This window comes from Gopherus flavomarginatus, chromosome 2, assembly GCF_025201925.1.
Source record: "Gopherus flavomarginatus isolate rGopFla2 chromosome 2, rGopFla2.mat.asm, whole genome shotgun sequence".
In the NCBI taxonomy this organism is placed as follows: domain Eukaryota; kingdom Metazoa; phylum Chordata; order Testudines; family Testudinidae; genus Gopherus; species Gopherus flavomarginatus.
Genome location: NC_066618.1, coordinates 58,768,983 through 58,913,161, shown reverse-complemented (window position 1 = coordinate 58,913,161; position 144,179 = coordinate 58,768,983). Strand labels below are relative to the sequence as shown.

General features: G+C 40.2%; 1 protein-coding gene and 1 long non-coding RNA gene across 3 annotated transcripts; one reads left to right on the top strand and one right to left on the bottom strand.

The window, feature by feature from the left end:
• Window positions 1–32,416: 32,416 nt before the first annotated feature.
• Window positions 32,417–124,645, bottom strand: AHR (aryl hydrocarbon receptor). The gene is made up of 11 exons (XM_050938605.1): window positions 124,206–124,645; window positions 113,985–114,172; window positions 68,273–68,388; window positions 58,365–58,454; window positions 56,234–56,357; window positions 51,444–51,574; window positions 50,826–51,028; window positions 48,461–48,570; window positions 45,518–45,659; window positions 43,431–44,697; window positions 32,417–35,405 (listed from the first exon to the last, which is right to left on the bottom strand). The coding sequence occupies exons 1-11, from the start codon at window positions 124,259–124,261 to the stop codon at window positions 35,247–35,249; spliced, it is 2,586 nt and encodes an 861-aa protein (XP_050794562.1). The 5' UTR covers window positions 124,262–124,645; the 3' UTR covers window positions 32,417–35,246.
• Window positions 124,646–124,731: 86 nt separating this feature from the next.
• Window positions 124,732–132,790, top strand: LOC127044213 (uncharacterized). 2 transcript variants are annotated; one of them, XR_007772420.1, is made up of 2 exons: window positions 124,732–124,813; window positions 131,897–132,790. It is a non-coding gene; the product is annotated as an uncharacterized LOC127044213 (long non-coding RNA). The 2 variants fall into 2 exon arrangements; XR_007772419.1 differs by lacking the exon at window positions 124,732–124,813 and adding an exon at window positions 128,627–128,779.
• The last annotated feature ends 11,389 nt before the right edge of the window (window positions 132,791–144,179 follow it).

Below are 144,179 nucleotides of genomic sequence, written 5' to 3'. Positions count from 1 at the left end.
CAATCATGGATCAGGATCCCATTGCGCTACACAATGTACAAATACAGAACAAGCAGATGGACCCAGCCGCAAGGAACATGCAGTATAAGATGAAGGTTCCAGTAGACGCTAAGATATATAGCAGAAAAATCACCATCTGCAACCACAATGGAATCTCCACCATCTACAGTGGAATGTAGTGCTATAGATACTGCAACACAGAGACATGTACCCAGAGCAACTGAATAATTAGACCTTCTAAAAGTCAGTTAGTGGGTGTAAGTGGATGGCTGCCAGAATATAATTGTTTGTTACTGTTTTAAGTCACACTGTATGTATGTAGAGCTGAGGTGCGATATAGATATAGTGGGTGTAACTGGAAACTACTGATGATTCTTATAAGTGGAATGTCGCATTGGGGAATACAATCAAGAAAGATGAGATAAAAAAGGAAGAAGATGTGAGGAGAATGAACCTGTATATCAAAAGTACGTACAGTGCCAGTCAGGTATAATTTGACAATCATATTAGAATAATGATGCTATCCTTTGACGCTGGATCTCTTTTTACGTTGCCACAGCCGCAGCATCTAGAGTCTAGCTCTTTCCCTCCAGCTCCAACCAAGTTGTCTCTGCCCTGATTCACCTGTTAACTCACAGCACAATTAACTGAATGGCCTGTTAGTCTGTTGATTACTCTGTTGTTTGATGAACTGCGCTGTTAGTTTACTGCTAGTTGATATTTCCTGCCATTATTTTTCCACCCGGGAAACCTCATTCACTGCCTCATAGTCCCCTCTCCTCTCCTTCTGATCAGGTCCCTTCCCCTATTCCCTATCAACTCCATCTCCCTATCCCTTTTACTATCTCCCTTTCCTACTCACACCACCTCTCCACCCTCTCACCCATATTCTCAATCCCCTTCTCATCCTAAACAAATTCTAATCTCACATCTGCATTTTCTAGCAGCACCTGCTCCAAACCCAGCTCTTCTTGTCTCCCATTCTTTCCATTTCCCCAACCTTTCTCTGACACCAGCTGAGCCCTGCTGGACCCTCCCTTGACAACCTCACACTATCTCCATCATTGCAGGCCTGATAAAAATATACTAAGGCCACCTTTTGCTTTATGGTTTCAGTTTTGATTCCACAAGGATTTGCAGGCTGCAGAACCAGTTCAGGCTCTGCTCCCCAGACTTTTGGCAGGGCCACTGGCCCCCAGCAGAAATGAGGGATGTCACATGGCAACTGCAGATTCAAAAATCCTGTGCAGCTTTTCTATGAGGTGTTTTCCTCCTGAAATGTTTAGATTTGGGGGGATCACTGTACACTATATCAAGTAATTTCATGGGGTATTATGTATTTTTTCCAATATTTCCAATAAACAAATTTAGTGTAGATCTTAACCAGTACCCAACTGTAAAATACTTTCACTACAGAGCATTCACTTTTAACATTATATGTTTTTGCAATAGTTCAAACTGCTCATAACTGACATCTGTTTTTTTAGATTTGCCATTGTTTTTCATGAATGTCGAAGCCACCATGACTAAGCTGTGTTGTAATGCTGCAACATAGTTGCTGACAGTATAAAGCACTAAAAAGAACATTTATACAAAAAGTAAATTAACTTACCACTAAACAACAGCATATTTTCTAATGAAACATGAATGTCCCTCAAGCCACTCATTTATCACCCTGAGAAATAAAATAAAAATGAACTTAATTAAAACAGGCTCAAAACAATCTACAAAATAATATGGTGACAAATTCAGAAGAATTGACCTGATTTTCTTGGGTTTTCAACTCATGTAATTCTATTTACTTCAGTTGAGTTACTCCTCATTTACATCAGTGTCTCCTAGAGGCCACACATAAAACTCTGGCCTGGGACTCTGGAAACCTGGGTTCTGTTCCCATCTCTGCTACTACCCTGCAGTGGGGACTTTGGGCAAGTCACTGCTTCTCTGTGTGCCTCAGTTTCTTCATCTGTAAAATAGCAATAATGACACTGAAGTGCTTTGAGATCTATGGATGGACTTCACTAGAGAAGAGCTGGCTATTACTATTATATTTCTCTAGTCAGTGTGGAATCATCTCAAAGACTAGCTTCTGTAAACCATATACAGATGCCTTCCCACCATATACAAAACAATGTATTTCTACAAATAAAAAGTATATTGGGGATATATGGAGAAAGGAGGGAAGGCAAATCAATTTATTAGGCTGTTAAGGATTTCCAGAAGAACTGGAAGGGCTGTGTCATTCTCATGAGACTAATAGAAAAAACGTATTTACACTATATTCTAATGAAAAAGACCAATAATATTTTTAACTATATTCACTGCTGACTTATCTGAAAAGAATGTGTATACATACCAGTAAAAGTGTAGCATAGCCAAGAGTATAACACAAACCCCTTAATTAAACCTGAGATCCTTTCAAGACAAACTTTGGAAAACAAATGGAATTTTGCTTACTCTTTGTATAATAAAATGAAACTCCACACTAGGAGCCTGACACTTTCCTAACTAAAATTGTGATGGCTTTTGTAACCTGACTTGGTATGAATTACTACAGACAGACTTCAGGCATTTGGCCTGTTTATTCACCACCTCACTAAAGCAAAAAAAATAAATAAATAAAATAAAATAAATCAAAGGATTCAACTTCTTGCCAGTCACCGAATGTTGCTCCAGTACAAGGAATAAGCACTTTCAAAATAGATTTATATGGCAATATTGAATAGTGGGTTATACAAAACAGGGCGTCTCCTGCAATGCACTAATTTAATATACACTAGTTAAAATGAAGTTAAAAGTTAAAAAGTTAGGTCAAGCAGTTTGTTGACCTGATGATACTACTTATACTTCCCACAGTTAATGCAGTATGATCTGTAACAATATTGTGATTAAATAGCATGTTTTAAATCCACAGTTGAGCAATACTGGAAGGTTCAGAGGACAGGTAATGGGAGATAGAATCTTTCATCTCTATGTAGCTGATCTGAATCAGGCAAGGTCAGTAATAATCAAAGGTTTTTATGATCTTTGACAAAGCTCTCCTGAAGTTTGTTTTCTGAGTAAGTGAAACGAGCTAGTGGTTTCAAGACAGATCCACATAACAAAATAAATCTCTCACTAACCACAGAGCGCTTCGTTGGCTGTCTCAGCAAAGGGGCTGAAGGTTCATCTTTGATGCATATATGCTTACCTCTCACTCCTAGAAATAACCCCTTGAGGACTAATTTTGCACTGGTGGTGTAGGGAAGCTTATTGTGGCAGAGTTCAGCAGTGAGAAGTTTTACGTTTCCAGCACTATCAAGTTGGGCACGTTTCACACTCAATAAATTCACTTTGAAAAGAATAAATTACTTCAGCTGAAATATTCCTTATTTTACCTAATCTGTGCTGACCCTAGATGAAATCTAGTAGAGCTAATGGGCTGAATTCAGAGGTGATAGAAAGGTTGTAAATCAGATGTTAAATGAACGTACCATGCAGAAGAGGAAGCAAACAGTGCAGGGTGTAGGAAGACTCTCCCCTGCATGTTGGTTATTTTTCTGCCAGTCGTATGCCCTAGCTTGTAAATTACACACACTTATTGATCCATATATGTCACTTACCTCTGAATTTGGTCTAGTCGGAGCAAAGGCCAGCATGATAGTTCTGAATGAAAGATACATTTTCTTCCCTCACAGAGAGGAGAGTTTTTTATGCTCTGATCTTCCTGTAAGAAGGTTTGTGGGGAAAACTCTGAGAAAGCTCTGAGAAAGCTCTGGCAGGCTTAATTTACATGAATTGTAATATTGCCCCAGTGCATTGTTGTACAGTGTTTTATGTTGTATTGTTGGGCATTTTTGTTCTGTTTTTGGAAATGCTATTATATGGTGCATGTATATAGAGTTATGAAAGTAGGGAGAAAATCATAGATTCACATATTCTAAACCCAGAAGGAACAATTATGATTGTCTAGCCTGACCTCCTGTGTAACACAGGCCATAGAACTTCCCAAAAGAGAATTCCTAGGAGCAGATCTTTTAGGAATCTCAATTTACAAATTGTCAGTGGTGAAGAATTCACTGTTGTCCCAAAGGTAATTACTCATATCACTAAATTTGAATACTTTATTTTCAGTCTGAATGTGTCTAGTCTCAACTTCCATCCATTGGATCATTTTATCTCTTTTTCTGGTAGATTGAAGAGCCTATTATTAAATATTTGTTCTCCGTGTAGCTACTTATAGACTGCCATGCAGTCAGCCTTCACTTTGTCTTTGTTACAGGGGCAGCTCCAGGCCCCAGCACACCAAGCGCATGCTTGGGGAGGCATGCTGCAAGGGGCGCTCTGCCGGTCGCCGGGAGGGCGACCAGTGGCTCGGTGGACCTCCTGCAGGTGTGCCTGCAGAGGGTCCGCTGGTCCCATGGCTCCAGTGGACCCTCCGCAGGCACGCCTGCAGGAGGTCTACTGGAGCTATGGGACTGGCAACCGGCAGAGCGCCCCCCGCAGCATGTTGGGGCAGTGAAATGGCTAGAGCCGCCCCTGCTTTGTTAAGCTAAATAAGAAATTAAGAGTTATATATCCTAGGAGAAGTGAGTAGCTCTAAGCTTAGGGTGTCAGTGGAATCTGGTTGGTTAAGAAACCCATCTGAAACAAGGGAAGTTGAAAGGCTCTCTTTAAGAGATCAGGGGTTTCTCCAGAATTCTTGTTTTGCTCTAGGTTTCCCGCTCTAAATCATGCTTAAAGTTTGCTGCTGCCATCACCACAGGATTACAATGGTGGTAGTTGGCTCAGTGGATCTGACTGGACTGCATATTTGAAAGTCATGACTCTGAACCAGTGAGTCTCCTTTGGTGGACTGTAGCAACCAGTTGAAAGAGAGCTGCCTCCTGATGCCCACTTGACCATGACTGAGTCTACTTGGATAGGTAAGTCAGGTTACAGGTAGGTGGGTGGGTGGGGATTGCCTTGTGAATAAGTGTTTTGGGGACTCAACTAGCCAGGAAATTAATTGTTGAAACTGTGGGGTTGGCCATACCCCAATGCATTGTGTTTAACCTTTCAAGTTTTAATTTTATGTAGCTATATAGTATGTATTTCCCCAGATAAAGTATTTTTGGTTTCTTAAACCCAAAGATTCCAGAGTGCTTGTGAGTAGAGAAGAAAAATGTCTGAAAAGATGACTTGAAGGCAGCGGGGGGCACACAACAAAGGAGGGAGGTTGTTGGGAGCTGGTTATAGATTCCTTTTTTCTCTACCCCAGCCCAAGCTCAGCTTGAATATGATCCTCTAGGAATTTTACACCAGTTGAGGATAGTTAGCACATAACATAACATGGTTGCTTTCCCTCTCTTTCCATGCCATGTTCCCTAAACTGGGGACTGAGGGGAGGAAAGCATATGAACCAGCTCTATGCCTGTTAGGGATGACTCCATGCTGGATGCAGTCCCCAGCAGACGACATAGGGGAGGTTTCTGCTTCTCTGAACCACCTGTGCAGTGGAAAGGGCAAGCACTGGAGCAGACAATCTGTTCATCTGCTTTCATAAGGTCCAGAGGACGATCTCAGTTCAGGATTCAGGCACTTTAGGTTTTCAGAATATGAGCAAAGCCAGCAAGGCCTTGAAAAATAAAGTAGTTTAAGAAATTAAGCCAAGTACATAAACAAGCATTTCTGGATAGCTACTGCTGAAGAAGAGGAGGAGGAGATTAAATGGTCATTCTTAAATAGAGAATAACATCAGATCACATTTACAAATGCTATTATATGATGCTATGACTCTTTAAAATGAAGGCTAGAGTCTGCAGCTACGCCCTTTGGTGTTTGTGGCTAAACTCTAAGTTTGTAAAAGAATAAATCTGATTATAACAAAGCTGACTCCAAGCTAAGCAGGGAAATTAAAAGAACACACATTAAAAGCATTATTTAGATCACCCTGAACATGAACTCCATTGTGAACTGTAATGGACTCTACTTTGGCTATGGGGTTGTGCAAGAACTCATTTGATGTTATATGTTGTACGTATCTGTAATGGTTGGTTAAAGTTACGTGTTTATGAAAAGAAGAGCTACAGGGCTTAGCCAGTATATGATCATCCTAGATAAAAACTGATTCATTTTGGCCCAAGGGCAGAATCGCTGAAATAAATCCCACTAAGCACTAAAATCAGAGAGAATCAAAGCTTCAAATCTGGCATGCAAGAGCTTTAATCTAGAAGCATTATATACAATGTATTACAGTTTGGATTTTAATGTACTCATTGCTTGGAAAAACATCTGCTTTACATTATGACTGCAGTGAAGATTACATTGATTTCATTGCATTTCTATGCAGAATAAAAATTACTGGACTCAGCCATTTTTAAAATAACTTTCGATAAAAGTAGAGCAACTGCTCTAATGTTGGTATGGTATAAGATCCTAAAACCATATTTTGAAACTATAGTTCAGAACTGTTCCAGTCAGTTTAAATTTAAGTTAGCCTGTAGTCTGACTGCTGGTTATCTGCAATGCCCACTGAATGATTATACTGGAACCTTGCTCTCCATTGTATTGACAATTCCCTAAAGTAAGAGGAAGAGAGACTGACCTTGAATAGACAGGTTTTTCAAGCTGTGGGCTATGAAGTTATTCTTCCCCTACCAGGATGTAAATTATTGAAGAATTCAGCACTGTTTTTGGATTTTCAAGAACTCTAAACAGTGAGTATTTGTGGGTTTTAGACTTATGTAAAATTAGATGTCAAACTGCTGATTTTAACAGGGCTTCTGAAGCCAACCTTAATAGAAAATGAAGCATGTAATGGGTTTAAAAACAAAATAAGAAGCAGCTTCTACCATAGAGGCAACCATAATGTGCTGGAATTTTCAGTGAGAGTGAGAAAGACTCAATGATGGTGATACTTTGATTATCAATGTTGCAGTATATTTAGTGAATGACTAAAGCACTGTAGCAAAGTGATGACTCACCACTGCAGTACCTCCTGCTGGTGGTCCTTGGAATTAGCTCAACTTCAGCCCAAAGAGCCCTCTGCAGGCTGGTGGCTCACCTGCCTCAGGCCCCATGTCCCACCGAGACCCCAGTGCCCTTTACCTCAGGATTCTACCTCTGCAGTACACCAGCTCTGCTCTGGGTCTCCCCTCCCAGGAGCCCCCAACCTTCTAAACCCACCTTGCCTCAGTGGCTACTGCCAGTCATCATCTAGCCCTGCTCACTGGGGCAGACTGCAGTCTGAAAATGATTCATCACTGGCAAGGGGGTTTTGGATCTGCTGCCTTTACCTCTGCAACCCCAGTACCTACTATGGGCCTTTAACAAGGCCTGCAGCCTGGGGAGTTGCCAGGCTGGACCTCCCCAGCTCTTTCCCCAGCACTGCTCTGCCTCAGGTCCCTGCTCAGCTCCCAGGCAGCCAGGTCCTTTTCTCTCCACAGAGAGAGAGAGTGATTTAGCTCCTGGCTGAGCTCTTATAACTGGGCTAGGTGTGGCCTGATTGGGGCATGGCCCAACTGTAGCTGCTTTCCCAATCAGCCTTTTCTTCTCGGCTTTCAGACTCAGCCTGGCTTTTAACCCTTTCACAGGAGTGGGGTTACTGCCCTGCTACAAGCACACAGTGGTGGCTCCTTCATGGGGCCATGAGCACGGGCGTGTACTTGGAGCGGTTTACCCCTGTCCCGGACACCTGCCCCTTCTGCGGCGTGAGGGAGACCCTGGCGCACGTTTACTTAGAGTGCGCCAGGTTGCAGCCCCTACACCGGCTCCTCACAGCCATCCTCTTACGTTTCTGGTTACACTTTTCCCCTCACCTCCTTTTGTATGCACTCCCTATCCATGGCCCCACGAAGTCCCGGGACCTCCTGGTCAACCTCCTCCTCGCCCTGGCGAAAAAGGCCATCCACGCGACCAGGGAGGGGAGGTTGGCCGATGGAGACTCCGGCGACTGTGGGGCTTGCTTCCGCTCCATGGTCCGATCACGCATCCGGGCGGAGTTCCTCTGGGCGGCGTCCACTGGCTCCCTTGACGCCTTCGAGGAGCAGTGGGCGCTGACCGGGGTTCTCTGCTCGGTGTCCCCGTCAGGTTCCCTTCTTATGACCCTTTGATCTCACTCCTGTCCCTGTTCTTTTATTAGTTGTCCCCCGAACTCAGTGGGTTCTGTGGTCCTGTGGGTCCTCCCCTTAGGCGGGGGGGGGATCCTTTAGCAGTGGGCGGGCTTTGCCCGCCCACTTCCCAGACACCCAATAGATACAAGCACACAGTGGTGGCTCCTTCATGGGGCCGTGAGCACGGGCGTGTATTTGGCTCGGTTTACCCCTGTCCCGGACACCTGCCCCTTCTGCCGCGTGAGGGAGACCCTGGCGCACGTTTACTTAGAGTGCGCCAGGTTGCAGCCCCTACACAGGCTCCTCATTGCCATCCTCTTACGTTTCTGGTTGCACTTTTCCCCTCACCTTCTTCTGTACGCACTCCCTATCCATGGCCCCACGAAGTCCCGGGACCTCCTGGTCAACCTCCTCCTCGCCCTGGCAAAAAAGGCCATCCACGCGACCAGGGAGAAGAGGTTGGCCGATGTAGATCCCGGTGACTGTGGGGCTTGCTTCCGCTCCATGGTCCGATCACGCATCCGGGCGGAGTTCCTCTGGGCGGCGTCCACTGGCTCCCTTGACGCCTTCGAGGAGCAGTGGGTGCTGTCCGGGGTTCTCTGCTCGGTGTCCCCGTCAGGTTCCCTCCTTTCGACCCTTTGACCTCACTCCTGTCCCTGTTCTTTTATTAGTTGTCCCCCGAACTCAGTAGGTTCTGTGGCCCTGTGGTTCCTCCCCTTAGGCTTGGGGAGGATCCTTTAGCAGTGGGCGGTCTTCGCCCGCCCACTTCCCGGACACCCAATAGATACAAGCACACAGTGGTGGCTCCTTCATGGGGCCGTGAGCACGGACGTGTATTTGGCGCGGTTTACCCGTACCAGACACCTGCCCCTTCTGCAGCGTGAGGGAGACCCTGGCGCACATTTACTTAGAGTGCACAAGGTTGCAGCCCCTATACCGGCTTCTCACAAATATACTGTTGCGTTTCTGGCTGCACTTTTCCCCTCACCTCCTTCTCTATGCACTCCCTATCTGTGGCCCCACAAAGTCATGGGACCTCTTAGTCAACCTGCGCCAAGCCCGGCTAAAACGGCCATCTGCACAACCAGGAAGAGGAGATGACTGTGGGTCTTGTTTCCGATCCTCTGTCTGCTCAGATATCCGGGCAGAGTTCCTCTGGGTGGCGTCCACCAGCTCCCTTGATGCCTTTGAGGAGCAGTGGGTGCTGTCTGGGGTTCTCTGCTCGGTGTCCTCGTTTGGCTCCCTTCTTTTGACCTTCTGATCACACTCCTGTCCTTGTTCTTTTATTAGTTGTCCCCCTAACTTGGTTGGGTTTTGAGGTCCTGTAGATCCTCCCCTTAGGCTGGGGGGTGGGATCCTTTAGCAGTGGGAGGACTTCTGCCCGCCCACTTCCCGGAACCCAATAGGTACAAGCACATAGTCCTATAACAAGTGAAGAATATTTTTTATTATGTCACTGGCCAGCACAGAGAGGGAAAGTAGCATAGGACAATTCTCCACTGCTCTGATGGAGAACAGACAAGCTGTTCTGTGGTTTAAAGTTAATGAAGCGTACAGAATAATTTGGAGGATTGAAACCTTGAAGTGCACTTAGAGTCAAAACTCAAATCTTGAACTATTTCTCCTGATAGGGGTCAATGCAGAGCAGAGGGTAGGACCCCGTCCAGCAACACTTGATAATCATTAGGCCAACAACTATCAGCACCCGATCCACCTGTTAGGAAGTCTAATATAGACATAAGCCAATTTCATGACATAAAAGCATTTATTAGCATTATCAAGTCATGGTGTCAGACAAACGTGCCACAAAGATGGTAAAAAATGGCCCAGAACAAGGCTGGAACCTTGAGCAAAGGTCATACCCAGACACCACATCACAATAGCTATACAGGTAAAAAATTGGATCTTGTGTATATTAAGTTGTTTACTGAAGAAACCATAGTTTTGATGGAGCTTTTGGCTAATACATTTGATTGTTTTAACCAGTATCTGGTATTATACCAGCTTCTGGTGGATCATGTTTAAAACAGCTGTTCAGTGTTAGCCGAACATTTTATAATACATAAAATGCATAAGTGAGCTTGTCATGGTATAATTCCCAAATTTGAACCTTAGAGTCCAAAAATATGGGGTACTAGCATGAATTTCTCTAAGCTTAATTACCAGCTTAGATCTGTTAAGCTGCCACCACCCAAAAATATATAGTGTTTTGGGGCACTTTAGTCCCCCCAAAAACCTTCCCTGGGGACCCCAAGACCCAAATTCCTTGAGTCTCACAACAAAGGGGAATAAACCATTTCCCTTCCCCCTCCTTTCTTCCTCCCAGCTCTTTCCTGCCCTGGGTACACTAGGAGATCACCGTGATTCAAATTCCTTGAATCACCACACAGAGAAATGTTACCTCCCCCCGCTCCTCTTTTCCCCTCACCCAGAGGCACTACAGATTCAAACTCTGTGAATCTAAAACAAAGGGATTCCACCCTTCTCCTTCCCTGTTAAGTACAAACTGAATTCCCTTGAGCCTTAACAAGGGAAAAAATCAGACAGGTCTTAAAAAGCAAAACTTTTAATAAAAGAAAAAAGAATAAAGAAAATCACTGTAAATTCAAGATGGAATATTAAAGGGTCTGTCAGCTTATAGACACTGGAAAGAAGCCTCCCTCCAGCAAAATACAATTTAAAATACTTCCAGCAAACTACACATTTGCAAATACAGAAACAATTAAAAGACTATAACCGCCTTTTTTACTAAAATACTCACTATTCTGCATATATAAGAGACTGTAGCAGGGAGATCGGCAAGAAAACTGGTTGCCCGTCTAGTCCCTTCCAGGACCCAGAAAGAACAAAACCAAACCCAAAAACCACAAACAAAGGCTTCCCTCCACTGAGATTTGAAAGTATCTTGTTTCCTGATTGGTCCTCTGGTTAGGTGTCCGGTTCACTGTTTGTTAACCCTTTACAAGTGAAAGAGACATTAACCATCTGTTTATGACAAAGCTTCTTTAAGAAAAGAAGTAATTGGAAAACACTTTGAAAAATGAAGTGTTCCTATCTGGAATGTAAGGAGGAGACACTTGTTGTGAGTTTACTTAAAGAGGTTTTGGATCTAAGTCCAGAGAGGAATGTACAACTAAATTAATCTTAGTAACATGACAAGAAATGTTTTTACAACTAGAAATCTCTGAGTATGGGAGACGTAATTATATTAAATGTTTTCTTATGTCTTATTGATGGAATTGGTTGTGAGACAATACTAAAAGTGAACATTTATATTAGATTGGTTGACACAGGCAAGGCTGATTCATCCACTAATCTGTAAATCATAAGGAAACTTCAGGCATTCAAAAATATTTGTCCTAGATACTAGGATCTGCAGATATCCCGTAAAAGGAATATAAAAATGATTCTTCTCCTCATTCCAGATAAAATAAAGGGTTTCTGCGGCACTTTAAGTTGGGAATGCCAGTTGCTACTTCTGGTGTTGGAGACTGGCTGAGTTGGGTGCCTGTGTGTAGTATGTTTAAGTGCTTCAACTATGAGTAACAAATATATTCAAAAAATTAGTCCATGTCCATATTATTTATTTATTTGCTTTTTATTTAGTTATAAAAAAAATTATGTGAATTTAGTGCTGTTCATTGGTAGTGAATTGACAGCATGGGAATTAAGTCTTCTAGCCACTGATCAGATTCAGTAGAAGTACAAGTTTTCCGCTTCACTACCCAGCCATTGTACTGCAACTTGATCTGAAGAATCCATGTCTAGCAGAGGAAGAGGGCAGTTCATTCCATTTTAGGCCTTTGAGTCTTTTCCCATCTGCAAGTTCTGGTGGCTGTGTTCATGATGTGGTTTTAGACTCAACCCATTTCACATGGCTCACTGAATAGCTATCTGATGATAATTACTTTCCATCACTACTGATCTGGGTTCCACAGTATTATTATTAAAATAGTAGAATTATTATCATAGCCCATTAGAGTGATCCAGCCCATACTTTCAAACATTCATGAAACATTTTTGCCTTCTCCTCAGAGTTGAAGGCCTGTAATCTGGTGAGTTCTTGCTCAGCACATATATGCAGTAGCTGGCTCCACTCTAGTAGATTTTATTTTTATGCTGGGATTGGAGATGAGGTTGACAGGTGGCTATTACATCCCTCTCACTATTTCCTCCATTTTGCAAACAAGGCACAACTCTTGCATTGCACAGGTGATAAGCCCTATTTTACTAGTCCACCTATGGACACTAGTGGAATATAATGTCAGGTGGCCTTAAGGAAGACTTCCATGCAACCAATGGACCATTCCAGTGATGGCATGATGTGACATTATGCCCATCTTTATTTGCTACAGAGGCTCCAAATGCCCATTTTTTTTTGCACTGTCTTCACAGGCCACTGTGTTATATAGGTGACCTGTGACAGATGAATCAGGATGGATGTAGGCCTGCGCACAGTGCCAGAGAGCAAAATCTGACTTCCACTAAATGTGATGAATAGCAGTAAAATGCAAAATGGAAAGGGGAGCTCTCACAGCATCCATTGAGGAGGATGGGGCATGGTTGAGAGGGACACACTGCTTACCTAAGCCAGGGAGAGGGAGGGGAAATGTTATGCCATGTCTATGTTAATAATGAAGGATGAGTCTGCTTCTACACACACCAATAGCCTCTGTTACCAGGGCTGGCTCCAGGCACCAGCCAAGCTCGTGCTTGGGGCAGCAGATTTTAAGGGGTGGCATTCTCTTGAATCCCTATTTTTTTTTTTTTTTTGCTTCACTGCTTCGGCAGCCCTGCAGGATTTTTTCTTTTTGGTTCGCTGCTCCGGCCACCCTGTAGGGGGCCGCGGTGCAGAGGAAAGGAGCGCCCTGCTGGGAGCAGGCTGCACCCTCCATCTGCCCCAGCCGGTGCCAGGTCTATCGCAAACCTGGCAGGGCAGCCCTCGTCCTTCCCTTCCCGCCGACTGGAGTAGCGCAGAGCCCTCCCTGCAGGCGGCGTGGCGGAAGCCCTGGCCATCTCCCTTCTCTCTCCCTCCCCCTCCTCCGCTGCCCGGGGCACGTCTGCAGCGCCAAGAGTCCTCCTGCACTAGCGCTCCAGTCACCTCGCAGGTGTTTTTTTTTTTTTGCTTGGGGCAGCAAAAAAGCCAGAGCTGGACCTGTCTGTCACACTCCACTCAGCATAACAGATCTGCTATGTGACCAGCCTGGGGACTATGATGTCACTGTAATGAGCAAATCATTAAGTGTAGAACTTGCAGGTAATTGTAGCATACAGTCTTAAAATAAATGAGCTTTCTGGCACATAGCACATCAGCGTTTAAAGCAAACCTTGTTTTAAATTTAAAAAAAAAATGCACCAGAACCTTTAATGAATTGTGCCTTTGTGTCAGACTTTGAGCCAGAGAAAATGCTGAACCACTGGCTTTTCAGGGAAAGAATAAAGTTATTATTCATGGGTGTGGGGCAGCTATTATACACTGCTTTGAAGTAAAACCTTTCAAAATCAGTTTAAAGCTTCAGGTAAGCCACATTTATGTTTTAATTTAAAATGTTCTCAGCCAGTAAAACTATATGTAGTGGATCAGTAGGAAACCTTTAAAAGAAACAGTTTTATTAGAGGCAGGGAGAGGTGGCTTTCCTGGGAGATTAGTGCTGTATGAAAGAGAACATTTCTTCCCATGATTGTTAGTATGGGACTATTCTTACTAGGTGCTTAGTATTTCTGTGAGGGCTTCACTTCTGTGGGAGCTGAGAGTAGCCTCATCACCTTGCAGAATCAGACTCTGTGTCTAACTTTTCTATATGTATTTGTATTTATCTAGAGTAAAATGCACCTCTAAATAGAGGGCCACCCCAAAGTCTATGCCCAGGGGCCATGGTGAAAACATGTATGAAGCTCAACATTCCATTCTAGGGATAGTATCTTTGGCCACAGAAACACGCTCCAGCAACCTTCTGAAATAAGTCTCTGTGATGATCAGATCTGTTTGTGGGGGTTGTACCTTGAACTTCCTCAGATCACAATCCTGTTGTCTTGGACATCACTGCTCCGACACTGTGGTGTCATTTTGGTCTCCTGCTGGGTGAGTAGTTGACACATTTATTAGGAGTTTTTCTACCTAGCAGCAAGTGTGACCAAGGTTGCATTGTCTAACTATACCAGGATTGGGTTGAGTTAGTTAGGTTGGCTTGAGTTATACCTGGATTGTTGAGTTACTGTCAGATGCCCTCATTTTGAGGTAGATGAACAACTATTTCTCGCTTGTTGACCATTTGCTCCGGGCCACCACCCTTCCCGGGTGGGATTCTCATTCATTCCCAGTGAGAGTGCATCCACTTTTCCTCTCAGCAGACTCAGTTAAACAGAATCCAATACATAAAGACAGAATCACCATATTTGTACTTGTGAATTTTCCCTAGAAGGCATTTTAATTATATGCATAACAGTACATTTATGGTAGTTACTCATCACAATTGCTTGACTCACTGTTTCTTTCATTTTGAAATAGAAAATCTATAATTGCCTTAATATTGTTAACAGTGCTAGTGAGTGGGTGATATATATTTGGGGGTTGGCCTAAAATAAAGATTTGTCACAAGTAGAGATGAATGAATAAGTCACAATGCATGGCTTTTGCTAACAGACTATTCATGAGCAAAATCCAAATTACCTGAATTTATTAGATGAGTATCTTAATGATTTTATACTCTGTGGACTGAGCACCAAAATTCAGGATTCATGCTGTCTTGCTTAGTTATGATTGGCCAGATGTGTCACATGGTATTTCTGTTCTCTGACTGGGCAAGCTCATTAGCCATTCTGTTGTGAATACTTACACATATAAACATAAAAATCTGGTTTCTGTGAATATTCATACAATTGACTTTGATATTCCCTCTCAAGCAAACATTTTTTCCTGGTGAAACACTATTAGTTTGCAGGAGATGACCACAGAAGGAGTGTGTGACCGGTTGGATCACAGAAACCCCCCGGGAGCTGCCAACTGATGTACCAAGACTACTTCTGCCCCCAGTTTTCCCTGCCAGCTCAGAACTCCAGCACCCTGTCTGGCTGATTCAGAAACTCCCATCTGCTCCAACAAAGATCCAGGGTCTGAATTACTTGCCCCAAAGCTGCAGGTTTACCTGAAAACAGCTCACAGAAGTGTGCTTGTCTTTAGCACTCAGATGCTCAACTCCCAATGAGGTCTAAACCCAAATAAATCTATTTTACCCTGTATAAAGCTTATGCAGGGTAAACTTATAAATTCTTCACCCTCTATAACACTGATAGAGAGATATGCACAGTTGTTTGCTCCCCCAGGTATTAATACATACTCTGAGTGAATTAATAAGTAAAAAGTGGTTTTATTAAATACAGAAAGTAGGATTTAAGTGGTTCCAAGTAGTAACAGAAAGAACAAAGTAATTCACCAAGCAAAAGAAAATAAAATATGAAAATCTATGTCTAATCAAACTGAATACAGATAATCTCACCCTCAGAGATGCTTCAGTAAGTTTTTCCCTCAGACTGGACACCTTGCAGGCCTGGGCACAATTCTTTCCCTTGGTACAGCTCTTGTTCCAGCTCAGGTGGTAGCTAGGAGATTCTTCATGATTGCTCTCTCTTTTGTTCTCTTCCATCCCTTTATATATCTTTTGCATAAGGCGCGAATCCTTTGTCTCTCTCTGGGTTTCCACCCCCCACACTGGAAAAGCACCAGGTTAAAGATGGATTCCAGTTCATGTGACATGATCACATGCAGGGCCACCTGGGGGGGAGGAGGGGCAAGTGGGGCAATTTGCCCCGGGCTCCACAGGGCCCCCCATGAGAATATAGTATTCTATGGTATTGCAACTTTTTTTTATGGAAGGGGCCCCTGAAATTGCTTTGCCCCAGGCCCCCTGAATCCTCTGGGTGTCCCTGATCACATGTCACTGTAAGACCCCAAACCTTCATTCCTCCCAGCCTGACTCACAGGAAGGCTGCTTGCAAACAGAGCCCCAGTCAATTGCCCTGGTTAATGGGAGCCATTAAGATTCCAAACCACCATTAATGGCCCATACTATGCATAATTGCAATAGGCCCTCAGAGTTATATTTCATATTTCTAGTCCCAGATACAAGAGTGGTACATTTATACAAATAGGATGACCACGCTCACTAGATTATAAGCTTTATGGTGGGGTTTTGTCCTTTTTTCCATCTCCATCTGCTTTTTCTCTTTGAAGTATATTACATATTAAGGAAGCTGCTATGTCATTCATATGGGTGGTAAAGTTACATCTACAAGTCCAGAATAAAAAGTTTATTTATGTAACTATTTGACACTTTTACCATAGTTAGTGAAATGTAGTCTTTTATCTAATACATCTGTCACAATCTATAATCTTGCTCATTTGTAAGATACAGAAGAGGGTTACATCTAGTGTTGCATCTGGTAACAGATCTTCTCTCTCTCTCTAATAGTCTTTCGAATGGTCTCTCTCCAGCCTCTGAAATGGTTGGATTGTGACCTTATCTCTCTGCAAAAGGAGTAAATAAAACACATACCAATCAGGCTTCATAAGTGGATCACTCTGCCACAGCAGAGGTTTGAAATCTCTGTTGTAGTCACCGAGTACCAACACTGGTAGTTCATTTATGCTGCCATTTTAATGGTGGAGAGAAAGCAATTGCAGGTGGCTGCTTAACTTGAAAAACAAATTGATCAGACCTCTGCCATCTTCTACAAGAAAGAATCTTCCAAATGTTGTCAGAACACAGAATGCAAAAATACTCCCCACTTTCCTAGACAAATCAAGCAACATGGCGTAACTTGTGAAGATATGTGTGTCCTTGTCATAAACAGATAGTTAAGGGTTAATGTCTCTTTCACCTGTAAAGGGTTAACAAACAGTGAACCTGGAACACCTGACCAGAGGACCAATCGGGAGACAAGATACTTTCAAATCTCGGTGGAGGGAAGTCTTTGTTTGTGTGTTCTTTTCTTTGTCCATGTTCTCTCTTGGTTCTGAGAGGGACCAGACATGTAAGCAGATTCCTCCAATCTTTCTGAAAAAATCTCTTCTGTTCTAATTTTAGTAAGTACCAGGAAAAAGGCGAGTTTACTCTTTTGATTGTTTTCTGTGTTTGCAAATGTGTATTTTGCTGGAAGTATTTTAAATTGTATTTTTGCTAGGGGGAGGCTTCTCTCTAGTGTCTATAAGCTGAAAGACCCTGTAATATACCATCTTGAATTTACAGAGATGATCTTTACTCTTTCTTTCTTTTATTAAAAGTTTTCTTTTTAAAAGACCTGATTGATTTTCCCCTTGTTAAGGCTCAAAGGAAATTGTGTCAGTACTCACCAGGGAATTGGTGGGAGAGAGGAGGGGTGGAGGTGGAATTCCTCTGTGTTTTAAAATTCAGGGAGTTTGAATCACAGTGATCTTCCAGGGTAACCCAGGGAGGGGAAGCCTGGGAGAAGCAACGGTGGGGGAAAGGGTTTACTTTCCTTGTGTCAAGATCTAGGGGATCTGGGTCTTGGGGTCTCCAGGGAAGGTTTTGGGGGGACTAGAGTGTACCAGGCACTGTAAGTCCTGGTGGGTGGCAGCCTATTAGATCTAAGCTGGTAATTAAGCTTAGGGGGATTCATGCTGGTACCCCATCTTTTGGACTCAGATTGGGGATTTATACCATGACAGTCCTCTATTGAGGGGGAGGTGAGACTATGTCCTGGTAAGGGTGGAATAAGGCAGGGAGATATATAAGTGATCTGTTATGTCCCCCACCCCGCCTTGCCATCTCAGCCACTTTGGTCTCAAAGGGTATGGCTACATTTACAGTTGAACAGTGCTGGGAGTTACAGCTGTCTTCGTACAGCGGTGTAGGGAAAGCGCTGCAGTGTGGCCACACTGACAGCTACCAGCGCTGCAGTGTGGCCACATTTGCAGCATTTGCAGCGCTGTTGGGAGTGGTGCATTATGGGCAGCTATCCCAGCATTCAAGTGGCTGCAACGTGCTTTTCAAAACAGGGGGGTGGGGTGGAGTGTGACAGGGAATGTGAGGGAGACAGAGAGAGAGGATTTTTGGAGCTGACACTGTTCTCAGATCCCTGCCTTGCAAGTTCTAAGGACTGGAAGATACACAGCACCAACCTTCAATCATTTTAAAAGTTTCGAGCTCTTCCCCCACCCCTTTCTTACTCACTAAATGCAAATTATGCACTCCTAAATAGCCTTCAGACCACATAAGCAGCTGCTCAACACGGACTCCCCTCTCTCCTCAAGCAAACAGCTGTGAACATTCCAAAGCAATTCCCCTGCCTCCATTCGCTCGCTGGAGCAAAGAGCAGATGTGTTTGTTTTTTAGATAAGTAGCTCCGGGAAGCTCGGAGTTCAGTCATTCTTCCGGTTTGTTGTGGACAGGAATTCTGGGATACCTCCTAATACCCTGGAGGCCAATAACAGCACTTTTGGTGGCCACACTTGATGAGCAGCGCTGCATCACCAGCGCTGCAATCGTTACACCCCAAGCAGACCAGGTGTACAGCCAGCGCTGCAGCCAGGGAGTGGCAGCGCTGGATGTGCCTTGCAGGTGTGGACAGTTACTAAGTTGCAGCGCTGTAAAGCCATCACCAGCGCTGCAACTCTCCAGTGTAGCCAAGCCCAAAGAGGGCCCCAGCCTAAAGCAGAAAAATAGTGTAATAAAATGATCAGTCAGTGTTTACAGGGCTTAGATAACATTTAGCTTTAAAATGAACCTAAACATCTGAGAACTTTTCTCATGTAATGGCTTTTTTTTTTTTTAGATAAATGGCAAATGCCTTCAGTCTGAAAAGTTCCAGCCACTGCCCCTGGAATGGTAGTGAGTTAGGGAGTCTTAGAGGCGAAACAGAGGGCCATTGACTGACTAGTTTATTTAGGTGCCAGTGAAGAGCTTTGGTAGTTATTTTTGTAAACTCTGGTTGCACTTTTTCTACATGGACGAGGAGAAGTGATCTCTTTCCTTAGGCTTGTACCATCTCAAGGTAAGGTAGGCCCGTTTTAAACCCACCTGCTATCTTTGACAAGCCAATTTTCTTCCTTTGCAGACTGAACTAAATCCATTGTGACTTGGCCTCTAGGGTAAGGAACAACAGCGAGGATAAGAATACAAGTAAGGGTGGAGAAGAGGACAGCAAGCCAGAAGGTAAATAAATATACCCTATTATTTATAAATATACAATTATTTTTAACACACTAAAAAGATTCCACAAAGTAATGCCAGAAATGTTTGGAAGCATTAAACAATTTATGCTGTAATTGTTAAATTCTATAAGGTGAAATATAATTTGAAGCAAATGAAGGTCTCTGGTTGTCTGTCACGAGACCCTCTTCATGATAGCAGCAAACATGCTCTGCAGCCTGAAAGTACAAACACTAGATCTCAGCTAGGGAATAAACACTCTCCCTTTCTTCCAACATTTCTGGGGAGATTTGGAAAGAGTATTTGGCTGGTGAACTTTTAAATTTTTTTGTTTGACTTTTGAAAAATGTACAGAAAATGAAATGTGGCAGGCAGAGCCAAATTCTTCAGTCTCTCTTTCTCTCTCACACACATACAGCCCCCACTCACTACATCTCAGGAGCCGTATGAACATGTGTTTCCTAATAGACTGAAAGATCCATTCATGGATTCTAAGCACATGTATCATAGGGTCATAAATTAAAGATGGGAGAAACCCATTAGGTCATCTAGTTCATCTCCAGAGTACAAGATTGTTCAGTCTTTTTTTAAATGTTCTAATCAACAGAGCCTCCTGTCAAGGTTCCTTGCCCACTCTGAACTTTAGGGTACAAATGTGGGGACCTGCATGGACAGTTCTGAACTTAATTACTAGCTTAGATCTGGTAAATCTGCCACCATCCAGAAATTTCAGTGTCTGGATCACTTCTTGTCCCCTCACCCCAAAAACCTTCCCCTCCCTGGGCAGCCTTGAGAGGCTTCACCAATTCCCTGGTGAACACAGATCCAAACCCTTTGGATCTTAAAACAAGGATAAATTAACCATCCCGCCTCCTTTCCCCCCACCAATCCCTGGTGAGTCCAGATCCAATCCTTTTGGATCTTAAAACAAGGAAAAATCAATCCAGTTCTTAAAAAGAAAGCTTTTAATTAAAGAAAGAAAAGTAAAAAAATCATCTCTGTAAAATCAGGATGGAAAATACTTTACTGGGTAATCAGATTCAAATAGCACAGAGGAACGCCCTCTAGCCTTAGGTTCAAAGTTACAGCAAACAGAGGTAAAATCCTCTCAGTAAAAAGGAACATTTACAAGTTGAGAAAACAAAAATAAGACTAACCCACCTTGCCTGGCTGTTACTTACAAGTTTGAAACATGGGAGACTGATTCAGAAAGATTTGGAGAGCCTGGATTGACGTCTTGGATTCCCAAGAGCGAACAACCCCCCAAAACAAAGAGCACAAACAAAAGACTTCCCTCCACCAAGATTTGAAAGTATCTTGTCCCCCCATTGGTCCTCCGGTCAAGTGTCTGCCAGGTTTACTGAGTTTCTTAACCCTTTACAGGTAAAAGAGACATTAACCCTTAACGATCTGTTTATGACACCTCCTTTGCAGACTCTTTCAAAACCTCACAGATTTTACTGTCAGGAAGCTTTTCCTAATACTTAGTCTACTCCTCTTTCTTAATTTCATCTAAATATTCCCAGTCAGATTATCTGGTATCAGGCTAATTCCTCCCTTATTTGGTATTTAAAGCCTTCGATGACTCACAGCCAGATGTCTCTTTAGCTGGCAGTTACTATGTCTGTTCCTACACAGAGGGGAATCATTGGAATAAGGAAGACCCGTAAGACAGCAATGGACAAAGAGAGGCTTTGGAGAGCAAATCAGATGTGAGCTTGCAATGCAATATGCTGCAAATCCAGACCAATACAAAGCCGGCATGCATGAGGAATTGTTTCCTGGAACAGGGAGATAGGGAGTGGTTCTCGTCATCCAGAAACTATTATAATGCGATGAGTACTTAGGGCTTGTCTTTACTATTGTGCCGCATCAGTGCAGCTGTGCCTGGTGAAGACGCGCTATGTCGACAGAAGAGCACTCCTCCATCGACATAATTACTCCACCTCAATGAGAGGTGGAAGCTATGTTGGTGGGAGAGTCTCTCCTACTGACATAGCACGGTGTAGACACTGCTTGAAGTTGATGTAACCTAAGTAGCTCAGAGGTGTGGTTTTTTTCACACTTCGAGCGCCATAAGTTACATCGACTTAAGTGGTAGTGTAGACCTGCCCCGTAGTCCCTCTGTCTGGAGTGACAGCACCTGAAATATCATTTTCAGTTTCAGAAAAACCTTGCCAAAGTGGAGGAGTTTAGAGAAAAACAATAAACATGAGTGGGGCGAGGAGTGAAGGGATTTATTTATGAGGAAGGATTAAATACATTTTGATGGTCACTTCTGACCTAATGGGTATTTGGGATATTAACTTTTAACTTAGCTCTTCACACACAGATTATTTTGTTGAGACGTGATGAGAAAAATTAAAAGCTACCTCTATGCTGCACTGCAGTGCAGACTACGGGGGTGTGAACTGCAGAGCACCCTAAATTGTTCTGCTCCAACTGCTCCATGTGACGGTTCATAGCATGAACTGAAAGGTCACTAGTCCTGTTTGAAAGAGGACCTAGTACCTTTCATTTTGCACAAGCAGCAGCTACACGGGGCAGTTAGAGAACAGCAAGCTAGTAGTCAAGCCCTTAGAATAAAATATGCTTAGCATGGCTAAGCAACAGCAAAGTGGGAAGGGCATGAGATCAGTTAAATATTGTGTAGTAAATATCCAGGAGAAAGAGGAAACATCTGATATAATGAACAGTGGATAAGGAAAGGTAATGGGAAGGAAAAACCTAGCCTGAACACAGGGAACTCTTCCTGCCAGGGAGATTGGGAGTGGAATGCTCTCTCAAGTGAAGTAGCGGAATCCCCATTGCTTGGCACCATTAAACTTACACTGAACAAAGCTTCAGTACAACAAGCAATTCTGCACTGGCAGCAAGATGACTTAATAGGTTTTTACCATATCTAGATTTTATAATTCATCAGTAACATCTCTGATCTTTCTTTGATCTGTCTATAGGGAGGTAAAAATCTGTAGACGTGGTTAAGAAATCCAGGGAAATCATAGTCCTTTCTGCCATGTAATCATGATGTTGGGCAACCTTATTAAAACAGGGGTATACCTGCAACACTGGTTTTGGCTTACATCCCTGATGTAGGTAACATGGCTGCCTTAATATGATTTGGACTGGTCTGCACCAATGAAAAAGAATCCATGTTATAGCACAGTTGGAGCACAACCATGTTGTTTTAACTGGGTTACACTGCCATGTAGATACTCCTTTAATTATCAAAGTGAGGCAGCTGGCAAATGGGAACTTTGATTGATGTCAGCCCTAAAATACAAATTAAGCAATGTCTTGATATTTGGCTGAAGCTGAAGTACAACCACCAAGAGCATATAAAATGGTATGACAGTCACAGATACAGCTAACTAAAATTAATCTGATAAAGCAGTTCTACTCAATACTTCACTGTGAAACCAAAAATGCAGATTGTCATGATTGTTAAGGAGAGATTTAACAGATTTTGTTGATTAAAGTCTGGAAACACTGTTGGACTGTTGGAATTTGCTCTGCAAATGTAGCTCACCTGCAGATCCTCACCTGAAATAATATGACAAAAAGAATTTAAGCAGTGCTATGCCTACTAAGCACAACGTATTTTCAATATCACAGTACTTGCGTATTTTTAGCTTACAAAAGTATGCCTAAAACACAATGCTCTGAGCCATTAAGAGAATCACAAAAATCAGAACAAGATGTAATCTATCCCACAAGGTAAAAAATGTTATTTTTAATGTAACCTTAATGGAAATGTATGTCTGGTATGAATGATTCTATTTAGGCAGATTAAAAAAATCGTAAAAGCCACTAACTGATATATGGCTACAGATGAGCATGTTCCAAAAGTCTAAAGTAAATGATTTGTTCCAAAATGCACAGGCTAGCAACATTCTCAGTCTTCAAACTAATTTCCCCTTCTGCTACTAGGCAAAATGTGCACTTGAACACCAACAAGATTAATTTATGCTGGGTTGTATAAAGAGCAGTTGTGGGACCTTTCAACTATGCTATAGTATTCTACAGCAGAACCACAGCCATTTTATTTGTAAATGAAGGAGCATATCTGGTTTCTAATATCAGCCAGCCAGGAATTTGCTTGCTAACATGGGCATAAAAGAGCATTTTATGCATGAATTAGTATGTTGAGTGCCAAGTAATTTTATCCTAAAATATACTATTAAAATACAGTATGGAGAAGCAAAGGTTTTGTTAGATCAAATTATGAATTGACTCATGATTTCAATTCCAGGGTGTTATTTTATTCTTTGTCACACAATTTTTATGTATTAGGGAATATCATGACTCAGAGAAGGAAAAATTCAAAGTTATAAAGTTCTCTTTATAAAAGAAAATAGAAATTAATGGAATTATTAATGTGAAAAATCTGTTCTCTTACAACTTCATACAACTGCAATGAATACCTTTTATATGTATGAAACCCATTTTCCATGGATTCTTCTCTGGTTAGCGGAAGTTGTTTATATCCCAAATCAATAGGTGGATTCTGTTTTCTTATCATAGATAAGCCAAACAATTTATAGCAAGATTGTCCCTCAAGAGTAAGTCCAGGGATCATATAGGTGCCAGCTTGTCTTGAGAAATTCAGTATCTGCAAGACATTCGTAAACAAGTTACTTCAAGAAGCTACTGGAAGACAATTAAAGACTATTAAAAAGAGAGGTCACTTACCTTATACAGTAACTGGAGTTCTTTGATATGTGGAGTCCCATGTGTATTCTACTTAAGGTGCACATGCACCTGGACCTGGAAGATTTTTCACCAGCAGTGTTCATTAGTCTACACCTAAGACTTCTTCATCTTGGTGTCTAAATTAAGGGTATAAAGAGCAGTGTGCTTCTCCAGTTTCTTCTCTACCATGAATAACCTTCAGAGTGAGGATCTGCAGCAAAAGGGAAGGAGAGCAGGTAATGGACTACACACTGGAACTACACATCTCAAATACCAGTTATTGTACCTGGTAAGTAAACTCTTTCTTCTTTGAGTGATGTGTATTCAGTTGAGGTGACTCTCAAGCAGTGTTTGTTGAGCAGGAGGGTGTAAGGAACCCTCCTGTGCCACAGATTGGAGAACTGTTGACCTGAACAGTGCATATACTGTAGAAGCTGGTACCAGGCTGTCATGTCTTGCTAAGGTACCCACAGAGCCCCATTTTGCTACTCTACAGCTCTCCAGAAGGGGAACATCACAGAGTGAAGCTACCAACATATCCTGGGCTCTGGTCAAGTAGGATCTCGCACCTTGTGGGGGGAGAGGTTGCAGCAGCATGCAGCCTGAGTTCCATTTAGAGAGTATCTGTGAAAAGATTGTGATTCCTCTTATTCATTCAGAAGAGACAAATAATGTGGGAGAGTGCCTGAAGGGTTTTGTCCTTTGCAGGTAGAATGCTGAAGTTCAATGCCCTTCCAAAAAGTGGAGGTTACTGTCAGTCCTGGTGACATGAGTTTTTGGATAGAAGATGGATAGGTGGATAATCTGGTTCAGATGCCATTCTGAGATTATCTTCAGAATAAATTTAGCATGTAACCTCAAGGGAACTTTATCCTTGTTGGATACTGCACAGGAAGGGTCCATCATGAGACATACTCTTCTGGCTAAGGTGATTACAACCAGAAAGGCAACTTTCACAGATAGAGGAGCAAAGGACCATGAGGCTAACAGCCTGAATGGAGGGTTTTAAATACAGAAAGAACCAGATTGAAATCCCATGATGGCATAGATTTCAGCACCAGAGGTAAGGTTCTGCCAGATCCCTTCTGAAATCTCTCAGCAGTAGGACCAGTGAAGCCCAGAGGGTGAAAGGCACTAATAGCTGCCAAGTATACTTGCAAGAAGCTAAAGGATAGCCCTGACATTTTTAGAGATAGGAGGTAGTCCAGAATAGTAGGGATTTCAGAACCATTCAATGATTCTGACACCAAATAGAAAATCTTTTCCATTTTGCTGTGCCACATTTTCTTGTGAAGTCTTTTCTCTTGTTGCTAATGATGGATTGCATAGCTTCCGTGCAAGACCTCTCAGTTTCATCATCCATCCAAACACCAAGCTGTTAGCTGGAGAGATGCTAGATCATGGCCCTTTCCTGGGTCTGGGAAGAAATGGATGGGGATGTGTGGACACAAGGACTACTGCAAATTTGACACCATCAGCTCAGGATTAAACAAAGACTGTGAATGGCTAGCCAACTACAAAAGCAGTTTCTCCTCCCTTGGTGTTCACACCTCAGCTGCTAGAAGAGGCCCTTATCCTCCCTGATTGAACTAACTTTGTTATCTCTAGACTTATTCTTGCTTGCGTATTTATACTTGCCTCTGGAAATTTCCACCACGTGCGTCTGACGAAGTGGGTATTCACCCACGAAAGCTTATGCTCCAATATGTCTGTTAGTCTATAACAGGGGTTGGCAACCTTTCAGAAGTGGTGTGCTGAGTCTTCATTTATTCACTTTAATTTAAGGTTTCATGTGCCGGTAATACCTTCTAATGTTTTTTAGAAGGTCTCTCGCTATAAGTCTATATATTATATAACTAAACTATTGTTGTATTGTAAAATAAACAAGGTTTTCAAAATGTTTAAGAAGCTTCATTTAAAATTAAATTAAATGCCCGCTCAGCCCACTGCTGTTCTGCGGTTCTGTTCACCTAGGCCAGCAGTGGGCTGAGCGGGGCCTGCGGCTGGGACCCTGGCTGGCAAGGGTTCGGCAGCCAGAACCCCAGACTGGCAGCGGGCTGTGTGGGGACGGCGGCTGCAACCCCAGAGCTGCAGTGGGCTGAACCTAGCTGCAGAACCTGCTCAGCCCGCTGCTGGTCTGGGGGTCCCGGCCCTGCCCACATACAGTGGGTACCTACCTTCTCCCTGGTTCTGGCCCATTTTCTTCCTCTCTCTGCACTGAGCTGAGGGTGGGAGGGCTGGGGATGAAGGGTCTGGCCAGGAGCTAGAATGAGGGAGGTGGCTCAGGGTTGGGGCAGGAAGTTTGGGTGTGGAGTACTTACCTGGGAAGCTCCTATTTGGTGTGAGGATGCAGGTGGGAATGCGGGAGTGGTGGCGCAGGAGCTCCCGTTTGGTGCTCAGGGTGGGGGTGGTGATGAGGGAGTTGCAAGAGCCAGGGGCATGTGAGGGGGGTGCAGGTGTCAGGGTAGGGGGGTGCCGAGTATGTGTGGGGGGTGCCAGAGTCAGGGCTGGGGTCGTGGAGGTGTGTGTGAAGGAGTTAAGTAGAGGACTGGTTGTGTATGAGGGGTACAGGGCTCAGGGGAGGGGCCTGGAGGTGCTTCAGGGCTCAGGGCAGAGGGCTGAGTGGGTGTGGGGGGGGCAGAGTTCGGGGCAGAGGGCTGGGGTGTGTGTGTGGGGGCTCAGGTCAGGACAGAGGGCTGGAGGGGATATGCCCCTATTCCATCCCCCCAAGGCCCTGCCCCTCGCTGCTTCTCTCCCTCCACCGGGAGTAGTGAGCATGCTGACTCTGCTCCTTCCCGACCCCCTCCCTCGCAAGGGTCATCAGCTGATTGGCCCGCAGGGACGGAAAGGCGGAGGAGAGGCAGGAACCCAGCACACTGCGGGAAGAGGCAGGGGAGGCAGCAGGACCAAGCTTCTGCCCCTTGCCCCCGGTGGGAGTGGAGGGCTGAGAAGAGTTGGCCGGGCTGGGCAGGATTTTTAATGGCACGCACTCAAAGGACCCATCAAAAGGACATCTGGGGAGACTGGGGATGGCAAGAGAATGAAGGGAGAACATTTTGCTTACCGAACTCCATTCTTTGGAGTGTCCTAGGAGGTTTGTAAGCCCTTTGGTAGTTAAATGACTACTCATTGTCTGTAAGGCTGACTTGGTGTATTTTCTCCATAGTACTGAGATAAAGATACCCAGAGAGCAAAGAGCCATTTTTGTGTCCTTGAGGGTGTGTAATGATTGATCTGTTTGCTCATTAAGGTTATTTCCCTTAAAAGTCAAATCCTCCATGGTAGATTGGACTTTGGGAAATCCAGAGAATTGGAGCCATGAGGGCTGCTTCATAACCATAGATGCTTCCATCAAGCAGGAAGCTGTATTTGTTGTATCTACTGATGGACGCCTGGAAGGCAGATCTGGCTATCAAATTATCATCCTTGATTGATGTCTGTGTTCTCACAGCCCTTTGTTGCTGAATTCCAAAAAACATATTTTAATTAATACCATCATCCATAACCATCAAAGCCTGGTAGTTTGCTGAGCTGAACTGTAAACTCGCTAAAGTTAAGCTCTTTCCCCTTTGTCTGTAGGTGAAGAGCTAGGTTAGTGCTGCTCATTTCTTTCAGTGAGAATGTGCATCTAAGAGTTTGGAGCAGGGTGGGAGAATGTGTATTCCACCCCTTTTAGCTGGTACAAAGTATTTTTTCTCTGTTCTTTTCAGAGTGAGTGCACAGGTGGCTGAAGTGTCAAACCATGATGGCCTATTCTAAGATGGACTCACTGATTTGCAAGTGCCACTGTACTAAAGACACACACTCTGCAAAATATTCAGGGTGGGCTGTGCTTCCTTGAGAGGGCTCTAGAGCATATACATACATCTCCTCAGGAGGTTCTGGATTTGTCTATAGTAGTCAGGTGATGGTGCCTCCTCTGGGGAGGATGATGACGATGATAACCCTGCAGGGGCAAGTGGGTCTAGCTGATCAAGTAGTTCCTGTTCAACAGCATTCCTAGGTCAGTTGAAGTTCCTCCCCCTGCCTAAATGTCATCAGGATTTGAGATGTCTCATATCTGGGTCCCAAGGCCCCTAGTAATGCCACTGGGAAGGTGTGAGACACTGTACCTCAGAATGGCACCCTGTAACCCCCATATTCATTATTCATATATGGTTTAATATTTCATACAAAGCCTGCCATGCAAGCCATCACATGAAAGGTCATCTGCTGAACTCATTTTTCTGTCCAAATATGTTCATCATTAGTGTGTATAGAGCTATGAGATTATGCTTTATGGTTGTTATTAAAACATGCTGTAAGTTTGCTAGTGGCATGCCAAGGATCACTGCCCAGATGGGTGTTGACCAGCCATTAATCAATTGTGAGACAACTAGGCAAGCCCCACATAATGGGAACTGATCCATCACTGAGACTTAGGGGCTGCTTGTTCACTGTAACTCAGCAAAGCCCACCAGGACATGCCTGGGCTAGTGGCTGCCAGGCACATGGGCCAAGGGTATAAAATAAGAAACAGTGCAACATAAGGGGGGAACTTTCTCCTCTACCACCTATGCTGGAAACAATCAGGGCACTAAGAAGATGAGAAGACTGGTCCAGACTTCAGGAGGGAAGTCTGTGCATTAAGGACTATATCATCTAGTGGGTGAGACTATTGCTTGATTCAAATCTTGTTTATAGAATATAGATTAGGCACTTATTTTTATTTTCTTCGGTGACCCTCTTGATCTTTTTATGCCTACCACTTAAAATAACATTTTTGTAGTTAATAAACCTGTTTTATAATTTTGCCTAAAACAGTGTGCTTTGCTTGGGAAACAAGGCATTCCACTGCCTGTGAGTACCGATCCTATAGGTGTACTCCAAGCTTGCAGACAGGCTCAGGTTCCCCACAAAAAACACCCGGTAAAGAGCAGGTTGGGAATTTCTGTGCACTAGGATACCCACCTTGGACAGGGGGAGTCAAGTTGAAATTCCTGCCCAGCCTTATTTTGGAGCAGGGACTTGAACTCATTCTCCACACAGTGCCCTAACTACTGGACTACCTCAGATGGGCGGGGCTGGATCTTTTGCAAATCTCTCCTGCTGAAACTGTTCTACTTTGTATAATATACTTAAATTTTAATTGGATGGTGAGAGCGCAACTCCATAATTGAGTGGCTAGTACACTCTCTTGGGGGAGACAGCTTCCAGCTGCACTTGAGTGAACACAAATATTTTATACAAAGCAGGAGAGATGATAGAGTAGGGTTGGAGGAGACTTCAGGAGGTCATCTAGGCCAATCCCCTGCTCAAAGCAGGACCAACTAAATCATCCCAGCCAGGGCTTTGTCAAGCCAGGCCTTAAAAACCTCCAAGGATAGGGACGTGGTGGAATCTCCAGGTAACCCATTGAAGTGCTTCACCACCCCCCCTAGTGAAATAGTTTTTCCTAATATCCGACCTAGACTTCCCCCACTGCAACTTGAGACCATTACTCCTTGTTCTGTCCTCTGCCACCACTGAAAACAGCTGAGCTCCATCTAGATTACGAGAGACCAATCACTCAGGGGACTAGACAAGAGGGAAAGTGATCAGTACTGGACAAGTTATTGCCAAACAGTTCCCAGTAGTTACATAATAAAGTACAGTCTAGCACCTTGTGTGTCTTCCTGCAGTGTCTGGAACAAAGGGTAAATGGGATGACTCAGGTAACCACAGACTGATTAGCTTGACATTGATATCAGATAAAACCATGGCAAGGCTAACACGGACACAATTAGTGAAGAATTAAAGGACGGTAGCACACACGATACCACTCATCATTTAATGGAAAATAGGTTTTCTGAAACTCGTGGGGTTTTTTTTTTTGTTTACGAGATTACAAGTTTGATTGACAAAGTGTATTAACATAATAGACTTCTGTAAGACATTTGACTTAGCACTATACAAAGTCAATATGTAATAAGTGGTCTAGCTGACAGCTTGCAAATCTTCAAAAGGGAATCTTCATCTTGTCAGAGAAAAACTCTGTTCTCACTTTTTGGTTGGGTGCAGCAAAGTCAGATGCTTTATTTCTCAAGCAATTGCATAGAGGGAGGGAGTGTGCTAGGACACAGGGATTCCCCCTCCTAGGCAGGTCTCTCTACAGGTAAACAATTACAGCCAGCATTTATACCTTTTGTTACATACAATAATAAGCAACAGCTGCATTTTGTTTATATATAGGTCATCTTCATATCTTATTTTTCTGACCTATTTAGACTCTAGTCTACACTCTACCTTATCGTCACAAGGTCCCAACAACTTCACGCAGTTCTTTTCCACTCGCCTTACACAATCCTCGCTTCTACAAATCTCGCATTATTAGGGTTATAGCTAGCCTGACTCTTGCTAACAAACCATCATGCATTAAAATTCCCTACAAAGCCCTGTCAGTTCTTTCTCTACTTCCACAATCTCATGAGGGTGCTTTTAGTGGGGTCTCCACAGAGATCTGTTCTTGGTCCAATGGTATTCAATATCTCTATCAGTGATCTGGAAGAAAATATCATAGCATTGCTGATAAAGTTGGGGAAGTGGACAATAATCATAAGGTCAGGGCAGTTCTGCAGAGTGATCTGGATCACATGGTAAGCTGGTGCCTACTTGAACATGTGATTATAATACAATTAAATGTAAGGTCATACTTATAGGAAGGGAGGCTCTATTTTGGATGTCAGGAACTCACAGAAGGACTTAGGGAGGACATAGTTGATAAACAGCTGAACATTAATGCAATTTGATGTGATGGCTAAGAAAGCAAATGCAATCCTTGCATGTATAAATAGAGAAATATCAAGCAAGAGGGTGTTATCACTGATGCCATTACTACAATACTGTATCCAGTTGTGTCCACACTTTAATAAGGATGTTAACAAATTGGAGAGTTTCAAAAAAGAGATATAAAAATGACTGGAGCTTTGTAAACTTACCTTACAGGAAGAGAATAAAAAAAGGGCAATCTATTTGGTTTAATAAAAAAGGTACAGAACTGACAGTGTCAGTCTATAAAGTAGTTACATTGTGTGAAGATTTCTGATACCGGACACTGAAGATAGACAAATTCAGGCTAGCAATAAGACATTTTTTAAATCAAGGTTGGATGTCTTTTTAAAATAAATGATTTAGCTCACCTTGAAGTTATGGGCTTGATGCAGGAACCATTCATTGAAATTCTCTGGCCTGTGTTAGGCAGAAGGTCAAACTGGATGGCCATAATGCTCTCTTTTGGTCTTAAAATCTAGTAACCTGATGGATGGCCTTTGAGTGTATTCTTCATTTAAAATTATTTGCCAAAAATTGTGTTAAAATACTCAGACTGTGGGTTATGTGCAAATTGTTCACTCCAACTAGACATTTTTAATCTGTGTAGTTTTGATCAGCTAAGTAACAGGGTACTGGTTCAATTTACCCACCTAATTGAAAGGAGAGCAATGTTTAGAACATCTTTGGATGAATAATCATGTGTGCTAAATTTACTGAGACATTTGAGATTCATTAACATTTTAAAATGCCCAGCAGCTATCCAGATAGTCAGACAGCCTTACTCCAGGAATATTTCAGATCACTTTCACCTTTTAACTAGTTGTAATGCTACTGAGCATGGACAGAATATTCTCCTTTTGATAACTCCCTTTAATGCTAAGGGCCATATTCCTTTATGTACTGAGGAGCAGAAGAGGGAAAGTACAAAGCTTAGGTATTGCTCCAGCCCTCCTGGGTGTGTGGAGGGAAGTGCCTTTTTCTAAATGGAGTTAGGGATGACCACATGACTCAAATGGAAAATTCATGAGTTGGTAATGCCATCTCTAACTCACCTACAGAAAGGCATATATATTCAAGGAGAATAAATGCATTTTTCCTTTTATAGCAGACTTTGCTCAGTGTTTTTTATTAAAAGAGCACAAGATCAAGATTTTTTGTTTTATATTTACTATAAGGTTCTCATTGATTTATAATCATCTCTTTGAAAGCAACTGTTTTCCTCAAACTCTTTCCTCATATGTGCATATTTCTTACTTTAAAATGACTGCTGGGCAGTTTGTATATACTCAAAAAAACCTGATTTTTTTCCCTCTCAGAGGAAATGTTAGTACATTTTCATTCATAATATGGAGCCCTATAAAATGAAGTTAATACAAAGGTGTCAAGTCAGATGTTGGGCCTATCAAACTCAGGTTTCCTGGTATCAGATCATTTGGTTAGCAAGTAGTATCTAATCCAACTCAACTGTTGAGTTAATTGTTGCTGATATTTAAAACGTTGATAAGCTGCCAGTTACCATTCTGTGTCATTGATACAGAACTACAGTTCAAATGTATGTTTTTATATACAGCACTAAAACTGTCTACATGTGCTTGTGTCTAATACTTGGGAAATTCCAAAGTCCACAGTGGTGTAATCACAAAGCTTCTGCGATAGACAAAGAATTGTTTGTAGTGAAAGAACATACATATCAGCTACATTCAAATGATTATTTTATTACCATATATTAGGTTTTACAAACATTACTGAAGGTCAGTAAGAACACTACAAAAACATACCCTAACCCAAGAAATGTATTGCATGGTATGTGCAGGCATAGCAAATCAGAAATAAGAACTTAAAGCAAAACAAGCCAAGAAAACTGGTACAAAAAATGGATAGTAATACTGATTAACAATGGGTTATATCTTACTCATAACAGAACTGGAGGGCTAATGAAAAAAATCAAAAATTCCTGTGCACTTTTGAAGCAGTTTGGTGTAGATTAATAGTTCACTAATACACAGTCATAATCATGGGTTTGTTGTATCCATAGCTACAGAAAATAAAGTGATATGTATATAACAAAACAATTGTTTATAATAAGGCAGTACACTAGTACCGCTGCTTCCTTGGCACTTAGTGGTAGAACAACAGGTTTTTGGTTTCGCTAGACTGATCAGATACATTTTTATTTATACTGATGTAAAAATGTACATTATCCCTTTGAATCTTTCAGTTTTACAGAATTTATAAGATTGTCAAATTCATACTCTTAAAAGTGATGCACTAACGAGAAATGCAAGCCATTCTAGAAATTGGTTAAAACTTACCTTAAATTAAAAATTTAAATGTTAAAATGTGAATCCAGATATTAAATCAAAACTTTGTTTTCAGTGTGAGATATCACTAAGTTTGAAACATTTAAAAATTTAATTTCATGTCCCAAGATAATTTCTTTTTAGGGCTTTCCTGAATAATGTAGAGTATTAATACAAGTTATTTTCCTGGACATTCATTTCTCCCTTGGTAACTTTATTTAAAGGAACTGGTAAAGTCATGCATCTGAAATTCTACAACTGAATCTGATATTCTGTCTTGCAGATCATATTACACTATAGAAGGAAATTAGTTCTACTCATTGAAACACACTCTCCAAGAGGAAATCAAAGAAATGAGATGAAAATCTAATACACAGTATTTAGCTTTCTAGTTATTTCAGTGCAGATTGCACAAATGGTGGAATGAAACCTCCCTCATCGCATTTTCAACAATTTTGCAAAATATTCTCTCTCAAGTTAAAAAGCTCCAGTTGTCCTTGTATTAAACAATATGAACACCAACCAGGAGGATGTTGGTTTATTTTTGTCTCCTTTTTAACAAACTGTCTACACTGTAAATTTATATTATACATAACGAACGTAAACATTTCATCTTTATATATATGATGTAACACTTTAAAATTAACTGGTTTAAAATATTTTACAAAGACGTTTTATTATATAAACTATACAGCACACAAGAGTATGCAATAATTTGAACATATACATGTTTCTGTATTTTTCTATTATGCTACTATTTTGCACCAAACATGGGTGTCTACAATTCTAACAGTTCTCTCAAATAAAAAAACACCCCAAAGCAATATTTTTAGCTTTTCTGAAAACAAAAAATACAAAAATCCTTTTCATTACAAGGAAAAATCTCTCTGAACTTGAACTAATTTTTTTTTCATTTTTATATTTTGCACATAGATCTCTTTTCAAAAAAAAATCACTTCTTTTCCTTTAGAGTGCAATTTATCAGGGATAATATTTAATAATAGCAAACTCTCTCTTCCCCCAGCAATGTTAAAAACTGCAGCCAAACTCTGACTATCAGTGAAGACAATTTTTCACAAAAAAAGTAAACCTCAATACCATTTACTATTGAGAAAGCTCTTCCCCCATAATTTAAAAGTTAACCCTTTCGATATCAATTTCAGTAAAAGTATTTGCATAGAGCAGCCTTCTACTTTTATTTCTGAAGAACATTACAAGTGTTTTAACACAAGAGAAGGCACATGTTTTTCAGCACTGAAATCTGAAACCAATCTTGAGGAATCCTCCCGTGCAAAATCTCTGTTGTTTTTACCCTGTTTTACCTGAAGAAAGCAGACATGAAGTACAGAACAAAACCCTTTACTTGAACTAAGTGTAAAACATTTACATCTCCAGATAAGTGTTACAACTCTGCAGACTCAGAAATGAGTCCAATTTGAAATGGCCACTGCTAAAAACTTCATAGAAAAAAAGAAAGCCAGTAGCACTGTATATGTTAGTTAAAAAAGTTCACACGTCAATGACTAATGGTGAATGTTTTCTAAAACAAGCTTCCTTTCAGAAATAAGGTAGCTAAATTGTGAGGCACTTAAGATTGACAGTAAAGGAGGAATGCAATGGATTTGCTTCCATAAAACCTAAAATTGCATATCAAATCCTTGTTTTAATCCACCAATTAAAGTGCTAGAATTGGAAATTAAAATAAAGAGAGCTAAAACAGGTAATTAATTAATTGAAGGAAAGAGCTTAGTATACAGTAAAAAATAAGTGCTTTTGATGCTCTTTAATTTTAGATCATTCTTTTAAAATTTTAATTTAAAAAAAAATGAAATCTGGCAATAATCCAAGAGTGAAAACATCTTCCTTTGTGCCATTACAAGTAATGTTGTCAAAGTGCCCATTTATTTTCTAAATAATAAAACCATTTGCCTTATCTTATGTTCTACAACGTGATATATGTAGTACATAATCCATATTGCAGCAACACCACGTTTTCAATCTGACTGACAACAGCGCATGCACACTTTTAGTCAAAGTATAGTTCCTATTTCCACCCCAAGAAGTAAGGTTTTGGATTACATATCCTATTGGTATATAGTGCAACTAGCCTCAACTTATCAAAATGTATTTAGGGCTTTAAAGCCCAGTGTTCATAGCCTTATCAAGTGCTCCTTCACAGGCGAAAGTGACATCCATCAAAAACCAGAGATGGGATATTGGCTCAATTACATAAATCCATTGGATGCCAAATCTGAGAAAGGTCTGGATTCTGTCGGATGATGAAGAAGAGGCTGAAGGTGTGTGGCAGTCTGTGTGTTACTGATGACATCTAACTGAGAGGGATATGCTTCATCTACGTTTATTCCACCGAAACCATTTTGGAACTGAAAAAAAATATGACAGGGGTTACTGACTGCTTTCTTTAAAAACTTCAAAAGCATTTAGTGAAATGCACAGGTAAGATTAGAGATCTCTAATTCTAAAATAGACAGGGACTCTTTCCGCATTCTCTGGCTAAGCTTCTGGTGGTATTTACCCCCACACCCCAACCCCATTCCGATTGTGAAAGTAATGCTTCTTCTATAGGAAGCAGAAACTAGTTATGATCAGCTAATCTAGTGCCCCAGGTCCACAAAGTGACTCAGGTGCCACAACCCAAGATTTAGGCACCACTGCAATCCAGAAAACCCACGCTAAGTGGCTGTCTAAACTTACTGGATGACTATATTTTTGCTGTAAAAGTCCCCAAGGTGCCTAAGTTTCTGTAGATGCCTGGATGCCTAAGACAGGACTAGATCTTAGTTCTTTGAGATAGGACTTGTCCAAATTGGCACATTAATGAAATGCCAATGTTCATCAGCATGGTACTCACAACAGCTAGAGCACAATAGGCTAGTGTAGGGTAGATTCATACCCTACCTTGCCACAAACTAAATACTCCTGGAGACCAGCCCTTTGCATTATGGCTGGGGCCAATAGAGATACACAACATATTAGAGGGTGAAGAGGGAAGTACAAAGGCACAGTAAAACAGTCATGTTTAACATAATAAGCATAAGTCACAGTACAGAAGGCAAACTCATGGTCTTGTCAACAAGCCTTAAGTCTATAAGCTACAGGCAGGGATTGTCTTTACTACAGGTGTGCACAACATCAAACACAGATGGATCTTGACCCTTGATTGAGGCCTCTAGGCACAAATGCAATACAAATAGTAAATCAAACCATCACCACAATGGGTATGTCTGATATCTAAAGGGAATGGTCTAGCTATTTCTTTATTGTTGAACTCACTAAAATATTTCAAATCATACCTTTCAATAGAAGTTTTTATGTGATACTCAAAGGATTAAAAGCTTAATACTGTATATAGAAAAATCCTATACTGTGTCTGATAGCAACTATGCGTCACCTTATGAATTGGGCATGTAAATCCATGAGAGCTAACTATGGGAAAGAAAAGAACTCACCCCCCCCGGTAATACATTTTTCATATTTCCATACATCTCAAAGATGACCCTAGTTCGGGACAAGAACTACTTTTGCTTAGGACAGAGTTTGTGGACTTATGGTTTTCCCCCACCTCTCTTCTTCCCCCAAAATTAAGATTACACAAAGATAACAGGCAATATTTTAGGATTATGAAAACTTTTCTGGCATCTAAAATTAAAAAGAAGTTGGCCATTCCAGGAATTCTGAAACTGGTTCTGTTTGGGGTACTTTTTTTAGCAAAATATTAATAAGAGTTGCTATATATAAATATATTTTGGTTCTGCACTACAAATCTGCAGTATGCCTTGAAACTTGTTCAGTTCTAACTTTTTAGTAATAAAACGGTTTTTACCCTGTTTACTAATACTGCATGGATAAATCCTGATTTCTGTGGTCACTTGCAAATAGAACACACTGGAATAGTGAGAAATGTAAAGTTAAGATCATGGGCACAATGCTACTTTTGTTGAAGTTAATGGGAGTTTTGTCACTGACTCCAATGACAGAAGGTGTAGACACCTACCGGTAGGTCTTGAAAGTTTCTCAAAGTCAGATTTTTAGTGTGATTTCACCCCCACCCCCATCCCCTCCCCACCACGCTTGTGGAAAGCATAACCTATCAACACTACCAATTTCTTCATCAAGAATGTTACAATTTCAAAATCCACTTAAGGTCATATTTTTGAGTGTGGGGTGGTCAGCTTTTATGGTTCTTCCACGAGTGCGTATTCCATGAGTGCGTATTATAAATTGGAATGTACCCCACTTAATGCAGCTGGATTTTTTGAATGAATGATGATCATCATTACCACATCTAACAAAATCAAGTGAGTGCTGAAAAGTTTTTATTAGTCTTGATATTCTGCATTTCAGCAATTCTCTTCAAAACCTACCCCCCTCCCAGTATCTCCCAGGATTATCTTAATCAACTGATTAAAAAGTGGAAGTCAAATCCTAGTGAGACAAATAGAAAGGAGCACAAACACTGTCAGCTTAAGTGCAAGAGTGTAATAAGAAAAGCCAAAGAGGAGTTTGAAGAACGGCTAGCTAAAAACTCAAAAGGTAATAACAAAATGTTTTTTAAGTACATCAGAAGCAAGAAGCCTGCTAAACAACCAGTGGGGCCCCTTGATGATCGAAATACAAAAGGAGTGATTAAAGACGATAACGTCATTGCGGAGAAACTAAATGGATTCTTTGCTTCAGTCTTCACGGCTGAGGATGTTAGGGAGATTCCCAAACCTGAACTGGCTTTTGGAGGTGACAAATCTGAGGAACTGTCACAGACTGAAGTGTCACTAGAAGAGGTTTTGGAATTAATTGATAAACTCAACATTAACAAGTCACCGGGACCCGATGGCATTTACCCAAGAGTTTTGAAAGAACTCAAATATGAAGTTGCGGAACTATTAACTAAGGTTTGTAACTTGTCTTTTAAATCGGCTTCGGTACCCAATGACTGGAAGATAGCTAATGTGACGCCAATATTTAAAAAGGGCTCTAGAGGTGATCCCGGCAATTACAGACCGGTAAGTCTAACATCGGTACCAGGCAAATTAGTCGAAACAATAGTTAAGAATAAAATTGTCAGACACATAGAAAAACAAACTGTTGAGCAATAGTTAACATGGTTTCTGTAAAGGGAAATCGTGTCTTACTAATCTATTAGAGTTCTTTGAAGGAGTCAACAAACATGTGGAAAAGGGGGATCCAGTGGACAAAGTGTACTTAGATTTCCAGAAAGCCTTTGACGAGGTCCCTCACCAAAGGCTCTTACGTAAATTAAGTTGTCATGGGATAAAAGGGAAGGTCCTTTCATGGATTGAGAACTGGCTAAAAGACAGGGAACAAAGGGTAGGAATTAATGGTAAATTCTCAGAATGGAGAGGGGTAACTGGTGGTGTTTCCCAAGGGTCAGTCCTAGGACCAATCCTATTCAATTTATTCATAAATGATCTGGAGAAAGGGGTAAACAGTGAGGTGGCAAAGTTTGCAGATGATACTAAACTACTCAAGATAGTTAAGACCAAAGCAGATTGTGAAGAACTTCAAAAAGATCTCACAAAACTAAGTGATTGGGCAACAAAATGGCAAATGAAAATCAATGTGGATAAATGTAAAGTAATGCACATTGGAAAAAATAACCCCAACTATACATACAATATGATGGGGGCTAATTTAGCTACAACGAGTCAGGAAAAAGATCTTGAAGTAATCGTGGATAGTTCTCTGAAGATGTCCACGCAATGTGCAGAGGCGGTCAAAAAAGCAAACAACATGTTAGGAATCATTAAAAAGCGGATAGAGAATAAGACTGAGAATATATTATTGCCCTTATATAAATCCATGGTACGCCCACATCTTGAATACTGTGTACAGATGTGGTCTCCTCACCTCAAAAAAGATATTCTAGCACTAGAAAAGGTTCAGAAAGGGGCAACTAAAATGATTAGGGGTTTGGAGATGGTCCCATATGAGGAAAGATTAAAGAGGCTAGGTCTCTTCAGCTTGGAAAAGAGGAGACTAAGGGGGGATATGATAGAGGTATATAAAATCATGAGTGATGTGGAGAAAGTGGATAAGGAAAAAGTTATTTACTTATTCCCATAATACAAGAACTAGGGGTCACCAAATGAAATTAATAGGTAGCAGGTTTAAAACAAATAAAAGGACATTCTTCTTCACACAGTGCACAGTCAACTTGTGAAACTCCTTACCTGAGGAGGTTGTGAAGGCTGGGACTATAACAATGTTTAAAAGGGAACTGGATAAATTCATGGTGGCTAAGTCCATAAATGGCTATTAGCCAGGAAGGGTAAAGAATGGTGTCCCTAGCCTCTGTTCATCAGAGGATGGAGATGGATGGCAGGAGAGAGATCACTTGATCATTGCCAGTTAGCTTCACTCACTCTGGGGCACCTGGCATTGGCCACTGTCGGTAGACAGATACTGGGCTAGATGGACCTTTGGTCTGACCATTCTTATGATGTAATACTTCTATCATTTTACAAAAATTATATGCACAAATATTCCATATATTTGTGGAAAATAAAGCAAAATAAAATCCTTCTGAGATAGATGCAATTCTCTTTAGAAATACTCACAGAATCGTAATCAGAGACGGGGGGAGGGATAGCTCAGTGGTTTGAGCATTGGCCTACTAAACCCAGGGTTGTGAGTTCAATCCTTGAGGTTGCCACTAAGGGATCTGGGTTTAAAAAAACAAACAAACAAACTGTCTGGGGATTTGTCCTGCTTTGAGCAGGGGATTGGACTAGATGATCTCCTGAGGTCCCTTCCAATCCTGATATTCTATGGAAATATCTACTAAGTCACTAGCTATCCCCCACCAGGACAGGATTATTTCAATGTTCTTCATTAAATCCATTTTGTGGTGAGATCACTTATTAATATGTGCATTGTCTGGTAGACTTTGCTGAGCATATAGTAGTAATAGCAGGGGGGAATAGACCCCGTTTATTAAAAGGACACTGGTCTTACAACCACTGGAAGAACTTTCCAAAAGTTGTGGTAGATTCTTAATCATTGGAAACTTTAAAATCAAGTTTGAAGAAGTCCTATGGCCTGTGTTATGCAGGAGGTTAGATTAGATATGCTCAGGGTATGTCTACACTGCGATAAAAAACCCATGGCACTGAGTCTCAGACCCCAGGTTAGCTGACTCATGCTCACAAGGCTTAGGGGACAGGGGCTACAAAACTGCAATGTAAACATTTGGGCTCAGGCTGGGACCCCAGCTCTGAGACACTCCCCACTGCAATATTATAGCCCTGAAAGCTTGAGTCAGCTGACCTGGGCTAAACACAGCTATGCCACGCATCTGCACATCTTTTATTGCAGTGTAGACATACCCACAGCCATCCCTTCTGGACATTAACTGTAAATCTAGTCATAGAGAAACTAACTAGGGATGGAAGAATCATAAAAAGGGTAACTGCATCTGTTTTTTAACTATAACCATTAATAACTTCTCCCTATCTACGGTAAACACGTCTCCAATTCATTTATATTATTTACAGTCATGGCTTTGGTTTGGAACTTATTTCATGTGATTACTACTACAAGTATACACCCATTTGTTTGGAATAACTCACTCTTCTGACAACAATAAATATAGCCATGATATAAATATATTTTAACATAGCATTATCCTGGTTGCTTGTCTCCCTTTGATGCATTAACATTACTACAAAAAGGTGAAAAATCAGAACACAGTATTCTAGTGGTTTAGCCATTTTCATGGCCTAACAACTAGATTTAATTTTAACTATATATAATGACAGTACATTTTGTTAGTACTGTGACAATCCACTAAAGTACTCTGGCATGATATTTTTGCTGAGGAATGGGAAGAGAAAAATTCTCAAAATGAATTAACAAAATGGGGAGTAATCAGAGTGGCTATGGGTATTATAGTAAGAAATTAACAACTTACATGTTAAAAAAGAAAAATTAAATTGGCTATTAAAAATAGGCATCAACATAACAATGCTCAAGCATATTTGTGTAAATGACAATCCTGTACTATTAGAAGGGGATGAAGTTGGATGATGCAGGAGATGCTTTCCAACACTATTATCTAGGACTATGAAGAATTAATAGCATTGACTAGAGTGAGACATAGTGCAGCCAAGTGTTGTGTAAGCTTCCTTGCTGAACTTTGCCAAAGCATCTTCATATTATTCCAGTCTTGGGTCTCTCAAGCAGAAGCTACTAATTGTGCAGAACTGTGCTCAATTTTAAAGGAAGTTTTATAATTCTATAATTATATTTTATTTAATTAATGAAAGATTAAGAAAGGTAACAAGTCTTCATTTTACTTCTGATATTATGTAATAGACTGTACATTTTCTGACTGTATTTTTCTTCCTTGCTCTGTGTATGTTAAATGCCAGTTAATGCTTTAATTCGGAAAATACCTATTCATGTGCACAAGCGTTTGTAGGATTATGGCCTTAGAACAAGGGCAGGCAACCTATGCCACGCATGCCGAAGGTGGCATGGGAGCTGATTTTCAGTGGCACTCACACTGCCTGGGTCCTGGCCACCAGTCTGGGGGGGCTCTGCATTTTAATTTAATTTTAAATGAAGCTTCTTAAACATTTTAAAAACCTTATTTACTTCACATATAACAATAGTTTAGTTATATATTATAGACTTATAGAAAGAGACCTTCTAAAAACGTTAACATGTATTACTGGAATGCAAAACCTTAAATTAGAGCGAATAAAAGAAGACTTGGCACACCACTTCTGAAAGGTTGCCGACCTCTGCCTTAAAATATACACTCTTTGGAAAAAGAATCATGTGTCTTTGTATTACATGTCTAGCACAACAGGGCCCCAGTCTTGATTAGTGCGCCTGGGCATTATTACAATAGAAATAAATAATACAATTTAAATGCACTGCAATGCAGATAGCTGCCATTACATTCAAAGAATTGTCTTGAAATTGGAAGTTTTTCTTCCAAAGCTGCTAATGTACTCAATTCTACCCAGGAAGAATTTTGCTGACAACATTGTCTGAAGAATGGCTACGCTATTTTAATGTGTTACATTATTTTGTTTTGCACTCTCCTGGACAAAATATGGATATGCCTACCATTTAAACAAAAAGGTAGAAAAGATCTGATTTTTTTAAAATCAGTAACTTGAGGAACAGGAAATAATTGTTCTGATTTTTTTCTGCTGCCATATTAGTCTCCTTTGACTGAGGTGCAATATAGCTAGTGACTTTGCATATTCAAAACAATTAGCACATAACTCATAGTTTAAATCAGAATTCATTCCTGGCTTTTCTTGCATGTGTCCTAAAAGATCAAACTTTTCTGTGGAATTAAGATATGCTTCTGAATAATCTTTTCACCCTTTTAACAGTTCTCTCTTTTGGAAGTTTCTTAAACTAAAAATTGTATACTCCTAAAGAAAATAAAAGTTGTGTTTTTATAGATAGGTGTATCTTAAAATAATTTATGTCCATGCTCTGCTTTGAACTTCCTGCGCTAGGGCAATTAGTCCCACCAATCAAGGCCTAACCAATATTTAATTTTTATTTCTGTGTGCACATCCTATTTATGTAACTTGTATTAATTTTTGTCATATTCTTAACATTGCAGCTTTTAGAGCAAAAGCAATACTTAAACATGTACTTTTGTAAAAATTTGAACAAAATTTGTAAGTCTTAATTCTTAAAAACGTTGTGGTATTTCAGGAGTAAAATATGTATAGGCCAGTTTCTCATCTTAACAGTGCACCACATGTTGCCACACAGTTTGACGCCTCTCTCACAATACCTGCACATTTGTAGGACAGGGATTCATATGATTCCATGCAAGTTATGTAAAACTAGAATTTGTACATTAATGTGATCTTTAAAATATATTAAATTAAGCAGCGAGATGCTTATTTAACAGAAGCTTTGTACTGTAAGAATCCAAACGATGAAAGTTTACCTCTCTTACTCTTAAAGTAAGATAGATCTATGTATGGTTAAAATGACTTGACAATGAAATGTGCCAGACAATTGTACTGTCAGCAATCTATTTACCTACAAAATAGATACAAGCATACTCCAAACTTCTGCCACTCTGCTCAGGCTTGGCCTGGAAGAACTAATTCTAGGTTTAAAAGGGAGGATGCTTACAATTGGTATCTCTGTCAGTTAAACTTGCAGAGGTTCCTGTGATATGGACACATCCCCTGGGACCTGGGCTGAGCATGGCTCATTTCAGGTTAATGAACAGAAGTTACAGTACCTCTCATTGATTACTACAACTGCATCAGTTTCAAATCCAATGACTTAGTTGATAACAGGTTCTGTATCCCATAAACCATCTATATTTCCTGCTAAAGACTATTATAACATGCAATACAATTTAACAATGACCTTTATCATACCTTATTTAACAATACTTGTTGACCCTCCATCATAGACTTATACTGCATTTGATCCATAGAGTTGGGTTGAGTTTCTGGAACACACTGGTACATAGACACAGCACCTGCATAACATGTTTGAGGAGTTACCATAAATGACTGAGAGTTTATTCCACACTCTTGATTCTCGGGGACTTCTTGTGAACAACTGAGAAAATCCTCCAAGCTTGAAGAACCAGGACAGGTTGATCTGTCAAAGCATCCTATTGGGAAATCTATTTGGGTAAAATTAGAGAGCTGTGGCACCAGGTGGGTTGTGAGCTGTTTATAAGGCATAAACTCCTCCCTACATGCATGAGGTGCAAGGTTGACTTCTGATTTGTAAGCGAACTCTTGAGTAGTGCCATGCATGTCAGAAAAAACATATTGCACAGGCTGTTGCTGTGAATAGCTAAAAGGCACACCACCACCAGAGTTCCAATTTGTGAACATCCCATTGACTTGCATATGCTTCATCTTCTGACATAACTGCTGCTGATGCTGCTCAGCCATCTGTTTTTGGTGCTGATTAAATTGCTGCTTATCCAAATGTTGCTCTATCAAACAGTCAGAGTTCTGAACCGTTGTCTGTTGCTGATGGCAACCTGAATACAAGAAGTCAGGCTTATTATTTAGGGAATCCTGAATATAGGTCAGGATTTCATCAGTTATGTCTATGTCTCCAATATCATCCACACAAGAAAATTCTGTTTTAAAAAACTCCTCATCCTGCTGAATACATTTTATATCTTCAAAGTCAATACCCAGACTTCTCATGATGTTGTACAATTCACTATTTTTATTATCTTGAAAGAGCCCTGTGCTGTCTTCGGTAAGCATTAAATTACTTTCCTGGGGGCAGTTGGTTTGCTCCTGTTTCAGGATGTTATTTTCAGTTGGTAAGAGACTATCCTGCCAGTCATTGCTAAGAACATTGCCCAATTCATCACTGGTGTCTGTAAAGAAGTTTCTCTCAAAAGAAAGTTTATCTGAAGCGGGAGGACAATGATATATAGACTCATCTTGCCTTAACATGGCACCCAGAAGTGAGTCTGGATTAACATATTCTTTATGTAGTGCAGCTTTGGCAGCAGGTCCTTTCCCAGGCGTGCTTTTAACCTTTGTCTGCAACGGATCCATTAGGCTAGGCAAAGGGAAGGTTACCTCATACAACACAGCCTCACCAGTTGCAAACATAAAAGGAATGTTCATGTTTCGCTTCCGTAAATGCTCTGACCCTTCTTCTTCTCTGAAATTGACAAAAAAATACAGTACTTTATTACAGTATTATAGTAAATTACAATAAAACAGCATAGTTCTATTTGTTTCCTAGAATTGAAGCATTAGCAAAGTGAACTATTCTATTTGCAGGCACTTAAAGTGCCAGTCACTGAGGAATCTGGCTATGAAAACTTAACTCTAGTGGGTAAAATGAGCAACAGATCATGATATAAGGGGTTTATTTACTGTAATACTTCCACACGTTTATCAATATTATGTGTGCAATTCGATAAACCTAAATGACATACTTCATATTCTACTATTCTTGACTTTCTGGGAGCATGGATCTTTCAGCACTGAATTCTCTTGGTATTTTTCATTTCTCAGTGTCAAGTAAGTATTGGGTTTGTATGGAATGCTAAATAATAAGTGGAATGGAATTCAGTATGTACTCTCCTGAAGTTAGTTCCTATGAGTAGTATATGTCGTCTCCGCAGCTGCAGTTAGATTTCTTCCAAGACAAAAAGGAGAGAAAAATAGAAGTAGGGTGGATAGAACCATCTTGTGCCTTTGTTTCATTAAATTTACTTCCTGAGAGAAACAATGGCATCTGCCATAATCAGTGTTGCATACAATTTGAGATACCAAGGGAGGGATTTACAGATGGAATTATTGCAACACTGGCAATTTTTAACTCTTAAAAAAATAAAACAAAGCTCTTTGCAGCATGTAGAGAACATTAAAAAACAGAAACATTACCCCCAAATCCCTGCATCTTAATAAGATCTATGTCAGATGGTAGGTTGGGAGTTTTCAAGCTAAACTGCTATACTGTAACAGTTACTTACGTAAGAGGTCTCTGTGTTGAAATGACATAATCAGGTCTTCCATTTTTGTAGATCAGGCGTGCATTTGCTTGAACCCAGGCCCATCGCTTTTCTTTGGTAAGGAGTCTAAACACAGTCATGCCACTCTCTCCAGTTTTTATCACTAGAATTAAAAAAGGTCAAATATACTGCTTAATATTTTTTCCAGTTAAGAAATGAACAAGAAAACTTAGCATGTTATATAAATAATTCCACTTGAAAAACAATTTAAGTCTCCAATTAACTATTAGTATAAAGGTAAGTACTTAACAGTATGCTTCCATATTACATTATGTTCTCAATAAACCCATTGACATGCAATAACCAAACCCATTTGGACCCAGAAAGTAAAATAGAAACAAAATGAATATATGATCTGCCTGCCAAGAAGCTTTACTTTGGCTATGGGTAAATACAAGAACAAAAATCACAATGAATTCTACGATATTCATGTGACACTGACAAACCAGCACAGTTTAAAATGAACTAGCCAGTCCACCTGCCTGAAACCTTTAAAGGCATGTCAAGAGGCACTGCGATGTGATCAGGTCAATTCAATTGTGTGCTAGTATCAAAGCGATGTTAAATGGGCTAGCAGACACCAGCCCATTCAATTATGTTGATAAGAGAACAAGGAAAATGTTGATGGAATTGTTTTTGTCTGTCTGTATTCTGTATGCAGTCAACCAACCGTAAGATCAAACATATGTATATACTGTATGAAACTAATGATATTACCTGCACTGTCTTCAATTATCTCTCTCTGTTAAAATAAATGGCCGGTCATTACTTTATGTAAACCAATGTAACTGGATTATTTGCATATGGATGGGAAGTAAAAGGTTAACTTCAAAGCAAGTGTCCTTCGTTTAACAATGGAGATTCACATTCCTCAGCAGGTGAAAACCCATGCTGCCTCAGTGACACTCACCAAGCAGCAGCACCGGGAACGATCCTGCCTTCTCTGATCGGTGGAACTCTAAACAGGAGGGGAGTTTTGAGGCACTGGACTGAGATCCCCAAAAAGCTAATTTTGGGAAAGCCTGACTTATGGACATTAGCAGACATTACATCTCTGCTATCAACTGGACTTATATATTCTGATACAATTGTAATGTATTTTATCTGATTTTAACTTTTTTAATAAAATAAAATGTTATTAAAAAATCTGTAGTTAGTTTACTACAGATTGGCTACCAGCGTTATTTGGTTAGATCCTGAAGTATCCAGTAACCTGGGGTGAGTGACCAAAACCTAGTGTGTGTTAGTTTTGGTTTTAATAACCTTACACCATAAAGTCCAGTTTCCCTAGGTGGTAAGTAGGGGCTAGAAGGCCAAGGGAACGTTCTGCTGAAAGTCACTCCAGGCACTGAGAAAATTCAGTACAACCCTCCCGAGTATTTAGTATTATTTCGCCAATAGAAGGGACTGCTGAATACAACAGCACATAAATGACGAAATCTGAAACTCTGTGTTCTAGCAGAAAGGAAACTGCAATTACAAAAACATGAAATAAAATGAAAAACAAGCCCACCACACAGAGGATTTGCTTTGAGTCTAGGCTGGGTCCTGGTTAGTTGTTTTATATCTCTAATATGATGAAAACAGCATAACAGTGAGTATTTCAAATACAGTTTTCAGATGCTATCGCAAAAAGTCTAGCTGCCACTGTTTCATCTTGCGATCCAACTGTCACTTTTATAGTATATACAGTGGTGAAATAATTGCATTCCTAGACACAAGTGGAACTACAAACTTTTACTTTTTTATTTTGCAAGAGTCTCTAATAGAAAAAATCTATTTTATAAGGAGGCATTTAATATACTTAGCACTAGAGTGGGAAAAACCAACAGGGAAAAATTATTCCATGTCTTCCCTGAACCTTCTCCCATTTTAAAAACCAAATCTTTTGAGATTCTGAAATGTTTGAAATAATTTTCCCTTCAGTGCCACCATTTCCAATCCTGCTCTCAGCCAGAAATTGGAAGTAATGAAGCTACCTTTGTAATATTTACATTCATTGCATGATTAGATTTGATTGAGTGTGCCATCAAATTGTTCTTAAAGGCTTCCAAGCCTGCAAGCTGATCTGAGTGGGCAGATAATGAGGCTCTGAACAGACACAAGGGTCCACTTACACATGTGAGATTGCACAGGTCAGGGAGGATTGTGTGTCTACTGGTCACCCCTTTGGGTGAAAGGATGGGGGATGGCTAACCAGTTTGCTTTAGAAATGATCAATGAAGAGCAGGGTCTAGGTGATTTACTACAGATGTCTAAGGGGATAGCAGGAAATTATTAAACATTACCTCCAATGAAGATTAAAAGAGAAGTACCCCTGGGTCACAAAGTTCTCAATTTAGCCTCTTACAGGAAAATTATCTTAAAATCCATCTCCCTAAGATAAGTTGCTGAAATAGCAGTAGTTGGGCTGTGGGGAACAGGAACTGTGAACAGCAGGATATGACAGGAACTGGGATATTTAACTAAAATGGGTCCAGATAGGAATATTAAATATTTCTTCTTCTAGTATAAACTTGTATGCAGCAAAAGGACATGTACAAAGAAAAAAGTGTTTATTTTGTAAATGACTAGATCAGTGGTTCTCAAACTTTTGGATACTGGTGATCCCTTTCACGTAGCAAGCCTTTGAGTGTGACCTCCTAATAAATTAAAAACACTTTTTAATATATTTAACACCATTATAAATGCTGAAGGCAAAGCGAGGTTTGGGGTGCAGGCTGACAGTTTGCAACCCCCCCACAGCCATGTAATAACCTCACAACCCCCTGAGGAGTACCGATCCCCAGTTTGACAACCCCTGGACGAGATTAATTTTGGTTATGTTTCATAACATTCTTTAGTATAAATGTAACCTTTGCTTTGTTTTAGCAGCCTGCCTCACAGATGGCAAATTACACTTACTTCGGGTATGATTCTCAGCACAATGAAGCATATCAGCTGCATGAATAAACTGATATCCTGTTCCTCTCATACACAGCTCTGCTTCAGTGTATCCCAGCACAATTCTTCCTCTGTAAGACAAGAAGGAAAACAAATTGTAGCACTACTGGTGTATCAATGTACAGTATGAACACAGGAATTAATCAGTTAGGGCTAAACATTTCTGCTACAGCAGAGTATGTCATCAGCATTTACAATAAAGATTTTATGCAAGATTTTATGTGATCCTTCTTACAAAATTTAGCAAATACATCATGAGCCATACAGCCTTTATTATTTACCTAAGCTGACTTCAGAATACAGAAATGCTGCCACAAAATGAAACTGGATTTCCAAAAATAGATATTTAAAGTTACGCTCCTAATTCTGTATTTTGTTATGTATCAGCAAATAAGTGGGGTAATTTTCAGAATTACTGTGCAAGCAGTAGCTCCCATTTACTGTAACGGGACCCCCTGGTCTGCTTGGCACTTCTTTTTGTGTGCGTTCAATCATGGCATGTTTTACTAGTAGGTGCTAAATATGGCATTAAACTTCCCCCCTAACATTTCCTTACTAGTTAGATAAGTTTTCTGGGCAATTTTCTCCACCTGTTCTAGCCAAGGGTGTATTCAAGAATATGCCACTTATGTTACTGAAGTGTCTGCAGATGCTCATAGTGTAATTAGGTGGTCTGTGAAGACATGCTTCCCATTGAATCAGAGTCAGCAAAAGGAGGCTGGCACTGTGTGCTCTAGTTCTGCAGCACAGATGCCCATAATGTCTCTGAACCCCCCTTCCCTTAAAAAAAAAAATAATTTAAGCATCTCCTTCCTCCTGGTATTGAAGACTTCTTCCATCTTCTGCATTTCATGCCAGCTGCCACTCACTTGAGCTGCTAGTGTGAGTGCACACGAACGCCACTGTACTAAATGGAACACAAGAGTTGTGCTGGCAGTAGCACCATGCTCCATAGAAGTCAACAGGAGTCTGTAAGAGCCCTTGGTGGATCAACAGGATATTATCAGGAATGGGGAGGAAGAATGGAAGAGGCAATAATTTTGAAGGAGCTGGGGGTATCTCCCAGAGAGTTAGACAGTGGAATGCTCAGTGGAAGGAAAGACTGGGAAGGAAGACATCTGGGGCGCAAATGGAAGATGCAAATAAAATGGGGAATCCAAAGAAAGGAAGATGCAGTAGAAAGAAAAAGGGAAGAGATGTGGGTAACAAAAGGATGAGAGAAAATAAAGAAGGAAAGGAAAGGAAACAGACAAAATAAAGAAACCGTTTGTGAATAAAAAAGACAAGAGAAATGGGAGATGGAAGGTAAAACACTAATAAATACAAAAACAAAAATGGAAAGAGGAAGAGATGAAGATAGCAACCTCATGGCTAGTAAATTTTACTTTTCTTGTATATATTCATATCTACTTTTCTTTATTGGGACTAGTGGTAGTTGGGGGAACATAAGAAAAGCATACTCATATACTGATAGAAAGGGTGGAGGATTATCTGGCTGTACATTGTACACCATGGGTCCAGGGGAAACTGACCAGGGTTACCCAATCATAAATGGGAGTGAAGATTTAAAGCACTGAGAACACTGAAAATCTGACTTCAGAAAGGGAAGGAGAAGGGAAAAAAAAATCGGGAGAGGCCAGAGGATTTTATCTTGTAGGAGGAATCAACTTAGTGGGCTTTTTGCCATGCTTGGGGCACGGTTGTGCTACGTTGATCTAGAAATCTAGTAGGGTTTATTTTTTTAAATGAACACAAAATAATGGTTTGGAAACTGGTCCAAAGCACTGTGCAAAACAGTTATTTCATGTGGTTAATTTCTGTATAATTTTGTTTCACTTATAGCTAATTTGCAACAAATCACATTTCCACAGTAGTTTACATCTATTTGAATTGAAAAGGTAGCTGTCTGTAGTGGAGGAGGAGAAGGAAGAGGAAGTGATGAGATGCTTTGATTTGGGTGAACTTCATTCTCATCAGTGGAGAGTATTCTAAATCATCCCTTCCAGGGGCTACTTTGATCCCTAATTCATAGAGACACTTCTGAAGAGCTATTTTTTGTGTTGATAATGCTCAGGAGACAGGTATTATCAAAGTTTCTGAAGAGGATATCTGTAGACAGTACCCTTTCTATCTACAAGTGCTTTATATCTTCCAGCAGTGGAAGAGAAAAACCTAATGACAAAATATTACTTACCACCCCAATACACAATAACCTCCAATGCTCACCTAAAGGTATCCATTTAAACACTTTAAAGGTGCAGAGATCTATTTCAGCTGCAAGTGTACAGGGAAATGTAACAAGCTATGTAGACGACCGTGTACCTACTTTGCATCACAGGCTGTAGGTGTGAAATCCAGTTTGTGTTTAGTTCTGAAAATGAAGTTTTTGGTTCGTATCTCAAGGATGGATGGAGGCTGCAGTGGGGTAGCCACTGCAAACAAAGCCAGCTGAGTAGAGACAGGAGAGCCATCCTTTCCTTTCTTGTTCTGTCCATGAAGAAACTTTAATCGCCCTTGAAAATTCATGGCCTTCAGATGAGGAAAATATGTAGTGATCACAGATTAGAGAAACACTGACGCATCAATTTATTTATTTAACACACTTCTCTGAAAAGTGGCACTTATTTAAATTCCATCACATTCATGCTTCAGACCTTAATTAATATTAAAAAAAAATTAAAAAAATAGAGAATTATGCTGCTATACTTAGATGCCTGTCATTTAGAAATCTATTACCCCATAAACCTATCTCAAAAAGCAAACACGGAAAACCTGGTGCAAAACAGAACATCACTAGTAAACAAAAGCTGCATTGTTTTGAACTCTATGTATGCGGAGATGGATTCACACAATCTTTTTTTATTCCTAGGCACCATTACCACCATTCTCTAGTTTTATACACTTTAGGCAATAGTGGAAACCTTTATATAAATTGTATACTCACCAAGAACCCAGATGAATTATCCAGGAGGCACCGCAATCTGCAGACGAAATTTCTTTCCATAAAGGAAGAATTCTCTGGAGGAAGCTGTTCTGGCTTATAATAGGCTGCTGGCTGTGAAAAGTCATTATCTCCTGCAGAAAAAGATTATTTATAAGGGTTATTTTTAGAGAAACACCTAGTGAAGGCTATCTATAACAAATGATCTTCCGCCCCATAAACAAAATCTCAGGTCATGACCTGAACATGAACAATGTAAATTGGAAACATCCTCAAGACCTACATTAACTGCACCACTAGAAACGGTTTAAATACCAGTTCTCCTGATAGAATTGTGTTTAACTGTTTACCATACTGTAGAATTGTGTCTAGCACCCCTTCTTTTTTTAAGTTTATGATTCAAGTTTTGAAGCAGTCTTGAAAAATTAGATTTCTCCAGGGACAGTGTCCGCACTGCCTTACGGGTAGGATTTTCAAAGGGAGTTTGGCAGTCAACCCCTATTTATTTTTCTTGGGCATCTAACTCCACTGAGTCCTTTTGAAAATCCTACAGCATTTCCTGTTGATGCCTAGTATTGCATTAGGAAATCACAACTCTCCAAGCATCTAACAAAATCCAACTGCTCTGTTCAGTTATGCATACTGCCACTTGTTAAATGTTTATTTTTATAGAAACATTCTCCTATTCATATATTGTGATGTCTCAATAGCAGGTGCAGAATACAGAAACGACAAAAGCAGCAAGATTTCTTTTGTACAGTGCTGATCATGAAATCAGTGTGTAGTTCTATCCATCAGACGCATGTGCAACTTTAGGATGTGTAACTGAGGTGGTAAAATGATACTGTGTTGGCAATTTAGGATAACTATTTGCTGGTGAAGTGAAATTCAGGCATTAATTTATACTTCAACTGTTAAGGTCCAAGAAACATAATGCAAAAATATTGCATCAGTAACATGCAAACTGACCATATGATCTGCATGATTTTACACATTACAATTACTGTACTATGTCTGTACAATGTCAGTTAATGAAGTACTCTTTGCAGACAAAATATACACACACCAAACTGACCTACCAAAATAATTCATACGAACATGCACTATTGCAACAACACATCATCAGTAGGGTAAAACTAACCTGTCTCACGACGGTCTAATCCCAGCTCACGTTCCCTATTAGTGGGTGAACAATCCAACGCTTGGTGAATTCTGCCACACAATTTTTCCTAGGGGAGGGATATCTCAGTGATTTGAGCATTGGCCTGCTAAACCCAGGGTTGTGAGTTCAATCCTTGAGGAGGCCATTTAGGAATCTGGGGCAAAAATCAGTACTGATCCTGCTAGTGAAGGCAGGGGAGTGGACTCAATGACCTTTCAAGGTCTCTTCCAGGTCTATGAGATAGGTATATCTCCATATATTATTATTATTTTCAGTAAGAACTATAAGATCTCTTATGCAGTATATACAGCATGGCTTTGGAGTTGTGCAAAGAGCTTGATTAACATAAACTAATCAGGTGCGTGAAACCTACACAAAATATGCTCTGGCATTTACTCTAATAGAAATTCAATAACTAACAGTATCAATGAAAAACTACACGAAGTCAATTGAGGAAACTGATTTTGATGGTATAAAAAACCCCAAACATTAAATTCTAGATCTCAAGTAAGATCTAGTTTGTTGTTTCTCATATATCAAACATAATAAAGTAAATGAGTTGCACATTAGTTACAGTACCATTCTATTACACACTATTTTAGGAGTAATTTTATACAGTCTTGAAACACTCTTCGGCAATACACATTTAACTATCCATGCTACAGCTGCAGTCAAGAATGTCTGAAAGTTTCTTCTAACTTCCTTAGAAATAGAAAAGACCCAAACATATACACTGGCACTGCTTTTTTGGATCCAGGGATCTAAAAGGTCATGAAACCTGGACTCTAATTTCAAGGTGTTAAAAACCCCCTATAATTAACTATGAATGCCAAAAATGGCAATATGAACATTAACAACTCAGGTAATTCATAGAAACATTCTGTAACAGAAATCCACATAGTATAACCTGAATAGTATGGTCTGGGGTACTCAATTGCTGTCTTGTTCTTTCTTGGACTTAATCTTAATCTTAGCATTAAGACAGCAGAGCTACATCTGCTCCCACCACAGCAGAGCTACATCTGAAATTTTGAACCATGTTTCATTATGGAAAACTCATTTTTATACTGTTTTCCTTACTGTCATACCTACTATTTCCCCCTGTGAAAACAACACAAAAAAGGAAAGTAAAAACAGCAAAATGGCATACATGGAATGCTTTCAATTTTTCCATATAAGAAGGAAATGTTATCAGCCATGAAAACATGTTAATAATCCAGATTACCACACTCTACACACAATTTACTATTTAAATGTGAAATGTTTGCACTACACTGAAAACTAATTGTTTCTAACATCAGAAACTAAATTTTCTGATTTACAGGTCCAGTAAATGGATGGCTAGTTGAATTAACTTTTCCTTTCCATTCTGCCCTTAACTCCAACCATGCCTCACAATGGGTAAAATGTTTGTTCAGTCTCCATAGCTCTTTTATCCCGTTGGTCACTAAAAGTACAAATCAAGACAAATATAGGTATATGAGATGATGGTATTAAAAATCATAAGTGAATTAAAATAGATAATGCTTTCACTAACATTTCAGGGTCCTTGTGATCATAAATGTGACATTTGTTATGTATCTGAACTAAGTAATAATAAAAAAAACCTGGGAGCCAAAAGCTGTATTTTCCCAATTTACAAGTAATTTGGTGTGAAAACAAAGTTTAACAGTTTTAAGTAAACTAGAAACATACTGCATAGCACTAATATTCCTGCTCCGTTTTTGCATTACTTCCACCATTCAGGTGAAAACTGATGCCGGGTTAAGCTACTGTCTTACCTTTTCACACAACATTATTTTCACACATTATTTATAAATTGCTTGCGCTGTTAAAAGGAATTTTTAATCTTGGAATGCTTTTTCACTCTAGAGTAAACCACTCTATACAAATATGTCTTCTGACAACAGCTGTTTGCTAAAGTAAGTCCCAATACTAAATCAAAAGACATGTTCACTGTAGTATGTTTTCAGCTAGATCTGGGTCAATTTACACATCTGATATAAACACTATAAAAACATAGCTGAGTCACAAACTGTTTTGTACTAGGAACACCAACAACTGCGAAGGATACTGAGCTTTAAATGAGCCAAGACCACAGGTCAAGGATATTTGGTCTTTTCCTACCTAGCTAAGTGGACATTTACCTTATTAAATATTGAAGTACGCCATCTGTCTGCAATTTAAGACAGTTCAAGAGAAACTGTAAAATTTTAAATCAAATTTCCTTATGTAGGTAGAATGACCATAATATGGATTATTCCTTGTTTGGTTTATTCAAAGTAGAAATAATTCAATAATAAAAAGGAAGATGGGGCCTGGTCCACATATGTATAAAATTACAGTGCCATAATGCACTTATCCAAAATGTTTTCAACCTAATAAAGGTCTTCTGTCCTCTATGGATATAAAATGCCTTGCCCTCTTTGTCATGCAGTTTCAATCGTGAAGGCCCAAATACCTTCAGATGCCGACGAAGTGGGTATTCACCCACGAAAGCTCATGCTCCAAAACGTCTGTTAGTCTATAAGGTGCCACAGGATTCTTTGAAAGCCTTATTAAAGCTCAATTTAAGAGTATCAATGAAGTTAGTATATATGATAATTCAAATACAACTTTTGGATGGTTTTCCAAATAATGTAAATTGTAAAAATGTTAGCACCAAAAAAAGTATCTCCAAACATGGCTTAGCAGGGGGTTGGACTAGATGACAACCTGAAGTCTCTTCCAACCCTAACCTTCTATGAAACTACATGGTTACCTGGATACTGACTAGTTTGGTGGCTTTACTAGGTAGTATTCAGTTAATTTGTTATTACAGGAAGCCAGCCATAAAGGCATCTCTCCCAGTCCCTATAGGTAAGATATATATTACAATTGCTTCTCAATCCAAAAGATCAAATTGGCACCTACCTCATAAGGCCAATTAGGATAGTCTCTGGTTTTAAGGGCCATCCCTCTTGCGTATTCAGCTACCTTTTGTTCTTTTGCCTGCTCCTACCCAGGAGGGGGTGTACATGAGAGAGACTTCATATATGAACGGGGAACAAAAAGCCACTCTTCCACAGCCACCAATGCACTTTTCCAGTGCAAAGATGTGACAAATGCACCCCTTCAGCCATCGCAGAAGAGGGCCAAAAGTGCTGAAAAGATATGTCACACAATTTAAATGACATCCTGACTGAGCTAACAAATTTGATGTCAAGCTCAAAATCAGGAGAGGATGTGTAATAAATGCATAATTTCATGGAAGGGACACCACTTCATTCAAAGAGACATGATCAAGACCTTTCCTCCCTCCTGACAGAGATGTTTAGATAAATTGATTGGTTGTTGCATGTGTTTGTATCTTCAGTTTAGGAAATAAAACTCACATTTAGGCACTTTTAGAAACATAATATCCATCCTAGGCATCACATTAATTTCACCCTAATTAATGAGTAGCAAGGCTTGGGATTTGTGCTCAAAACAGTATTTTCCACCTGTAATTTTTCATTTAAAGTGAAACTAAAATCTTGTTTATTCAAGAGTCATGTGTTAAATGCTATAAATGGTTATCTAAAATGACAATTAATGATTTAGAATACAAATACATAAAAGGCAACTGTAAGCTAGCTGATTGCATCCTCACCTTGTGTTCTCTGTGCAGAATCTGTCAGTTGTGCAGGGTTTAATGCCCAATGAAGCTGACGCTGAAACTCAGGTCTGTCTTCTGTATGAATCAATTCAAATACACTCTGGTGTATAATATCAGACTATACACAAAAAGGAAAAAAGTTGAGAGAGGTAGACATCTCTAATGACAGTACCAAAGTCATCTTACTGACTTCAATTACATGACTGGTTGCTGAACTGGATATTACAACCCATCTCACTAGAGATACAATAATATACGTTTGTATTTAAGAAGAACAAGTTTCATGAAATCATTTGTAAATGCTCATAAAAGAATCCAGTCATGCCCATTAGAATTGAATTCCTTCCTGTTATAATTTGGTTTTCTTCTGACAAAAGCTCAGCCTCTCTTAATTTAACAAGGTTTTATTTTTCACTCTTCATTGTCCATGACAGCCTAACAGAAATGTAAAAATAAGAAAACAGCTTTGCCATATACAGAAATGAGAATGACAATGTCTCTCTTTAAAAGAAAAAAAAAAAAAGGAGATAAAGATGAAATGGATTTTTTTTTAAAGCACACTCCAGTTTATATAGGAGCAAAGTTAAGTACAGTGCCAATCAGAACTTGAACATAGTTGTTCTAGCAGACAAGGTTCCAAAGAAACTCACAAATAAAAGACAAGTATAAACTCTGAACGTTGGTTCTGTTTGCCTGAAATCTTTCCCTATCTAAGGTCCATTTATATCTTTAATTATTAAACTGCCTTATCATCTGCAGTAATGGTGCTTAAGAACGGGACGTGAGCCAAAAATTAAGAACTTCCTGCATCAGTGGTTGAACGAATTGAAGGAAAACTTTTCAAAGCTAAGAAAAGAATTTCAAAAGCAGGATCAGTAAATTAAGATAAATTTCTGTGCTGTAGGTTCTCTTAGAAAAAATTTGCTTTCTGTAGTATCAGTCATTATATTAACTCACAGTATCTAAATAACAAGGACATAAGGAATATAATAAGATGGTTTTGGCAGAAGCAACAGTTTAGCTTAACCTAGTTAGTTCTTTGCTTTATCAATGGTTTATTAAAAAAAGTCAATTACCAGAAAAACTGCCAGAAATACTAATTTTTAAATCTTAATGCAAGTTTTAAGCTTTACTTTTCATTCCATAAGAAATGCAAACTTGACATTTTGCAGTTACAATGTGCATTTCATACCTATGCTGTTTTTCCAACTTTTCTTATTTTTCAACAAAGATGTGTAACTTGAAAAAAATATATATTTTGTTTGGAGCATTTTCTTTTAAACTAAAATTCCCAATGCCCTTATCTGTTGGCTAAGAAGATAAAAGTTAAGAGGAGATTCTATTAGGTCTAACAGCAACTACATATATCACCATCTAGGATATATATCTAGCACCCAGAAAGACAAATCTGTATTAATCCCAGGTGGTGAAGAGGTTAAGTACAACTGTACCTTCCGGATATCAGTATGATCATTTTCCACTAAACAGGAATTTTTTTTTTTTTAATATTCTGCAGCACAACATAATTTGTTTGGCTTATATATTAACTGATATTATCATTAAACAAAAACTCAGTTCCTTCATTTACACAGTAAGTTATTTACAAAAAAGGTACTATACTTGAAGAAAAACAAATGCAAAAGGAACTAAAAAAAATTAGTAAGCTAACCCAATACATACAGTAATTAAACTAACCTTAAAGCATATGTAGTTCATTTTTTAAGAAAAGTTTCTATTAAAATTACCTTTCTAGTGAATGATGTACCATTCTGCACCGTAAATGGTGCAGCATTTCCATATGATTTCAAACATTTGTTCCAGCACAGACAATTTAACTGTGAAAGTTCCCTGACTTGCTTAACACAACGTTGGGAAAATATTCCTATTTTGCTTGGCGCAAGACTCCTCCTCTACTATATCAGCTAATACTAAAGAAGTATAGTACCAAAGTAATCCAACTCAAAATATTTAACTGAGATTATTTTCCATGTAAATTATCGAAGACTAAATATGAGCATTGAAACCTTAGGAAATCATTAATTAAAATCTTCTAGAAATCAATAAAAACTTGTCAGAGCGGGGGAAGAAGTAAGGGTGTGGGGGAAAAAAAGAAAAAAGGACATACTTGCTGGAACCCCAGATAGTCCTGGATGGTTGAAGAGGCATAAAAGACTAGAGCATCTGCTGTAACAACCAGCACAAAGCCATTTAAAGCCTGGAAAGAAAAAACACCAAATCGGTTAGCTTGAAAGACAGAATTCCAGATTAAATAGCATTTCTATAGATCCCAGTGTTTCTATAAACCTACTGGCTGGTTCTGCACCTCCAGCTTTAGTCTGAATTGCAATGCATCACTTTAAAAGAAATAAAAAATTTCCCTATTTACACTGTTAGACAATTAAGTCCTGATTTTACCAGTACTTTACAAAGGTATGCAATGCTGTATAATACAATCTGAATCTGAAAGAAAAGATTTTAAATAAAATCCTAAGTACACATTTCTGTATACTGACTTTTAAGCCATCCTTCTCCAAGCACATAACACTACCACCTAGTTCCTATCTACCACTTTTTATTATTGTGCAAAATAATAATGCACAGATGTGCTTTTATAAACTGAGAGGACTTGGTACTATAACAATGAACTGTAGCTAAGGTTGCAAATATTTATCAAATAACTTCAGAGTGGAAAACTAATAGGCCACTCTAATTTCAAAAGAAAATAAAATGCCTGAAAGCCAGGAAATTAACTTACAGTAAACTACATCTTAAAGCCTCAGATATTCAAAAGTCCATAAATGCAGGATTAAGATAATCAGGTCACCTCTAACTCTGTCCATAGATCCCTCCTACCTTATACCACAAATCACAAGACAGCCATACCTCTACAGATCATGAACTGATAATCAGTCATGCACCCCAAATAGGTATATGGTAAGTGTAAATTAATTTGTAAAAGGTTAGTTGAGATACTATACTTATATTCTACATATTGAGTTTAATTAATTTCTGATGAAACACCAGTGAGGAAAAACACTACAGTAAGTCCTTTTAAGTCATTTACACCAAGGATGAATTTTGTCTTGATGTTTATTACAGAAAAAAAGTCCCAATAATAGAAGAAATAAGGGAATAATGTAGGGTTAGCTCAGATTGCATAATAGATTCTCAATTTTAAGTACATAACAGATAAACATCTTTAAAATTACCTTTTACTTATTTATAGGCTTGTCCACCCCACACTACAATTATCATAATGAATGGGGACTTAAATACATTAAAAAACCCCACACATTATCTCAGACTTTTAACCCCAAAAGGGAAAAGCACAAAGAGATTTCATGAAGTTTACTAGTAACTTCTCTATTGCTACTGATTTTTTGTTGAAGATGTTGAGTTATAATGGTAATGAGCAGTACTCTAAAACCAATATAGATCTAGTCACAACACCATTCTCCCAACCAATGTGTGGTGCAAATGGAACTAGCAAGGCTTAGATAACCCAAACCGTTTGCACAATTAAATGGATAAAATACCATGTGCAGTACAAAATGGAACCAAATCTATTTTACTTATAGTGCATACAAGCCTTAAATGGAGAGGCAAGTAAGTCATCAAGCTCTATATGATTAAAAAAGCATTTTGCAGATCATTTAAAATATGCAGCTGAAAACCTCTCTACTAGCAGTCGCTGCAAGCAAACAATGTTTTTAAAGAGAATTTTCCCTTTATGAAGAACTAGACAAAGTGGCTCCTTATTTAAAGTCACGCAAAGGGTATTTATCAGAGCTCACAATCAATATGGTTCACAGCGATTGTTGTGACAGCAAACAGAACATTTGTGACTTGGCAGCTCATCTAAAAGGTGCTGATTTACTTTCATGGATTCCAGTCAAGATTTTAACAAAAGGCTGTCTCAAGGGACTGAACCAAGTGTGTTTTGCCATTTAATTACCATAGTTGGATTTAGAATTAGACTTTGACAGTGTGTTCAAATAAACACATTTCAAAATCTTGTTTAGTGTGAAAAATTAATATTTACAACTTCTAGATCACAAAGTAAATGAATGATAAAATACTGTCATGTTTACAAACTAAAATAAGAGAACGAATCTCATTACAAAGAATTACTCACCACGCCCACACATTTGTGGTCCTTGGCACAACTGTTATTTCATAAATTCTCCCTTTTAGGGTGCAGTTACTACTTCAATTTGTTCTTCCCATTACCGAGGTTTAATAAGATCAGGTTAAATAGTCCATTAAATTACCTTTTTGAAGACTCTTTGAGCACCTTACAGTTTAAAAAAAATTCAGAAATATCACATTTTGGAGCTGTTTAAAAACTTTTTAAAAAATGAAATGCCCTCCACCTATAAACAGGATATTATAGTTCTAATCCTGGAAGAATAAGTGACAGTACGAGTTAAAAAGAATACAGAGTTAAATTAATAGTATAGCCAATACAAGAGGTCTGCAGATCTCATAGCTGACTAAATGACATGAAGTAGTTACGTAAAGTGCCTGGTTTTGTTAAAAAATAATATAAATTAAAAGTGAACACAGTGCAAAAATGTCATGGCCTTTGTCTGGGTGCTCTTTTGATTCGACTTATACAGTACTAATACACCTAAAATTAAAAAAATGCTGTAAACTGTATAGTGATTAAATTCTGGCCCAGCAGCTAAAATTAGTTTCTATACCTTTTCATCCAAAAGTCAAAGATTCTCTGCTTATTGTAATATGAAGAGGCCATCTCTCCAGTCTGGAGCAACGTATTTTATAGTGGTTCTGATGCTTAGTTCAGAGAGAAATGGCTGTCCATGCCAAAAATGGGTTATGTTAGGTAAGTGGCAACTTCAGTTTCTATAAAATAAATCACTTTCCCAAAGCTTTTATTAGAAAAATAATACTTAATGTTCTGTAACCATACAAGTGCCCTACATAAGTTTGAACTCTTCAATTTCTTGTTTGGTTTCAACAGATTAATCATGTCATTTATCTGTTTTTAAAAACTAGATAAAAAATAAAATTCATTTCATTTTAAACCTAATCAATGGATGTCTCTAGTATAGTAAGTCCTTTATATATGTATGTGTTATGCTCCATTTAAAAGGTCAACTGGTCACCTTAATACTTCCATGGTATTTGTTCACTGTATCTGCTTAGAGTTAAAATAATAATATACCGAACGAAGTACCTTTAATTCTGATTAGCTTTTCTAGTCACTGAGGAAATAAGTTTTCATCAATATTAATTTACAGTCATTGTTTTAGGATTTTTTCCCTTTCATTTTTTTTTAGGGATTATTTTCAAGACAACAATATCAACGAAAGTATAGACAGACAGCGGTAAAGAAAGGAAAATGTTGGGGTCATCATTCTTGATGTTCCTTTTGAAAAAGTTGGTGAAGATAATTCCTTATTTTTTCCTTATAACCACCACCACCAGGACCCTTGGTCATGTATAAGGACCTCACTGTGCTAGGTGCTATACAAAAAACAGTACCCTTGCTATGTACCATATATACTCGTTCATAAGCTGAATTTTTTTTTTTTTAATAAAAGGGAAGCACCAGAGACGGGGGTCAGCTTATGAATGGGTATAGAAAGGTGGGGGACAGCCCCTCCCCCCAACAGAGGGAGCAAGGAGAGGCAGCACAGCCAGCAGAGACAGAAGAGAAAAAGGTAGGCCCAGAGTCTCTCCGCTTCTGGTCACACTGCTCTCCCCCACAGCCTCCAAAGCAGCCATGCCGCTCGGCCCTACCCCCTAGAGCAGGCTGTGGCTGCGCTGCCCGGCCAGCCCGCTGGAACATGCTACGGCTGCGCAGCCTGGTCTGGCCCGCCGGAGCAGTTCCTCCCCTGGCCCTCCCCAGATAAGGTGGGATGGGTAGAGCATGGGGGTCCCAGGCTAGGGGTGGGATCATGTGGGGGGTGGTCACAGGGGTTACTCCCCTGACTCCTAGCTTCTCCCCCCAAAAAAATTTCCCCACCAGTTGCTGTCCCAGCCCGTCAGGGTAAGCAGCTGGCATGCCGGGACACTTTGTTTACTTAGGTTTACTTCCGTGCCTGCGGACGCTCGAGGTAAACAAACCATCTCTGACTACCAGCGGCTTATCCTGACGGCTTGGGAGCCAAAGTTTGCTGACCCCTGAATTATAGGGTCGGCTTATGAATGGGTTATAAAAATTTTCCATTTTTTACTTATCCATCTTGGGCAGGGGTGTTGGCTTATAAATGAACTGGCTTATGACTGTAGTTTATTTTCAACTATCACATTATCTGGTTATATTTACTGTACCTGGTAGTCATATCAGTCACTACAGTAATGCTGTATAAGACATGATCTATTCAGTAGGAAAAAAAAATTACACCAGCAAATGAAGTGAGCCTTATTGTGCACCAATCATTAGATGAGCTCTCTAATACTTTCAAAATTCTTTCTAGCACCTCTCTCAGAAAGTGAGGTTTTTGTAACTAGAGGATGCTGCAGAAAGGTAGGCTGCAGTCACTCCCTGAGAGGAGGGAGTTGGGATGGTGGCAAACCCAGGGAGGGAGGAAGCCAGGAAAGGATCAGGAAGAAAGCAGCTAAGTAGGACAGTGCTAGCCTTGGCTACTCACTGGAGAGCCTCTGAGCTGGAACCCAGAGCAGACGGTGGGCCCGGGATCCTCTACCAGCTACTGGAGATTTGGTGCCAACCAGGCAGACGACAGTGGACTGCCTGATTTATTCTAGAAAAACTTTATTACATACCCTGGAAGGCTGGCTGGAAGGCCGAGTCACAAAGAAGAGGTTATGGTTCCTGGAGTGTGTAGTCCAAAGGGCGAGAGGATTATGGGAGATACACCACCTGGGGAGGGCACAAAACCTGGCCAGAGCTAACCTCCAGAGTGCCCAGGAGGAGATGCCACCAGCAGTAAGTGCACCCCATGAAAGGTGGAGACAATGCAGTTGGATTTGACTTTGGTTTTGACTGAGGGCAATGGACGATATGAATAAATGAATTTCATACTTAAAATAAATATTTTACTTTTGCATTCAAATATTTATTTTAGGAACTTATCGTCACACATCAGTGACAATTTATTGCTACCTGAATAGTGATTGGAGTAGATTTATTCTCTTTTACCTAAGTACCTGAATTATTATTGCCTTTGAAGGACAACTACAAACTAAATAGTGACTAGGTTATTAGGAAACTGTAAAAGTTTGAAAGTGCAAAAGGGAGTGTTCATAATTTATTTGTATCATGTATTAAAACCTTTCTCCTTTGTGAACAGATATTTAATTAGAACGTTGGCATAGTTTTAAAAATGACTTCGCTTTTGACTTTTTATTATATCATTATGATTCTTAGTCTTTGAAATCAAGGTGCCAAGGAGCACTGAAAGAAGACAATGCTGTTGCAGAGAAGCTAAGTGAATTCTTTGCCTCAGTCTTCACTGCAGAGAACGTGAGGGAGATTCCCACACTTGAACCATTCTTTTTAGATGACAAATTTGAGACACTGTCCCAGATTGAGGGGTCAATAGAAGATATTTTGGAATAAACTGATAAATTAAACAGTAATAAACCAACAGGATGAGATGGTAGTCACCCAAGAGTTCTGCAGGAACACAAATATAAAACTGCAGAACTACTAATTGTGGTATTTATCGCTGAAGTCAGCTGCTGTACCAGATGACTGGAGGATCTCATGTAACACCCGTTTTTTAAAAAGGCTCCAGAGTCAGTCCTTTCAATTATTGGCCAGTAAGCCTAACTTCTGTATCAGGCAAATTGGTTGAAACTATAGCAAAGAACAGAATTATAGATTAACATGACATGTTGGCAGAAGAGTCAACACAGCTTTTGTAAAGGGAAATCATGCCTCACCAATCTATTAAAATTTGTTGAGTGTCAACAAACATCTAAACAAGGGTGACCAGTGGATATAGTGTACTTGTACTTTCAGAAACCATTGAAAAGGTCCATCACCAAAGGCTCTTAAAAAGGTAGGCAGCCATGGGATAAGAGGGAGGGCCTTCTTATGAATCAGTAACTACTGAAAAGATAGGAAAAGGGTAGGAATAAATGATCAGTTTTCCACAATGAAAAGACGTACAAAGGGATCCCAGAAAACTGGGTGACTGGGCAAAAAAATGGCAGATGAAATTCAATGGTGGTAAGTGCAAAGTAACGCACATTAGAAAACATAGCTCCAATTATACATACAAAATGATGGGGGTCTAAATTAGCTGTTACTATTCAAGAAAGATCTTGGAGAAATTTTGGATAGTTCTCTGAAAATATCTGCTCAACATGCAACAGCAGCAGCAGACAAAAAAATCTAACAGCGTGTTGGAAACCATTAGAAAAACATATGGTCACTATATAAATCCATGGTACGCCCACATCTTGAATATGCATACAGTTTTGTTCACTCAATCTCAAAAAAGATACATTAGAACTGGAAAAGGTACCGAAAAGGGCAACAAAAATGGTTAGATGTACGGAACAGCTTCCATATGAAGACAGATTAAGAAGACTGACCAGCTTAGAAAGACAACTAAGGGTGGATATGATAGAGGTCTACAAAATGATGAATGGTGTGGAGAAAGTGAGTAAGGAAGTACTCTTTACCCCTTAACATAATCACTCAAAATTAATTGGTGGAAGGTTTAAAAGAAACATAAGGAAGTACTTCTTCAAACAATGCACAGTCAGCCTGTGGCACTCCCTGCCAGTGTATGTTGTGAAAACCAAAGTATGGGTTCAAAAAAGAATAGATAAATTCATGGAGATTGCAGGGTCATCGATGGCTATAAACCAAGAAAGTCACGGACACAAACCCATGCTGCGTGTGTCCCTAAACCTTTGACTGGATGATTGGGGGACGAATCACTAGATAATTGCCCTGTTTGGTTCATTCTCGCTGATGCATCTTGCATTGGCCACTGCTGGAAGACAGAATACTGGGCTATATGGGCCACTGGTCTGACCCAGTATGGACATCATATGTTCTTATAAATAAAATAAAAAAAAACACAAATACAAAGTAGTATATAAAAACCATGACTTGTACACAACACTTCCCCCTCCCTCCACCTACTCCCTGATTGTAAAACCTAAACTTTTGATTCACTTCTAATATGTGACCTGAACTTGTATTGCCAAATGTAGGCTTTTTCAAACAGAGAAGACAGAATCTTCCAGTGAGCACATCACCTATAAACATTTTAGTCACATGAAGTACTGCCTAGAGCAGCTCAGCAGATGGTATCTTTCATTACACGACCCGAGAGGGTAAGTTTTAGATAGCTAGGTCCAAGATCACAAATTGTTATAGGTTTTAACCAATACTTTGAACTACACCTGGAACCACAAAGGAAGACAGTACAAGGTCCAGAAGACTGGTGCTCTATAGTAATAGGCTGAACCAACTGAGACAAGATATTGCTTTCTATGCTAAGAAGCTTTTTAGTCATTGCAAGAGTAAGACCAAGTAGCATTTATCACCAGGGGTGGATTTATATCTTGCGGTCCCCACACCATCTCTGGTAGCTGCCCCAGATCCGAGCTCCCCACAACCCCATCTGCAGCGGTTTGGAGCCCCAGCCAAATATTTATTGACAAAAATTATTCTAAACTGTACTGTTAAAAAAAGCAAAACACTGTTCCTATACTCTTGGAATACAGTTGTTCCAAAACTGATGAAATTGTAGCGCTAAAAGTTTCATATGTATTTTTAAAGAAAGACATTCTCCCAGCTCTTTCCCCATTCCTTCTAGTATTAATCCAGTTCAAAGAATTTGGGAAGAAGTCCCAGGGAAAAACAGTTCTTTCTATCAGCTATGTTTGATCTTTTGGTTCTTTTTTAACAAAGAACTGAAGCTGTTCTTTTTCTAACCTTTATTCAGCACTATTCTCTCAAATTCAATGTATTGCCTTCCCTTCAAGAAATAATTTTGCATTTCTGCTCAACAAAAGTAAATGCTTTTTCTTGTCAGATCTGTTCTTTATACAGCTATGCTGCTTTCTGTTCATGGTTCCATAATCTTCTATATATAGGGACAATGTTTGTCCCATTATTTTACTGGGAACAGACATTTTCATTTACCAGTTTCATGATGCAATCCTCTGGTAACACCATATGTGAATTTTCAGTAAGCATCAATGGCTCACTACCTTTGTTATCTAATTTCGTAATATCCAATTGTGCGTGTCATATGGGCCTGCATATTTCTATATTAGTAAAATCCTTGGAAAACTAACACTTCCCAACTGGCAAATTTCTGCCTTTAGAATTAACAAATAAGGGAAGATTTTGCATTATAGCATCTTTAATGTATTATTTGCCCTCTCCCCTCTCTTATGTTTGTTCCTTACTTTTTCACTCACATTTTTAGCCTGGGAACAAGATCCCCTTGCACTGGAACTGAGGAAGAGAGCTGAAGGCAGTCTTCTGAGGGCTACTTTGCAAATTGTAGTGTAGGAGGCATTCTGCAGGTGAAACTTCAACTTGGTGGAATGTGCTGGGGCTGGGGGAGGTGGAGCCACAGTGTATAATGTTGCATAGATCCTTGGCAGCACAGCTGCCCATAGACAGCGAGGGGCAGGTTACCATAGTTTAGACAAACCCACCAGGGTTATAACTGACTGACACTTCAGCCCCTAGATCAACCCAGAATTTGGGAGGCCTAAAAGTAGATTTTAGCCGTCAGCTGACTGGGGCACAGGCTGAAGCCTGAGCTCTGGGACCCCATGAGCCTAAGTTAACTGATTCGGGCCAGCCAAGGGGTTTTACTGCACTGCAGACATACCCTCAGAGGCACAGCATGGAATCTCACCCATGGTGTCTTTTCTGGATTCTCCATTAACTCTTTTTCACTTCTAGAACTTAGTCTCATTGCACCAAATTACCTACAGTTACTCATTCCTCTAAATTTGGAGGACAATCTCCTATGGAGGTTGTGGAATCTCCAGCACTGAAGATTTTTAAAAGTAGGTTAGACAAACACCTGTCAGGAATGGTCTAGATAATACTTAGTCCTGCCAGGACTGCAAGGGACTAAACTAGATGACTTCTCAAGGTCCCTTTCAGTCCTATGATTCTATGATTATTCCCTATGTGGGCCAGTTCCTTAAAGGTACAGTTAAAGCCCTGCTGTATATTGTATTCAGTAACTAGCAGTGGTATCTTATGCTGCTATTCACATTCTCAACCATGCATCTTTAAATACGTCCACATCAACCTTTAACTAGGTCCTTGATCAGTTAGAACTTTGTTTTGTTTTTTACACTGATCAGTTTAGTTGCATTAGTTACCCAATAAAAATGTGAGCAGAGTTTTGGATACCTTATAGAAAGTTTCCATTCTTGACTTTCTGCAGTTCAGATGGTTTTTCAAAGACACCTACTATATTTTCTTCCTATTCATTCTACTACAAGCCAAATAATTTCAGTAACAATTGCATTTACAATAGAAATATAAATCAAAATGAAATAAAATGGCACAATAGCTTTTCTTGTTCATAAAACATGGCATGCAAAATAGTTTGAAACCAAAATAAATTTGAACATCTTGAGTATGACGGTATCAAAAATAGAAAAAAGTGCTCTACAATGTGCTTTTTAAAAAGTAATGTTTAAATAAATTCCCAAGTTAATAGTCTCCAAGCTGGGCTATAGATGGCTGGCATTTTAACCCTTGTCAATACAAAGCACAGTTTTGCGTATTTGTTGGGGTTTTTTTTTTTTTCTTTTAAATAGTCTGTTAGAGATTAAGGGGTAAGAAAGAATTGGAAGACTATTGCCTGATAGCAGGAAAATAGCAATTGCTATGCTGGATCAGATCTGTGGTTCATCCAATCCAGTAGCCTGTCTCTTAAATTACCAGGTAACTCAGAGGAAGGTTCAAGAAACCCCATAATGGACAATTACATAGTAATCTGACTATAAGAAGTTTCTTCCTAAACCCCATCAGTTAACTGCTGGCTTATTAAAGGTAAAAAAAGATCCTTCTTCAGCAATTAAATCCACTGTAAAACATACCTGTAATAAAAGTTCTCCTTCTAGTAGACGTATGCCTTCTCCAGGCTTAGTTGTTCTGCAGCTGTCCTGAATGCCATTTATCTCAGGTCTGGTACAGTTGGAAGATTTTAATGCAACTGTGGAAACAAAACAAAAAAAACCCAGTTTTTCTTTGAAGGTCTTACTAGTAAGCCATGAAAGTGCTAAACTGTAGTTAAAAGAAAAAAAAAAACCTCCCACACAATGAAAAGTTCTTACATTAATACTTCGTGTTCATTTCTATTCTCTTAAAAGGCACAAAGTGTAATAATATGAAAAATGACGTAGATTTTGGGTGTTTTGTAAATGGTATTTATGGAACAGAAACACTGTGCTGCATGTCAATCAAAATCTAGTTGTCACAATGGCAGTTTCCTATTGTCTTGTTGTTTATTATTACATTTAAGAGATTTATTTTTCATTTCCTTTACAATATGTATTTTTGCAATATGTGGTTGTTTTCATTTAACATACTATTATAGGAGAAATCAAACATTTTGCTATGTGTAAAGTAAGAAGGCACTTTCATTTTAAACTGGTATAATCATCGACTTTAATTCCCACCCAAAGTCACCTATCTGGCTTAAAGTTTCCATCGTTATTCTTTCAAAATATAAATGAATTTAAGAAAGTTGATTTTAGCTAGTTAGGAACTATTTTTGCTGTAAAATCAACAAACGCTTTCCTAAGCTGATTCCAGGAGATTTCAGCAATACTACTACATTTATATTAAATGCAAAGAACATTATTACATGGTTTCATCAATGTAAAGTAACAAACACTTCCGTAAAATGATTGGCCCTTGCTCCACAAAATACATTTTTAATCATTTGACCTACTAAGCAAACACTTGACCGCAAGTTAATGGATGAATCCTGCAGTTATCACTCATGTCACAAGTCCAACTGATTTCAGTGGAACTACTGATGCAGAAGTATTAGTGCTCACTATTCTCATCCACTTCAGTATCATACCCTGAAGGCAATCTCCTGTTGGCTGTGGCAAATTTCGATCATGTTACCCCTCTTGTCCAACATGCATATTGGGGTCGTTAGTGTGGGAGGGAAAAAAATCAATTATTGAGGATGCACGGATTACATTTTCACTATGGTGATAACATTTTGCTTCATTTCTTGTCCTGACTGATCCAGCAGGAGCTAGGCCCCAATTCAGTAGTCCATATATACTCAAAGCATTTAAGCATGTGTTTGTAGGTAAGCACAAGTGTTTTGCTGAACTAGGACCCCAGTCCTGGGGGGACATCATGGCATAAATGAGAGTCAGCTGCCTGAGTCTCTACCCGGGTAAAACAAAAGAGATTGGTAGGCTGGGAATAACAGACAGATGATCATGTGGAAATTATATCTGCTGCTACTATTGAGGTTATACATCTGCAATTTAGAAATTTCTAGCTTTCGCATTCGTGAGGCTAACCTTCCAAATGCACTGTTGACTTCCCAAGTCTGCAGGAAGAGGGTTCAGAGAACTGATTCAAGGACTGGAAAAATACTTTATATAGTTAGACTCAAGGAGCTCACCATACTAATCTTATCAAAAGAATATCAAGGGGTGACTTGATCAGTCTATAAATACCTGCATGGGGACTAGAAATGAGGAGAATAGCATGCTGAGATATAACAAAATCTAGAGTCATTGATTCCAAGGCCAAAGGGATCACTGTGAACATCAAATCTGACCAACTGAATTTACTAGCTGGAAGTTATAGGTAGACAAATTCAGACTTGAAATAAGGTGCAAATTTGTAACTGGTAGTAAAACCAACTACTGGAACAATCTATGAAGGGTAATGGTAGATTCTCCATCACTGGAAAATTTTAAATCAAGACTGGATGTTTTACTATAAAAGACAGTCTAGTTTAAACAGGAATTAATTCAGGGAAGGCCTATGGCCTGTATTACACAGGAGATCAGAGTAGGTGACCGCAATCATCCCTTCTGGCCCTATAATTCCAAATCATTAAATGACAGACTGTAGTTTGTGTTTCATCTTATTGTGATTTGACCATCCAACTCCAATCTTCCAGCAAAAAGAAATCAAACCTGATAATTCTTACGTGGATTTAAAAGAAAAAAAAACAGAAAAAAAATAAATTATGCACTAATGTTTACATATTAAAAAAGGAACATAACAAGGGGACAATTAATGTGCTTCTCTGCAATTTACTTTTAATGAAAACCTTCAACAACTTTACTAATAGCACACAAATAAATAATGCAAGTTTTCTTTTTAACAATTGGGCTTCAGGCTAAGGATTTTTCTACTTTCATATGAAGCTAAATTGTAAATATAAGCTATGCAAGTAGGTAAATACAATTTATAACATTTGCATGCAGGATTCTTTTTCTATAAGAAAATATGTCCTATTTATAATCTCACACTTCACTGGTTGGCACTTAATCCTGGATTTATCATCCAGTAATAATCACTCTACCATTGCCAGGAATTTTCCATTGCAGGTAAACACTAACCCCTAGAAGTAGCAGAATGAGGTAGTGACCTTTTATGGCTTTTCTAAAACACAGCAGCTTTATGGTTTTGTGTGCATTTGTCTTAAGAGTGTGAAATGTGATCTGTTCACACTTATACTCCATACTCATACCAGCAAACATAAAAAGATTAACTTGATTCAGTTTTGTACTATGTCTGCAGAAGACAGCAAGTTGAATACAGACACTTTATAGGAGGAGCAATTAAAATGTCAACGTTTAGCAACCAGAACCTCATCTCTTTAATTCTAAGTATATGGGGGAAATTGAACTTAAGTTAGATAAAACTGTGTTATAGGTAGATGCTGACTTAAATGGTAAATGGCAAATTAGTTTTAAAATCAGATGTTGGCATAGCTAGAAGTACTGATGGAAAAATGAACTGGCAGGTATTTAAATATACATGGAAACTAGGTAGGCTCTTTATTTTCACAATGGAATTTCCACTTCGAGAAGCCTTGCTTCCTGGTATATTCTTGTACTGCTTAAGGCCTGGTCTACACAATGCGTTTAAACCGAATTCAGCAGCGTTAAACCGATTTAACCCTACATCCGTCCACACAACGAGGCCCTTTATATCGATATAAAGGGCTCTTTAAACTGATTTCTGTACTCCTCCCCGACGAGAGGAGTAGCGCTGAAATCGGTGTTGCCATGTCGGATTAGGGTTAGTGTGGCCGCAAATCGACGGCATTGGTCTCCAGGCGGTATCCCACAGTGCACCATTGTGACCGCTCTGGAAAGCGACCTGAACTCGGATGCACTGGCCAGGTAGACAGGAAAAGCCCCGCGAACTTTTGAATTTCATTTCCTGTTTGCCCAGCGTGGAGCTCTGATCAGCACGGATGGTGATGCAGTCCCAAATCCAAAAAGAGCTTCAGCATGGACTGTACGGGAGATACTGGGTCTGATCACTGTATGGGGAGACAAATCTGTTCTATCAGTGCTCCGTTACAGGTGACGAAATGACAAAGCATTTGAAAAAATCTCCAGGCTATGACAGAGGCCACAGCACAGTGCTGTGACACAAGCGTAATGGAAAGCCAAAGAATCAAATGGATGCTCATGGAGGGAGGGAGGGGGGACTGAGGACTCCAGCTATCCCACAGTCCCTGCAGTCTCCAAAAAGCATTTGCATTCTTGGCTGAGCTCCCAGTGCCTGAAGGGTCAAAAACATTTTCCTGGGTGTTTCAGGATATATGTCGTCAATTTACATCCTCCTCCCCCCGAAAGAAAAGGGGAAAAAAAAACCGTTTCTTGACTTTTTTTATACGTCACCCTATGTCTACTGCATGCTGCTGGTAGACGCGGGGCTGCAGCACTGAACACCAGCAACACCTTCCCGGTGGCCGTCGGTACAATATGACTGCTATCCATCGTCATCATCAGCCCGCGAGTGCTCCTGGCTGGCCTCGGTGAGGTCGGCTGGGGGTGCCTGGGTAAAAATGGGAATGACTCCTGGTCATTCCCAGCAGATGGTACAGAACGGCTGGTAACCATCTTCATCATAGCAACTGGAGGCTGAGCTCCATCAGCCCCCGCCCCCCTGCTTTCATGTCTAAAGAAAAGATTCTGTACTGCCTGGACTATCATAGCAGCTGGAGGCTTCCTCCCCCTCATTTTATCTCACTGAAAAGTCAGTGTTTCTTATTCTTTATTACTTTATCACACAAATGGGGGGACACTGCCACGGTAGCCCACGAGGGTTGGGGGAGGAGGGAAGCAATGGGTGGGGTTGTTGCAGGGGCACCCCATAGAATGGCATGCAGCTCATCATTTCTGCGGGCTCTCTGGGGCTCTGACACCGAGCGGCTGTGCTCTCTGGTTCTCTAGTACACTTGCCCCATATTCTAGGCAGGACTGACTCTATTTTTAGACAAAACATAAAGAAGGGAATGACCCAGGGAGTCATTCCCATTTTTGTCCATGTGCCCCCGGCCGACCTCAGCGAGGCCAGCCAGCAACACCCATGACAGCAGCATGATAACCGTCTCTGCTACCTTGCAAAGGCAAATGAATGCTGCTGTGTAGCACTGCAGTACCGTGTCTGTCAGCAGCATCCAGTACACATAAGGTGACACTGACAAAAGGCAAAACAGGGTCCATGGCTGCCATGCTATGGTGTCTACCAGGGCAATCCAGGGAAAAAGGGTGCGAAATGATTGTCTGCCGTTGCTTTCCCAGAGGAAGGATTGAGTGATGACATTTACCCAGAATCACCTGCGACACTGTTTTTGCATTTGGATCTCAACTCAGAATTCCAATGGGCGGGGGAGACTGTGGGAACTATGGGATAGCTACGGGATAGCTATCCACAGTGCAACGCTCCGGAAATCGACGCTAGCCTCGGTACATGGACGCACACCGCCAAAGTGTGCTTAGTGTGGCCGCGTGCACTCGACTTTATACAATCTGTTTTACAAAACTGGTTTATGTAATATCGGAATAATCCCGTAGTGTAGACATACCCCTAGAGACCAACAAATTTATTTCAGCATAAGCTTTTGTGGGCTACAGTCAGAGCCGGCTCCACTTCCAGTCCTTATGCAAGCTTAATTTAATGGTGTCCAATTTGCAAATTAATTTGGAATTAATTAATTTAATTGACTGAATAAAGACTGGGAGTGGATGGGCCATTACACAAAGTAAAACTATTTCCCCATGCTTATCCCCTTCCCTCCCCACACAGTTCCTTACATCTTCTTGTCAATTGCTGAAATGGGCCATTTTCATTACCACTACAAACAGTTCTTTTTCTCTCCTGCTGATAACTCACCGTAACTGATCACTGTCCTTATAGTATGTATGGTAACACCTATTGTTACACACACACACACACACACACACACACACACACACACACACACACAGAGCGTGAGCGTGTGTGTGTATATATTATATATATATAATCCTCCTACTGTATTTTCCTCTGCATGCATCCGATGAAGTGGGCTGTAGCCCACGAAAGCTTATGCTCAAATAAATTTGTTAGTCTCTAAGGAGCCACAAGTACTCCTGTTCTTTTCTCTGATTTCTCAGTACCTGTCCTCAAGTTTTAGGCCCTGTGAGCTGACTTATCTCAGCGTGGAACCCCATGAGTCTCTCACTTATTAACTGGGTCCCCAGACTACAGAGCGCTGTGTTTCAATCCTGATAACTCACCAGGCCCAAATGGATTCAATACCCGCAAGTCTTCCCTTTCAGAAGTGTGGCCAATGGTCAATACAGTGACCTGAAAGCTTTCATACAGCAAGTTATTATTTAATCTTAACAGCAGGAACATAGCAAAGCATAAGAGAGAAAGCATTAAAAAACAGTAAGAGCCCTATCATATACCTATCTTCCCAGTGGACTGTCATCCCTTGTAAACCCTAGGGCATCCCTCTTTCATTCAGCTCCCTGGCTCCTAGAGCAACTCCCAACCACCATTCTCCTCCTCCCTTGACAAAGTCTTGTGTCCCCACCAGAAGCCCTTTATCTTGCTTCTTGGGCTTTTGATACTCCTATGATTACAAACTGTGATTCTCCCCCTTAAATTGGCCAGGTGAGCTCAACAGGAGGTTAGAAGTCAGATATCAAAGCAAAAGTGTATAATATTGTCCTTCAAGTCAGGGCCGGCTCCAGGCACCAGCTGAGCAAGCTTGTGCTTTGGGTGGCAGATTCTACAGGGCGGCATTCCGCCCAAACCTAAGGCAGCACAGCCGTTTTTTTTTTCCGTTTGTTTGCTGCTCTGGCCGCCCTGTAGGGGGCAGCAGCGGCAGGGAGCGCCCTGCAGCAAACTTAGCAGGGCAGCCCGCGTCCTTCCCTCCCCGCCAACTGGAGTGGCATGGAGCCCTCCCGGCAGGCGGCACAGCGGTCAGGGCCGCGTGGTGAGAGCCCTGCTGAAGCATTGGCCACTCCACTTCTCTCTCCCTCCCGCTCTCTCCTCCCCGCCACTAGACCGGGCGCGCGCACTGCAGCATAGGGAGTCCCCTGGCTCCTGCCGCCCTGTAGGTTTTTTTGGTTTTGTTTTTCCCCTGCTTTACCCACCACGCCATTGTTTCTCCCCCCTGCTTTGCTGCTCCAGCCGCGCCATTTTTGTGTTGTTCTGCCCTCCCCTGCTTTGCTTGTCCAGCCGCGCCATTTCTGTGTTGCTGTTCCCTTCCCCCTCCCCTGCTTTGCTGCTCTGGCCGTGCTGTGTTTTTTTTCCCCTCGCCCTGCTTTGCTGCTCCAGTGGCCCCGCTCCTTTTTTTAATTTTTTTTGCTTGGGGCGGCAAAAAAAACCAGAGCCAGCCCTGCTTCAAGTGCATAAATAAATGGATGGCACTCTGAAGATATTGCCCTTGTTCATGCTGACATGCAGCCAGTCCCTGCTTGAATAAACGCCTTGTAGTCCTACCACAAACCCCTTACCACTGCCAGACAAGCAGAGACCTATTCCTAAGTGATTACAAAGCAACTCTACATCTGTCACAGAAGGTTTGAAAAACTGACAAGATTTAAAGGCAGTCCAAGCTTATGTGATGGTGAAAGGATCTCCCCCTATACTGTGTGTGGAGTCAGGTCCCTCACACCAATTTGGATGAGAATCTAGCAATGTCTCCTTCTGATCAGACCTCTGATTTTGCTTTCACCTTTTGCTTGAAAATGCTGCAGCTAGATTAGTCAAAGTCAAAGCAATGGCAAAACAGACAATTGAGGAACACGTTACAAGCACATTCAAGGCAGCATTTGAAGCTGCTAGGTTCCTTCAGATAACTTCCTCAAAGGCGCTCGTGCGCTCTCTCTCTCTCTCTCTCTCTCTCACACACCCCCACACACTTTTTCTTTAAACAATGCTTGTGCCACAATCACCAGAATGAAGTCTTTACAACGCACCTAGAATTTTAACTTACATCACAGAGGGCGTGAGAAAATTTATTAATATTAGCAAAGCATTTTGAAGGCCTTGGATGGAAAATACTATGGATACACACAGTACTGTCACATTGTAATGTTCACTGAATTATGTGCTGTAACATGTTGTACTGTGGCAAAATTCAATGATGGACGTACCACCATAAGCATTGCCTGCCCTGTCCTTTTAATCGGAAGTAACAGTATGAAGACATACCCCTCCTTGGAAGAATAACCACAGGCTTTTTTGCTAGTAAGATAGGGTATTGCTTATTTTGCCCGTACTTACGGGGGAGAAGATCCATGAAACCAGAGAAGCAGCATGGTTTGATCGACTGGATGAAAATGAATCTTAAGTTATAAGCCCAGCTCAGCAGCCTCTGACTCTCAAGTTATAAGCCCAGCTCAGCAGCCTCTGACTCTCATGCACCTGGGTATGTTTCTGGGTCTGTTTCAATTTCCCCTTTTGAAAAAAAGTGAGAATAAAAACCTTTTGGACAGGTCTCATCACCTCTGCAGTAGCTCAGACAAGTCATTTTTTGTTTCAAGCTAGTCCTAAATTTGAGGCTAAATACTCAATTTGAAGATAGATATGTTGTTCTTGCAAGACACCAGTAATAACCTCTAGGAATAAGAGAACTGTATGCGTTGAGTGGCTGAAGAAAACAGAGGCCTTCAGTCTACTGAAATCAGCCAGGATTAAACAGACTTCTGATCTAAAACTCTTCCAAAGCCAGAAAAGCTTTGATTGATCCTGCAACCTTTTCCTGAAAAGCTCAATGACAACCACAAGAAACCCCTTCTATGAGCTGAGTTTTTTCCTTCTTATTGCAGATGAAGATGCAGCTAAAGGGAGTATTTGTAGCGGCAGGCTTACTACTTGCATTGAGGTGGAAGAAGAGGCTTAAGTTGCTAACTCCTAACTGAGCATTTTAAAAAGTTATTGAGAAGTTTCTACTTAAGCCAAGATCTATGCAATTTTACTATTAGGTAAATGACCTATTAAGCCTAAAAATGTTTAGGCAAGTATTACATCAATCACAAATAGATCTTCAGTGCATCACTCACGCAGCCCTGGAATTCAATACTAAAGAACTTCCCAGAACTGATTATCAAATTTTGGCACAATTCCCACAATTTGGTCAAAAAGGTCAAAGTTATAGTTAGAGCCAGTTTAGTCTGTTTCATAACCCTTTAAATAGTGTCATCAGTTCAACTAATGATTACTTTTTAAAATGCTCTGAAGAGGGAGAGTTCATAGTTGCTTGAGTAACTACCACCAAACACCCAAAATAAAGTTAATCAATCAAAACCAGACTTATTTCAAAAGACCTAAAGGAAGACACTAATTTGGAACACAAAGTTAATATTAAACAACTGCCTAAATCATTAACATACTTTAAACACCTCATACTAACTGAAGATTTTTTTTTTATTTAAACTGATCTTTTCAAGGTTTTCCAGTAAAGAATATCCTAAAAATCAATTTAACATTGATTTAAATCAAGTCAGTCTGGCATTTAATGGTAACTTAAATCATTAAATCAGCAAGCAGGAAACATCGATTTAAATCCATGATTAGAATCTTGTTTTACATTTGTACTTGAGTTATTTTCCTAAAGAAAGGTTGATGATCATTGGTTAGTACCCATTAAAAATGCACTGATTTGCAACTACGTATTCACTAAATGTGGTACATTTTGCTAACCAGAAAGATATTGTAATAATACATAGTTACTTAAGCAAAAATATATATTCAGATTCTTAATTTTTTACTTTTTGTATTAATCTAGAAAATGGTGAATGATGCTTTTCTTAAATTTTCCTTTGTAATTTGTGACAAACTACGGAAATTACAATCCAATTAAAAATCCACAATGAGCATTTAGAAATTGTTTTCATTAGTTAATGCTACACAGAAGAGGCAGGTATTTACTGTTATTAATATTAAATATGCAGATGAGAGAAAAAGTCTATCCAAACATTTTGTATTTAAAATGAACTGATTTATTAAATAAAAAGGAAGTATTCTCTACAGCTAATGAACTGAATAATTATTTCTGATCAGAGTCTTTCAAGATTTTCGAACTAGCATCTCTCATCCTTTCACAACTAATTCCTATTCAGACAGAAAAAAGTAAACAATGTCCTGCTTTTTCAACTTACTCAAATTCTTAAATTTGACTGCACTAGTCATTGCATTGAACTAGTTCAATCAACTGAAATTAAGAAAATGTGCTCTCTGCACCTAAACTTTAGCAAATATGTACTGTAATTTATTTATTTCATTTACATTATTTTAACAGATTACAGTGATGGATTTTCCCATAGCGTTGACAGATGAGCGTTCAGCTAGTATATTAAGTTTTGTGTCTACTTGTTTTTATGGCTTCTCACATGGAAAGCCAGTCCAATCCTGGATTTGCAAATGCGGCTGCACATACAGTTGTTGGCGGTGGGAAGGTCTGAGGCATCAATGTAATGATGCACTCTCTTCTCAAGCAAAGATCTCACATGCCACTGAAAATTAGACACAACCTTACAGCACACACTTCTTCTGGGTCTATTCTGTGCAACTTATCTCCCAAATTTTAATGTCTACCTTGCACACTTTGAGGTTGGCTTTCAAGGTGTCTTTGTATCAGCAGATGGCTCAACTCTTATTGTGGGTTCCTATGCTCAGTTGGCTGTAGAACATCGCTTTTGATATATGGGAAGCCTCCAAAGTTGAGCTCTGATGAACATGCTCTTGATGCTAAGGATTTGGCACCTCTCAAGAACTTCAGTGTTGGGGATCAGTCCTGGCACTTGATGCTGCAGATGGATTTTAGGCAGTGAAGGTGGAAGACTTCCAGTTGTTTGATGTGGCTTTGGTACAGCGTTCATGTCTCGCAACCATAAAGGAGTGAGATGAGTACATCAGCATGGTAGACTTCTATTTTGGTTCTGAGGCAGACTTTATGGTCCCACCAGAGCCTGCCAAATGCCAAACTGCCCTTTACAGTCACTGAAAAATCATCATATAACATGGTGCTGCTGCAAAGCATGCTAACCAGGTAGTAAAATTTCCTGACAGAGCTGAGTGACAATGGCATCATGATGCTTGCAATCTGGTTCTGGCTAGTACATGAGCTCTCTTGATAGCCGTTTGATTACAATACAACCTTAAAGTTATGAACTCCAGTTATGAACTGACCAGTCAACCACACAACTCATTTGGAATCGGAAATATGCAATCAGGCAGCAGAGACAAAAAAGGCAATTACTTTACAGTACTGTGTTAAAGATAAACTACCAAAAAAAAAATATTTACAAGGTAAGGCATATTTCTGTGCTTGTTTCATTTAAATTAAGAGGGTTAAAAGCAGCATTTTTCTTCTGCATAGTAAAGTTTCAAAGCTGTATTAAGTCACTGTTCAGTTGTAAACTTTTGAAAGAACCATAACGTTTTGTTCAGAGATCTGAACATTTCAGAGTTACTAACAACCTCCATTCTAGAGGTGTTCATAATTTGAGGTTCTACTTTATGAAGGAGTTTCCATAGGCCCCCGTGATTCACCACATCAAAGCCTTAGTCAGGTCAAACAGCACATACAGGTCCTTGGTTCTGTTCACGAGCCTTCTCTTGTATTTGTCAGGCTTCAAAAGTCATGTGCATCCACAGCCAGCACAAAAGCCACACTGTGACTCTGCATTATAGTAAGTTTAGATCTAAACATAGTTTGTCATATTTTCAGATTTAACTTAAAAAATAAACCCATTTAAAATACATATATAAAATATCCAATTATATTGAAAATAATTTTCAGTTACCCTTACTAATAAAATTAAATGTAAAACTACAGTGTATTAGGCAGAAACATGCAACAATGCAGGAAATGCAACAATTAAGGTTGTACGTGCAAGCTAAACTATGGCCCCTTAACTTAGAAATGTATGAAGCAGTTTGAATTACTCTGTACTGCTGCAACCATGTAAGACAAAGGGAGTTTATGAAAATTGTCAAAGTGAGGAGTAGAAAGCAAAATGCAACTAAAACAAATATTTAAATTGAAATACTGTATAATAAAGCAGGTTAATAAGGAAAGGATGTATATATCAATATATGTAAAGGTATAAACAAAAAATCTGCAATAACAAAATTTCTATTTGTGCTCCATTAACAGAACAAACTACTAATGGATTGCTAAACAGTTCATTGTCACATTGGTCCAGAGAAAAGGAATCCAGCTCTCGTGTCAAATATATATTTAGGGACACAAGTAAATATGATGCTTAAGACAAATAGGAATAAACATTTTTATGAAAGTTTTTACAGTGTTAAGTTACATTACACGATGGTATATGTGTCATGGTTCCTGAGATAACTGCACCTTCGACCCCTCTGAGGGCATTCCACTTATATCTCAGGCTTCTAATGGTCACCTTCCTTGGGGCAGAATCCAAGACACTTTCCATCCAGAACAGCAGGTTAGCCTGTAATTCCTCCTGTAATTCACTGTAACTGACTCAGCAAGTCTGATTTAGTTCAGCATCTGCTGTTCTGTTCTCTCAGGGGCAATGACAGCATTAGCCAGCATCCAGACACCTTTCATAAAGCAAGGTATGACCTATTCTGATCAACAGCATTACAGAGAAAACATATGTTGAAAACAAACAGCTTATATGCAATGTCTAGCTTGCCAGGTGTCACCCATCTTCTGCATGGAGACCTTACAAGGTTTCAAAGTACATCAGGACCTCTGGCAGGGCCTGTTCCCATAGGTTGATGTTTCATGTCAGTCCCTGAATCAGGTGAGAGTGACCTGCATGCCTATGGTTACTTTATTCAGTGTTCAGTTCTTTGTTTTCTTGATCTCTTTAACCATGTCAAACTAGTATGTGCACTCTTCCTTTCCCTCAGGAGTGAGCTTCTCCAGACTTGTTACTTGCCTAGGGATTTGCATTAATTACTCCCCCCTCCACACAAAAATGTGATTTTAGTTTCTGCAGGAAACAACTGTAACTTCCCCATGGAGCCAGAATACAATATCAGGGGTGGGCAAACTACAGCCCACATCCAGCCCGTCAGACCATTTAATCTGACCCTTAACTCCCGACGGAGAGAGGGGCAGGGGCTTGCCCACTCTGGCTCCTACATAGCACGTGGAGGCATGGCCAGGCAGCTCTGCATGCTACCGCGCTCGCAGGTGTTGCTCCGCAGCTCCCATTGGCCATGGGGTCCTGGACAATGGGAGTTGCGGGGCTGGCACCTGCGGATGGGGCAGTGCGCAATGCCACCCGGCCATGCCTCGGAGCCGGAAAGGGGACATGCTTCCAGGAACTGCATGCGGTAAGCGCTGCTCAGAGCCTGCACCCTTGAGCCCCCCGGTGCCCCAATCCCTTGCCACAGCCCTGATTCCCTCGATCCCAGCCCAGAGCCCCCTGTTGTATGCCAAGCCCCTCATCCCCAGCCCCATCCCAGAGCCTGCATGTACCCCCCTCCCAGACCTCAACCTGGAGCCCCCTCCCACACCCTGAAAATTCCTCTTCTCTGGCCCCACCCCAGAGCCCACACAACCAGCCGCAGCCCTCACCCCTCACCTCCTCATAGACTCATAGACTCTAGGACTGGAAGGGACCTCGAGAGGTCATCGAGTCCAGTCCCCTGCCCTCGTGGCAGGACCAAATACTGTCTAGACCATCCCTGATAGACATTTATCTAACCTACTCTTAAATATCTCCAGAGATGGAGATTCCACAACTTCCCTAGGCAATCTATTCCAGTGTTTAACTACCCTGACAGTTAGGAACTTTTTCCTAATGTCCAACCTAAATCTCCCTTGCTGCAGTTTAAGCCCATTGTTTCTTGTTCTATCATTGGAGGCTAAGGTGAACAAGTTTTCTCCCTCCTCCTGATGACACCCTTTTAGATACCTGAAAACTGCTATCATGTCCCCTCTCAGTCTTCTCTTTTCCAAACTAAACAAACCCAATTCCTTCAGCCTTCCTTCATAGGTCATGTTTTCAAGAACTTTAATCATTCTTGTTGCTCTTCTCTGGACCCTCTCCAATTTCTCCACATCTTTCTTGAAATGCGGTGCCCAGAACTGGACACAATACTCCAGTTGAGGCCTAACCAGCGCAGAGTAAAGCGGAAGAATGACTTCTCGTGTCTTGTTTACAACACACCCACATTGTTTACCCACAATTTCATGAGCATTCATGGCCCGCCATACAATTTCCATACCCTGATGTGGCCCCTCAGGCCAAAAAGTTTGGCCGCTCCTGCTCTATATGCAATTTTTTCCTTTTTGCATTTTTTACCTTTTGAATGATTAACTTTGTAAGCTTAATGTTATACTCAAGTATAACTAAGTAGGCTTTTACATGCAACATCCTAGCATGCATGAGCTTTTATTTTTTTAAAACTAACAGAAAAAACAAACGAAATATTAATTAATAAGCTGGCAACTAAAAGGCAACAAATATGATTGCCATCCTTCACCATCAGCCACATGTGTGTTCCTGCACTAGTTGCTGCCAAAGAAAGTAAGCAAAGCTATACATGCAATGTGGTATGTTTAGATAGCAGTCAACTGTCGTTTACAAATCTCAACTACATGCATTGTTTGTTAGGTTTGGGAGAAGTATGAAAGAAAGTTTTCCCACGAGTATCATTTGAACTTGTGTGTGAATCTTTCATCCAAGTATCTGACCTCTGGGTTACTAGCAGAAATGTTAGCAAAAGTTGTACTTCTGTCTACCTTGAAGAACTGCAAAAACTTAAGATAAAAAGATTTCCCCACCTTACGTTCACTGGCCTTCTATTGTAACAAATGACATTTTGGTCACAGAAACGATGAGAGGTTAGATTTATAATTTCTTCTAATTTCTGCAGCTATATCATCCATTTTGTCAGTATGACCACTGTCAATATGCACTCTGTTCATTGTTTCAGCAATACCAGTGCCCTTCGTTGGGTGACAATCCTAATTTGAGTATAGATTGGAAAAATCAGAATGTGAAACCTAACAGGTGATTACCCTGATTTCTATGCCTCCACTTCTTCCAGTCCATTACCACCAAGAATGCCCACACCTTCTAATGCACACCACCCATTTTCTTATTTATTTGTAATTTTGTATTATTTTTTACAAACTATTTTGTTAGGCATTTGAGGAGGTAAGTTAAGGAAGCTGGGCTAATAAGATGTGGGGATATTATGCTTTATACTGAAGCACAGAAAAATATAGTAAATTGTGAACAGTCCATTATATTTTTACAGTTTAATTATATATTGTATTTATTATTGTGAAAACACCTAAAGTAATGGATAGATTCTTTTAAATGGAAATCAAAAAAATAACTGAAATAATTACTCTGATATGATGAAGGGAGCTGAGGGAATACAATTTTTTTAGAACTTTGGAAACGGCATGAATAAATGGATCAATACTTTCTAAAGATGATCAAGGAAAAATGAGGGAGGGAGTTAACTGTACCCCCTCTTCATGCAAACAAAATGGCCAAACCCATTGACAACCTGAACCCAGAGCAGCTATATTATTTGCAGGGTGGATAAAAATCAGTTGTTTATTTAAATAGGTTTTTTTTTTATAAGTTTTTTCCCTCAAAAAGCATTTTATCTAAAGATAGTTTTAATTAAGATACATTATAGCTCAAAGATCTCTCATCATGGAATATAAATTCTACTTCTGTAGTCTGAGACAATATATTCACGTAATTTTTAAGAAAAGTTTTGTAAATGAATTCCAATAGTTCATGGATTAGGAACCCAATCTTATGGGGTTTCATGGGCTTCTGTATAGATTATTTAGGTTAATTTTTCTATCTACCCTATGAGAGTCAGTGCTCAGCTTAGATGATACCATCAGAGATGCTTAGTTTTGCAGTTCTCAAACTGTGGATTTGTGTCTCCCAAGATAATATGCTTGTTAACAGCAAAAATGTTTTTAAACGAACAAAAACCAACAAACATGTAGCGGTGAGAAATTACAGATCTCAACTCTATTGTCTCTGTAAATTTGTGTACAGAGTCAATCCCTTACTTCTCTCTAAAAGTGCAAAGTTTCAAAAAGTTCAATGAACAGAAGATTGTTGGGGGCAGAATAGATCTGGACAAGGAGAAGAAGTCCGGAGATAAATGCGAGATGGGAGGGACAGGCAGTAGAAACAAAACTGAAACTGTTTGAGCAGCATACTCCAGAAGACTTGAGGTCTTTCTGAGTGTAGCCTTCATTGATTTGAGATCTACCATACCATTATCTCACTAGAAGGGAAAACCTATAATAGCAGCAGGCCGTAAAAGAGACCCAGTTTGGGAATAAGAACCATTTGAGAAATACATGTTTACTGATGATGTTTTAAAGCAAGTCACACCAGTGAAGTGGTGGAACTCACTTAAGCACTTGGATTCACAGACTGTTGAAGTGATCATCTCACTTTTAACAGCAGTAACTTCTGCCAGCATAGAATTTCTTCTTCTTTTGGACTAATTCATTCCAAACTGAGAAATCATTTGGGATCTGAAAAAGCAGGAAAGCTTGTCTTTCTTTTCCAGATTATGAACAAACAGGAAAATGAAGGTGAAGACGACTGAGTTAGTTGCAGAAGCCAATATTTTAAGTTTCTCATGTTGACCTGGCTGACACAGTCGATTTAATCTGTTGGTTTTTTTAAATACTTCATTTAACTCTTTTAGCTAAAAAACAGTTTAAAAAAACCAAACCTGATTTTAAAAAATTTGAATGTTTAAATTCAATAATTCATATGCCTGTTTTGTTAAAATATTATATGTTTGCTGTCGAAGAAAAAAAAATCCAGAATACATAACATTGTTGTTGCAGTTAAATAAAACAATTTAAATGTCTGTCTGGTGACATTCTCCAAATACAGCATGGCAAGAAAATCCTCCAAATATTAATGATTAACCTGTTGAACTGGAGATAGCTCACCTCCCAATGACTTCATAAATATCTGCTTCAATTATCATTGGCAAAATGAAATAACAATTATTGATTTTCTGATATAGCTGTAAAACTAATCAGAAAAGTTTTCAAAATACATCACTTTAAAAATGTATAGTGTGTACCTTCTAAAAATGAAATCTACATCTGAGTTGTGAAGAATATGTATTAAGGTTATAACAACTAACAAGAATGCACTTTTATGTAGAAATCCATGATTAAAACAGAGTCTTCCTGACTAGTGATTTAGATAATGATATACATCAAATCCACCCTGATTATTTGACTCAACCTTAAAGTGGAGTACATCAAACTATTTTCCATTTGTTTGTTTAAAACTTACACTCACTGAATATTGCAATGAAAACTTCTCAGTAGCTGCAGCCATGTTTTAATATTGTCACAATCGTTTCCAATTAAAGGTAAAGGAATCAGTAATGAAAGCAATCAGTGAGCCACCTAGGGCATAACTTTTTGATTCTTTACATGCTCCTGACTGGTCTGGGAATGGACTATATAAGGCATTGTTTTAAAAACAAGGATTGGTGGGAGGTGGATAGTAGAGGTCTTCCTCTTAAAATTGTGTCATTGGCCAGTAGGTGGTCAGTCAACGCTACATAGGCTGTGATCTGATGGAAGGGAAATAGTATCGGAGCCCAACAGTGTTAGTGGGCTGGAAAAACAAACACAGTGTCCTGCAAGAGTCTTGTGGCATGGGCATTGAGGCTCCTGGACTTGCCTAGTCTGGTTTCAATGAAAGACAATGACCGTCCGAGTCAGTTACAGGGCGTCACAGCTGGGCAAAGCAGGACATTATTATTTATTTCTGGAATCACCCACAATGTGCTAGACACTTTCCAAAAGTTATCTGGCTTTTTACTGATCCAAATGGAGGAAGCTCTAGAAATGCACTTTGGGGGAATAAAGGTGTATCACTGGGCATGCACTTACAGAATTCAAGAAAAATTCTTGTGTACATAGGTATACAGTTCCAACTAATTCCCCTCTCAATCAGCAGCATAGCTTCTCAGCTGCTGCAATTAGAATTTAAACTGAAATCTCTGCTATACATGTGCAGTCCTGCAAATTCTTTCACCCCTAAACATTTTTTCAAACGGCTATTCTAAAACTGAGTAAAGCATATACTCCTCAGTGTTCATGCCTTATTATTTTTATTATAATAAAGTATAGCCAGTTATGAGCATATACTCTGAGAAAAACAAAAAACAGACTTTTCTCTTTGCAAATGAGAAAAATGTATTTTGTCACCCTTCCACAGTAAAAACTGCTAAAGAGAATTTGTTCAAACTTTGCAAAAACACACACTCCGAAGAAATAAAGAAAATTTCAGCTCTAAAAGTGAATGACTCAGATATTTTAAAAGTATATGAGCACAGAGGGTTTCAATGGAAACTATTTTGCAATCTTGAGTATAGGGGTTGTCACTAAACCAAACACTAAAATAAAGCACTATGTGGTTGCTAAAATAAAAAGTGCTTGCATATTTTCAGTTTAGTCAGGATAAAAGACTGCCAATATTAAGGTTTCATTAGTAATTGTTGAATGTTTTAGAGAATACAGACAGAAACAGACTTACAAAACAAATAGTAAATATTTTGTCAGTATTGTCTTGAAAACTACTCAGCACACAGCTAAAGAAAATCCCCAAGGTCCCTAGTGCTTAAACTTTAAAAACATGTCTTTGTACATATATTTTAAATTAATAAGGAAAAGGAGTAGGCAGTCTTTAAATTACTTCAAAGTCAGCAAAAATTACTCCTTGATTTAATTCATTATATGCACACTGTCCATAATGAAAAGAAAATAGAAAAGACTTATGATGATCCAGGCATAAAAATATATTATAAAACTGTTACATTTTAATGAAAGCTGACTGCTAATGGTTAGTTTTTGTGTGGTGCTTTAGATTCATATACCACTAATGGTTTAATATTAAGATAACCTTGGGTCAAAAGAAGTGTAAAATTAATGTCTGATTGCAGCTAAAGAAAAAAATCCTTAGACTTAATTAATTTAGCACAAAACAAACTATTTTTGTCATAAGGAAGTCTGTTGCTTGCTCTTTCAAAATTTACATTTGTGAGCTCAAGCCACCGGTACTTGGTTTCCAAGTCTATGCGAGGAATATGTATATTTATAAATCAGAAGACAAGACAAGAACTTGGCAGAAGGAACCTCCTTCCCCCTCCTCCCCGCCCTGCTGAATTTCACAGGCCAAGACTGACAGGCAGCCCACAATTTCCCAGAAATTACATTTCAAGATCACAAGAATCCCAGTAACAACATGCATTTATTAAATAGAATGAAACACAAGAGTTGAGTTCTATGTACAGCATACTCATTTATTAAGTATTCTACTTGATATGGCTTAAATAAAATAAATGAGGAAACCTTAATAGAAGTAGAAAAGCCTTTTTAAAAGGTTTTGATGAACTCTCTATACTCTTAGAGAGCTAATAAGCAACCTTATCTTACAATGGTCACTGGTACTTTTAATTTCCCAGTCTTCCTTTCTATACTCTGTTTGCAAATTCTCATTCTATATTTCATCTTAGTATTGAAAGCTTATTCAAAGATGTGTTTCCATATCAATAAGATACTGTAATATATGCCACCTTAAAAACAGGCACAATGTTGGAAAATTTTCGCACAATTGCCTCTGACCAAGATCATAAACATTTCTTTTCTCATATTAAAAGACATTTACATAGATAAACCAAAAGCATTCAAATATACACCGTATCTTCATTAAAAAGCTGCGATTTCAGCCAAAACACCACATTTAGCATTAGACTAGTAGAGAAGCGACAGGTGGGCAACGTGTTAATGTTTTCTTGTAATGACCACAATACATACATCTGCTAGCGCATAAGCTCCTCCTTTCCAACAACCTAAGCCAGTGATTTTCAACCAGGGGTATGTGTACCACTGTGGGTATGCAGAGGTCTTCTAGGGGTCATCAGTATATCTTAGTTTTACAACAGGCTATATAAAAAGCACTAGTTAAGTTAGTACAAACTAAAATTTCTTACAATGAAATGTTTATACTATTTTATATACACTGTAAACTAGAATGTAAGTATGATATTTATATTCCAATTGATTTTTTATAGTTATATGGTAAAAATGAGAAATAAGCAATTTTTCAGTAACAATGTGCTTGCTGTGACACTTTTGTATTTTTATGTTTGATTTTCTAAGCAAGTAGTTTTAAAGTGAAGTAAAACTTGGGGGGCATGCAAGACAAATCAGATTCCTGAAAGGGGGGTACAGTAGTCTGGATAGCTTAGGTCAGTGGCGCACAACCTATCTGCAGACTTCTCATATTTATATGCTTCATCTGTCTTGGTACCTGTTCCACCTCGGCCCACAAAAGAAAGAAGGTCTTATCCTATCATGAGTTAAAGGCTCATCAAGAAAACGCCAAGTCTTTTACCTCTGGGAACTGCTCATTTTATTCTCTCAACCACACTGAAACCAGCTACAGGGGGTGCCAGCAACTAGATTGGTCCCCCTCCCTCCCTGCCTGGTATCACAACTTGACTAGAACAGATTTAATGGAAAAGAAAACTCATCAGCTATTTCCATGGAGAGGGGGGAAGGATTTCATTAGCTTGCAAATAAGAAAAAAAAGAGACTCGTAATTTTAGTAAGTTATACTGATATGCCCTCTTGACCTGTAGGAGACATACTGCATTTGATAAAGTAATTACTCAGTACTACACTAGCAGCAGAAAATTCTTCTGATTTGCCTCTCTCTATTTTATAAATGGTGAAACAGAACTACAGGAAAGATCCCAAGGATGACTTTTTATATTAGCCCTTCCCATACACTTTAGTCAATTCATTTGACCCTCTTATTTGAAAATCAAAAAAAAAAAAACAGGAAAAACTTGCATCGTTTAAAATATCCCATTCCTTTGAAAATTTTATATTCCTTATGTTAGTTTTATTTTACTCTATTTCTTGCTAAGAATGGAAGCATGACTAGACGTTGTATGGAAAGCCTACTAAAATTTTGAAAGACTACCGCAACTGAGCTGTATAAATGGATTTTTAATGCAGGAATCAATTATCTACCACTAATTCTTGTGACAAAATATGGTTACCAAAACCACATAATAGGAAAAAAAGAACTTTGTGCAATCACTTAAGAGACTATTAAGTCTTTTAGAACTATATTTAGTAGCTTCAGTCTTAGGCTAATACCCCTTTAGTCCTTCCCAAAGGCTATGTCTACACTGCACATCCCTTGTGGCAGTGCATAGAATTCACGCAGGCCTGGTCTACACCGGGGGGCAGGGGAAGAGGGGGAAATCAATCTCAGCTACGAGAACAGCATAGCTGAAGTCGACGTATCTTAGATCGACTTACCTCCCGTCCTCACAGCACGGGATCAACAGCCATGGCTCCTCTGTCGACTCCACTTCTGCCTCTCGCTCTGGTGGAGTTCCAGAGTCGATGGCAGAGCATTCGGGGATCGATTTATTGCATCTAGACAAGACAATCCCCGATAGAGCAATCGCCACCTGCCAATCCAGCAGGTAGTGTGGACGGACCCCAAGCTACATGCCACAATGAAAAGCAGATTATATCCACATTGTCGTGTGTAGTTACATGCGTCAGCAAAAGGCTCTGGCAGAGGGGGAGGCACTGAGGAAATGCCAGAGCCTTTCCTCACAATGGGGCGAAAACTCCGGCAGGTCTCTGTAGCAGTGAAAGGCTCCCACAAAAGGACACTTCACAACTAAAAACAGCAGTTTAGATGGAGGAGGCACTGCTTGAGGAATTAAAGAGCTGTGTAGGGTACATACCCACAGGATTCAGGCGTGTCTCTACTTGCCTCAATCAACGCTGCTATTTACGTCTGTGCTAGGGCATGCAGTGTATGCATTCTAAACACCACCAAAAGGAGTGTGCAACGTTGATGTAGCTAATCTTACAAAGTCCCCAAATTAACCCCTATGTTGTAATTCATCTCTCGTAAACACAACATTCTAATAAAACTATTTTGAACATAACAGCAAGTCTATCATCATCTAAGAGAGGGGGAGCTAAATAAAGAAATCCTGTAACGTTGTCAATGTAATGCTACAGACAAAGGCAAAAAGCTCTGTTTTTCTACAGCTAAAACAGACAGAAGTCCCAGATATCGTTAACAGAAAACTAGGCTGTGGGCGCTCTCCCCCAGAAAAAGTACTTCAATATGTTGCCACCTTGGGTAACTCAGGCTTAACAGGGGAAGATGCCTGCATGGCCTCTAGTTTTTCCACAAATGTAAACCTTGCCTAGTCAGCTGAAAGAGTTGTCAACTCATCCTGTTGAAAACATGAGCCATCATACGATCACTGTCTCTATTTTGTGGCTGAAGAAAAATACCATTTTTGTAACTGCTTATATTGAGGCACCAAGAGACACCAATGGTATTGGTTGTACTGTATGTTGCTGTATTGCCACAGCCATGTTAGAAGACAGACAGGAGGCAATGGATGTGATTTAATTAGGCCATAACTTTATTCACTTAAAATATCTGGAAAATACCCAGCAATAAATCGTATGGTGTAAGTAATCATTTCCTTAACAGTTTCCCCCCACCTGGGAAGACTGTTCTCCCCCTACTGGGGAAGACTGTCATTAGCCCTGTCCCTTCCCATTGCTGGGACTCCACTGCCCTCTCCTTGTATCAGGATTAAGGAGACTGGAAAAAGGAGATGAGCACATGCAGGTATCTGAAACTGTTGCTGTCTAGAAGTGGACACACTGCTACCATCATCGCTGTGAGCTACTGAGCCGTTGATGTCAGCCTAAATGCAGTGAAAGGGGTCTTCTGTGGAGCTACCTTGTATAAATATATCCCCTTCCCCTACTACCTGGTCCAGCCACTTCCTATTCCTCCCTGCTCCATCCAAGTAAACTTTCCCTTTCCTCCGCACTTTCACCATCAATTAGAGAGGCAACTCCCATATGGAGCAACAACCCCCTTCTCTTCTGCCAGCTGGACAAAGGCACACCACACACCTTTGCAGTGAGCACATTTCTTACAAAGCATGTCCAGACCCCAGACCCTGAAATGGATCCTGTTCAGACTGCTGCTCAGGTTAGCCACTTAAACATTCCCTTTAACAAAAACTTGGCCTGCTATAGAAGCTTTTTAAATTATTATTTTGCTACTGATTTCTCCAGCTTTGGCTGTATTTATAGTATCAGATTTGTTTTCCTCCTCCTATAGGTAGGAACAGGTAATCTACTGGGGGCAGGGGAGGTTGCAGAAAAAACAGTTGCCAATTTTTTTTCTAATACATACATGGTTAAGGTTATTTAATGATTAAATACACAAACTAGACAGAGCTCAACAATGCTTTCCATTAAAATCACACAAAATATACTTGGATGTTTAGTCTGGAAAAGTCAGTAAAAATTTGCTCTCTTACATTTACGACCTGATTGTATTTCCTCCCTCAGAACCTGGTGCCAGAGCACCATTTATTTCACTACAAAACTTTATATAAAAAAGGTATAAAAACCACAGGCGGTACCTTTCTGGAACCAGTGCAACTGACCAAATATAAATACCATATACAGTGTGTTGACATTCAACCTATTTTCTTAACAGGCTTTCAAACAAAATTAACCCTGTGGACAACATGTAACAATTTTTTAAACCACTTCAGTAATAACAAGGAAAAACAAGTCAGCCAAACAAAATCTACCTTTCAGAATCACATTCAATTACTTTATGAATTTTCTAGAAGAACAATTTGTCATCCATCAAAATACAAAGGCAGATTTATTGGCTGGTTTTCATTTGTAAATCTAATTAGTTACATGGTTCATCTTGCCTGTTTCATTCAACATTGATAGATACAACTTAATACATTTGGGTAACTTCACTGAGTTGAATCTCTATTTCATCTTTTAGACTTACCAGCCACTGAATTGATTATTTTTAGTCATATATTGACTTTAGGTAAGGTGGCAATGGTTACTTTTAGAAAAAGTGCACCGAAAGAGGTGATAGTTGTAGATTAGATAGATGAAACTATGTTTTTCTTGATAAAAGTTGATTATTTTTCTTGAATTGCTGGAAATTATGCGAGTTTATTATTTAGATATGGATTTCCACAAGGGGAGGAATTTAATTTATGTCAATGGTTATTGGTAAAAGAGTGGCACTTGTTTAAGTTTTAATATGGCTGTACCATAATAGGCTTATGACTGCAATTTCATTACAAATGATGGTACAAACGGGGCCCACCCTGTTGCCGTTGCTCCCCAGCTAACTGGTACATTCTTACATATTAAGGCTGTCAAATGAGCCACACGATTTGCCAAGTATTAACTTGCTAAGTAAAGGAGGAATAATCCTCCTGTATTACAAGGTACTTTTAGCACTTTAAGTGATAATCTTTGCTGTTTATCTTCCCAGAGGAATATCTATGTATCATCTATCGCTACAAAGTGTACTTTTGAAGGCAAAGGAAGCATTGCCACAACTTGAGATAATACTATCTTCTTGGCAGTCCATCGAGCCGATGATGACATCTGTGCAGATCATCTATTGTTGGTCTCATGGTGTGGCCTCTGATGACTGTACAAGCCAATTCTAGAGGTGCACATTTTGCTGCAGATGATGCATGGAAAGTTTGCAGTCAGTGGATTGTGCGCTGCTGATGCTCTGTGATGTCGTTCGCGTGCCTCTTGTAGATGCCGGCAGCGGTCTTCCTCAAAGGCGATGCAGGTATTTCTAACTGTTGCACGCCACTGTGTTCTGTCGCTGGCGGCGTCCTCAAGGTCCCTCGGTTTGATACTGCTGTACTGCAGATTGGCTTTGATGGTGTCCTTGTAACGTTTCCGTGGACGACCTATATGCCGGATGCCCTGGGAGAGCTCATCATACAGTAGCTGGCGGGGGATTCCGCTGGCATCCATGCGGCTGACATGACCAGTCCAATGTAGCTGTGACTTCATGATCATCATTTCGATGCTTGTCATCTGGGCTCTCGAGGACCCTGAGATTGGGCACTTTGTCTTGCCAGCGGATCTTCATGATGTTGCGGAGGCAGCGCATGCGGAATGCTTCAAGCTGCTTGATGTGACACCTATATAGTGTCCTTGTTTCGCACTTGTACAAAAGAGATGAGAGAACAACAGCTCTGTACACAAGCAGTTTTGTTGACATCCAGTTGTTGTGGTGGTTTAAAACTTTGACACGCAGACAGCCAAGTGCCTGGCTTGCTTTGGATATTCGTGCGTTGATCTCATTATCCAGTGATCCATCACTGGATGACACTACCCAGGTATTTAAAGTTCTCCACTACTTTAAGATGAGTGCCGTCGATGGAGACACTCAGGACAGAAGCATTTGATCCAGGTGCAGGTTGATGAAGGACTTCTGTCTTTCCGAGGCTGATAATTAGTCTGAAGAGTTGTGAGGCCTCAGCAAACTTGTTGACAATGTGCTGAAGATCATTTTCAGTGTGAGCCATGAGGGCACAGTTGTTGGCAAAGAGTGCCTCAAGAAGAATACTACTATTAGTGTTATAATTTGCATTCTTCTCAATATAGAGACTTCTCGTTTGATCCATATAATGCAATCATAGTTAGCTTTGTTTCTGTTATGAATTGTTCATAGCACCTATTACTAGTATGATGGGGTGCTGGTCCATAGGCACCTATGCATGTCCCAGTATGCCTGATACAGCCCTTTGACCCTTTAAAATCAGGAACTGTAGTTGAAAGCCACATGTTCTTAGTCATGTGTACTACAGGATATTGTATATAAGACTTTCTGCCTCATAAGTAGGGAAGCAGAAAGGCAAGGACCTGGAAGGGGAGCCCTCCACACCTGTCAGAGCAGTTGACCTTGAGAGATACTTTCAAGGAGGAGGAACTGACTAGGAGGAAGTCAAAACTGGGAAAGGCTGGGAAGCCCTAGAAAAAGGACTGTAAGAATGATGAAGCTCTGGAGACAAGGATTGAGACAAGACCCTAAAGAGCAGTGAGCCTGGGTTGTTTTGTGCTGTTTTTAATCTTTGTTGCTACATTAATAAAGAATCCTTTTGGTGGATCAGACCATCATTTTAAAACTATATTTTTATATTTTTTATTTAGGAAAATTTCAGAAGTAGCTCAGACATTAAAACTGCCAATAAATTACAACTGTCCTGAGACAAAACAGAGAGCAGAAACGCTTCACTCTTATTCCCACTGGAATAATTCGTCAAATTCCTCTTCTGAAATTATTAACAGTCTGACAGTATTCTGAGTTATTCATCAGAAATATATTTCTGAGCCTCACCCTCTAAATGAATTTGGCTATAGCCAGCAGCCCAAAGGAAACTGTAAACCAAAAATGAGACAGCAGACAAACCTTTAGAGAAGCAGGGGAATGAAGATTTAGAATTTCTTCAAGAATCTGAATTTTAGTTTTATATGGTTCTGTACAATACATGGTTGTAGATTTTTGGTTGGTTGGTTTTGATAATTAGCTAGAAACCAGGGAATCTTTAAACTAATTGAAAGTCAGAGTGTGAAAAGTGTGAAAGTTAGTTTATAAATGCTGTGAATTCCCATGATCTATATGAATTCTAAAAGGAATACTGACAGTCATTTCATCCACATTGCTACAGAGTAGGGCCATTTCATTAACACAAGTGTTCTAGTACCACACACATAAAACCAGACATTGATCCTGTTCAAGGAGCTTAATTAGCTTAGACCAGTGGTGGGCAACCTGCCACCTGCAGGCGGCACATGGCCCATCAGGGTAATTGGCTGGCGGGCCACGAGACAGTGTTTACATTGGGCGCCACTTCCCACAGCTCCCACTGCCCGGGAACAGCGAACTGTGGCCACTGGGAGCTGCGGGTGGCCGTGTCTGCAGATAGTCAATGTAAACACTGTTTGGCGGCTTGCCAGCAGATTACTCCCATGGGCTGCAGGTTGCCCACCAATGGCTTAGAGGAACAGATCGGATTTTAATAAAATTGGAGACAGAGCAGGAATCTTACAGATATTGCTGAAAAGCTTTGCAGAGGATTTTTTCTGACAGATTTGAAGGAGGAAAGGTTAAGTTGTTTGTGAATAGATGTGGGTCAACTAAGTAACCTACAATTCTTGAAAAAACCTGCAAATTTATTACCTATAAAGTTCCACTCCTTACCCTTCCACATTTTTCCTCCCCATGCTCATTTATAATCCTTGATCAAATGATGAGGCCCCTTTCCCAGTAATAAGTTACCTTGTTTGTAGTGGCGTGAGGCAAGATTAGCAGAGTTGGATTCCTTTTTAACATGTCACCTGCTCAAGAGGAAAATTAAAGGCAAGAAATTTTTTCATTTTCAGCCTGAGACGTGAAGACTAAGGCAATGCACCAAGATCCATCTAGTTCAGTCCTGCCTCCAACAATGGCAAGCACCAGAAGTTTCAGAGAAAGGAGCAAAAAAACTTTAAAAAGGGGCTTATGATAGGAATTATCAGAAAACATTATAGGTATACATACCAGTCTCGCCTCCTCCTCACCCCTCCCAAACACCTCCATCTAATCAAAACTGATTGGGAATTTTTCAAGTACATGATTTTTCTTTGATATAACTTTTTCACTAGACTTTACCAGTTTTGTTTTGATAAACTTTTGGTCAGGAAATGTTTTTTCATGTCCAGCCTAGAATACCTGGTCAAAATAAGAGAGGCAACACCTGTCCTGAGAATAGCTAACAGACTCTATCTAAGCATGCACCGGGAGTTAAGAGACCCAGATTCAAGTTTCTGCTCTGTCTGATTCAGACCTGGGATTTAAATCTGGGCCCTGCACAACCCAGGTGAATGCCTTAGCCACCAAGCTATAACTGTGGCAGGGAGTGGATCTGTATCTAATCGGTTTGATCAGAAAATTCATCCTATACTTACTTGAGAGACCCTTCCCAACAGAAGATTTTTTTTGTTTTTTGGTCAAAATTGGTACATTCCCAGAGAGTTTGTTTTGATGAATTAGCATTTTCTGACAAACCATTTCAAAGAAAAACTCCCAGTGAGTTGTCAGTAATAAAACTAACTTGTGTACTTCTCAGCTTCTGTGAATGTCTCCCCAGCTCTTAGTTTAAACACTCCCCCGAAACATACTTGTTTTTTTGTGCTAGTCAGATTCCATTTTGATGGAGGCTGAGTAGGCTCCTTCTTTCCCAATCTTTCCGTCTAATAAACTTAACCCCTCTTTTTTCTTTATATCATCTTATCAACCACACTTACGCTTTGTCTACACTAGCAACTGAACAACAAAAGTTTTGTCATTCAGAGGTGTTAAAAAGAACACACACCACAAAAGAAAATTTTTGTAGACAAAGAGCGCCAGTGTGAACAAAGCTACTGTCACTTGTTGGGGGTGGAAGGCTTTTGTCAGCAGAAGAGCCGACAAACAGCGGTGACACTGCTCACCTTTCAGTAGCACTGCTGTAACAGCACAGCCATGTCACTAAAGGCTGCAAATTTTAGACAAAGCATTAGGCCTTGGCTACACTCACACTTTACAGCGCTGCAACTGGGGTGTAAAAAACACCCCCCTGAGCGCTGCAAGATACAGCGCTGTAAAGCGTCAGTGTAATCAGGGCAGCAGCGCTGGGAGCTCCCAGCGCTGCACACTACACCCGTAAGAGATGTGGTTTACATGCAGCGCTGGGGGAGCTCTCTCCCAGCGCTGCTGCTCCGATTACACTCACAGTTCAAAGCGCTGCTGCAGCAGCGCTCCCACAGCGCTGCCGGGGCAGCGCTTTGAAATTCCAAATGTAGCCATACCCTTAGACTTGAATGTCTAAAAAAACACACAAAACATAAAAAAACCCTCCTACGAGATTTTTCTGTATCAACACTTTCATTTAACAAAGCAAAAAGTGAGTGTCTGAGACGGTAACCACTTGTCTAGCACAGTGCTCAGAAGTCCAATCAGTCACAATCTTTTCCTAAATGAGTGTTTCTTTCTATATCACTGATACAGGAACTTCAACAGTAATGCAACATAATAGCTTAATATGAACTGAAACTCCACTTAAATCTTATTACAAGATGATGATGTTAGGTACCTGCAAAGCAGACATCCAATCTTTCCTGGATCGGAGAGTGAGTTAAAGGCACTTCAAAGTTTTGCTTTTAGTTAAACCACAAAAATACACTTTAGCTTAAATACATTTGTAAGATATATTTCGGTAAAAAGCTACACAAAAACAAATACACAATTACCTACAACAGAATAAGATTTTTAGCCTAAGAAATAGATATTTCAATCAATCAGGCACTGGATTTATTGCGAGTTTGATGGAAGATTCCTAGACCGTCTGGATCTGCTAAAATGGAGAAGAATTGCCAAGAATACCAGACTTGGGTTCCACATGGTTACAGACCTGAGAATTTTTTTCTGTTACCAGAACTTAAAATAATTGTTATGACCGTATCTCCAGTTCTGAGATTTGACTCATGTCACACTTATAATTGAATTTTGCACCACCAGGTTATAGTCGAATATTCATCAACTAGTTTGCCATTCTGTGCCATAGTTTCACTCTCAAGAGGAAATGCTTCCTACTACGTTTGTATAACACAAATTTATGGTGATAAGTGTTTCAATAATTATAATTATAGTGCACTATATGAGATACTATTTATTTTCCTCTATTCTAAAAATCACTTAGTCAGGTCTGTAAGGCAAAGGGCAATTCTATCCAATTAGAATCTCATAGTTCCCCTCCTGATTTATAATTTATACCACAAATAACTGCAATAGTCATTGATGGTTTAGAGAGTAATGCATACAAGAGTTTTAATAACATGCTGCACCAATATTATAATAAATGGTAGAGAAAGTGAATCACTTTCCTTATATCACCACCAGTAACTAGAACCTTATTTTTAGAGAGAGAGAAAAAATGCAGCAGCTATGAAATTCCTCAGTCACGTAAAACCAGTGACAAGACATGACTGAAGAGTTAACTTTTGACTCCTCGCCCATGGAGTGTATTTTGCGATTTTGCAAGCTTTACGTATGCAAATATTCTGAAGATTCCAAGGGCTTGATACAAACCTGAAGCTACAGCAGGTGTTGTAAGTATGTTCACTGTCTGCAAGAATACTCTCTTTTGACTCACTCCTCGAAAGACGCAAATCTTAAGTAAAAAAAATTGTCATAGCAGATAAGTATTTTAAATATTTTTTTTACATGTATAACAGATGAAATTCACCTATGTGCTGACGACGACAAGGACCATATACAACTGAAGTCCTTGCAATATGGCTTACATTGAACTTGACTGGTGCATAACTCTTCCACACAGAGGAGACTCGGTACATCTTCACTACCGGCCGTATCGGCAGGTAGCAATCGATTTCTTGGGGATCAATATATCATGTCTCATCTAGACGCGATATATCGATCCCCGAAAGAGCTTCTGTCAACTCCGGAACTCCATCAACGCGAACGGCGGTAGTGGAGTTGACAGGGGGAGCTGCAGACGTCGATCCCGTGCCGTGAGGACGGTAGGTAACTCGATCTAAGATACGCAACTTCAGCTACGTGAATAGCGTAGCTGAAGTCGAAGTATCTTAGATCGATTTCCCCCCCAGCGTAGACCAGCCCTCATTTAAAATGAACACTATGGACACTGGTTTATCTGTGGGAGTTTTTATGTAGGTAGTATTAATAAACTATTGAACTCCACAATTAATGCTTATTTAAAGAACAGTCTCCATTAAAAGGAGAACATTTATCACAACATGGTATTTAAAATACTGCAGTGTTTTTGTAATTTGTGTTTTAGAAACATGTACTACAGTAGAACCTCAAAGATATGAACACCAGTGTTCCAGACTTACTGGTCAACCAGAAATCTTCTGGAATCAGAAGTAATCAGGCAGCAGTAAAGATACATACATAAAAGCAGCAAATACTTTACTACCTTGGGGCTTTAGCCAAGGGGGTGGAGGGCTAGGGCTGCAGCTGCAGGGTGTGGAAAGTCAGGGCTTCTGACACTCGGGAGCACAATGGCTCAGGGCTTCAGTCCCACGGCTCTGTTCCTGGTTTCAGCCTCATGGGTGGTGCTGGGGCTCGGGGCTTCAGCCCTGCGGCTCTGTTCCCAGCTTCAGGCCCACAGGGGATGCTGAGACTTGTGGCTTTAGCTATGAGGGGAGCTCTGGTTTTAGTCCCAGAGCCCCCCCCATAACTAAAGCCCTGGACCCTCCTCCCCCCACCACTGAAACTAGAAGCAGAGCTGTGGGGAACCCAAGCTGAAGCCCTGAGCCATGGTGCCCTCTGCTGGGCAGAAGCCAGGAACAGAACCATGGTACAGAAGCCCTAAGCCCCAGCTCTCCCCCCAGATTTGAAACCCTGAGTCGCTAGTGCTCCTGAGGGTCAGAAGCCCTGACACTCCCCTCCCCCTGGTGACTGCAGCCCCAAACCCCCCCCCCCCCCCAGTGGCTGAAGTCCGTAATGTCTTCTTCGGAGTTAGAGACATTTCAGAGTTACAGACAACCTCCATTCCCAGGGTGCCCGTAACTCTGAGGTTCTACTATATATTAACAAAAAATATTTAGAAGCATGACCACAGATAAAATTGGTATAAACCAATTAATTTAAGTAATTTTAACTTTAGTCTATTTTTATATACGAGGCTGAGCAATTTGATGGTGGAATCACAGATTAAGAAATTCTTGAGTTTTATGCATGTAACACTGAAATAACACAGGTTTGCATTTCAGTTTTTTATCTTCTTTTAAAAAACAGAAAGGTGCTTACATGCAGTTGCACACCAAATTTAATTTTGTGGATTCTTTCTTGGGCTTTGACTTTAGAAGCGTTGCATACTATTTTAAAACTGGAGGCACTGAGGTCTGTCTCACTAATACTTCAAAAAGAAAGGCCACCAGCTAATTCACCCAAGCTGTTTTCTGAAGTACCACAGATTTTCCTGAGGTGTCTCCCTTTCAAGTACTGATCTGTCTTGACCTTGATTAGCTTGTGGGAAGACAGTATCAGCCTGAGTTAATATGTCTAAAATTTTTTAACTGTTAACATCAGACTATGTTACATATGTTAAGACTATATTACATAATTTAATAAGTGTTTCAGACACTAAAAAGAAGGGGGGGGGGTTAAACCAAATCCTGCAATGATTCTAAATACTTTGCCAGACATGAAGTCTACTTTAGCATGTCACTAACAGCATCCTCTACCCTAGGTCTCTAGTTTTCATCAGCAGAAAAGTTTTCTCCCAAATCACTTGGTAATTATTATTTTCAGCATCTCTGTAAAAACTTCAGATAGTTTCAATACACAGCCCTTAAATATAAAGGTCTGACATACGTCTTGATAGGAAAAAAAATATGCCTAACAACTATAGAAATAATGGCTTAAATTTGGCTTCTCTTTCCGTTGAGTAATAACTGAGAAACAGTTTTGGCAGGTGAATTTCTACATGCTTCCATTTGTAGAAAGGAAAATGTCAATTGCTTCTAGAGTTTGACAATGAAGCAGGAGTGTTTAATTCTTCTACTGAAATTACATGTTGTCTTTTACCTATAACCATGATAAACAGAATCCTTTGGATTGGAGTGAATTTTTACAAGGTCATGTAAATTCATCCCTCTGAATTATAGCAGGACTAATTCAATTATTGCTAAACAATCTCTATCACATACATATCCTGCCTATCCTGAGCAAACACACCCCTGCCCAACCAAAGGAGGTTAAAAGTTGTAATTTCACATACAGCTTCAGATGAACTAGCAACTTAGCCCATAGTATGAGGAGGCAGCACTGCAATTTATATCTTAACCATACTCCTTTCCTTTGTCTTCAAGTTATTAGCCAATTCAAATGCTGAAATTACATACATACATTTCAAAGAAGGCAGTAACAGGATGGCTGGCCCTTCAAGGGGAACTGGGTCCACCCTCACCTATGACTGATCACTATTCCCCAGCTGAGACAGATCTAGTGATAAGGAGGACAGCTGCAGGAGGGAGATGACTCTGCTGATCAGTTCTGGACCATGGGGGGAGAGAGGGTCAGGAAAGGCCTCTGGGACCCTGCAGAAGACCATAGGTCAAGAGAAAAAAATACGAGTTTATACATGGAACTGCTATTGAACTCTTCTATTGTGTTTGGGAAAAAACTTTCCCCTGACAGAAAGGCCTGAACAGACTTTGGGCTTGGCATTAGTCCTTCCTGAACTGGAGAAAGAGAGCAGCCCTGGGCTGCATGTTCCCATTGCTGGAAAGTATGCAGCTGTAAGTGTTTTAGAAGAAGGCCTGTAATTGGCTGGTGCTGCTCAGAGGTTGGGAGGGACTAGCTAAGGAGAGGGTGTTGAGCAGGGCACTCCTGAGATATAACACTATTCAGAGGATACCTGTAGCAACCTCCATTTGCAAGACTCCAAGAGTCTCTACCATAAATCAGAACCTAAACAGTCACTGGTTGTGAATCCCCAGTGAAACAGAAATGCTCCCAACTCCCTCTGCTGGATGCATTCTCCCTTCCTTCCATATCAGCAGATAAATCCAGCCCAATGTTTATACATTAGGAATACCATCAGGTATAGCAGGAGTTAGCATCCCTAAGTGCAAGAATTAAGTTAAAAATATGTTCCTCAGCTATGGCCTCACTATGGCTAAGAAGGGACTTCAGCATGAAACTGTTTTTCCTTTTCAGACTGCATAAAATAATACCAGCTAACCCAGTTTCAACTGAGTCAGAATTTCTTATGCACATTAACGTCTTCTTGTGAGTGGTCAAAACAATGGTTCAACCTAATTTGTGCGCAGTACTGGCAGCCCCACATCAAAAAACAATACTGCAGAATTAGATGGTTCAGAGGAGAAGGATGAAAATGATTACGAGCATGATTAGAAACATCAAAAAATGTTCATTTGACTGAAATTACATTAAATTAAAAGGTAGCAAATTCAAACTGACAAGGACATACATTTTCACTAAGTACGTACTGTGGAACTCTCTGCCACATGTCATCACTGAATACAAGAATTCAGCACAGTTCAAAGAGATTGAGCATTTATAGAAATAAAAAGTATAGCCATAATTATAATAGTACTAACAATTTTTGGAAGGAATATTCAATCTTATGCTTCAGGGTGTAAATCAAGCTTTAACTACTACACATCAGAATGAGTCCTTCATGGGGACAGATTACCCCCAACCTATCTACTGTGGCGTTTGTTGTACCTTCTCCCCAAATATCTGCTGCCGGCCACTGTCAGAGACAGAATACTGGACTAGAGGGCCCAAAGACCTGATTCCTCATGTAGCTAACAAAATAAGCACTTCACGCTGAACCATGGGGTAAGGATGTTTTTTGGTGGATGTTATGTAGTAAGTCTATTAATAGTCTTTCACTATGTACAATATCAACTTTACAGCATGGTATCAAACAGTAAAGTGACATTCTCCCACCGCAAAATAAGGTTGAATATTAAGACATAATTTTCCAAGGACTATACCTCTTAGCCCAATCAGAGGTTGTATCCAGCAGATATTACTGAAAATGATTAAATTGTTAATTTACAAAGAAAGTAAGCTGCAATTTCCTAGAGCAGTTTCAGATAACCCTTCTTTTTGCCCAATTTTAAAAGATTACAGTAACTCCTCCCTTAACATTGTAGTTACGTTCCTGAAAAATGCAACTTGAAGCAAAACGATGTTAAGCGAATCATTTCTCCATTTGAATTAATGTAACGGGGGTGGGGGGGTGGGGTTAAGGTTCCAGAGAAATTTTTTTCACTGGACAAAAAACTATTTTTTTAATATAACTCTCTCTATACACACACACACACACACAGTTTTAAACAAACAATTTAATACTGTACACAGCAATGATGACTGTGAAGCTTGGCTGAGGTGGTGAAGTCAGAGGGTGGGATATTTCCCAGGGAATGCCTTACTGCTAAATGATGAACTAGCACAGGGGTCAGCAATCTTTCAGAAGTGGTGTGCCGAGTCTTTTATTCGCTCTAATTTAAGGTTTTGCGTGCCAGTAATACATTTTAACTTTTTTAGAAGGTCTCTTTCTACAAGTCTACAATATATAACTAAATTATTGTTGTATGTAAAGTAAACAAGGTTTTTAAAATGTTTAAGAAGTTTCATTTAAAATTAAATTATAACACACAGCCCCCCGGATCAGTGGCCAGGACCTGGGTAGTGAGAGAGCCACTGAAAATCAGCTCGAGGGCCGCCTTTGGCACGCGTGCCATAGGTTGCCTACCCCTGGACTAGCACTTAGGTAAGCCCTCAATGGTTAACACGTTATTCTTAATGTAGCCTCACACTCTACAAGGCAGCATGAATGGAGGGAGGGGAGACAGCATGGCAGATAGAGAGATGTGCATTGCCCCTTAAAGTACAGAGTGGTGTCAATGTACATTGCCTTTAAAAAGACCTTCTCCATCCTGAGCCCCCCTGGCCTGCTCTATATGGAGAAGAGGTAAACAGGGGGACACCCTGACATTAGCCCTCTACCTTCGCCCTCCCCTGCACAGCAAACAGGCAGCTCCCGGGAGCAGAGCCAAGACAGAGGGCAGGAGAAGCACATGGCAGTGGGGGGAGGGACTGCTGAACTGCCAGCAACTGGTAGCCTGCTGGGTGGCTGCTGCACAGGGAACTTAGATGAGTGGGGAGCTGATGGGAGGCTGCAGGTCCACCCTGGTTCCAAGCCCCCTCCAGCTAGCTACAATGGGCTGCTCTTCCTGCAAGCAGTGGACAAAGCAGGTAGCTGCCAAACAACATTACAAGGGAGCATTGCACAACTTTAAATGAGCACGTTCCCTAATTGATCAGCAACATAACGAAACAATGTTTAAGTGAGGAGTTACTGTACTTCATATCACTTCAGTCTTAATGGTAAATTTTGTTTTGAACAGAATCTCTTGTGAAAAAAGTTGTCCGACATCCAATCCATCATCTCACAAGAATAGAAAACTTCCTTTTATAATCTCTGCAGTAGGAAACAAATGAACCCAGGCTAATCAACACAAAATTTAGTCTAGAAATACAGAAAGACCACTTTTTTATATATTTTTTCCTACTATTTTAGATGTCCTGGATAGCTGAAATCTTTTCCCTTGAGGTTTGCAGATAAGATACATGTTATGAACTAATCCATTAGCTAAACTAATACTTTTAAATCAATTTTTATTATAGATTTTGGAAGTGTTTATTAATGTCTTTGATCATCTTAAGTAACTCAATTTTAATGAAGTATTTGTCTGGAATTGCTCTAAACTTTTAAAATTATTCACAAAGCAACCACGTTTTAACAAGTAACAGCTTCATTAAAATATTTACTCACTAGCAACTGTTTTAATGGTTGAAGTTCTATTTCCCTATGAAACAGATTATGTTATAAATGGTCAGAATTATAAACATCTACAGAGTTTAACCATACAAGCAAATCTTATTTCATTATCTGAGACCAGATAAAAATCAAACAGGAAAACTCAGATATTTCTGTTAACAAGTATATGTAACAGGAAAATGCTGAGTCATAACAGAAACACAAAGCATGAAAAGGTGTTTCAGCCTTAACTGATTATATCTTTAAAATTACGTAAGATACTAGCATTTTTAACACTTAAATGTTTTTCCTGCCTTCTCTCCCCACCCCCTGCAAAGAGTGATCTTTAGAATTACAAGGAATTCTTTTTAAAACAGTATTCAAAGAAAAGTTCAAGGGGTGATATCCTGGCCCAAAGTCAATGAGGAGTTTTGGCATGGACTTCAATAGGACCAGGTTTTCAACAAAGATCTTTATGTACCATGACGTTTTAGATTATACATCTCTTTGGAGCAGGGCCTGTCAATTATGGTTTGGCCAACAAGCACCGGGGGGGGAGGGGAGGGAGGGCGCTAACCTGGTTGTGTTTTTTAGATGCTATCTCATCATAATCGCCATGGAAGTAGAAGATTTTAATAACAGTATTTCTGTAATATTGGATTGAGGTGAGATGAGAAGTGAAGTGCAAGATAGGGGACTGCAATAGTTGATGCAGAAGATGACTTAGAAATAGACAAGGCTGTTTGTGCCTGAAGAGGTGATACTTTGGAAGACGCAACGGAGCTGGAGAGAGAGGTTGGATGTTTGAGGGAGGAAAGAAAATAGGTTGTACGCTTGGGTGAAATGGAGAATACTCAGTTTGTCACCAATAATGAAAAGAGTGTTGTGGAAAGAATTGAAAGGTCTAGTTTTTACAGTGTTGGATTTAAGAGGGCATACGCTAGTGCTGATGTCAGAGGCAGTAAAATGTCAAACTCATAAGAAACAAATCAACTTGAATTTAGGATGTAACTTTAAATTGAATCAATGGACCCAAGAAATTAACTTTCAAAAAGGGAAACACGGTCTTGGGAAATTAGGCCTAAAAACCTGAACAGTGTCTGTAAACAAAGTGTTTATTTTTAAAACATTTCCAGAATTACAAATAAAGTCCAAAGCCGTGGCTAAGAAAGGAAGATGAACAGATGCTAATGTAAGCCCCAGGACTGGGTGCTTACTCGGAACAGCTCTTGGGGCTTCCTCTATGGTGAGAAAGAAAAAACTGCATGTACCTCCTACCTGCTACCAGCTTAGTTTGCTCATTAGGCTCTCCGGCTCCCCTCTAGGTAAAAAAGAGGAAATCAAGGGGCTACGTACCTACTTCCAGGTCTAATTTACTTAAGGAGCTTATGAAGCACTTTAATTTTTCTATTTATAAGAATGAAACAAATTCCAAATAGTATTAAAAAAAGTGTTATGTAACTGCATATATGTGACATGATACAGTGAATGTAGAAATTCATGCACATTATTCAATGAGGAAAATTACTACCTTGACCTGGAAGTCAGGCACAATACGGTTAGGGGAGAGACTTCTTCTGGAGGCTTTTGCTCTGGTGAGAGGGGCTCTATCCCACTCCAGCACTGTATTAAAGCTGTCTGGATTGGAGCCAACCTGGTAAAATGGCAGCTGCAGACTGGAGCTGGCAGTAGAGGATGGCAGCTGATTGCTGCAGGCTAGAGAAAATCTGATCAGTAGGCTAGGCTGTACTTGGTAGAGGTGGACCAGAGGGAGACTGTCCATATTGCACCCCTTTGACTTGACTACTATCAAGTTAAACTATATTTGAGAATGTGGTTTAGGTTTGTGAGGTCTGCGCTTTGAATAAGTGCCTTAACAAATAGCTAATACATAAAGGCTAGGATTTTGTCAGGGATATTTTTAGTAAAAAAGTCACAGACAGGTCATGGGCAGTAAAGAAAAATTCACGGAAGTCCGGGACCTGTCCGTGACTTTTACCTAAAAATATCCCTGACAAAATGAGGAGGGAGAAGGCTCCAGCACCCATGGCTGCTGCTGGGGCTCTGAGGTCGCCCCACAGCCCCAGGGGCTGGGTGGCTGCGGGCCCCGGTTGGAAGCACCTCGCAGCTCTGCACTGCCATGGTCTGAAGTCATGGAAGTCTCTGGAAGAGACACAAAGATTGGTGGAGAGGTAAATAATGATGAGGGCAGGGCAGTCATTTCATAACCTGGGCCCATTCATACAAAATGTGTTTTAGTACAGATAAATGCCACATTATCCAGCTAGGAACAAGGAATGCAAGCCAAGCCTCCAGACTTAAGGATTGTATCCTGGAATGCAGAGACTCTGAAGAGGACCTAGAGGTTACAGTAAACAAGCAACTTAACAGGAACTCCTAATGCTATGCTGTGGCAAAAAGGACAACTGAAATCCTTGATGTATAAACACTGGAGTAGTCAGCAAGATGACTTTACCTCTGTATATGGCATTGGTGAAACCAATACTGGAACACTGCACCCAGTTCTAGTGTCCACATTGTTAAAAAGATGTTGAAAAATTGGAAAGGGTACAGAAAAGATCCACAAAAATTATTTGAGGGCTAGAGAAAGTGGTTCAGAGACAGATTTAACAAGCTCAATCTGTTTATCAAAAAGACGACTGAGTGGTGGCTTGGTTACCATCTGCAAGTACCTTCACATGAGATAATACTGGGTACTAAAGGGCCCTTTAATTGAGGATAGAATGGTTAGAAGCTGAAACTAAATACATATAAATTAGAAATCAGGCATATTTTAAGAACAATAGAAGCGATCAGCCACTATAAAACTACCAAGGGAAGTGGTGGATTCTCTATCTTTTCATGTGTCCAAATCAGGACTGGATGTCCTTCTGGAAGATATGCTTTAGCCAAGTTCAAGTTATGCTTTAATCAAGCACAAGTTATTAATTTCAATACAGGGATAACTATAAAATTTAATGGTCTGTGATATACAAGAGGTCAGACAAGATCTAATGGATCTTTCTGGCCTTAAACCCTGTGAATGTGTGGGAAAGAAGACCTGAACCACTTGTTTTATATATTTTCAAAAGGACCCTAGCAGTAATCCTGGACATCATATTGAAATCAGCCCTTTATGCAGTCTAACACCTGACAAGAGTTACATCTACCAGTTAAGCAACTAATGTGGTGAGATCGCTGCTCATCATGATGCTCTTAATAGTTTCATTGTTACCTTGTGCTTCCCATCTGTCGTACACATCTATTGTCTCTTATCTTAGATTGCAAGCCCTTCAGAGCAGGTACTGTTTTTATATTTGTATGGTGCCTACCACAGTAAACAAAAAATTATTTATGTGCTGACAAGAGGCACAATGAAGTCATACTACAACAAAGAATGTGTGTTACATTTCAGAGTAAAATTCGGAAGTGCAACTTCAATGAAAAAACCCTTAAAGTAATTATTTTACACTGTGCTAGGCTTGCCAAAGTCACTTGTATATGACATAAGACACTAATTTTGAATAGAAACTTTCTTCAATGATAGCAGAATACTGTCCAAATAGCAACAATAGAAATAGTCCAATAGCAATAGCCTATTAAAAACCACAGGAATTTATAGGAAAATGGAATAATAGACACCAGTCATATAAGCAACATGCTAAAAGTTTCTAAGATCTTTTGACATACATAACTAAAATTACAATTCAACCAATAGCACAGTTCTTTTGTATTATGCTGGCAACATAGGCAGCTTGTTCCAAGTTATGCAACTGTCTTACCTTATAATGAATTTAATTACAGATAATGCAGTCAACAATTGCCTTTGGATATTTTTGGTTATGACTAGTGGGTTACTTGTACTCCCTTCAGACTGATGGCAGCTCATTACGTGAATATGACCAATTGCTGAATATCAGACGTAATTACATTATTTACAAACCTGCAGTGCTACTTGTTTAGATGAAATATAATCATCATCACTGAGGAAGGCACAGGAGACTACCCTCTTATCATAAGACTGTAGAAATTAAGTGCATCTTCTCAATTAGGTTCTGTTACAGAGTATCTTTTAATGTAAATCTGCTGAGTTCAATGGTTTCTTAATTTCAGGACTATTGAAATGACTCCTACAACTTCCACTATGGAAGCACTACTGCATCACTTTAATATCTGAGAAGCAAACAAGTACATTAAAAGCTTCTTGCACTCAATATTTCTCAAAGCCCGGGCTGAAGAGTCTAAAAGTTAAATAAGAAGATCTATTAAAATATACTTTATTTCAACTTAAGATGACTTTTTCAAAAAATATAAAAATAGTTCTGTCTTTCACAGACTTCCGCCTTCAGAAAACACCATCCACTCTGGATTATTTAAACTTGGAAAAATGCAAGTGTTTTCTTTGAAAATATATCTATTGTTACAGTAAAAACTTGGGTTTCCTTTCGAGCAAGATCATATGATTACACGTTTATATTTTACTTTCCGCAGGAATTCACATACACCCCCATTTGCATCCTGTTATTCATTTAACATTTCCCTTCACTTCAGCATGATATGTTAACTACATCACAATGCTAACTCTTGCATTTAACAGGTTTCTTTTATACACAGTATTTCAGCTCACTGTACAAAGTATGGTTCTTCTTCATATTCTATATGAGACACTGTAAAGGGCATCATTGTTTTAAACTGCACTCTACATCAGAAAAACTCATGTGGTACAGAAATCCAGATCTTTTCCTTTGGTGGATCAATCTCTGTTGCAACTTCTATAATTAATATACAAAGTCTTTTAAACAGTGAAAAGATTAGGGTTATTCTCTACTCCTAATATTGCATCTGTCTGAATCTTACACATTTAGATTTATTTGTACTCTGCACTTTTATTATTAACACTATAGATGTAAACCTTTAAATACTTCAACAGAGATTCTGAGTTACCAGCCATACAATGCTCTTAGAATGTCTTAAAGATACATTCAGCCAGTCGGGTAGTGAGTCTAAAAACAAAGCCCCTATGCTCACAATTCCATCCGAAGCAATAAATGAAGAAAATTGTCACAATTTAAGATGAGCCACCACAAAAGATGAGCAATATTTTTAACAGGTCATGCTTCTCTTTTCACATCTAACTGTTTTTAAACTATAGCATAAATGAGTGCTACCTATTCACAAACAACTGTGTTGAAGACTAGAATGTCAATTTCTTTTTCTTCACTTAGTTGCTGGAATTACAGACTGACAAGCACAACAGGATGGAAATCTAAATGATGGGATTTTTTTTTATCTTGTAATTTAAGGAACTTTATATTTTATATATACACACACACACACATATATATATATATATATATATATACATACATATACACACACACACAGAGTTTTAAATATATGCATAATTAATCTTCTGTCAAAACGTACAAGACACTCTACACTCCATTTCACATATCACAAAGCCCTTCAGTTATAAAAGTAACACTAATTGCCCTGTTGTAGGACTCTTAAAAAAATAAGTGTTTATTACTCAGATTGATTAAAGACAACGTTTTATTATCCATGTACATATCTATACAGTCTTCTCTAATCGAGAAACAAAATTTCAACTTATTTTCGTCACCAGAGATAGTCATGAACATTCCAAATGAGCAGAGATTTACACACTTCAGTAGAAATTAGATCAGACACTGTTCAGGTGACGCCCATCTCCCGCCCCCCAAAACACACATACACAGCTCCATTCTCCTCAATTAGTACAAGTTAAATACCCAACTAGTTGAGCCAGAGGAGTTTACCTAAAGTCTAACAATACATGAAAGGAGAAAGGAGTTTGAAAACTTTTAAAAAAAAATATCAAATGCACCAAATAGCAGCCACACTAGCCTTTTAAAGCTTTAAAATTCTTATAGTGTGAACATATTCCATTATTGGGAAGTCGCAAGATATTCAGTGATAAACCATATGTTAAGCTAAGGTGAGCAGAAAGAGGGGGTAAGATTCCATAAAAATAAATTTTTGCAACAGTAAATCACCAGCATAAGAAATAATAGGAGTTACCTAGATTTCATAAAAGATACCATTTTTCAATGTTGCCTTCCTTATAGTATAGTCAGATATCCTTAAATTGTTCTTAATAAATCCAATTTATATCCAAAAAATGATTCTCCTCTTTTCAAACTTACCTTCCATTACCAATTTTTTCAAGCTTCTTTCAAGACACCTTAATGTTGTACAACATACAAATTTTTCAAGTCTCAGATAATTCTAGTTCCAAATATAAACACACTAATTCAAAGTTAGTGATGTAACTTGCAGTACATGTACATATTTCTTGTAGCTTGAAAACAAACAATTCATATTCACCACAAATTAATCAAAACTCTGCTAAAGAACTCACTACTATGCAACAAGATTAAATACAAAGCATATACCTGCAACTGTTCATCTCTAAATGTAGTACAATATGCTCACTATATATTGTTGTGCAAAATGGCTTTCAACCCAAAAGATGGGATTTTCTGTTCAGTGCTATCCAACCCTGCTACAAATCTGGATCTACTTATAGATATGTTACATCCAAAAGTGCATACAGGCTTTTTTTGGTGCCAAGAAAACTATTTCAATTAATCACTTTAAATGCATCCAGGCTCTTTTGGTGTCAAGAAAACTATTTCTAGTTAATCACTTTAAATCAGTGGTCCCCAACCTTTTCGTCTGGCAGGCGCCAGATGAAGGACAGTGGCAGCGGTGGAGCATCTGCCGAAATGCCGCCGAATTTCTGCGGGATTTCGGCAGTGACGCCTCTCAATGACGTCGCTTGTCAATGGCACGTGTCAGCCAGGACGCGGGCACATTTAGAAGCCCCTGTGGCACCGTGTTGGGGATCCCTGCTTTCAATGGATGAAAACTAACTCTTCATCCAAGCTAGTCAGACACAAAATATATGAGACAAAAGTAGGGGGCTGAATATGACGCTTTTAGCATACTACTATACAGTGTGAACTTGGATTAAGACCCATAAGCCTATGCAGGATTCATAAAAACCCTGGGTAATTTCTGGACCTTGAAAGACCATATAATGTTCTTGAGCAGGCTGAAAACTGCAAAAACTGTAATGGGAAATTCTGAAATCTGGTTTTGTTCTAAGTCAGGACAGTCAAAATCCTGGAATTTTGGGCGAAACAAAATATTCGGAAACATTTTGTTTTGATGAGGCTGAAGTATTTTGTTTCAACTTTTATATATTATAAATTATAACGAAAGTCAAAACAAAGTATTTCTATCTTATCAAAATGAAGTATTTAAAAAAAACTGGTGTAAAATTTCAATGAAAATTGGTATGTCCTATGAGATCTTGATTTAATCTAAACAGCGTTTTCTGATAGGTCACAGGCCGGCTACCCCCAATCACTCTCTCATGGCCAAGGATGAAATAATGCCTTAAGTATCAGAGAGGGAGCCATGTTGTTTTTGTGGACACAGACTAACGAGGAGTCTGGTGGTACCTGAAAGACTAACAAATGTATTTGGGCATAAGCTTTCATGGGTAAAAATCCCAATTCTTCAGAAGCATGGTCTGAAGAAGTGGGGTTTTTACCTGCAAAATCTTATGCCCAAATACATTTGTTAGTCTTTAAGATGTCACTGGACTCCTCGTTGTTATAATGTCTGTTTCCCTTTTCTCACAGGGCTCCTCAATAACTCACGTTCACAGTCCAGAGGTAAACATACACATTCCTTCTGTGGTCTAATTTATTTAGTCCTAAAACAGTGGCCCTCTAGGCCCCCACCCCAGTTCAGTGTCCTTCTCCCTGAATCAGGAGTCCCCAGCCCTTCTTCACCATGTTGGGTTCAATTCAGTCTGTCTGTCTCTCAGTTCAGTGTGTCTTCTTCTGAGTCAGGAGTTTGGTCTTCCAGGACCCAATCCAACTTCCTTTACTCTGCGCTAGAGTCAGTCTCATTCCCTGCAGCAAACACCTATAGCTGCCTCCTCGAGCCAGCTATAGCTTTTCAGGCTTCTGTTGTGCTTGGGCCTCCTAGCTGGAGTGCTATCAGCTTCCACTTGAGCTCCCTTCCCCAAAGACTCCTTCTGGAGTTTGTCTGTTCCCAAGCCCTCACCTGAGTTAACTACATGACCGCATTCATGTCTACCTGGAAAGCTGAACTAATCTTAACACAGGTAGGTTGAGGCACTATTTCCCCTTAAAGGGGCCAGTCACCCTGTGATATGAGGAGAAATTGTTCCACCAAACTTTTTGACAAGCTGTAGCGTTGAACAAAATGTCATATGCTGTACTATCCTGGTTTACCACAAAAAGCACTGCATCGACTGTTTACTCAGAGAAAGACAAAAAAACTCACTTTTTTGAAAGCAGACTTTGGAAAATTTACCAAGATGAGTTAATAATAATATACACACACACTATATGTGGGCCTGCTAATGACCAGTCAAGACAACCTAGAGCAGTGGTTCCCAAACTGTGTGTCAAGACCCCAAGTGAGGTTGCTCCATTAGCAGATAAGATGGCAGCAATCCTGAGTGTGTGGAGAACAGCATTTTACAAAATACATGCAAAGACATGCCACATGGAGGATGATATTTTGCTCAAGAAAATGGAACCCTCTACGCAGTGTGATCTCGCACACAGTGTGTGTGCAAGGTAATGCTGTGAGGAAGACACCATTTTGTAAAGCAAAATGGCAGCCTTTATGCAGTGCGATCTTAGGTGTACAGCGCATGCAAGGTCTCGCTGCAAGGAGGATGCCATTTGAAAATGGTGACCTCAGTGCTGTCTGGGGTTACAGAAAATAATACAACTGAAAATGAGGTTATTCAAAGTGTGTGTTTGGGAACCACTGATCTAGAGAAAGTACTTTGGAGAAAAGAAACAGGCAAAACTATCTGAAAGACAGACCTCAATAGCATGATTATCAAAGGTAGTAAACAATCATATCAGACCACATTACACTTGCAGTGTGGTGTTAAAGACAGGACGTTAAAAAGATGTCACACAATTTTGCTGAAAAGGCTTTCAACTAAAAGATTAGCATCATTTTAAGCTCAATTCCTATACGAATATGAATGATAAATTTGATTATCCATGCAATTAGAACTTCAACACTATCACAGCAAGTGATATAGCAATCAACCATTTTTTTTGTGGGCATGGTTCTTTTGCACTGCCACAAGAGAGCCAGATTCTGGCCACAACTGGTCAGATAATTTCCACAGTAGGAGAAGCTCTCAGCTGGCATTAAGCCAGCCACTCTATTTCAGCCAAGGGGGCAGGCCAGGGAATGAAGGGGCGGCACAGAGCTTCGTTCCACCAATTCTCAGCTGGTGTGGGGAATCGTATGTTGTTGGCACAACACAGAATAGCTCCAAGAATGCTATAACTCAAACCAGAACCAGAGTCAATGCAGACCAGCCCACAGAACTAGGGAACTGTAACTGGTTCCTTATGTCCCCCCCCCCTCCATTTTCCTTTGCCAAGCACAGCTTGAGCACAGGAGAGAATCTGCCTCCATCAGTTTCAGAAATTGGCTTCCTCAAGCACATTAGATAATAAACTAATTATGTGATGGGGTTGCAGGTGTTCGTTCATTTTATTCATAACAAAGTTATCTTTGCAGCACCAAGGAAAACATTCAACTGATAGGAAATCCGTCTGAAAAAGTGCTAAATTCAACAATTATATCATCTCCTCAAAACCTTTGCAAGTTTGAGGAAAAGGTCTGGAAAACTTATTAAAAGGCGATATTGCTTCCAAATACAAGACGACTAGTTAAGTGAAATGTAAAGATACATTTGGTTTTCAAGAAAACACCTGATTTTGTACAGTTACACAGTTACCTCACTACACAACTTGACATGTCATTAAAGTATAGATACATTCAACAATTTTAAATATTAAAACAAGTGAAAGTAACATACAGCGCCAAACAGTATTTTAAAAGCAATCCAAGAAAAACTTAATCCTAATCTCTTACCATCAAAGAAGCTTTTGGTTCTCAGGTAACTCACGCTAAGCCTAAGCACAGACAGTTTATCCAGTTTGGCGATAACGTCTTGTGGGAAAGGCAAGAGGCTAGCCAAGCGATCTAACTCGGCATTCAATCTGTCTCTGTGTCTCTTGGATGGATTGGACTTGGCTCCTTCAGATAGAGGTGGCTTTACTCTGTGGCAAAGACAAAACACAGCATAAATGCATATTTTTTCCTCAAACTGATCACATTGCCCTAATTTTTTATTATTTTTTTTTAAACAGAAAGGTAGTAAAGCTCTGCCATTAAGCTGATGCCCACCACCATAAATCTTTTACATTTTAACATGTATTATGCTTCCCCAAAATGACTTGCACATTCCCCAGCAAAAATTAACTTAGATTGAAGTTCAGAAAAACAAACATCAGGTGGGCATCTAAGAGTCCTGTTCGCACATCAGTTAAAAGTGTTTGAAAGTTGAGAGATACTTAATAATAATCAGTTCTATTGTTCAGAAAAAAACTCAAATGTCACTCAGAATGTGCCAAATACTTTATATTATACTAAAATACTAGTGTTAACGTATATTTATTAATACTTGGTGTAAAATTGTACTCTCACATCTACACTTGTTCACTTTTAGTGCAACATCTCAATGTATGCTTAATTTTTATACAGTGTTTTATTTTCTGCTTAAAACTGCAAGAGTTCTAACAACCTGTTGGATACCAGCAAAGCATACAAGACACAAAAATCAAGATGCCCTCTGGCCCAGATATCTTCAAATCTGGGAGAGAGACAGGTGAAAATATGTTGAGGAGTTCCTGAAAAAGGAGTCACTATGAATGCTTGTAATGAGATTTTGGGGGTGGGAATACGTAAATCAACTCATTAAATCCACTTACAGCTGACAACATACTGAGCACTAAAATACTCTTCAACTCTTAACTAATCACAACATTTACAGTAAGTATGGCATGACAAATTGGTGAAATAAACCATCCAAAACAAAGCAATAGTGCTCTTTTATGAATTATATTATGGTGTTTATGTAATCTTGCTTCTAGTTTCCATTAACACCCACCTTAACTTCCCAGTGCTCAGTCCAAAATTTCCTACACACAAGGTTGTGAATAGGGAACATTTATATTATATGAAATTATATCTGATTGTTAGAAAGAAATAAATTCTGAGTCTTTCAACAGATTAGCTTTGCTCACATGGCATGTATGCTTAAAATAAAGTTTTCTAATTACAGCGGGCTCAATCATTGATTCCTTTTTGTGTAATAAGTTTGTAGAGTCAGTTTGCTACTGCTTAGATTACCTTTACACAAACGTTGGTTGTGTGTGACATGCTGTTTGCAAACTCTGTTCATGCCTACCTGCTTCATGCAGTCTAAGTAGTCTTGCCAGTATTTATTTCCAAGTACTGCATTCAATCAAATTACTATTCTGCACTGGCTAGAAATTTAAAAAACCTCCTGTAATGAAATTTAGATACCACTGTGAAAACATGATTTATATTGTAAAAATTTCATAACGTCCAGTTAAATGCATGAGACAGAATTGACATCAAATAGTGAAATACATCATGTGTTTTTAGACTTATCTTTTTTCCAGTTCCAATTACTAAGTTAGCCACTGGAGGGGGGTGGGGTTTTTGATGGGGGGTGGGGGAGTCATAAAATTGTCAATATTTATTAATCTAAATCTAAACCTTCCAAATCTATTTTTAAGGACCATGTCTTTTTATACCAGTGTCACTTGTCCACTACCTCTTGATTGGAGAAAACTTAAAATTTGTCTCAACTGTTCACTCTTACTATAAAAATGATGTGTTGCTGTTATACGCTGAAGGAGTGTATACACCCCCCCTTTCTTACTCAGAGTTTGTAATGTCAACATTCGGTACTGTAGCCCCAATCACAACACACTCGAAAGCCCCAGGAATAACAACCACTATCACACTTCATTACCATTAAAGCTAAGTTTGTTGCAGAAATAAAGGGTCTGCTTCCCCACTGCTCTGATGGAGGTTAATGGTACAGAAATGGGCAAGGAGGAAGTGATGGAAAAATAAAGAAGGTTATGAAAATTATGTCTATTAAACAGAGACTTATCCAAAGCAAAAACAGCACATCACGTATGAGTGTGTCATCAATTAAAATACACAGTGAAATAAGTATCTGGCTAAGGGCAGTATTACAACTACCTCAATCATGAGCCCTGACTTTCTGAGGGCCACTCTGAGCCTGAGATCTCTCTAATGCCATATGATGTCAGGCTACCTGCAGCTCACCACAACCCCAGATAATATTAGTTTAAAAGGAATTCTGTAAAGCTTTTGTTCAGACAAAAGGAACCAAATAATGTTTACTTATTCTAGGGAAGCATTCGTGTACTCAAATCATGTCAACTTGCATAATTCTTTTAAATAACAAAAAAAACAGACTACACAACAAAAAGCTTGGATTTCAATATTGGCCAAACAACGGGCTAAAAGTCACCCAACATTTCCTTAACAATCCCTATTAGTAACACTAAGTTACTGAGTGAGAGTCGTTAACATGCATTACTGTCAGTTAATACAGAGCCAGATTAAAAAACCTATTGCTTGAAGTATAGTCCTGCTGTACCGGCAATGATTGAGCTACCCCACTCAGACACTTAAGTCAGTCACCCAGGTCTGCTATTCCTGTGGAATAGTTTGCAGTCTCCGATTCTTGGTAGTCAGGCTTTGTCTACACTGGACTTTTGTTGGTAAAACTTCTGTTGTTCAGGGGTGTGAAAAAAAAACACATTGGTGTAAACAGGGCTTTGTCCGCTTTAGCCCCCCTGCCTGGGGCAGCACCACAGCATGGCTCAGGTGGGGTCAGGCTTCAGTCCCCCCTCCTGAAGTCATGTAGTATTTGCATTGTCAGAAGGGGGTCATGGTGCAATGAAGTTTGTGAACCCCTTGTTCGGATAGAGTGCTGCACCCTCTATGCATTACAGCAAGTTATCCCTGAAGGAAACTGAATCCTATATCAAGATTAATCCTTGTATATGTTCTTTTTACAAAAACAGCCCAGAAAGTGGGGGCAGATTTTAAAATTGTTAAAACTGCTTTAACAGTAGAATTCCCTTCCAGTCCTGCTGCTCTACCGTTTAGGTACAGCTGTGAGAGATTTGAACAAACCCGAATGGCCAGAGTTCCTTGTTCAGTTAATATCTATTACAGCTGAACTGAAACCTTTCAATATTTCAATACCTGAGAGACAGACAAGTGCGGTCATAGAACGTCAAAATAAAAACAGTTGTCAAAGTATTATTTTAACTATTTTCCCCGTTCTTCTATGCCGCATAGTCTTTAATCACATACCTTACTATGTGTGAGTTTTGATTGTGCGTGTGTGTGTACACACACACACACGCTAAACCCAAATGGCTGTCGCCTTAATTTATACCATGAGGCCAAAGCAGGTTCCAATATACACATTCCTGACTTAAAAATAAAAGTAAATTAAAATACAGTTTTGAATAAAACCAGTTGCTGAGCACCTAAAGATAAGTGAATATTAGCAGGGATCCTAAAAATCCCTTTAACAGAAAAAAAACACAGAAATTGCATTTTTACAGAGAATTTTTACTTCTTCATTTTGTGAAAAATGAAAAACATAACCATTAACTACATTTTACTAAAAGTACCAGTGTCACTTATTTAATGCTCACAACTTCCCTCTCGTGCTCTATTTCTGAATGCACTTTAAATCTACAGTGGAACCCAGTTTATTCGTTCTAATTGGGACCGAGGCCAGATCGAATAATCAAAATTGGCAAAGAGCTTTCTATCCTTTATTTTATGAGGGGCGGGGAGGACTCGGAGCCGCAACTGCCCAGGGCTGACCACTGGAGTCCCTGCTGCCCTTAGCCCGGGGCTGGAGAGCTGAATAATGGAGGCTCGAATAACTAGGCTTCTACTGTATAGCAATAAAACATTCTGTTCAGATACTTTGTATGTTGTGGCTATGGAGCCTAAAGTTCAGTGTTTCATTTTAAATAGCGAAAAACCATGGATTTTTAATCAGAGAATTTTGTTTTGTTATTATGGAAAATGGGATCCCTGAATATAATACACAACTGTTTTACTCCTCTAAAAAACAGAGGGCCTTTGAGGAGATTGGCAGCACAGGCATCTGTCACATAGCTGACAGTCTTAATCCTTGGGGTAGTATGTGCTGCAGATGTTTTTCAACCCATCCTTAATGTTACAAAAATGGGGGTGTTATTTTTGTGAATTATTATTTAGTTCAGATAATTCAGGATGTGAGAGAAATGTATTATGTACATACACACCATTTTATTTTAGAAATGAAAAAAGCAACATATTTTAAGGAAACGGCATTGAAACGGACGTAAAATCCATGGTCATCGAAAAAATCCATTTAAATAAAACAAAAAAGCCCTTCTAAATTAAAATAGGATGATGTCTCCCTATAATCTCGACCACATATGCAAAGACATGTTTTTCCCCCCTAAAATTGTTATTCACATCACATCTGTCTATTACCAAAAGTGATGCATGTTCACCATTCTCAAACAATACCACTCCGCCCAGAGGAACTAAAAACTCTTACCACCATATTCAACATTAACATTACACTCTGGTTCTGATGTGTGAGGTAAGAGTAAAGGATGATGAGATGGGTATTATCTCTGTAGACTGTTGACAGCCTTGATTTGAAGTTGGGGCACATCTTTCTCAGTGGTGCAGCAAACTTGTTTTGTGGTTTCCCCTCAGGGGTGACAGAACCAATGAGCTTCCAAGCAGCTTTAAAGGACCAGGTTGTTCTAACTCTTCTGTCAATGGTGTGATGGGACTATGTAACCCAGGGGGTTCTCAAATTGATTGTCATGACCCCTTAGCAGGTCACAAGGTTATTATGTAGGGGGTCATGAACTGTCAGCCTCCACCCCCAAACCCCACTTCACCTCCAACATTTATAATAGTGTTAAATATATTTTGAAGTGTTTTTAATATATAAGGGGGAAGGGTCACACTCAAAGGCTTGCTGTGCGAAAGGGGTTACCAATACAATAGTTTGAGAACCATTGCTGTAACCTTTTGTCCTCCACTAGGGAGTATGTATCAACACCCACCCACTCTGTTGGCTTCATCTTAACAGTTCATTTTGATTTAAAGACTGCCTGCAACAGAAAGCGCAAGAGGAGAGACTACTAAAGTACTGACAATGGAAGTTTTGTTCCAAATCCAACAGATTGCAATATATAGCTTTTAAGATCATATACCATGGTTGTGCACAAAGAAAAGAATCTTCTTCGCTTCTCAAGATTGTTTTCTAAATATAGCGAAAGATTTTCTTAATATGCTATTTACATGTTCTTTTTAATGTCTCTCTGAAAGAAGCAGAGTACATAATAAATCTGAAATTAAAAATATGAAGCATCTTAAAATGCTATCTGCTACAAACCATCCATCTACAGTACCGAAACTATAAATGAATATGCACTGTTTCTAAAAAGAAAGACCATATACCCGGGGTGGCCAAACTGTGGTTCGCGAGCCACATGTGGCTCTTTTATCATTAAAGTGCTGCTTGCAAGCCCCCTCCACCCCCCATTCTCCACCTGCTAGACTAGGGGGTGGGGAGAAGAGCCCGGGACCTCTGCCTTGCAGCGGGGTGGTGGGAGTGGAGACTTCTGTCCACCAGGGAGGAGGGTTTCAGGGCTTCAGCCCCGTAAGGGCACACCTGCTGGGGCTCGGGGCTTCAGCAGGAGTGGGACTGAAACTCCAGGCTCCCAGCAGGCATGCTCTGGCTCTCAAATTTCTGAAGACTGTCATACATAGAGGGCCAGTAAGTTTGGCCATACCTGCTGTATACTAACTGTTTGTATTAAGTGCAATTAGAGATAATGAAGGGTAACAGAATGAGCCTGGAAAGTGAACACCTATCTACAGGTGAAGAAAAAGCAATGACAGGGAAATCATCTCTTTGCTGCCTCTTGAACCACTGTATATATTAATCCTAGCCTGACAGGTCATCCACACAACCAAATAAAGCAAACATTTTTCAGGTATGTTGTATATGGAGAATCCATGTAAGTAAGCATTGGACAAAGCCAATCACTTATATTTCTTGTTCGTTTTTCATTATCTAAGAAACACGCAATGAGCTTTAACTGACATTCAAGTTTGTGTACATATGGCAATTAAACTTCTTAATGCGCCTGCCCCCAGCCCGGCCACCATTTTCCCACTTAGTGTTTGTGTATTTTACTGCAACAAAAAAAGTTAAAGTATATTAAATATAAAATATTTTTATCTAAAGACATCGTAAGGATTAAATAAATAAAAATTCATAACACCAGGGGAAGGGGATTAAAAGTACATAATCTATTTACAACAAATCTGATTTATGTGGATCTTGCATTCCATCCTGTTTGACATTAAATGAACTTCATGGCTTGTTATATATTAATGGATATTCCAGTGATTAATAAAAACCCAGGAAACTTGAGAATTTGAATTTAACATATGAAAATTTTTTTTAAAAGATACAAGCCTCGATAAACCTTTGTTAACACCCATAGGAAAATGACCACAGGGGGGAGGCCACATCATTCAATCAATAAAATAGAAAATTACATGGAAGAAAACAAAAATAAAAGTAGAAAAGGCTCCAAGAAAGTGCATGTTCTGTAATACATAGCAAGATTTGGTTGGGTGTAGGTGGTGAAATCTCACTTTGTTTACCATGCATTTTTCTTCTTTAACAAAAGACATGGATATTCCTACATTTAAACTAGCTATTGTATTTCTCCAAAAATGCAATCAGTATATTTTCCTTTTATACATATTACAGTGATAGTAGCTCTCTACAGAAAGGATTATATTCCAATACTTCGTACTGTCAGGGTAATAGCCCAAGATTTCCTTTGGGGTTCTGTCCTATACACTGCAGATAATAGGAGTGTTTTTTCCTAAACTGGCTTCAAATTACTACCATGATTTTCAATTAGTTATTTTCCATACAAAAATCTGAGTTTTCTTCCCCCTCATTTAGACTTTCTTGTGCTCATTACATTATATAGATGAGAAAAAAGTTGTTCACACAAATGAGTTGTCTGTATTACAGACAATACATCACTCATGCTCCACTCAGAATTTTGGATATGGCAAGTGAAGCACAAATACACAATTCAACAAAAATTTAATCTCTTCCTTATATGAAAGGAATGTAAAAACAAGCTACATTACCTCACTACATATAATAGTATGTCAGCTCTTCTATTTTAAACTATTTTTTCAAGAGGTTTTAAAATTGCCTGGAAGAAAGCTAACTTCAAGGCAGTTATCACACAAGTTTCCTATATATTAATTTGAGGAGAATCAGAGGCAAGCTAGATCTTTTTACAATTATGAACAAGCTTCATAACCTCTTTAAAAGTGAGATCTGATAATCTGCTGCTACTTTAGGATTCTCTCTCTTTTTGGCCAAGAGTATGAACTATAATCAGTTTTTAACTGGGCAAAATAGAACCCTCAGGCCTGCAGATAATGTGTCTCCCAAGACTGCTATCGGAGAATAAATGCAAAATGAATGTAAAATTAAGCATAAAGAGGGAAATAAGTATGGTACACTGAACAAATAGAAATTAATCTTGTGCAAATTATTTGTCAATCCCGCAGGATAGCAAATAATATGATTAGTAGGAGTTTTTTTTAAAACCTTATATAGGTAAAGCCCAAATTACGGCTAGATTAAAAACAAAAATATTTACCTTAAATTAAGAAAGGTTTATTTTTCACTTTCAGTCCTAAAGAGAGAAGTTCTTTTATGACAAGGACACCTCAAGACCAATATTAAATTTAGTTTCCACCCGTACGTTGAGACACATAAAAAAAGAACATACTCAGATTCAAATAAGGTAAATGTGGCAAATTAAAATAAAGAATATTAAAGACTAAGCAGCTGGAGAGTCAGACATTTTTATACAGTGGTACAAAAATAGAAAGTTTTCAGATCTGACTAGAATTTATTAGGAAACACAGCATTAAGACTACTCTAATCAGAAAAAGTGAATAGCTATACAACAGTTCCTTAAATTAACATTTTTGTGTACTTTAAAGGATTAGTCTAAGAAAGTATGTAAACAGAGCGGGGAAGTTATTTGCGCTTGCGCATAACTGTAGAAAAATAAGCATTTCCTATATACTTGTATATCTTGAAACAGGACAACTATTTCTTTCTAAAACATAGATTTATATTGTTGAACTGTTTTAACACTTCTATGTTTTAGCATAAAAGAGGCTAGCCACATTTACATTAAGTTATATTCACATTTACTGCATCTTCTGCAGAGTGTTGGTAGAAATCATCATATATATTTCTTTTCACTGATTTAGTCAATCCACAAACATAGTAAAATTTCATTTAAAGCAAAATATCCATTTGTACAAATATTTTAATAGCAACAGCTGTGATTGAATATGCACTCAATTAACTGATCCAAAACAGGGAGCTGAATGATATAAAGGAACTTGCTTACCCACAGTGTCCCAAAATGTTTCTCTCTTTTACTAGTATGTTACAAGGAACAACTCTTAAATTTAGTGTATGATTTTACTTTTTATACAGTTTTTTTCAGTAATGCTAATTGAAAACAAGTGCAATATAAAAAAATAGTAAAAATTTTCTTTTGGCCATGAGTCAATAAGAAATAAGCTGCCGGGGGGGAAAAAGCAATTAATCAGACTACTTACATAATGATGCATATATTAACTACTTTTATAACAGATAAATGTAAAAGTTAACGATTTCCTCTAGGCTGAAAGTCATTTCAGATTAAAGTAATCTTTTAGTGAAGCAGGTACAACCTTGGGCCCAATCCTATCTATACTTAGGGGATATAATTAGCTTTACTCATATAACTAAGGGTTTTCAGAATTAGGCCCATCAAGAGGTAATTCTTTTCTTTTTAAGAGGTGGCAGTAATTTCTGATTTATGTTTGTTTGGAGCTAAATGAGTAGGTACCATAAAATATAATCAATCTTTTGGTAGAATAAAAATATTAAGGAAATTAGTTTTTTAAAAATATTCCCAAACAGGGTAACACCTACTGTCATGCCCTTTGTTGAAATGGCCCAGGCCCCTTGTCAGAGACATCCACATTCAGGAATATTACATTGGGGGGGGGGGGGGGGGAGAAAGGGGTCCAGGATCTGATGTGCAAGACTTCATACAGAGTTGAAGTAGTTAAAAATCACAGTACCGACTGTGAAATACTCTAGTGCAGGGAGTGAATGGTAAGCTACAAACCCATTCAAATGGGGACGACCGGGGCAGCCGGGCGCTTTTCTGCACATACGCATGCCACAAGTCCTAAGCAGCACAGCTAAGCACTGCACTGCTAAGAAACTGCTCCATCTTCGCACGGCGACCAACAAGACATTTGAAAAGCTACATTTGTCATGTAACTACTTCTAACAGCTATTTTAGCTGGTGGGGGCTTTGTAGCCATCGCTAGGAACCACCGGCTTAAATGCCTCCTCGCCTAGATCAGGTAACCCAGCCACACTAAAACCTAAAGTCATTTCTTCTTCCTTCCTTCCTCCCTCCTCTCCCTCAGGCCTCATTCTGCCTTTTAATCACCATCCTTATACAAATGGGTCATCGGTGCCTGTTCACAACAGGACTCCGAACAGCGCTAACTACAGACTTCCCTGATGCTGGGGGGGGGGGGGGGGCGAAGAGAAAAGAGTCTGAAAAGGGACTTCTTGAATCCCCATAAGTCACGCGCACGCCCAGCACTGCAGCCAGGGGTCCCAACCCAAAGCCGCCGACAGAGAAAAGCCCCCGCAAAAGGGCCCCAAGCACTGCAGCAAACAGCCCCCGGGTGCGCCCTGCGTCTGGGGCTGCGTCCCCGGGCAAAACCCAAATAGCGCCCCAGACAAACAAGGCCCACGAGGAGCGAAGCGCAGAGCCCTGGGGCTGTAGGGACGCTGGGGGCTACGGCGGAAAGCAGCGCCGGGGGCTGCAGACACCCACCCGGCGCTGGGGAAGCAGGGAGCCGCTGCAGAGCGGACGCTGGAGCTAGGGAGAGAGGCGGCGGGGGGCGCAGAGCACGGCCAGGGCCGGTTGGGGTGAGCCGCTGACAGCCCCGCAGTGACCAGAAGCGAAGCCGGCCCGGCAGCTCCCCCGCGCGCCCCAGCTTGTCTCTTACATTTTCTGCACGGGCTTCCGCCGCTTGCGACTGGCGTAGGTGACATTGGGGTTCATCCTGCTGCTGCCGCCTCGGCTCCCAGTCCCGCCGCCGCCGCCAGTCCCCAGCGAGCCCGCTCGGCGCCGCAGCCCTAAGCTGCCTGGCCCTGCCCGTCTGCGGCGCGCCAAGCGCTGCTCCCCCGGCCGAGAGAGGGCGGGGAGCCCAGGTGATCAGCGCCGGCGACACCCACCACCCCCGCTGCGCCCCCGGAGATAGGAGCGGGGGCGGCCGGGGCTTTCCAGCTCCCGCTGCCCGGCTCCCAGCAGCGGCGGCTTCTCCTTCCCGGGAAGGTGCGGGCCGGGCCAGCGCACCCCGAGGCTGCTACCGCTGCGGGCGGGTGCTAAGATTCCTCTGTCCCAGTGCGGCCGCCGCGGGCCAGACAAACGTCTGTCACCTTCCACCGCTGCCGCCGCGGTCGCAGAGGCGGCCTCCCCCTGCTCTCCCCGCCCCGCGGGGGAGGCTCCGGCGGCTGCCTACGTGAGGGGGGCGGCGTGCGCCGCCATGTTGGGTAGGTCACGCCCGGCGATAGCCCCAGGACGGCGCCTGCCGAGCCCAGCGGGGACCCCCAGGTACCCAGCAGGGCCAGGCCCGCCGAGACTGGGGAGGTGATCGATGGTCACCGACGCCCAACACAATAGCTCCCGCCGTCAATGACAACAACAAGGAAACGCACCGCAATCGGGGCATTTCCCGGCCAGACGGCACCGGCCCTGCCTGTGTGTGTGAGGGGACAGCTGTGCACCCCCATCGCTTCTCCGTGCTTACATTAACTGCCCACAGCTGGGGTAGCGGGTGTGAGACGCCGCAGGGGGGAAGGAGTAGGGTGCAGGTGAGGCCTGGACCTGCACTGGGCCGGGGGGGGGCTCGTGCAGCCCCGCCCCGTGATTGCACCTATGAAATTCTGAAAGATAAGAGTCCAGAGTGTGGTTAAGGGGGGAAGCCATTATCAGTCTACTTTTTAAAGGGGAAAAAATTACAAGCAACATAGGCTGCTAAAGTGCTGCTAAGTGCTGTTCAGGCAGAATTACCATGTATTTTGCCTAGGGCTGTTAATTAAAAAAATAATCATGATTAACTGTGAGATTAAAAAATGATTAATTGCCATTTCAGTTGCACTGTTAATAATGGAATAACATTTATTTGCATATTGGATTTTTTTACATTTTTAAATATTGCTTTCAGTTGCAACATGGAATACAAAGTGTATAGGGCTCACTTTATACTGGTTTTATTACAAGTATTTGCCCTTTAAAATGATAAACAAAAGAATTAGTCTTTTTTAATTCACTTCGTACAAGTACTGTATTGCAATCTCTTTATCCTGAAAATAATTCTACATTTGTAAGTTGCGCTATTATTTTTACATAACTGCACTCAAAAATAATAATGTAAGACTTTAGAGCCTAAAAGGCCACGCAGTGCTGCTACTTCTTCAGCCAATCACTAAGACAAACGTTTGTTTACATTTGTGGGAGATAATGCTACCCGCTTCTTATTTACAGTGTCATCTGAAAATGAGCAGGCATTTCCATGGCACTTTTATAGCCAGCATGGAAGGTACTTACGCGCCGAACATGCTAAACATTTGTATGCCCTTTCATGTTTCAACCACCATTCCAGAGGACACACTTCCATGCTGATGACAGGTTCTGTTTGATAATGTGCCAAAGCAATGCAGACTGATGCACATTAATTTTCATCATCTGAATTAGATGTCACCAACAGAAGCTTGTTTTTGTTTTGTTTTTTTTGGTAGTTCAGGTTCTGTAGTTTCTGCATTGGAGTGTTGCTCTTTTAGGACTTCTGACAGCATGTTGCACACCTCATCCCTCTCAGATTTTGGAAGCCACTTCAGATTCTTAAACCTTGGGTCAAGTGCTGTATCTATCTTTAGAAATCTCACATTCACCTTCTTTGCATTTTGTCAAAGATGCATGGGGAGGAGGTGACCTGCCCTCTGTGGAGAAAGAAGTGGTTCAGGGCTATTTAGAAAAGCTGGATGAGCACAAGTCCATGGGGCCGGATGAGCATCCAAGGGTGCTAAAGGACTTGGCGGATGTGATTGCAGAGCCATTGGCTGTTATCTTTGAAAACTCATGATGATCAGGGGAGGTCCCAGATGACTGGAAAAAGGCTAATGTAGTACCTATCTTTGAAAAAGGAAAGAAGGAGGATCTGGGGAACTACAGGCTAGTCAGCCTCACCTCAGTCCCTGGAAAAATCATGGAGCAGGTCCTCAAGGAATCAATTCTGAAGCACTTAGAGAGGAAAGTGATCAGGAATAGTCAGCATGGATTCACCAAAGGCAAGTCATGTCTTCTATGATGAAATAATTGGTTCTGGATGAGGGGAAAGCAGTGGATGTGTTATTCCTTGACTTTTGCAAAGCTTTTGATATGGTCTCCTATGGTATTCTTGCTGGCAAGTTAAAGAAGTAGGGGCTGGATGAACAGACTATAAGGTGGATGGAAAGCTGGCTAGATTGTCATAGGCTCATAGAATATCAGGGTTGGAAGGGACCTCAGAATGTCATCTAGTCCAACTCCTTGCTCAAGGCAGGACCAATCCCTGGATAGATTTTTACCCAAGTTCCCTAAATGGTCCCTTCAAGAACTGAACTCACAACCCTGGCTTTAGCAGGCTAATGCTCAAACCACTGAACTGTCCCTCCCCCCCAACTCAATGGGTAGTGATCAATGGCTCCATGTCTACTTGGCAGCCAGTATCAACTGGAATGCCCCAAGGGCCAGTTTTGTTCAGTATCTTCATTAGTGATCTGGAGGAAGGCGTGGACTGCACTGTCAGCAAGTTTGCAGATAACACTAAACTGGGAGGAGTGGTAGATATGCTGGAGGGTATGGATAGGATACAGAGGGACCTAGACAAATTAGAGGACTGGGCCAAAAGAAATCTGATGAGGTTCAATAAGGACAACGGCAGAGTCCTGCACTTAGGATGGAAGAATCCCATGCACTGCTACAGGCTGGGAACCGACTGACTAAGCGGCAGTTTTGCAGAAAAGGACCTGGAGATTACAGTGGATGAGAAGCTGGATATGAGTCAACAGTGTGTTCTTGTTGCCAAGGAGGCTAATGGCATATTGGGCTGCATTAGTAGGAGCTTTGCCAGCAGATCGAGGGCTGTGATCATTCCCCTCTATTCGACATCAGGGAGGCTTCATCTAGTACTGTGTCCAGTTTTGGGCCCCACACTACAGGAAGGATGTGGAAAAATTGGAAAGAGTCCAGCAGAAGGTAACAAAAGTGATTGGGGGCTGGAGCACATGACTTATGAGGAGAGGCTAAGGGAACTCGGATTGTTTAGATGAGAAGAATGAGGGGGGGATTTGCTTTCAACTACCTGAAAGGGGGTTCCAAAGCAGATAGATCTAAACTGTTCTCAGTGATACCAGATGACAGAACATGGAGTAATGGTCTCAAGTTACAGTGGGAGAGGTTTAGGTTGGATATTAGGAAAAACTTTTTCACTGGGAAGGTGGTGAAGCACTGGAATGGGTTACCTAGGGAGGTGGTGGACTCCCCTTCCTTAGAAATTTTTAAGGTCAGGCTTGACAAAGCCCTAGCTGGGATGATTTAATTGGGGATTGGTCCTGCTTTGAGCAGGGGGTTGGACTGGATGACCTCCTGAGGTCCCTTCCAACCCTGAAATTTTATGATTCTGAATTGAACAACTAGGCTGAGTTGTCATCCGAGACTGACGCAGCACAAAATATATGGCAGAATGTGGGTGAAACCACAAAGTGGAGATACACAATTCTGCCCCAGGGAGTTCAGTCACAAATTTAATTATCACATTTTTTTAAACAAGTGTCATCAGCATGGAAGCATGTCCTCTGGAATGGTGGCTGATGCATGAAGAGATATACAAATGTTTAGCATATCTGGCATATAAATACCTTGCAACGCTGGCTACAAAAGTGCTATGCAAATGCCTGTTCTCACTTTCAGGTGACATTGTAAATAAGAAGTGGGCAGCATTATCTCCTGTAAATTTGAACAAACTTCTTTATCTTAGTGATTGTCTGAACAAGAAGTAGGACTGAGTGGACTTGTAAGCTGTACAGTTTTCTTTTCTTTTTTTTGAATGTAGTTATGTAACAAAAAATCCACATTTGTAAATTGCACTTTCATGATAAAGAGATTGCACTATAGTACTTGTATAAAGTGAATTGAAAAATACTGTCTGTTTTGTTTATCTTTACTGGGCAAATATTTGTAGTCAAAAATAATATGTAGTGAGCACAAAACACTTTGTATTCTGTGTTTTAATTGAAATTAATGTTTGAAAATGTAGAAAAGCATCCAAAATATTTATAAATTTCAATTGGTATTCTGATTGTTTAACAGTGTGATTAAAACTGATTAATTACAATAACTTTTATCAAGTTAATTTCAGTTAATTGCTTGAGTTAACTGCAATTAGTTGACAGACCTAACTTTGATCATTTTTTCTTCCCTCCTCCTCTTTTTCATCTTTTCATTTGCTACACATCAGCAAGGTTCTTCTCTCCCCAGGTAACAATACAGTTTGTGTGAGAACTCTGAGGCAGGGACAGGAATCTCCCAATGTAAAACAAAACAAAATATATACAAGTGTTTGCTGAAACAAGAGCCCTACTGACCTGTTGTGAGAGAGAAGAAGAGTCCAATTCTGCTTCCATTTAAATGACCTGCACATTTCTCATTAGTTTCAATGGAAGCATGACTGGACCCCAAGGAGGGAAATGAGTCGAAGAGAAACACATTTTTCCTTTCAGCAGTTTGAAGGGAAATTTTCTTTGCCTTTGAGTTTCCCCAGCACTGTTCACTTTGGAGTTCTCTACTTCAGCTGCAAGGAGTGAGAAGCTGAGGCAATGGCTTTGGTGCTGGCTAAATGGCTTAAATCTGATTACAGGAGACAGCCAGGGTGTAAGGGGCAAAAACAGCCAGTAACAATATCTGCATATTCACTCAATGGTTATTAAAAACAATACAAGATTATGCAAATCCTTCTGTTTGGATTTGCTGATAGATGTAATTAGCTATAATACAGGTATTAATATGCTGTGTACTTACTGAAAGATAACGATACAATGATTATGCTCATCAGATAGCCAGAACCAAACAATGCATGGAATTCCATAACTGCAAAACTGTACAGTTATGCTTCAGTAATCCTGCAGCTTCCCTGTAGCTGATTGTCAGTACAATATTTGTTCAGTATGGACAGTATGCTCAGTCCTGTACAAAACAGAGAAGATTTAGTCCTTGTATTGAGGAAATGGCCATCTAAATAGCACAAAACACATCAGGCTATTATCAATCTTTTTTGGTGGCTCAATTGTTTTACCTCTCCATCTATGTCTAAGGCAAAATATAGTGAAGCCACTATATTGATTTGACTGCTAAAATAAAATGAAAAAGAGGCAGCAAATTCCAAAGTAAGTTTTAAAATTATATTTAGAAAATTATATATTTGGCAAATAAAGCTTGCCAAAACTTACTTTAAGTGAAGTAAAACAGAAGAAAAAGTGTTTCCTGAGCATAAGTTTCTTCTCTTCTCTAGTAGTTTTGTCAAATTCCTGGCCAAACACATCTGTTTCTCTACTCAAATTGACTGCCATGTCCATGATAGCTGTTTTCTATTTACCACCTTCTACTCACTCCTCAGACCCATTTACCCATGTCTCTCTCCACCCAAGATCTTCCCGAGATTTTTCAATGAAGATCAACATGATGCACTATAATCTCTTTCTTTCCTCATCCCCACCTCTTATACCCTTTCCTCTTTCATCCCTGTGACCAAAACTGAGGTTTCTTACCCGTTGTTGTCCTTTAAACCCTCCATCTATCATGAGCTCCCCATTCCTTTCAGCCTACTAAATTCCCATATCCCCCTTACAGCCTCCTCCATCCTTAACCTTTCATTATTATCTAACTCCTTCCCCTCTAAAAACAAGCAAGCTGTGATCTCCCCCATCCACAAATTCCTTGACCCCACCTACCTCTCAAACTACCACTTCGTCTTCATTCTTCTCTGCAATGCTAAGCCCTGGTTACAATCATTGCCTTGAAAACTCTTCCTCCAGCTCTTCCCTTGATCTCTTCCTGTCCATTTTCAACACCCACTCCATTTACACTGCTTTCACCAAAGTCTCTAACAACCTCTTCTCAGCTGGGTTCCAAAGTCTGTACTCTGTCCATGCCCTTCTTGACCTCTTTGCTACCTTTGACACCATCAATCACCCAGTCCTTGTCATCCTCCACCCTAGTCTTCTGCATTTCTGTTTTCTCCTGGTTCTTCTGCATCTGACTGTCCCTTCCTCATCTCTGAGTGAATCCTCCTCACCCACTGTTTGTAACGATATCACAGAGCTCTGCGCTGCACCCCTACTTTTATCATTCTTCATTTTTGTTTCTTTTAGATGTTCTCATGTACTCATATGGTATCAGCTGCCATCTGTATGTAGACAACTCTCAAATCTACCTGTATACTCCTGCCTCTTTCATCCAATCTGGCATTTCAGCCTGTCTCTATCATTGCCTGGATGTTTCACCATCAATTTAAGCTTAAAATGTCGAAAGTCAAACTCCTAATCATCCCTCATAAACCCTGTCTGCTGTGCTTTCTCTGTCACCATCAGTATCACTACCATTCTCCATGTTGCACAAACCTGCAACTGAGTCATCTGTAACCCTTGTCCTACTTATTCAAGCCACATTCAAATCTCTGTTTCTGCCAGCTAGCATCATGCAACCTACAGAAATTAATCTCAGCCATGGTGGGGAGAACTAAGCACATAGGAAAGGAGTAGGGGAGAGATGTGGTAAATTTAAGCCACCTTTGTGCTCCCTGTATGCTGGGGCTATCTTGGGACAGATCTGACTTATGTTCTATTCTCCATGGAACCTGAGAAACAGAGAGTTTTTACAGTGCAGTGTGCTCTGGTCACTTCCTTGACACTCACTCAATTCAAGGAGCAGGGATATGGGCTGGGAGTAGGGCCAGGCCAGAACCTTTATGCCACTTCTGCACTAGCCTGGGAGGTCCTTTGTGCAAGGAGAATTCTCAAGCACCAGTTAGAATCACTTTTAGTTCCTTTTATGCTCCCAGAGACTGTAAAAGGCCCTTAATGTAACTGAGAGCCAGGCCCAGAAGCTCTAAGCTTATTGAGGCATCTGGGATGTGGAAAGAACCATCTGTCCCCCTCTTTTTTAAAAATTAAAAAGGAAAAATGTGTATCTAAAGGTAGAAAAATTTCTCTAAGTGAAGGAACAAACAAGTTTACTGATGTGCCTACTACACTGTACTGGGTTGCTCTATGACTATTTCCCTTATAGAATCTCTTATAATAGTTATTAGTTAGATTGCAAAATAAAAAAAAGTTGATTAAGTTATATAATCACTAATTTTTAAGACAATCACTTCTGTGGGCACAGGAGAAAAGCAGCTTACTTCCCCCCCCCCCCCCCCATTGCTGTTCCCATATGCCAATATTTAAAATAATGTCTGTTGTCTTCAAAACTAAGGGCTTGTCTTCACCATTGCAGTAAATTGACCTAAATTACACTATTCCAGCTGCATGAATAACGCTGAAATCAATGTAGCTTAGGTCGACTTACCCCGGTGTCTTCACTGTGCTGCGTTGACAGGAGACAGAGAGCTGGAGTATGGGGATCGACCGGAGAGCACTCTGCTGTCAATTTAGTGGGTCTTCACTAGGCCCGCTAAATCAACTCCTGCTGCATCGAATGCAGCAGCGTGGATCTCCCCAGCAGTGAACGCAGGCCCTAAGTAGTATACTTATGGAGAGGAGACGTATGAGGTAAGAGGTTGTGAGAGTGCGATGGGATGTATAAACCTTTCAGTAGTCCAGAAGGAATTAAATACTGAGCCCAGATAACCCCGTCCCTGCAGATGCGCAGAGCATGCGCCAGTTGGAGAGGAACCTTAAAAGTGGGCAACTCAGCTCAGAAGAGGAGGAAGACAGATCTGTCCTGAGGACTCCTGAACAAGGGGGCTGAAGAATCCTCACTGGGAGGAAAACAACTGCCTTAGTTGTGTGTGGAAACCAGACGTTTTGATCACAACAGTAAAATCATTAGGCCTATCAACAAATAATGAGCAACATATGATTCAGGCACTGCTGTATCAAAAACCTGTAAAACAATATACATCAGTATAGGCAATTATTTTTTCCATGTGCTTTAAAATTGAATTACTTTCACTAAAATGTCTTTCTTGCTGAGTAGGCTTCTAACTTTAACAAAATGTGTCTTAGAGAGCTTAACACAAGCTTACATTTATGCTATCCAACTTGTGGGCTGCAGTTTCCTTTCTGCTCTCATTAAGAGGCAAGGGTATAACACACAGCAAGATTAATTATATAAAAAGAATTATCTAAATTGGAAATGACAAAGTAGTTAATATGCTGGTGTTTCATTTCTGTAACAACAAACCTGAGCTAATTTAACTAATTATAGCTATAGGTTCATGAATTTTAACCTGCCCATGATTATGGTTATAGTAAAATTTTGTTAATTGAAGTATCACAAACTGCAGGTAATGTATGAATGACAAACTTTATCTGTTTTCCACTGGACTTCATATGAAGCCAAATGAGTAAATATCCAAAGTGAGAATATGGGGAAAATGACAATGTAGACACAGAGACACAAGGCAGATGAGGTAATATGTCCGATTGGACCAACTTCTGTTGATGAGAGAAGCAAGCTTTAGATAGTAAGCTTGAAAGCTTGTCTCTCTCACCAACAAAAGATGATCCAGTAAAAGATATTACCTCACCTACCTTGTCTCTCTAATATCCCGGGGAAAACATGGCTACAACACTGCATACTGTATAGATATAAAGATGTAATCCATAAGAACCAGCCCTAAAACCCAACTAAACAGTTACAAACATTGGTATTTTAGAATATGGTAAGTGTACTCAGCGTGTTATGTATCTGAAAGGAGTGCCAAGAAAGAATGACTTGAAGATGAATTGAGGAAACAGCCTGCTTTGGAACAGAGAAAAACAATTCTTAGATACCAGAGTCACCATGGAGTCAAGTCTGAACAACTGTTTTGTTTAAAGGCACATGTGACTGGAACTTTTGAAGATGTTAACTGGGAATCCAGCTTAGCTAGTAAGCTTTTTGGGGTGGGATATTTTTGTACCTTGTACAATAGGGATACTCTACAGCATGCATGGTGAGTACTGTGATCCAGTGTGCCTGGGATAGCCTTCACTAAAAATGCCAAGGTCAGGGCAGGCTGAAAAAGGGAGAGCAGAGTCTCCCAGAAGTGGTGGTGAACAGTGAAGTTAGACTCACCAGTCAATCACAAACTATGCTCCTGATTTCCCACACTAGTTATTAAGAAGCTAAAAAAGGAATCACACACTCCTACTGCATTCCAGTTCTCTGGCTCCTAATCAGCCAATAGGTCTAATACAGTGAAAAGTTATTTTAAAATTCTGCTCACTATACAAAATATTCTTCTGGTCCCAACGGGCCAGCCACATTGCCAGATCAATATGAGTTTGGATTTTATCCAAAATATTATGCAGACAGCCAATCCTTTAGTGTTTAAAAATAAAGGTTTATTAGAAAAGAAAAGAATAAGGAGAGAGTTGTTCAATGGTAAAGCAATCAGATACATGCATAAGACTTCAAAGTCCATATATCAGGTTCTTAGCAATGTTGGTGAGTTTGCTGGCTTGTCAGTCCCTCTGGAACACATCCAAAGCATGGATGGGTCATTCAGTCCTTTGTTCAGAGCTTGAGTTTACGGAGAAGTTATTTCAGAGTTGAGGAGCAGGATTGAAGACAAAATGGAGATGATGCAGCTGCCCTTTTGTGACTTCCCATCTGGTGTTATCTGGACTGGTGATCTGCTAGGTCACTCCAATTCTTGACTCTGGGAGCCAACCTTACCCTGTTCTGCTATAAGAACCCCTTCTCCTGGACTGTTCACGCACAGCCTCTGGCATGTAAACTATTTGGATTATGTAACTGAATGACACTAGCCAATATCTCCGGTCTCAGACTAAACCCGAGGAACCTCCGTCTTGCAGTGTCCAGTTATGCTCATTGGACGCTGCAAGCTTATATGAGTTTGTCAATTTAACATAGAAATTGATATGTACCAGGCTTGTTGTGCCAAGGGGAGTCCTTGACATGCTTCAAAGCAAACACACCTCTTCAGGTAGAATAAACAAACAGATTTATTAACTACAAAGAGATTTAAAGTGATTATAAGTCAAAGCATAAGAAGTCAGATTTGGTCAAATGAAATAAAAGCAAAATGCATTCTAAGCTGATCTTAACACTTTCAATGCCATTACAAACTTAGATGCTTCCTGCCACAGGCTGGCTGGTTGCCTTTCAGCCAGGCTCTCCCCTTTGATCAGCGCTTCAGTTGCTTGGTGATGATGTCTGTAGATGGAGGTGGAAGAGAGACGAAGTGCATGGCAAACATCTCTCCCTTTTTACCATATTCTTTCTTCTCTCGGCTTTGTCTCCCTCTCCCCACCCCTTCAGAGTCAGGTGAGCATTACCTCATCTTAGTCCAAAACTGACCAAAGGAAGGGAGGTGACTCACTCGAGAGTCCAATAGCTCCTTTGTTGTTGCCTAGGCCAGTGTCCTTTGTTCCTGTGAGGTGGCTGGGTTTGTCCCGTACATGCCCTGATAAGGTGTGAAATGCCCATCTGCCCTTGGGGAGTTTTTGTCTGGATTTGCTTTAAGCCATGAGGACACATTTTCAGTCTCATAACTATATACATGACAACATATAACATTACTATAACAATGATTACTATAACATTACCGTAACAACAATGCTCAGTACATCATGAGCCTTCTGAAGACACCTGACATGACAAACTTTGCATTAGATACCACACAATCATATTATAAGGATGAAAATGGATGTGTAGGGTGTTCCCACAAGGTACAGAACGTCACACCTTCCCCCTTAGTTTACTACAAGAGGGTTAGTCACTGACTAGCTCGAAGGCAGTTTGTGTTATAATTCTCTTGGCATCCAGCCATTGAGGCTATGAAGCAGCGTGCCTCAGTTTCCACATTCACACACAGCAAACCAGGTTTTTTATGGCTTCTCCGCTGTGATAATCTTTAAACCTGTTTACAGGTATTAACTGAAAAGTAGTATTATCATAAGGTTTAACATCCATGTCAAAATTTTTATCCCCCCAAAACTTAACATTAATACCAAAATTTTTATCACAGATAGGTGTTTACAAGTATCTTTATAATACCACACCCTCTGTTCAATTAGTGTAGTTTGAGGTTAGATTGTTGTAGTGCGGCTTGGCCGCGGTTGGTCCCTCAGCGGAGCTGTGGGGTATCCCACCGCCTCGCTACCAATAGTCTTAAGCCAGGCCCTAGGTTAGGGCGGGGCAACAAACGCTGAGTCCAAATGCTCAGGCTCTCCGGCAAGGCTGGGCTGCAATAGTCCCAAGCCCAGCCCTAGGTCAGGGCAGGGCAACAAACACTGAGTCAGTATGCTTAGGCCCTCAGGCAGGGCTGAGCAGCAATAGTCTTAAACCCAGCCCTAGGTCAGGGCGGGGCAACAAACACTGAATCAGTATGTTAAGGCCCTCAGGCAGGGCTGAGCAGCAATAGCAGGTTTCGACCTCCTCAGGCCAGGGAAAGGGGGAGTCTGCCACTCCTGGAGGGGTGGCAGGAGGGACACAGGCCCTCCTACTCCACTGTGTCCCAGCCTGGGGCCCTAGCAGCGGCAGAAACTCGCTGCTGTCAGTGGGGATCCTGGCCGCAACACACTGACATTGGCTCTGGCAGTGCTGCAACCAGACTGGGGTCGGCTGCCCCCGGGCTACTTCCACTCTCCCCCTCGTCGGGTACCTGAGTCGTCGTAGCTTCACCAGCGGTCTCAAACACCATCGGCTCCTCTGGGTAAGTGTTCGAGGGTGGGCTCTGCGGCTCCTCGGGGTAGCTGGCAAGAGGCAGGCTAGGCTCTTCCTCAGGGTAGCTGGCACGGGGCAGGCTCGGCCAGTCCTCCTCGGGGTAGCGGGTGCGAGGCAGGCTCGGCCAGTCCTCCTCGGGGTAGCGGGTGCGAGGCAGGCTCGGCCAGTCCTCCTCGGGGTAGCGGGTGCGAGGCAGGCTCGGCCAGTCCTCCTTGGGGTAGCGGGTGCGAGGCAGGCTCGGCCAGTCCTCCTCGGGGTAGCGGGTGCGAGGCAGGCTCGGCCAGTCCTCCTCGGGGTAGCAGGTGTGGGGCAGGCTTGGCTGGCCGGGTGTGAGCTCCAGCTGGCAGCTGCAGCAGACGTCTGGTCCCGGCGGTGGCTGGGCTCCTAATGAGCTCTGCAGGTCAGCTTTTATACTTCCAGGTCTGCGCCGTGACCTCTAAGGGGTGGGCGCAGGACCTAGCAACTCCACCCACAGCGGGGTTGTGGGAGGTTTGTCCCTCAGGGGGGCTGTGCGGTATCCCACTGCCTCGCTACAATTGTTCATTACCTATGGTGTCCTTTGACTCCATGTAATCAGTCACAGGCTACCTTCTAATCCACATCTCTCTACAGCAGAGGAATCTTCAACTGCTCAGCTACAGCGAAGATGATTTTCCTGCTTCTTTGCACCACCGGAAAATGAGCTGTATTGGTTTCAATGTGGACTCTCAATGTTTATTTGAGAAGTATTATTTCAAAAATTAGCTGTACAGTAGAAATTAGACACTAACATTTAAGAGAGGATTTAATATATAGTGAAGCAGATAGCCAGACTATTTTGTTACTTGCTAATTCAAAATTATCTTTAATCTCAGAGTCAATGTCCAGACTAACGTGTACTAATCAATTAGTGAAGTTAGTGTCTCCTTTTCTATCATTTTCTGAAGGTTTCTGCAGCAGTCTATGTATTCAAAATAGAATAAAGAGTCCAGTCTATCATTTATTAATCCACATGATTTCACTAGTAGTGACATTTCCAAAGCATAGTGATTTATATTGTAAAGTAAACCATAAACTCCATAATGAGCTAATCACAGTCTAGGCCTCTAAAGTTGATCCAAAAAAAGGAAAAGAAATGTTTTGTCCTTTTAAAAATTTCTATATGATATATAAAGAAATACTGAAAACACACTGTGAGAACCATCTATTTATTAAAGCTTTTGTTCCATAATCAAAGTGTTTATATATTGCGGGGTGTGGGGTGGAATAACTAAAAGAGACTTAAGATTGAAAATGTGCTAGCATCCAGCTAATACACCAAAGCAATTGCTACACTTCTTTTTCAAAAAAATCCAAATATCAGAATGTCTGGAAATGAACAGTTAAGAGATTCAGTCAGTTCTGTAATTAATTATTATATTGCATCATTCAGTCTCGTTCTACCTCACTTACAGACTTGATACAGTGTTTTTGCTAACAGTTAAATTACAGCATAGGAAGAAAGATGGGGGAAAGAGGGAGGAGGAAGGTTGTTTGTTTTCTTTTTTTTCTGTCACTGGGTATCTTTGAGAATGAGTCCAAAAAACCCCTTGAGGTTACGCTCCTCCTCCTTTGAAAACCAGAGGATAGGTGCTCTGAACAGGAGGTCACCACTTCTGTTAGATTGTCATACTTCCTCTCTCTATTCAAGGTCAATGCTATTTTCTGACAATTGAGTGTGAGCCTCCTATTTTTCATCCGGTCCCCTAATTCCCACAGACTAGAAAATCAAGAAGACAATATTATCCATGCTAAATGAGAAGATGATGTAGATCTGGGAGTCATAGGTATATTGACAACACTGTAGCCCATAGTGCACATATTGGCAACCTTTGGCACATGGCTCGCTAGGGTAAGTACCCTAGCAGGCTGGGCCAGTTTGTTTACCTGTCGTGTCTGCAGGTTCAGCCGATTGCAGCTCCCACTGGCTGCAGTACGCCGCTCCAGGTCAATGGGGGCTGTGGGAAGCGGCCCGGGCTGAGGGATGTGCTGGCCGCAGCTTCCCGCCACCCCCTTTGGCTTGGAGTGGACAAGGCAGGTAAACAAACTGGCCCGGCCCACCAGGGTGCTTAAGCTGGCAAGCCGTATGCCAAAGGTTGCTGATCCGTGCCATAGTGTTTCACCCAATGGCCATATAAATATGTGGAACTACAAATAATAAGTCTGTTCATCATATTTTGTTTTATGCTGCTGATAAAGCTCTATTAATTCAGTATCTTCTGTCCTGACATTTTAGCCACAGACAACAGATTCAGCAAGATCTTTAGTTGAAAGACAAACTGAAGAAAACAGATTATTTTAACAGTTCAGGAGGCTGCCACTGATTTTCTGCTATAAGTGACAATCTTCTTTCAGATAATTGGGCATAGATCTGTGGTCACTTCTATCTAAACAGTATGACTTACAAAATAGTTAATATATGCAATAACCAAAGATCTCACTGGATAGGCCCACCTTCAATTTTCCCTTCTTAGGATGTATCAGTGTGATAAAGTGAATATGTTGCACAAATTGTTGCCTTTATATGAGTCTATTACTTGTATACAATATATAGCATTATTTTCTATTGTGATCTATTGTGAAAATTTGGCAGCATAAGCAGATAAAGAAGTAGTGGGATACCTTCATGGCTGCTTTTGACCAGTAGACTGAGACCTCTTTCATCTTTTCTCAGAAATGCACTGCCATTCAGTTACTGCAATATGTTAATCCTGATCATTTTTCCCAAGGATGCTTATAAATTCATGTGAAAACACAATCATGAGAAATTTTTCAAAAACGCTTAATAGTAAGGAACTTTACCAGCACTTAAATCTATTATATCTGCTTTTATGATGGGTCCACTCTTAGGATTCTCCTATGAGGGAGAGAAGTTTTTAACATTCTGAAGTTCTTCAAAAAGTTGCATTCAAGGGATGGGAGTTGAAAAGAGTGACTTTGTGAGAGAAAGATGCCCCACCATTGAGTAGGGTCAAGAAGTAACTAGGATCATGTGCATTGTAATGTTCCAAACTATCCCAATACCTGCAGTCTGGAATTCAGCCTTAAAATTCATTTTGTCATGCAAGAGGTTTCTTGCCCTCAAGGATGGATTACATTGAATAACAGTGAGTTTGTGTGTGTATATAAATAGATAAAAGGTCAAAGCCTTCATGCATCAAGATAGAAATTTCAGACCCTAGGACTTCAGAGTATAAATTTACCTCCATAAGTTAATGAGACAGTCATAGACCTTTGGAGGACAAACCCTTGACTACTAGAGGTACCCAGAAAACAATTGGGAAAGAGAAACTAGGAGCACCTTTAGGAAGGGAGCTATCTTTTGACTAGCTGGCTGAAAGACAGGTGACCTTTTCATATGGCTATGGAAGCTTGTCAGGGAGAGGCTGATAAAAAGCTGGGGAGTCTTCCAGCAGGAAAAGAGTTCCTATCTGCTGTAGCTGTGGCAAGGTGGGAACCTGATGGAAGAAAATAGTGACCAGGAACTGGACCCCAGAAAGCTACGATAAATTACACTCAAGGGTGGATGAAGGTTTTGTGGGCCCTGGACCAGAGCAAGTGGCCCATGCCTTCTGCCTGCAGCTCTCCTCCCGGTTCTCTCCCAAGTGCTCCAGTCAGGGATCAGGGTTGGGACATAGGGGCCTGTCCCATCCACATGCCAGCATTCCTGCTGGGGAGAGAGGTTGGGGCACCGGGGCTTACCCCACTCCACCTGTCCACCCAGTGCTCCTGCCAGGGAGTGGCTGCATGGATTCTTGGAACTAAGACCTGGGAACCCATCACACATTTCTTCATGATATACATCTCAAGACAAATGCTTTGATCAGCTCACTGGCAGATTAATGTTTGTTGGATAAACAGCTTCTTCAGCACTTACTTAAAAATGAAAAATTGTATGGCCACTTTTCTCTTCATCCACAGGAATAAGATCCAGTAAGACTTTCCTTATAATCAGAACCTCTTTGAAACAATTTAGAATGCTGCAACAGGGCACCCCATACTTCAAGAATGTATGTCTCAAAAGCTCATATGTCTGTGCCACACAGGGAACTGCTTTCCCAATCAATATTACTTTCCCAAATAAGTGTGTTACCTTTTCTCTTAACTGGAAAGATTTTCATACTTACTAAACACAGGTCAGCATATGATCTGTATTACACAAATACTAGACTAAAAATGGATTTAATATCATTTCAGAATTGATTAATATGGTACATGTATAATTCATATTTTAGGATTGTCTCAACTACTTAATTATTGGGAAACAGCATTTGGAACTGTCATGGATCCACTGGTCTGGTACTCTGGGACAGTCCCTGGGGAGACCCCTTTAGAGTTCCAGACCTCCCCTTAGGGTATCACTCTTTCACTAGGGTTAGCCACTTCGCTTCACAGCCTCCTTGAACTGAACTTAAGTTCCTTCAGCACCCCTGCTTCACACTATGAGCTCCCTTCAGCAAGTCCTCCTGAACTGGGCACCTGAGAGAGACTTGTACTCCCACAGGGAGCAATGCACCACACATTCAGCATCTGTAGTGACTCTCAGCCAGTGTTGTAAAAGCAGTAAGGTTTATTAGATGTCTGGAACAGAGTGTAAAAAGTCCTTGGTTAGCACAGAGAGAGGTAAGTTACAGCATGGTCTATCTTGGTCAACCCACAGCCCTCTGACTCCTCTTTTGTCCCAGTTCAGGAGAGACTCAACCTTCCAGCAGCCCACACTTAACAACCCCCCACCTTGCCACTCCACAGTCCTTTGTTATTATTCATGGGAAAACATGGCTGGCTTCCTGCAGAGAGGTGGGCCATCCAGTATCATCAGTTGCTAGGTACCAAAGGTCCAGGCAATTGGAGTGGCCAGTGCCTTCTCTGACTCTCCATGGACATAGGGCCTAGGCTGCAGTCAGCTAGGCATCAGTCACACCTGTATCTCTGATCTTTGTAGAGAGTAAACAACCTTTTCCCACCACCTACTTAACAAAGCAGCATATAGCGGAAACTAAGGCATACACAGTATTCAGACAAAATATTACAGAAAATTTCCATTCTGCCACAGAACTACTAGTGGCATGGTGCAAATGACAATACAGATACCTTTGTGTTAGGCATTATTTTTTAAAAAGCCTAAATAGACAAATAAGGACAGATAAAGGAAACCCAAATGGAGAAGGAGTGGAAGCCTGGGGATGGATAAGGGATTAGAAGTGGAACTGCCTAGCCAGGAACAGAGCACAGATGAAGAAAGTGTGAAAGAACAAACTTCCAGTGCAGGAAGTCAGTATAGGTTTGGGATTTCATCCAGTGACCTTAGAGTATAGGGTAGACAAAGCATAAAGAAAACAAGCATGGAGGACAGGGGAGAGATGAAGTGATCATGGAGTCAGAGTGAAGGGTGATTGGGAAAGAGAGGAGCGGGAATGATGGTAGTTGAGGATTTAGAGAAATTTGTCTCCTTAGGAGGCAGAAAAGGAAGAAAAAACAAATACTAAAGAAAAGAGAATATAACATAGTTTCAGTAGAAGCATACAGAGCTAGATTCAAACAGGAAAGCCTGCACAGTATCTGAGAGAGGCTCCCAGTAGGGTGGTTAGTAGCAACACAAGCTGTTTCAATCTCCAGAGCCAATCAGTGCCATCCAGAAAAAATGGAGGCTGTGGGGAGGAGGGACAATAATTTGGTGTTCAGGGGACAATCTCCCTTGGTAGCATCCATCAGTGGCCCTTTAATGGCAAAGATCATCTGGTGAAACTTAAAAACTGCCTCCCTTAGTAGAACCTTCAGGGGAAGGCATACATGGAAAAATACCTGCCTCTCCCCAGGTGTGAATCCCCCTGCAACCAGCTAAAAACAATGGCTTCATTTAAAAGGAAACTTGAGAATAAACTAAAAGGGTGGAGTTATTTTCTGCATATACTGTGCATCACTGCAGCTGTGCGACTTGCATTTCAGTGGAGACACTACGTAAGCCAACAGGTGACAGGTTCTCCCATCAGCACAGGTACTCCACCTCCCCATGAAGCAGTAGCTACGTTGAAGGGAAAATTCTCCCATTGACCTAGTGCTGTGTACGCCAGAAATTGGGTTGTTTTAACTGTGTTGTGTCGGGCTGTGGATTTTTCACACCCCGGAGCAACGTTGTTAAACAGACCTAGTTTCCTAGTATAGCCCTGGCCTAAATAAAGGTCTGGCTGTGACTAGCGGATATCCTTCTATGGCCTAACCAGTAGTTGTTACAATAACAACATTTTTTACACAAGTGATTAGTGACATTAATCTTGATTATGAAACTGTTGATTGCTTAAATTAATGGCAGTCAGATAACTTCTTCTGGTCCATTCCAGCTTTATTGTAACTGCTGCCTGTAATCAGTATAAGCTGCATGATGTAGATGTAACAAGCCATACTTCACTGATTAATATGTGCTGACATTCAAATGGAAAAGAAAAAATAATCTGAACTCTTTCTAATGTCAACCCACATTCCGTATAGAGACGTGACTTAGAGCAGACTTTTCAACAAATAGACATCCCCTCATTGCCAATGCATTCCTAGTTTATGTCCAATATTTTTGGAAAAAGTAAATATAATATATCTGTAGCCATTAATGATATTATTACTTCTATGCATTGAATTTACTTTCCTGGTATTTAAATGTCCTAAGAGCAGGCAGTATTACCAGTATTTAGTATGTTGTGCAACTTCATTTCTTCCACACTGAGGGCATGACATATGCATACATACAGAAACATGCATAAATGCAGACGCATAATATTTATAAAACTCATATATGAAAATGAGAGAAATGATAAAATGATCTTGGAACTGTATTCCTTATTATAACCCACACCACATTCCACTAAGCTGCATGCAAAAGAATTCCACTCTGAGTAGCTAGATCACATTCGTCTATACAAAGCATAGAAATCATTTGTGTTTAGTCCAGCAGTATTTCTCAATCTCTTCAATCTGTGTAGCCCAACAGAGGCACACAGATGCAAACAAATCAGTCCTTTTCAAGCTTGTTGCTTAAAAAAGAATCAGGCCAAGTGGGTGGCCCTATCCATGTTTTCTCTTGTAGCTGAGATCATTTCATAGGTGACATGAAGTGAAAAAGCACAGCTATTATCCGCCTGCAGAAACCTATAGTATCTTACTTCTAATTCCCCTCATTCCAAGAAATAATTTATTTAAGGACAGATTCTGCTCCTCCTGCTCATAGTGAGTAGTAGTATCTTACTTTGCCAATAGTCCTACTGAAGTTAATGGGTCTACTCAAGAAGTAAGATACTAATCAGTGCAAAAGTGACAGGATCTAGGTACTCTTGGAGTTTAATTACATTAGTTGGTGCTTTGCTTAATGGTTTCTGAAATGGTTTCTTCCTTTACTGATTTCTGCCCATAAAGATTTGTGAAAACACTCACAGCCGAAAACAACAGCTGGCTTTCTTTTTTCTTCAGTCTGAGCATAGTATTGTTGTGTTTTAGAATCAGAGAATCATATGATTGAATACATGTGCTGTTCTGTTCATAGAATCATAGAAGTGTAGGACTGGAAGGGACCTCGAGAGGTCATCTAGTCCAGTCCCCTGCACTCAAGGCAGGACTAATTATCTAGACCATCCTTGACAGGTGTGTGTCTAACCTGCTTTTAAAAATCCCTAATGATGGAGATTCCACAACATCCCTAGGCAATTTATTCCAGTGCTTAACCACTCTAACGAGTAGGAAGTTTTTCCTAATGTCCAACCTAAACTGCCCTTGCTGCAATTTAAGCCTTGCTGCAATTCTTGTCCTATCCTCCTTGTAACAACCTTTTATGTACTTGAAAACTGTTATCATGTCCCCTCTCAGCCTTCTCTTTCCCACACTAACCAAACCCAATTTTTTCCATCTTCCCTCATAGGTCATGTTTTGTAGACCTTTAATCATATTTGTCACTTTTCTCTGGACTTTCTCCAATTTGTCCACA

What these genes read in the sequence shown, in the direction of transcription:
- AHR (XM_050938605.1), bottom strand. Translation starts at nt 124,261, where the DNA reads ATGAACCCCAATGTCACCTACGCCAGTCGCAAGCGGCGGAAGCCCGTG. An exon ending in TTCTGCACAGAGAACACAAG is followed by an intron (nt 51,575 to 56,233) that starts GTGAGGATGCAA and finishes CTTTTTCTGCAG; the next exon opens with GAGATAATGACTTTTCACAG. An exon ending in AACAAGTATTGTTAAATAAG is followed by an intron (nt 35,406 to 43,430) that starts GTATGATAAAGG and finishes ATTTTTTTTCAG; the next exon opens with TTCCAAAATGGTTTCGGTGG.